General features: G+C 33.2%; 7 protein-coding genes across 9 annotated transcripts; 3 read left to right on the forward strand and 4 right to left on the reverse strand.

Moving 5' to 3' along the window:
• Positions 1-6,571: 6,571 nt before the first annotated feature.
• Positions 6,572-51,812, forward strand: LOC148277625 (frizzled-10-like). Its single transcript, XM_088232605.1, has 2 exons — positions 6,572-7,110; positions 50,011-51,812. The coding sequence occupies exons 1-2, from the start codon at positions 6,910-6,912 to the stop codon at positions 51,526-51,528; spliced, it is 1,719 nt and encodes a 572-aa protein (XP_088088731.1). The 5' UTR covers positions 6,572-6,909; the 3' UTR covers positions 51,529-51,812.
• Positions 51,813-57,695: 5,883 nt separating this feature from the next.
• LOC148277626 (40-kDa huntingtin-associated protein-like) lies at positions 57,696-60,520 on the forward strand. Its single transcript, XM_088232634.1, has 6 exons — positions 57,696-57,908; positions 58,001-58,244; positions 59,030-59,255; positions 59,925-60,006; positions 60,085-60,209; positions 60,291-60,520. The coding sequence occupies exons 1-6, from the start codon at positions 57,844-57,846 to the stop codon at positions 60,461-60,463; spliced, it is 915 nt and encodes a 304-aa protein (XP_088088760.1). The 5' UTR covers positions 57,696-57,843; the 3' UTR covers positions 60,464-60,520.
• A 1,074-nt stretch (positions 60,521-61,594) lies between these two features.
• LOC148277627 (klaroid protein-like) lies at positions 61,595-68,666 on the reverse strand. Of its 2 annotated transcripts, none has more exons than XM_088232631.1 (6): positions 68,543-68,666; positions 68,042-68,457; positions 66,845-67,097; positions 65,594-65,724; positions 63,214-63,381; positions 61,595-61,944 (listed from the first exon to the last, which is right to left on the reverse strand). In XM_088232631.1, exons 1-6 carry the CDS (start codon positions 68,598-68,600, stop codon positions 61,708-61,710), a joined length of 1,263 nt encoding a protein of 420 aa, XP_088088757.1. In that variant the 5' UTR covers positions 68,601-68,666; the 3' UTR covers positions 61,595-61,707. The 2 variants fall into 2 exon arrangements, with proteins under 2 accessions (XP_088088757.1, XP_088088758.1); XM_088232632.1 differs by having other exon boundaries at positions 68,342-68,457; positions 68,543-68,665.
• A 1,191-nt stretch (positions 68,667-69,857) lies between these two features.
• Positions 69,858-72,917, reverse strand: RpS26 (ribosomal protein S26). Its single transcript, XM_088232635.1, has 3 exons — positions 72,890-72,917; positions 72,429-72,603; positions 69,858-70,080 (listed from the first exon to the last, which is right to left on the reverse strand). Exons 1-3 carry the CDS (start codon positions 72,890-72,892, stop codon positions 69,911-69,913), a joined length of 348 nt encoding a protein of 115 aa, XP_088088761.1. The 5' UTR covers positions 72,893-72,917; the 3' UTR covers positions 69,858-69,910.
• An 86-nt stretch (positions 72,918-73,003) lies between these two features.
• Positions 73,004-92,170, forward strand: LOC148277629 (uncharacterized). 2 transcript variants are annotated; one of them, XM_088232627.1, is made up of 7 exons: positions 73,004-73,658; positions 73,749-73,956; positions 81,158-81,294; positions 87,185-87,286; positions 87,830-88,429; positions 88,516-88,602; positions 88,689-92,170. In XM_088232627.1, the coding sequence occupies exons 1-7, from the start codon at positions 73,478-73,480 to the stop codon at positions 90,251-90,253; spliced, it is 2,880 nt and encodes a 959-aa protein (XP_088088753.1). In that variant the 5' UTR covers positions 73,004-73,477; the 3' UTR covers positions 90,254-92,170. The 2 variants fall into 2 exon arrangements, with proteins under 2 accessions (XP_088088753.1, XP_088088754.1); XM_088232628.1 differs by having other exon boundaries at positions 73,086-73,658; positions 87,833-88,429.
• Positions 92,171-93,918: 1,748 nt separating this feature from the next.
• Positions 93,919-107,261, reverse strand: Ipk2 (Inositol phosphate kinase 2). The gene is made up of 5 exons (XM_088232629.1): positions 106,998-107,261; positions 97,249-97,442; positions 96,327-96,764; positions 96,045-96,234; positions 93,919-94,997 (listed from the first exon to the last, which is right to left on the reverse strand). The coding sequence occupies exons 2-5, from the start codon at positions 97,439-97,441 to the stop codon at positions 94,535-94,537; spliced, it is 1,284 nt and encodes a 427-aa protein (XP_088088755.1). The 5' UTR covers position 97,442; positions 106,998-107,261; the 3' UTR covers positions 93,919-94,534.
• On the reverse strand, positions 102,339-107,289 carry LOC148277631 (hydroxyacyl-coenzyme A dehydrogenase, mitochondrial-like). The gene is made up of 6 exons (XM_088232633.1): positions 107,212-107,289; positions 106,721-106,969; positions 105,312-105,587; positions 104,313-104,398; positions 103,634-103,848; positions 102,339-102,907 (listed from the first exon to the last, which is right to left on the reverse strand). Exons 2-6 carry the CDS (start codon positions 106,835-106,837, stop codon positions 102,669-102,671), a joined length of 933 nt encoding a protein of 310 aa, XP_088088759.1. The 5' UTR covers positions 106,838-106,969; positions 107,212-107,289; the 3' UTR covers positions 102,339-102,668.
• Positions 107,290-113,239: the final 5,950 nt, after the last annotated feature.

Consider the following 113,239-nt stretch of genomic DNA (forward strand, 5'->3'; position numbering starts at 1 on the left):
TGCAACATCATATTCAATACTAGTACTAGCGGCAAAAGATCTAGCTAGATCGACTCTAGCGGACGATTTTCTCATAATGTCTATGTACGCGCGATTGTTGTTTTGCACAATCTTTTACCCTGAATTTGGATGAACAATACCGTATCCGCTAAAACCGTGATTTGAGCGAGATCGGTGAATCCAGCGTTACAGGGAGAAGACAATAAGCATGTTCTGGGAATTACCAACGCATACGCAGACTTGAAACATGAAGTCAATGTCAGACTTACGACATTATTATAATATTAATAATCATAATATGGGTACAAGTTTACAAAATGTAAAAAAATGCGTTGCCAAGGTTTTTGGTCAGGAGTCAGGAGCCGCCAGTGATATGTATAAATAGTGTATTTTATTATCATATTTCCTGTTACAAAACTCAATGTTTATATTTATTTGATACTGTATTTAATATATTTGCCATTCGCATCTAAATATCAGATTTCAATCCAATCAACCATTTTTACAGCATTGTTCCACGGTATAAATTTTCCATGTATTTTTCAAGTATTAATTACACTATTAAATTCATTATTTGCACGCCCACACGCACATACGATATTATTCTTAAATAAGCGATTATTAGTATATTAATTAACCGTTCATTTAATGTTTATTTATATTTCATGTTATCTTTGGCAACGTACTATATAAGTGGGTAGTGGGTAGGTACTCGTGGCTGTCGGCGTCCCTTTGTTCTCCGCGTATATGCTGGTAACATTCCGTCATGCTTTTTGCTTGGACCGACAACACCCGGCCGCCCGCAGCCCACTATTTTCGCGAGTAAAATGAACACACAATGAAAAAGAAACAAGCATGAATGCGTTGTTCACACTCAGCATTAGATTTTTCAATGCTCTTTTAACAAAGTTGTGTAATTAGATAGCAGTTTGAGCGCGGTTAGAACGACAAGAGAATCCCGCGGCACAGTTGACTGATGGAACACTACGCCATTTTGTCTTATTTTAAATTAGATCAAAATATTGAATAATTTTTAGCTCTTTTGACTAAAACAATATTATCACCTATATGATATATTTTTAGTAGGTACTCATTGAAATTCTTAATTGGTTTAGTTACATGAAAAATCCATATTAAATGCGGTGTAATGGGGCCCCAAAAATAATTTAACAGAGCTATCTTCAATTGTTTGTAAAGTAAAGTCAATTTTTTTCAACCAAAGTGTGTATATGTGTAATGTTGTTTTAATATCTTCCTTGGTCACCTGTAATTCAAAACGTTTTGAATAAAAAATCATACAAATATACACATATTTCGTACAGTAAATTCGATTTTACTTTTTTTCCGAGTACAATGAGGAACTTCAGCCCTACGGGAAATTGGATACAAAAAATGTTTTCTTGCGCGTGGTAAAAATTAGAGCATTAAATAGTGAAGTAAAATTTCTTTAAAATGTACGAAAAAACAATACTAAATATTTGAATAAAAACGCACCACTTTGAATGACGTCACTGGTTCATATGAACAATCCAATGATATGAGAGCTTTGAAGGATATCCGGTTTGGCTACCGTAAACGAACCAATAGGAAGAACTGTCATAAAACAACCTCTGACGTCACACGCGAGTTATTTCAGAAATACAAAACTTTAAAAAATCATAGCGCTGATGATACGATATATAAAAATAAAAATAATTGGCTTAGCTTAATATTCTATTATCAAAGAAAAAAAAGTCACTGAACTTCTTCATTGAAGATAATTTTTCCCTCGTACTCGTTAGATAACTCAAAGTGAAATAAATTGAGTTTTTTTTACTACTGACCACCGATTAATGTTCAAGCGTAGGTATATTTAAAGTAAAAATTTATGTTGAATTATTACAAAATATCGCACCGTCAATGTAAAACTAAAGTAAGTGCAGATTTCTAATTTTTGAGGAACACAAAACAATTTTATTTGTCACAAGCTCGAAATGTAAAAGGGAAGGAGTTTAAATTTAAACATCAACGCATAAAAAAATTAAATATTTAAAAAAAACACAGCTTTTTAAGAAAAGTGAAATCTCAAATCATTATATCTCTAAACTACATTATCTGCACACACTACAGTTTTACACTCAGAATGCAATGTGTTAAAATACACCTCCTTTTATTAAACTTCCGAAAACAAAATCCGAATTACCTTCCTAGAAAATAAAAATTATTTCGTAAACGTAAAAAAAATATGAACAAGTAAATGAATTAGTACGGTAGAACTCCAATTATCCGAACTCCAACTATCCGAATCGCTTTCAGCAAGCAATGACTTTCAGTTACAGTACGGCACGTACATACTGTACTAATAGTAAAAAAACATTTGTAACTTCACATAATACGCGTAAAAGTGTTACCTTTTCATTTAATTGATTAATGCTCTTTTTCTTTAAAAAATACTTTTTTCGATTTGTAATCGAATAAAATATACCCTTTTTAAAAAAAAATAAAAATTTCCGAATGGGGTCCGGTTCCAATTGATTCGGATCGTAAGAGTTCTGTACTACTGTACCAAATGTATTTCACTATCTTGATGCTTTGAAGATCAAAGTAAAAAATATTGTTATTTCTATTATAAGAACTTTTTAAAATAACATTTTATTTTAAAATAATTTGTAGATACATATATCCGTTTAAATATTTTCTTCAAGATTCGTTAATTAATTTATTTAAAACTTTTTATACATATAAGGGTGGGCATATTAAATCTTACAATTTTATACAAAAATTAAAAACAAAGATTAAGAAAATAAAAACACATAAAAAATTAACACTACTATGAAGAGAGGAAAGGGGATGGAAAGGAAAGAAGAAGGATAAAGGAACAACTTAAATATTTACATAGTGACATTTCAATCTTGACTTAAATATAAATAAAGAAGGGGCATCATATTAACCTTGCTGAATAAATGTCGGATACTTAAAAAATATATTATCACATAAAAAAATAATATGCACATACATACAGATATAAAAATATAAATAAAAAACAAAAATATTAATTAAATTCTCCCTTCAATATTTTTTAAAGACAGGAATTAATTATCAATGGCGGGAGCAAATCTAAATCATATTTTTTCACTGAACTCACGGTATTGATTTAAAAGCCGCTGCATGCGGGTAACTGGTGAATTATTTATTTTACCATTCATTCATCATCCATTCGTTCCACACAACCTAAGGTCCATATGAAATAAACCTTAATGAAAATCGTTCGTTGTTTTGAGCATTTTTATGTTTTAAAATTATACTCGGGTAAGTTAATAAAATTAAATAAGATAACTTTAAAAAACGTATTTATTATTTTTATAGTATCATTCACACTTCATAAAGCATTTTAAAGTTCATGTGCATACAAACATAGACGCTCAAATATATAAGAGTAAAAACTGGTTTCAAAGTTCAACGAATAATTGCATATCGTTTCAGAGGTTTAAAAAGAGGAAAGTACCACCAAACACCATTTTATATATTATTACGGATAATTATGAATTCATGGAATTCAAAATAAAATAATACATAAAAGAAAAAAGCAATTGATAAGAACAATTTATTTATATGTTAAATGTTAAATTTGTATTAAAATTACAGATTGAAAAATAAAAACAACATTTTTCTTTTTTAATGTATTAATTTACAAATAAAAAAATAATGATGTATTAATAAATAAGCAAAAAAAATAGTATTTTTAGTCTGTAACATTTAATAAAAACATTTAGTAAAATTTTTACCTACTAACTATGTGCTTGGGGGTCAAAACCTCCAACGCTCATTATGTATAAAGGATGTAGGTGTCTTCCATGATAGTAAATTACTTTTTGACGCCCATGTTGACAGCATCATAAAAAAGTATTCGCGTGCGCTTGGCTTAGTTATGCGTAGCTCTACGTCGTTCACTATGACAAAGACATTTAAAATCCTTTACTGAACATTAGTGCGAAGCAACTAAGAATATGCATCACAAATATGGAATCCTATGTACAATGTGCAGATATCACGCATTGAAAGTATACAAAAAAAATTTGTAAAGTTTATGTGTTTCCGCTTGAAACTTGAGTTTAAATCCGATCAGTATATTCATATTTGTAAAAAACATCACCTATTGCCTCCGCAAAAACGTCGTGAAATAGCGGATATAATTTATTTACTAAAAATTGCCTCTGGTTCAATCGACTGTCCTGAACTACTATGCAAACTTTCTATCAATGTTCCTTCCAAAGTTCTAAGAAATAACCCTCTTCTTCACATACCTCTTGTTTCATCTAATTATAGGCAAAATTCATATTTATGGCGAACTTTTAATAATTTTTATGTAATAATAAATCATTTAACATAGATTTATTTGCAAATAATCTTAATGACGTACGGCGTTTGCTTTCGAAATAATTCGTAGAATTTTTTCTTTTCTTTTGAATTTACATTTAATTACTATTTTATGTTCGAGAATATTTTTTAACTTACTGTGATGCTACTTGTGAAAACCTGTAATTGGCTTATTTGTTTTGTTATATGTATAAGATAATTATAGCTGTTGGTTATCCAAATAAATAAAAAAATATATGAAATTTAAAAAATATTGTTTGAAACACGTAAAAAAAACTTATTGTAGCTATTTTTTAATAATGAATACATTACTCTACGGAGTTATAAAATTAAACCTTTGCTTCACTTATCTTTCAGATGCTCATCCCGATAGCAATTTTCATTGCTTCCTCTCTGTCACACCCGCCCATCAGCGTGTGTTAGAGCAGAGCAGCTGTATATTTCATGATTTTCTCAAAAGGAGATGGCAGAACGAATTGTGTATCTGTTCTGTAATTTGGTTTCCCGAAAACCTGTGTGTGCGATAAGGATAGGTAGGGTTCTATCTTGCGCTTACGATTTCGTGTTGGGCCAGTGAAGTAGATACAAGTGAAATTATATATTATAAATATTTTTTTCATTTAATATGTTTTAATTGAGAGATACATATTAAGGTAAAAGTACCTATGTAGGTGCATTTGATAAAAATGAAACGAAATACTATCACACCAAAAAAGAGGAAAGCTTGGGGTGGGATCATATAATATATTATAAACTAAAAGCAATTCAAATAACAAATTACACTACACATGCATAACATACCAAGGTACACCTTCATTATAGTAGTTGCACCAAAATATGAAACCAGCGTGCTGACAGGACCCATGTTATTAGAAGCCAACATCAGTAAGTAAGCCATTATAAGTAAATGTCTAGAATTCAATATTCCCTTAAAGTTTCTTCACTGTTGAGATTCGTCCATTTTATTACTATTACTACTACTGGTTTCCACTACCAAGCCATTTTACCCGTAGGAGTAGGCAGAGAGGATGGAACGTCCATACTTTTATACATTTCATTTCATTATACATCACTTGTAGTAACTGTGTCTGCTTTTGTCATATCCACCTTGAGATTTTAGTTTATGCCAAATCTTTCTTAACTGTCCCCGTCCTACCTTACCGTTCATTTTTGCAACATATATATCTTATTTATCATTCTTTCGTCATCATTAGTTTCACGTGAACAAACAATCTAAGAGACCCTTATCAAAATATAGGTACGTGTCGTAGATTTGCATTGTCGTCTGATTTCATTAATAGGATTAAGAAAGAGTCACTGATAAGTCATCTAGACCGAAAAGATGTCAAAAGAATGGTAAAACAGATATATATGGCGTAAATTAATAGTAACGTAGAACGAGGACGACCAATAAAGACGAGGTATGATCAGATAAACCAAAGTCTGATGTGTGGTCATGTCAAAAGCAGACACAACCGAAGAGCACGTATGACAAGATATATGAATGTGGAAGAAGCTTAGAATGTATGTCAGGATAGATATGTGTGACAGTTTATTCTCTCAGTCTTCCCGTACGGGGAAATGACATGATGGCAGTAGTTATTGCAGACAATGGCTGGATTCCACCCACCACCCCTAGAGAGTTATCAAGATTGACATTATACATATTTCCAGCTCGTTTACTTCACAAATGAAAAAGTGGAGAATTTCCACTTACATATTTATTGATGTTACGTAGGCAAAATAGGAACGTCACAGTGTGTACAGTGGTCACATAAACCACCCAATGACATATTATAAGCCCTGTAAATGGCTAAATTTACATATTCTATTCTAGAAAATGTTGTGATGGTAGTAATAGTAGTCTGATTTCAACATGATAACCCTTTCATACGTGTTTTTTTTTATGTGGATTTACATTTTTCTAGAATTATTTACATCGTATTGACTTAAAAACAGAGTTGTTTTTTATATACATTTACATCCTGCCACTGGTCGGTAAAGCCTTCTGCAATTTTTATCGGTCATATACTTATCTCTCTTTCCCCGCTGTACATCGTTAGGTGCCGATGACAGAGACGGGCGAATGCATTCATTTCCAATTTGGAGATCTTTCCGAGCCGGTTTTATGGTTCAGTTGTTTTGAAGATAGAAGAACTTTGAAAGCGGCGCGCACATGTTTCGTTCGGCCATACTTTATTTCGTGGTTGATTTTATTCTCGTTGCGCGCGCAAGACAGTTCGGTCGCTCGCCGCTCGCCAGCGCCAGCGTATTCTGTTTTAAAAGTTTGGTTAGCGCTTCTACAAATATTTACAAAAACAATTTTCATCCATTTTCAACGCCTATAAAAGTGTGTGAATAAAGAATTAAAGCTATATTGACTTCAGAGTAAAGGAAAAAGTGCCGATGCGTGTTATTTCTGTTACAAGTTTTTTAGTTTTGACAATTCGTGAGAGTGACAGCGGAACATTCGATGTTGGCATTGCTTTTTTACTTCGATAAATCTTTCAAATTAACATGACTTTTTAAAGATTTGGTGAGGATTGTTTAAAAATGTCTCGTACCATGATAATATTGACTGTTTTTATATTATCGGTGAGTTTATTCTGTCAAGTTGTGAGTGAAGAACCATGGGTTCCTCCGAAGAACCAATGTGAGAAAATAACTATTCCTATGTGTCAGGATTTAGGCTATAACTTGACTGTGATGCCAAATTTTATGGAAAACTCGGACCAGAAACAAGCTGAAAGAGGGGTAATTATTTTATTAAAAATACATAATAAAACAAACAAACCATTACATAGTTCTACGTAAGGGTAGGCTTAAAAGATAGAACGCTACTTAAGTCTGTCTTCGACATGTCATCTTCAAGTATTTGTTGAATTTGGTAATGCCATGTCTTTCTCAGTTTTCCTAATTTTCTGCATCCATCAACATTCGCATCATAAATATTTTTAGCCGTTGTTTCACCGTCCATTCGCTCTAAATGTTCAAATCAACGCAGAACTCCTTTCTCGATTTTGTCGATAATGCTTATCATCTCTACATGTGTACTATCGCACACAGTTTTACTACAAATTCGCCTGAGAGAACGCATTTCGACAGCTTATTGGTGAAAATCCAATATGCCTAGCTGTGTAAAAAACTAATAATATTTTCAAACTGAAGTATATATTTATTTTTTTTAATTTTATTTGGAAAACCAAGAGTTTTACATACATATTTATAGTAAACAACAGATATATTGTAGAAACTCAGAACCAATTCCTTTTGTACAAACTCAATAAGATCATCTATACTCTTTTTGTCAATACTTGCGATACTATGATGTAATATCTTCTTCTCGTTAGGGTCCTTAAAAAGAAGGATTTTTAGGAGTAATTCAACCTTTTAGGTTTCCACAAATTATAATAAGTTAGTAAAGGAAATATAATACATACCCACGTACAGTTTATACGTATAAAAATGTTTTTTTTAATTATTTTTTTTATGTGTATTTAATAATTATAATGTTTATGTTATTCAACTTCTTGACAGCTGTTTTTCAATTTCAGTAAATTTTTATTTCAAGTACTATTTTTTAACTTTTCCTTATCAAGTAAGAAATGACATGATTTTAAAACAACATTAAATTACCTACCCTTTTTTAAAAAAAGTAATTCTAAATTCGGAAATAATATCAAGAATGTTACCATAATAAAAAACAGTAATTGGTATAATAATAATTTCTAATTATTAGAAACCCAAATAATACAATAGAAAGTAATTACATTTATATATTCTTATGTACCTACTTGAATGTGGGTAATTAGAGTGCCCATTTTATGAGATTTAATGGTGTTGCTTCATAACCCTAATTATTGATTGCTTACTAATTATGTACACACATACAATACATACGTTGTACATACCATATTATTATTATTATGGCAGTCATTAATGAATGGCTAAGTATAATTATTTATCAGCCTATTCTAGAGATCGAATGGATTTATTTCTAATAAAACAAATTTATTTTGAAAAGGAATTTCTATGTCAATTCTTGACTTATTTTCTGTTTCCGTGCGGATGAAGAATACCATCTACGTGTGACATAGAACCAGAATCATAGGTAAAAATCCTTAAAAATGAAATTAAGTGCAGATAAGTCCGCCTCGTAATGTATTATTTATTTAACACTTTATATCCATGTTATTTACATATAAGGGCGGTTATATTGCCGTAAGACAATTTCTTCCTACCTACCCTAACCGTTTAGTTTAAGAAAATAAGAAGTATATGGACATATTCTAGGATCTAATAATTTTATACTATATTCTAGAATCCTTACATTTTATACGAAACTTTAAACAAAAATGAACTAAAAATCTACACTATACTATGAGGAGAGGATAGGCAGATATTTAGATAGTGCGTTTTAATCTTGATTTTAATTTAAATGAGAAAGGGGACGTCTGACATTAGTGGGTAGAATATTCCACAATCGAGCAGCTACTACCGTGAAAAAAGAGGCAAAAAAAATAAAAGCGGTGAGTGGGTTTTAAAATGGTGTTCTCGTTACTAGAACGAAGACATATTCCATGTTGTGATACAGGTTGGAAAAGCTCTCTCTACTATATTGTGAGATTCACCTGGCCGAACCATTTCACCTACTAGGCAACGCCGGAAAACAATTTTTCAATGTTTATTCTTTCTTTTATACCACGGCCCCGATTACAATGGGAATTTAACAGAGTTATCTTTGTCTGTCTATAAGGAAAAGCCGATATTTGTGTACGAAAATAAGTATATTTGCATGAACATTTAATGTATATTCATCGGTAACCTATAATTGAACACGTTTAGAAGAAAAAAATGAATGCATATCCTGCTTTTCATATAGAAAACTTAATTTTACTTTGTATATAAAATTGAAGATAAATCGGGGCCCTGTTAGTTTAATCAACAATGTTTTAAGTATATCCATATGTTTGTAGACAGGCTGAATTTTCTCCCTAGGAAGTAATTTTAATAATATACTTAAACTAGCAGACACGACAGACGTTGTCCGAACGTTGGCTTGCCTGCTATTACCTTGGAAAAAGACTTTTCATTGATAAGTAGGAACCTAGTTGTTTATGATTGAATTCCAAAATCAAAAATTATTAATTTTCAAATATTTAATTTAAGTAGGTACCTAGGTACTTGTTTATGTTTTGAATTCCAAAACATAAAATAATTCATTTTCAAACATAAAATTCTTTTTTCAATTGTCAAACTCGGCTTTTCTCACCAACAGGGGGGTGCACTTTATTCATGAATGCTATTTGAAAAAATGTATTTAATGTTAGTAATAACAAAAATCCAGTAAAAAGAAATAAATGGGAAGAAATATAAGGAATGTAAAGAAAGAATCTGATAAGGATTCGTAAAAAGCGAATGTTGTTTGTAAACATTAAAAGAAAAACTTTTTTTAAACGCCAAAAAACAAAATCCTTCCATTTCTTTTTTTGGATATGCATTCTCGTCAAATGCAACCCTGGTAGGTTGATGAAAAAAGATTTATGCTTCTAACTTTTTTTTCAGATTCGATTGAAAAAATAATGTCTACGAACACGCGCAGCGCAAAGATCTACATTCCGCATGGAAATCGGTTAAGCCGTTTAGAAAGAGTTCAGTGACATCACACGTACAGAATAATTATGTATATAAAGATAATAAAAATAACTTTTTAAAGAAAATTTCATAACTTATGGACCATCAAAATTTAGTGCACAAGTTATAAAGTTATAGATATGATAATATTAAGTATTTATTTAGATCTCAATTTGTTGCGACACAGAGGAAAAACATTTCTGAGAAGGGAATATGGAAGTCTAGGCATTTACAGGGCTTATTACCTGTCATATTCAAGAATGGAGTTTTTTTGTGATAATATTTTAAAAAGTAGACGTTTTTATATGAAAATAAAAACAGATCTTATTTAAAAATATATTTTACATGAAATGAAAAGATACTGAAAAGAATCCTGCAACCCAGTATTCCACCAATGAGGCTTTTAGTCCTCTTTTTGCTCATGAATAAAATTCATAATTTATTTGCTAATGAACCTGTCTTTGCTGTAAACCATTCATATGCATGTTTACCGAATATAGTGCTCTATCATGTCCTACTAGTATATTATGTTTTTTCTGTACTGATAAAAGAATACAATAAAATTAGAAATGGCTAATTTTACGTAATAAGCGTAGAGATAAAGGCGGTGCCAAACCACTTTTGAGTTATATATTGTGAGTTATAAACAAGAGTTTTAAAATATAAGTTTATTGTCACATTTGGATTAATCGATAAGAACCAATATCGTCATGGAAGGATTAGTTGTTCGTGTTGTGGACTCCATGCAATACAGCAACTTTCTGTGCGCGTGTGTACGTATAGGTAGGTAAATAAAAATACCTTCAATATAATGTACAACGTAGATGGAGAAAATTTTTGTTTAGTGGCTATTAAAGTTAATATTTCTACTACTATTACTACCATCACGCCATTTCCAGGCAGTAGGCAGAGAGAATGAACCGCCGCACACGTCTATCCTGTCATACATTCTTAGCTTCTTCCACATTCATACATGACCTTCAGTTCTGTCTGCTTTCGACATGACAAGACTTAAGATTTTGGTTTATCCGATCACGCCACGTCTTCCTTGGTCGTCCTCGTCTCACGTTACCGTTCATGTTCGCTATATATACTTGTTTTACCATTCTTTCGTCGTCCATTCGTTCTACATGACCAAACATTGTTTTCTCAAGTTCTCTACCTTTTCCTCGATGAGTTCTGCTGATTCGTCAGTTGACCTACCGTAAACCGGAAATCTATCACAACTCTCTTATCATTGGTTGATTCGTATTAAGTAGTTCGTTTTTATCAAAACGATTTTTTTCCTGTCTCAGATTTGCACTCTCGTCTGTTTTATTATTCGTAACCCTGCCATGCATTGATTTCCCACACATTCGTCCAAGTCTGAGATATCACATTTCGACCTTCGATCATTTCTTTGATTCTTCGACATATTTATAGTATTGTGGATATAACTTACTTTTATTATTTCATTTTTATCGTGCTATTATTTTATTCTCGTGATTAATATATGTGGCTTGGATCTATAAAGGCCAATGTCGTTAATCTTAATATTACAGGAGAGTTATTATTTAGCCATTTTGCAGCGTTATAGTACAACTGTTAGGTGCCTCTGATAACAAATATTGATTTAAAAAAAACATCACAACACATATATATATATTTTTTATTTATTTCTGTATTTGGAAAAACCACAGTTAATTTATGAACAATTCATATCATAATATAGTGAATGAGTCCAATTCAAATTTTTTACGACTGTATAATACTTTTTGTAGACATACTAATTAACATATAAAAAATAAAAATATGTACAACTATATAATAATATTTATAGAATATCATACGAGAGAGTTAAATTAAATAATGATCATTTCGTTCCCAAAGCGCTAGGAGGGATGGAAAGGATAAGAAAAGATTAGGATAAAATTGGAAAAAAGAGGGATTCTGTTGAGGAGATTACCATTAAAATGCCTTTAAAGAAAAGAGACGGGAGAATAACGTGAAATTAATACATGTTAAATTCAAGTAGTTCTAATGATAATAAAATTAAATAAGAAAGTTTTGAATCAAATATATCAAGCGAGGAATAAATTTTGTTATATTCTATGCAGCTACGGTTAATGAAGGAATTTTGAGGTTACTTATTGGATGGTACAGGAGTGTAAAAAAGTCGGACTCCTCTGGTAAATCTGGTAGGGCAATTTAGACTGATGTTTTCCAAGAGATAAGTGCTTTCAATTATATTATTCAAGACCTTAAATAAGAAGAACTTGTCAGAAACGGTTCTTCGTTTGGTGAGAGAAGTCAGATTATGGAAAGAGGAAAAGTCATCATACGAGTCGATGTTACACGTGCTTTACGGTTGAGAACTATTTATTTATTTCAATGTATATGTGTAAAAAATAGTTAAATATACAAGTTTTTTAATTGACATCGACCCTCTACAAAATGGTGGCAAGAAAAATATGAAATCTGACCTTAGCCCTTCTAGACCCGAACCAGAGTTATACCGGCTTGACATAAAACATAAAGTAAAGTCATTAGATCTGAGGAATGCCTAATATTCCAAAGCTGTGTTTCCATCTCATTCGCTCATGCTGAGTCTTTAGTAAGTTATTTCTCTCTGGATTGTCATTCATTAGTCAATATTCTCATTAGTCTCGCTCCAAACTATCCTAAATTAGTTCGAGCAGATCTATAATGTCACGTTTCAACGCAACAAACCTCGGGCCATTCAATAATCCGTCCACGGGCGGGTAGCCGCGGCCATTTCGTGAGTTGAGAGAGCTGAAAAAAATGCTTCAGACTTACTTGATGAAAATAAGAATTATATAGGGCTGCCATAAATATGTATTTCATTATGTTTCTAGGCGGATAAGACCACAATTTTGTGTGTGAAAAGGAATCAGAACACTCGACTAGTGTTTTTTTGGCTCGATGTCTACTCTCAGATAAAAATCCTGAAAAGACATCGAGTAAAGATAAGTTCGCTACGAGACCCTAGGTTCGATTCTTAGCAAAAATGTTGATTTTAAATTTGTTTGTATACTTCAATATTTCATTATACGTGTTTGTAATTTTTTTTTATTTACAAAATAGTCTTAAATTAAAGTCCTGCTATGTTGCTTACATACAACTCGTCAGCAGGTTCTTATAAATTACATCGATTATTTACAATATGAAATAAAACAAATAAAATTTACTTTATCATTGCCATACCCCGTATCTGCATCTGAAGGTGCATTGGTCACCGTAAAACAACGTTTTAAAACTAAATTTTATTTCGACTTTGCCAGGAATCGAATCCGGGACCTTAAGCATAGTAGGCAAACGCGCCCACCATCAAGACCACTGTTAGAACAAGAATTTTACATTTTATTCATTTAACTTAGCTGGCGTATTGCTTTCTGGCAATTTCTCCGTACCACTGTATAATAATATAAATAGTGTAAATAATATTTAAAAAAATTATACGTATGACTGTGAATAAACAAAATGAAGAGAATAAACCAGCGACTATATACTAGTGTTTCAAAGGAAGAAAAAAATAGGAACCGGGTTATGCTCCTGTGGCTAGTGTTGTAAACTTCGCTCTACCACAACTTGATTCCTATTTTTAATTTTGACGTATTTACAACTCTGTAAAAATAGCCCCCAAAGTTTCTATATTTGGGTAAATCATAAAATCGCAAATATTTTTTTTGTTATAAAAAACGGGAGATGAAGAGAGGAATGCTTAAGGAAGAGATAAGAAATGTTTCTGCTACTGGAAATAGAAGTTCACTGCTACTGGAAATTTGGTATAAAAATGTTTTCTTACACGCGATTAAAATTACGGCATTAAATTGTACTGCGAAGTTTCTCGAAAATGTATGAAAAAATTTATAAAAATGAACTACGTCAAAAATTCTTCCGAATCAATCAACGATAGTGTTGTGATAGATAAGCCAACTCACCAATCGGCAGAACTCTATGACGAGAACTTAAAAAAAATACAAAACTTTAAAAAATCTTATCGCTGATAATATTTGTCTACGAAAATAATAATAGTATACTGAACAGAATAGAATCATAGGTTTTTGTAAATTCTTTCCGTTTTTTAAAATTATTTTTTTATTAATCAATATATTTCACGTACATGTTTTTTTTAATCTATACAAATCTACTTTTATACATCTAGTAAATGTTATAACTGCAACTCACAAAAAAAAGAGACTAACTCTTGTGCTTACACTGTTATAGTTATTTATTTATTGGAATTTATATAATTTTGAATATACGAGTAAATGAGAAAAAAAACTTATATGATATAAAAGGAAAAACAGAAAATAATAATAAATTCATACTAATTAAAATTGAAAGCAGTTTTTACACTTGTTCAAAAAAATGAGACATAAAATCTTTTGTTTTTGATTAGTTTGATAGTCTGTTAATTTAAAAATTTAAACATGCTATTATATATATTTTATGGGAGATATTTTTTTCTATTCGAGCATGAAATTATGTCCGTCCCGCAAGCGTTGCAAATCACAACCCTACACTAAATTAAACGGAATGTTTCAAAAGTATGATTTGTACAATGTAACTTTGTGGCACGGAGATTTCTGGTATCTACCTACTCCGAATATAACTCTGGTAAACATTTCATCTTGAGCATATCACGGAATATTTCTACGTAGGTACACTCATTAGACATTAGACTGTTTACGAAGCATTTCAGACGGCTCTAGGTGGGCGACTATAACAGAACGGCTGGAAACTTGAAAACACACACTTTAATACATACTTCTAACGCGATATGTTTTCATCTACATATATGTAAGAGTTTTGATGACCTTTAACAATCCTGTCGTGTCAAGAGTCTGCACAGAAAGTGCAAGTAAAAAAAGCTTATAATTATATGCCAAGCAAGGTGTCCGCTCTGCTTTGAAAAGTGCAGTAGAATCTTAATAATAGTAACTTCTTGCAGATAGAGAACATAATAATATATATGTATGTACAATGCTATTGATAAATAAAAATATATTAAAATAGTAAAATTTTACACACCGAATTACTTCGATGAAATAAAAACGTATTTGAGTAAAAGGTGTATTCTGGAATTTTAATTTAAATGTATTTTCTGTGTAGGTCCAAATCCAAATCTTTGTTACCCAACAGGTATAAGATTTAAGTGGGCGGTCTAATTTGTTTGCTATTCTTAATAATTGGCGTACCTGCTAGAAAAGTTTCTTGGATTATTATCCGGTCCTTTGCCCTTTAGCTAAGCTCTTTATTACTCCTTTCAAATATGTATTTTATTCAACCTTTAGCAAAAACAATATTTAGAATACAGTTGACGTTACCAAGCAACATTTTTAGAATAATATTTTTGTTGGGTTTATCTACTATTATTTGGCTTCCACGTGTGTTCGTCGCGTGGGCGTCTTAAGTTTAGTGCGCGAGTCAGCTGGATCTTTGATGTCGGAAAGTTTTATGAGTTATTCTCATTTACACAAATTATCTTTTAATGCTGAGTGAGTATGAGCTGTAGAGCTTAGCATATTTTTCATTTCAGTATCTTGCGCAGAATTTATGCCACAACTTCACCAACTAATTAAAATATTTAAAAATATCCCATCGAATTAATGAAAAACACAACTTATACTAGCCAAAAATTGAATCAATTTTTAGTCTGATTTGATTATAATAACATTTGTAGTAATCGAAAATTAAGAAGAACCATTGATATATTAATACACGTAGACATGCCCCCAGTCGTTCTACGACAGCCGGGCGTGACGTTTAGAATCAAAATCAAAATGCCTGCTAGTGTCATAAAGCATGTAAAAACCTTTCGAATAAACATTGTAAAAAGGATTGCGTAACTTTTCATTAGTAAATACGGGTTTTATTAAAATATAAATATTATTTTTTGTACACGTCAAACTACGCCTAACGACGCAATTGCGAGGCTCTTCTTACTTGCAGGGATATACTGATAGGAATACGTTTTTGAAATATAAAAAATGTGAGTTAATATTATTATCGGTTAAAGGCTAAACCATCGCTTTTTCTATCTTTTCCAGATCGATTTGTGCAGTATCTGAGCGTACATATAGGCATTTTAGTAATTGCGAGGAGACATAATATGCCATTTGGCCGCAGGTTGAGGGACCACATTTCGAACGCTCATGCTTACTCTAGTTATGTACCTCAATGCTATGGGTACGCTTTCGTGCCGCTTTTAACATATTTTACTCTATAGGGCGCGTCTATGTATTAATGTCAATGTGAAGAACCATGAAGGAATATAAAATCACTTCTCAAATGTTGTTTCATTACATAAATAATATGTGTATATTTTTGGTTAAAAATACGGAATCCGATATGATACTTTCTCGAAGGCCTGTCCAGTATTTCGTTTATCTATCGTACATAGAACATTGAATCAGGGGACCAATATCGTTTTGTAATTGCCTCCGATCCCTTGTAAATTTAGTTCGTGGTATTGTTGTCCATACACCCTTTGTTGACAGGCGGTCCCTTGTTCCCTTTACAAAAGGTACCGGCATCGTACCCCCTCAATGGATCAAAGGGACCCAAATTAGTTGTTTCGCACGGGGCACGAAGCAGACATAACAAACATTACTCGTATCATGTTCCGAATTAGCGTTCCATCCCATCTCTGCCTAAATTATCGCTTAACATAAATCCGGTTTCTGTATTTTTGCCAATACATCATTCCTGCTGATTTGTACGTGTTTTTGTAGGTACTCAGTATACTACTTTTTACAATTTTATTTGTGTCATTTTAAAATCCGTCCCGCGAAGTTTCAGCTCATTACGAATTCTTGTTTCTTACAATAAAACTTGATGAGGCTATTTTCATTCTACTTTATTACTAGTGATAAGATCATTTTTTGATTATGTCTTGCCGTCTTTAGTCGACAATATAACATTTAAATGCCTAATTTGTGATAAAAATTGATCGCCCAATACTTTTCCCGTCCTAGCCTTGAAAAGCCTTTGAATTTTTTATCTAATCCATATTCTTCATCCATTTTTTTATTCATTCACTTTTTTTTATTTAATCCAAAATCCTCGAATATTTTTTTGTATTTATCAACGAAATATAATAAGTAAATCTCTTCATCCATACTAAATATTATAAATGCGAAAGTGTGTTTGTCTGTCTGTTCGTGATTCTTTCACATCGCAACGGAGCGATCGATTGACGTGATTTTAGCATAGGGATAGCCGGAGAGATGAGAAGTGAAATAGGCTACTTACTTTTCACCCCAAAATAAAAAAAAATAATGAAATATAGCAGCAATGAGCAACATTACTTGCAAATGAGCAGGCTGTAGGGTAGGATTTCAAAAAAACAGTTATAAATTAATTATTTAAATTTTAATTGACTTTCTTTATTTATGTTTTTTTTGCTTTTCGTTTTGGTTTTGTAGTAGGATTTTAGATTTGTGAACAGAATAACGATGCCACGTCGCTAAAGACTAACAGAGCGTCATATTTTTCTCATAGCGATAGTTGGGAGGTCCGGCAATCGATACAAGCTACTACTTTCTGTCCCGAAAAAATATGCCACTCCATAGATCCTATAACGTAATTAAGTAGTGTGTATGTGCAGAAGTTTAGTCTAGGTATGTTAATCATTATTATACGTATTTAGGTACCTACTAAATTGATGAAAGGTAGGCAAATGGTGGATGTCGAGCCATCTCAATGGTTGCGTGATGCGGTTAGCTGTTCCAAAAACGATCAATGGTTTCCACATCTGAGGCTTTTGTTCTCTTCTCGCAAGATATTATTCTCCGCTCGAAAAAATTGAATGCTCTTCTGAGATTCCACTCCGCCGATTCGAATCAATTCGTTCGAGCCGTTCCGAGAACCGAGCCCTACAAGAAAGGCCCCTCTCAATTTGGTTAATTTCAGACACCATGTCATATTTCTGGCCGCCTGGGGCCCATTTTACCATCGCAGTTTAGCGTTATATTCCGTTAATCATTAAAGGCCTTTAAATCTGTAAAATTACTTAATAAATAATGATCAATGAAAAGCATTTTTCAGATTTTATCGACTCCTAATGGGCACAGTAAGGCGGACACCAATTATTTACACAACGCTTATTATTTCTTCCATAACTAATTTTATGTACTTTGCTTCTTTGCTAAATAAAGCGTCCTTATTCCATTAAAATTATTATTATTTAGCGATTAAACCTCAGGTTTGATTGATAATAATAATAATGTTTGGATAATTTATATAGCGCCATTTTTGTGAAAACCACCTTAAGGGCGCTGTACAAAAAATAAATATATCCCAACACGTCTTGCCGCTACTGAGCGCATGGACGGTTGAAATTCTAGACCCCATTTACTAAATTTAGATATTTGATAGTTGATAACATTTACATAATATGATAAAAATAATATGATAGCTAACATCACATAAAAGTCTTGCAGCTTCAAAATGCATCGACAAATGGAATTTCAACAACATAAGAATGATTTTAAAAAGTTAATAATAAAAAATAATTTTAAGGAACGCAATAATAATACATTAAGCAAAGAACTAGCAAGTGTGGCAATTAAGTGAACATGTAACAGCACAAAAAGTAAAATATAAAAAACTAAACAAAGATACCATTCCTTAACTTATTATTAAGGTTAACAAGACAATAGACGATACTCAAACTCGTCCCTGTTTATACTACATGCAGAGCATTCGAATGGTTATTAAGCCTATATTAATGTGTTAGTGCCTGTCAGAGAGCCAAGTAAACACACACATTTCGTTTGTGTTTGAAAACTCACGCACATATAAACAAAGGTTTATTAAAGATCCGAATGAAGGTACTTCGTAAAATTCCACGCCTTTTCATTGCGCGTAACTGCCGTATCTTCGAATCAAACTCACAGTTTTCCGAAATCTTTGTAAAAATATTATTTATTGTTTGTTATTCTTCAATTTTAATTGAACTTCCTGCGGTTCAAAGCTCTCCCAAAACCACAGTCGAAAAGGCGTACCCCGCGGCCATCGTGGTCGGTTATGCCCCACACCTCCTCGCGTTTAATGCCCGCCTAATAACACCTTTTACCTCGGACCCGAGACCCGAGTCCCGACAGCGAGAGGCAAATTACCCGCCGCGGCCGCATTATCAGGAAAGAGAGCCGGCCATTTCTCGTAGCTCGTCGGCGGCATACACGAGCACACCACCACACCGTCGCATGACTACACACCCCCACACCACACAACACGCAACACACATCACACATCACACAACACAATACTACACAACATAATCTTCAATTGGTAAATTGGTATCTAAACATTAGGTCCAGCTAGTATCTTTTGATGTTTACGAGATCAAAGATTGAATACAATTCTCGTCATCTTTTGACATTACGTGAGAAGTGAGCCATACAAATATCGGATAATAAATGTTAATAATGTTTGGATAATTTATATAGCGCCATTTTTGTGAAAATCACCTCAAGGGCGCTGTACAATAAATAAATATCCCAGCACGTCTTGCGGATACAGAGCGCATGGACGGTTGGGATTCTAGTTCCTCGTCTCCAATTTTGATATATTACAATTATGATACATATGAGCTAGATAACAGCACGTCTTGCAGCTACGGAGCGCATGGACAATAAGAAATCTAGCCCCTATTTACATTTTTTTTTTTTTTTAATTATTTGACAATGAAGTTTTGTAAAAACGAAATAAAAAGCAAATCGATCAAGCAGTCGAAATTCTAGACCCCATTTACTAAATTTAGATATATGATAGTTGATAACATTAACATAATATGATAAAAATAATACGATAGCTAACATCACAAAAAGTCTTGCAGCTTCAAAACGCATCGACGAATGGAATTTCAACAACATAAGAATGATTTCAAAAAGTTAATAATAAAAAAAAAAACACAATAATAATAATACATTGAGCAAAGAGTAATAACTAGTAAGTATCCACATTATAAGCCAATTAATAGAAACTACCTACGATAAGATGTCTTATTTTTTTGCTAGTTAAAAGTAACGGTCTTTTTTCTCAAAAGTACGATATTTTGGCACAACTCTTTCTACCACCGAGTCAACGATTTGTTCGATCAATTCATACATAATACAATATAATGTTAGCTCTTATTGATTGAATTCTTTTCAACAATATTTCAAATAATCCTTTGCTAATGAAGAAACCAAACTACCCGTTCTCGTTCAATAAATGTAAGGACGTGAGCGATCAATTACTAATGGGCACGGCTGTAATAAATTTTACTGAACCCTAATCTCCCTCTCTTGTATATTCGTGTTCAGATCTGAAACTTTCTAGCGTCCGATAAAATTATTTATCGCCATTAGCGATTACTTTATTTTTGGTGCTGGGAGCGTGTCTAATGTTCTTTGATGATGATTTATATCGGAGAGATCTCACTGCCCGAACTCAGGACCTGGACAAACCGACTCGACGAATCGTTCGTCGGTTCGTTCAACCAGTTATTTGGATGCTTTTTATATTATTTTTTGTACTTGTCTGGTGTATCAACGAGCTCGACCATACAATACCATAGACCGTACAGATTAAAAATACTGAATTGTAGTATCTATTTTCATTTATGGATTTCGTGTTGGTGTTTAAAATAAACAAAATTTGAATGGATGATTATGGTAAAAATTCAATATTCCTGTTATTATTATTATTATGGATAACTTATAGAGCGCCGTTTTCGTAATAAAATACCTCAAGGGCGCTTTACATAGTGATTCTATTGTTAAATTAATTTAATTGAAGCTTTTAAATTTGTAATTTAATTAAAACAATTTATTTTGTTGTCACATGCTACGGATTCACTCAAATGATTTAGAGAACAAGTGGGTTTTAAGTTTTTTCCGAAACTTCACTTTACTTTCACAGCCTCGCACCTCTGCTGGGAGAGCATTCCATGCCATAGGGCCTGCGATCGCAAATGCGCGTTCACTAAATTTAGTGCGCTGTTTGCGTAGAGGTATAATAACTTTTCCTCTCCCCGTAGACGTAGCTGATCTAAGCGTGAGACGCCTGTCAGCCAGCTCATCTGGAATGCATAGTTCCCTTAGATATTCAAGAGTAGAGTTGTGCAGTGACCTATACATAAGCCAACAGAGTTTGTATTCGACCCTCTGTGGAAATCGTAGCCAGTGTAGTTCCCGAAATAGTGGAGTGATATGACTGAACTTAGATATTCCGAAAATAAGTCTCGCTGCGGCATTCAATACAGATTGTAGGCGAGTCATTTTGTTCATTGGTAGACCTGCGTAGATACCATTACAATAATCGACTCTAGACACTACAAACGCATTTATTAATTGACGGGCGGCATCAACCGGCAAATTTTTGAGTATGCATTTAATTTGTCTCAGCTGGTAGAAGCATTAACTTATCGTTCTACTAATTTGAGCGTCAAGAGATAGGTCAGAATTGAGTAAAACTCCCAGTAGTTTAACGGTGGGTAAAGCGGTACTCCCTACATTGGGTAGAGCCGTCTGTTCTGTCGTCTGGCTGAAGCCACCCACAGTTGTTCAGTTTTTAATGGGTTTAATGTTAGTCTATTTTCTATGCCCATCTCATTTTGATCATTTGTGAACGTGTATAGGTACCTATATGATCTTTATTATCATTGTATAGTAAAAATCACGTATTTAATTTAATGCACTCGTAAAGAAGACACAGTTTTCTTTTATTGCACTTCCGTGTCCGGTTTATTTCGGAAATGACGGCACAAATTGCGAATTGCGAGTTGGCCTTTCCTGTATATAATACGATTCACTCCATCGAAGTAATTGCGGTTCTACTCATACTCTTCCTAGCAACTAAACTCGTCTGTTTTCTCGCACTGCCCAACTTTCTAGTTCAATTCACCCGGTTGATGAGTTAAAATTTATTGAAGTCCATACGGTGAAGTGTGAACAATAATATAATATAAACCCATGTTTCTCGCATGGAAGATGGACGCGTGCTTATTGCTTATTGCTTATTACACTTCGCTGATTTTTAGAAAGGAGATTTTTTTCGCTTCAACTCCATTTAAACTTTACACCGTGGAGAAATTTCACTATCTTTTATAATATGTTTTCTTGCTGCCGATTGTAATATTTTTTTACTAAACTCTTAACATCACGCGCTGTTTAACTAATGGTGAAATTATTAACATATTTCCATGTTCCACTACTGAATACAGTTTCTATTTAACTGTTCACGATGTAAATAATGATTCGTGCATTTCTAATTGTTAATTCAATTAAGGTTGGAAGAAATTGCCTTAAGGCAATATGCCCGCCCTTATATGTGTAAAAGGGTTAAATAAATAAACAAATTCACCAAGTTAATGTTCTCGATAATTAGTACCTACATATTTCTGATTTATTTCAAAATCAATCCATACGCATCCCAAATTTCTCTCTATGAAAATGGAAGTTACCTATTAAATTTATTTAAATCTTGTAAGTACCTAATGTTTATGTATCCGTACTGGTAAAGATAACGATTTTATTTCCGCTGATCATTTTCAAATGAGTTGCAATACGCAATACCAATTTCACATATTAAATTTATAGATAGTTTGCATCTTAGATCAGATAATTTTATCTCTTTCTCTCACAAACTTCCAAACCTCGAGTACATAGATGAAGGCCAACATTTCTACTCTGAGCTCTGAATACAATCCGGGTCCAGCGCCTCCGGGGAGGCATTATTTTCAGCTGGGAACAAAAAAACTCCACACAATACACAATGGGACCGGACCGTAATGCACTCTTCGAATATCACGAGAACACGCTCTGATGATAAAATAGAACCTTCTTTAAAAGCAACATCAAATCAAAAAGGCTATGCATGCTTTTCATCAAACTAGTTTTACATTTCTACTCGGATGCAGGCGGCATTTGAAGATAGTGATGAAATGGTTTATCTTCAAATGTCAAGTTATTGGGATAGTATAAATAATTCTTTTGACTGTTTCTATGAACACTATAAAATGTCTGTTTCATAAAATGGGTTTGTATTTATATTTACCTCTTATTCCTTTTTCTTTTTTAAAAATATTTTTTTTATCATAAAGGAAAACTTTTCTTCTTTAATTACCTACAACTCGTGTCGGTTTCTTCTATACTAATGTAATATGATGTATAATTATACAATCACACTCGCTTGCTATACCGTGTCTAGTATATAGTCGGTTCAAGGCAATTTACGCAGTTTTTAGTGTATGAAGATTTCCATCCTACAAACCTGAAAAGGTGGATGCGCTTTATTATGCTGATGAAGCCAACATACATTGTAAGCCATACGCACGTATCACATGTGCAATGAGACCGTGAATGGTTCAAGTTCTTTATGAAAGCAGCCGGAACGGATTCATTACCATATAAAAGACGCGGGGCTTCAACTGTAAACTGTATTCACACAGTAGCCCGTGCAGCAAAGCGGAAGTTCGTTCCTTATCCTCACGCAGGCAAATTAGCTTCCTCGGAGAAACGGCTTAAATTTCACACCCGATCAGATGTTGAGTCGTTCCTCGATATAATAAATCAAGCCGTCCACCTTTTGGCCCACGAAACGAGGAACAGGTATAACGCGGCCGACAGACAACACCCCCCGTGGCCCTGACACATGTAAAGACCTCCATATCGGGAGACTCAAGCTGCGCCATACTCCCGCCATACATCCATTACCGTCCTAATGGCGCATTCACCATCCTCTCCAGCCATTTATCGGTGCTAACTAAAACATCTCTTCGTGCATGAGCTATAAGCACCCTATTTGAACTCGTCGAAATTTGTTCAAACGTCTTTATTACTTTTACAGCTGTTTTATTGCACGTCATCGTCATAGCGCGGTCTACTATTCTGGCATATAATTTTACTTGCATTTTTGATGGTCGGAATCTCCAACGAGCGTTGAGTGACTCGTTCTACACTCAAAGGAGAAGTTAACTTACAAACATTTTTAGGATTTCACAATAATCATTAGATAATTATTCATTTATAGATAATGTGTGCACGTGACAACAAAATAAATTATTTTAATTAAATTACAAATTTAAAAGCTTCAATTAAATTAACTTAACAATAGAATCACCATGTAAAGCGCCCTTGAGGTATTTTATTACGAAAATGGCGCTATATAAGTTATCCATAATTAATTAATTAATGTCATTTCTTTTCAAATTTCAATTATACATTCAGGGAAACCGGATTTCTTCATTGTAATTACTAATATTATTTATCAAAAAGTATTTTACATGTTCAAAATTGATAATAACAAAAAAATACATAAAGTATACGTACAGCACCTACTATACATACGTGACTATAGCTTACTTTAAAACCTGGCAAAGCGATCATCGTGGCATTTAATTTTGGTCTGATAAATTGACATAGTTTTTAAACGAATCGTGATAGGTTTCCTCTGGTCGTATTGCACCAACATTGCGCCTCTACTCTCTACCAGTCGTATATTAATTTAATGTCCGCGTTTCACATTATTCTCAAGATGTCCGAAGCCGCGATTGCCCGCCGAGGTATGAATGGGCCCAATCAATTTTTTTCTTTGGCTTTATCTGTTTTTATGGCGTCGTTTTTTGTTCTGATTCCGCATCGATATTTTATATTTACTACAATAGTTTCTAGGTATGTTGTAAAGATATTGATATTGCTTGTTTGACTCGACTGGAGAAGGTGGTATAGTATAATATAGATAAATGGGATTTTTGTTAGGTACGTGTTTCCTAACTAATTCCCTTTCCAAGTTTTTTGGATGTTCTAGGTACTGCAAATTTTTCTTCTAGTTTAAAACAAAATATCGATATTCTGTATGTGTGTCCATTTAAGTAGTGTTCATAGAAGCCAACTTTTACTTCTTGTTCCATATTAAGTTATATATGCGCGGTGATTTCCATCTACTAATTAATCGCTTATTGCAAAAACCCATGTACCGTGTAAAACTTCGTGCTTTGTTGCTCAAAATCCCCTGACTCTGTCAAATTAAATCATCCAAAAGGTTCGAGAGTTTCAATTAGGTACCTGGGAGTATATGTTACAGAAAATGGCAGCTTTAGGAGTAGTAGCAGGCGCCACATTCAACAATATAAAGGCTACCTGGAGATCGGATATTCACTCAGTAAAAACCAAATGCCGTCTATGTAACGCCTACATAACACCTTTTCTTCTCTACCGATGTGAATCGTGGCACCTCATTAGGGCCAAAATACTCAGCAAAATACTAAGTTTTTAGTATATGTGTCTCAGAAGAATCTTGGGTGTGCGGAGGTTAGATTTTGTGAGGAATGAAGTAATTATAGAACGGACGCAGCAAACTCCAGTGACAACTGTCATCAAGCGGAGGCGATGCTGTTGGCTGGGCCATAACTGCGGATGCCTCCTAAGAGGCTTAACCACGCTTGCCTACTTTAAAAGGCATCAGGTTCTCAACGTCCTGGACGTCCACTGCTGACTGTTCGTCAGCAGTTTATGTCAGAACTAAGGGACCCGAACTTGTCTTCGGAGGTCGCAAAGGAGCTGGCAGCCGATATAAATGCATGGAGGCTCTTAGTGGACACCATATGCTCCAACTAGGGAGCGGACATAGAATGACGATGATTCATTGCTCTGTAGTTTATTTTAACTATATTTGTCCGTATCCGAACCGTACAGTTTTTAGTACATCGAGGACCAAAGTAACATTTTCGACATATGTATTTATTGTGCCAAATCTACTGACTACATACTAAAACTTGTTGATCAGTCAGAAACTGTGCATATTATCTATCACTTAATATTTTCAGTTGTTGCCTGCTCATGGTAATTTGGAAACTATTGAGGATTTTCCGAGACCCCACTATCGGGGTTTCAAGTAACGTGACGAGTATTAATCGAATAAAAATAAATAAAGACGGTGTTTATCACAAATTTAATTCTCTTAAATGACAAACAATTTGAAATATTTAAAAATATACATATTAAATCAAGTTCACAATTGTGACATAGGTACATAGTTTGCCCCCGCCATGGTGCATTCTTCGTAAGATCAACTTTTGCGATAAATATATTGTACGCACTCTTCTCCGGAACGACCAGCTGATAACGTTTCCATACCTATCAAGCAAAAGCACTCTTTTTTTTCGAAAGAATCCTCCACGACATTGTTTTTGTCATATTTCTTGGAGTTACTAATTTCGTTACTTCGGACCCCAACACGTTTTCAAAGTTTTGTATCAATTTAAAAAAAAAAAACATAAAGAATACCGTAAATCCATTAACTGACATTGAAAATTAAGTAATTTAAGTAAGACACATATTCAAAATTTAACTGTTTACATTTACTACAACATTATCTAAAAAATAAGAAAAAAATAATTACTTTCATAAAGCGTTGAATTGTGGATATTGCTTAGTATTAGACATGCGCTTCGCGATTTAGTAAACCACTAAATTGATGCGAGGCGTAGTGCTGGATCACAGTGTTCAAACTGCGGATTCAGTTTCTCGCTATTATTTACAGGAGAACAGGATGGGGCGTTGTTTCTTTGGACCCGTGTTACTTTAGACCCCGCTCCCCCCTGTTCATGCAATGAGGAACTTCAGCCCTACAGGAAATTAGATACAAAACATGTTTTCTTACGCGGGGTAAAAATTAGAGCATTCAATTGTACAGCGAAGTTTCTTGAAAATGTACAGAAAAAATAATAAAAAATATTTTGATAAAAACGCACTACTTTGAATGACGTCACTGGTTCATGTGAATCAACCTATGATCTGAGAGCTATGGAAGATTTCCGGTCTGCTTGTCGCTTCTGGACCAATGGGAAGAACTGAATGAGAATAAGCGGAAATGAACCTCTGACGTTATTTCAGAAATACAAAACTTTAAAAATCGTAGCGCTGATAATACGATATATGATTTTTTTAAATTTTTAAATTGACTTAGTTTAACAGTCTATTAACAAATATATATTTTTATTTTTTTAAATTTAAATCTTAAAGTAGGGCACACATATCATACATATTGTTATGTGTGTTCTAATAATAACATTGCAAATATATTTCATTTATAAATTGTTTATCACATATGTCTTGACCATTATTTTAAATTTTAAACCACTGAACTTCCTCATTATGCCGAATAGTACAGACTTAAGCTAGGGTTTCCTAGGACAGCGGTGCCCGTATTTTAACGGCCGTAGTGAACGGTGATGCAGCGGACAGCCGTCGTAAAGGTGATTAGAAAGTGGTTTTCTAGGAAAACGGTGTTAAATGGTGTTGATAACACCGTTTTCCTAGAAAACCACACTCTAGTCACCTTTACGACGGCTGTCCACTGCATCACCGTTCACTACGGCCGTTAAAATACGGGCACCGCTGTCCTAGGAAACCCTAGCTTTAAGCATTTATTTTTATTATTACGTTACTTCTGCCAGAAATTTCATTTCGAGATGCGTGTTGTTCATTTATTCATAAAACTCCAACTAATAATCTGGTTTAAGTCCGTAAAACAATATAATAACTGCCTTGACAGAAACAATAAAATGTTGCCGCAACTAAGCACAGTTCCGAAACGTGAAGTGTCGAGACAATAATTGAAGTTTACTAGCTATTCTTCTCCCTACCATATAAAATAATCGTCCATCAAAGGAGCCGTCTGCGCGTCGTCGTCGGCGTCGCCGCGCCGCGCCGCGCCGTCCCGATTAGCATTAGCAGTACCCAGTACCTAGCCTATTGGCAATAAAATGGAAGTTGTAAATTTACCGCCTGCCATCGGCGGGTTATCAGCGCGATTAAGTCCCTTATCTGTGTTCAAACAGGCGGCACGACTACAAAGGGGCCGATTTGTTACCGAGTCTGCTCGTCGCGGGATCGTCATACTCCGTATTCCGTGTCGAGAGTCTTCAGTCACTGAACTGTCAGAGTCAGCCCAGCGTCATCATGCAGGGCTGTGTCCGTGTGTCGGTGTCGCGGTCACCAGTCAGCGGTAATACTCAATATGTGGTGTCGCGTGTCACCAACATTACCCGCAACGGCCAAAACCATTATTTAAAATGCAACATTGTATGGATCTTTTAGCACCTAGAGTAGTATTTTAGGCAGTAAGTTACATATTATTGGTAAGGTATTCAAAATAAAATAATATTACTAAATTCAACTTTTTTTTTTATATATACAAGAGTGTACAATGTGACGCGTTTCGTTTTGTTAGGACATTATCAAACTATTTACGAAGTCTCCTTACTTACTAAGAATAATAGCTGTTTAATGATGTAAGTGCATAAAGGCGCTCTTTTATTGTGCGTTTTTTAATATAAATAATATAGGTAAACATAAATGAAATATAAACATAAATGCGCAGTGTATAAAACTGTCTGAACATTTTGTTAATTATCTCCGTCTTCTTTGTATATTCTCACATGTAAAAATATGTTTTTTATAAAGTGTATTGTTAAGTGTCCTCGGCACGGTAACTCCAGTGAGGTCACATTATTTTTATTATTAATCTTTGTTTATTATGTGGAAAAAAAATAATAAAAAAATAATATGAAAAAATAAACAGTTTAGCAAGTATTGAGGATTTTTTTAAAACCAACGTAATTAAAGTAATTTAAAATCCATTAGAGTATACAGAGTACATTTTTATTAGTACATTATGGGTATATTGGGAAAGCCTTACATTATTTAAAAATATTTTTTTTAGGGGTACAGCTTTAAAATGAAATAATAATTAGATTTAAATTTATTTCAACAGAGAGGGAAAAAGTTTTCGAGAAGAAATTTGGAAGTCTAGGCATTTACAGGGCTTATGACCTGCCATTGGCTGGTTTAAGTGGCCACTTTACACACTGTGTAACATTCACCATTCTGCCCATGTTTGAACATCCACATTTCCTCAACTCTTCCATCTGTTGACTTTTGTGAAGTGAAAGAGCTGAAACCTTTATCACGTGGGTGAGATTCATCCGGCTGAACCAAAATTAAATATGAACAACTCCCTAGGGAGGAAATCCAGCCAGTCTGCAAGCATTTGGACATAATCAAACATTGTTTAATAATTAGATGTTTATTTATTTATTAATTTACACGCCCTACGGGCTTTTATATATATTAGAAATTACATTCAAGTGCAGCAGTGAAACATAAGTATGTAAATTTAGTTCAAATTAAAGATAACATAAGAAAAGCTAAATACAATAATAAGTAAAAATCAGGAAAATTCATATTGATTTCGATGAAACGCGTCACATTACATATATATTTTTTAAATTGAAGAAGAATTTAATCCAATAATATTATTTTATTTTGGATACCTTACCAATAAACAATTAACCGCAATCACAATAAATAAGTTAAGTTATCGACAGTCCAACAATTCATTATTTTTTTATAAAGTGCGTCAACTTTGCAGCCGTTTACATTTGAACCTGAACTGAAGTAATAACATACAACTAATAATTTCATATAATTACCCGTATCTCTCTGCCGGTAATTATTTTAAGCTGACCATTACGAAGATTCATCAGATAGCTTCCACCTGACTCCATCTACATTGGTACGCTGCGCTGTATTCCGCGATCGTAACTTCCTGTATACCTACATACACTAATTTCTTACGTCGGCGTCGTTCACCTGAGAAACAAACAAAACGAACATTTTACGTGTTTATCTATATTCCGCGACCCTATCATTTTCCAAATATGTATTATATTAATATGCCGTTCGTATAAGATGGCAATCTTAGCGAATCGATAGCGGTTGAATAGTTTTGTTTGGCACTTCAGCCAACGTATCTTTTCACTTACGGGTACATTTAGATATTCTTTGATATTTATCGATAATCAATAATAAATGTCAAGCGATTAATATAATATTATTGATAAGCGGTGTATTGCGTTTTTTCGTCATTATGAAATGTAGGACGAATGATCATTTGTTTATTTTTGTACGAAACTAAATACTAGAAGTACTGGACGGCCGTTAATTTTGAGCACTTTAGATGCAAGCTTTCAAAAGTTTAGATTTTTTCGTAATACAATACTAATATGTATATTTTTTTTACTTCATTTTAATTTCAGGGTGCAGAGCCAATTCTAATTTATAACTTAAAAACATGCGACCATGTATTGTTCTCTCGCTATCTATTTTTTTTTCCTGTTTACTACCTACCTTTTCATGTTTTACCTGCAGCTTAATTTCAGCTAATTTTTCACCTTTTAACTTCGCTTTCTGGTCATTTTTTCTTTTACAAAGGATCCCTTTTATTTTTAAAGGCATCACAAATATTTATTATTGTGCAAGCTTATTATATTTCTAAACCCAGATAATTTCCATGGCAATTAGACCATTTGCCGAATAGGTTCGTCTCCCTCTTTCACGTGCCCATGTGACTGTTGCATCTTTCTCTGTCGCATGGCGGTGTCTATTTATACATAATATAACACCATACCTATCTCGGATGGGTTTATTATTTACGATTCCTGTTTTGTCGGCAAAACTTCTAAGTACCTACACTACTCTATTGACGGTATACAGATACAGTTATATTGCGGACTCGAGTTTTCACTTTGTATTTGTACCCATAGATAATAATAGTTGATCATAAACTAGGTTATTAGTTAGCTTTATAGCTATATTATGTTTTCATCATCATCATTCTCATTCCGCACTTCATTGTGCATAAGACACTGCATCAGTGCACCTGGGCAAGTTCATGCTTCTACCAGCTGAGACAAATTGAATGCATACGAAAAAAATTGCCGGTTGGTGTCGCCCGTCAATTAATAAATGCGTTTGTAGCTCAGAGTAATAATTCTCTAGAGAAGCCCTTAAGCTATATTGCACACAGTCTTTTATGTACAGTCTGTTTTTATTGCCGCAGCGAGATTTATTTTTGGAATCTCTAAGTTAGTCATATAACTCCACTACTTAATATATTATTTTAATAATAAATAATAAAATAATAAATAAAAATGGGAATAGGAATACAAACTCTGTTGGCTTAAGTATACGTCACTGCACAACTCTGCTCCAGAATATCTTAGGGAACTTTGCATTCAAGATGAACTATCTTTTACGCTACATTTACGGCGTGAGGTAAAGTTATTATACCTCTACGCAACCAGCGCACTAAATTCATACATTTGCGGTTGCAGGCCCTATTATTATTATTATTATTATTTTAATGGATAACTTATATAGCGCTGTAATGTAATACCTCAAGGTCGCATTACAAAGTGATTATATAAATAAATAAATTTAATTTTAACTTCTTGAATTGATAATAAAAGTCATTTAAGTAAAACAATTTACTTTGCTATCACATGCTAAGTTAATTGATTTATTTGTATAATCAATTTGTAAAGCGCCCTTGAGGTATTGTATTACGAAAATGGCGCTGTATAAGTTATTTATTGAAATAATAATAATAACATCAACCGCAGCGTATTTTAATCATTTTTGTTACATGAAGGTAAGATGATCAGCCTTATGCTCCAGGTGCCAGTCCAGTGACTATAAAATATTCTAGTGTTAAAAGACCGTTTTAAATAAATGTTTAAATCGAACCATTAGATCCGTATGTAAATGTAATCAACTCAATCAATGCTATTAATTTATTTTCGCACGTTTATGAATTTCCTATAAAGGAGTTCCACAGGGAAGAGATTTAATTCTGTCACTATTCCTTCTATTTTGTTTTTATTGTTGTCGTCACATAAACCTCAAGCATATAATATAATATGCTAATAAATCTTCTGAAGGTATGCTAATATTATTTGCATACCTTGAGAAAGTTTACGTTGGAAAATTCTAGTACCTAGCTTACATAAAAAATGATTCAATTTAGATCCTCATATCTAAATTACGGGCTGTATGCTATTGTGTGTATGTATGTATGTGTTACAGAGATATCTAATATCTACACAATCAGATTAATGCGATAATAGTTCATTGGTTTAGCGGCTTCGGATAAGCAGAAAGTGTACGAACACCTGTGCATGTGTGCATGTCAATAGGTACCAGGTATATAGGTAATTTACCTACAACCGACACTTGTTTATGGACTGCGGCGACCAAGAAACGTCTTTTATCTCTCGATAACAGTTTTGTATTCCCGTTTCATTATCTCTTCCATGACGTGACCAACAAACCAATCTCCAGAAATAACGCGCTAATTCGAGGTTATGCATTTATTTAATTCAAAAGCTATTAAACGTTACACCACAAATTCGTTATCTTTAATCTATCTGTGAATACCTTTTAGCTTTATCTGGGAGTATTTTTTAGTGGTTGTAAAGAATTTATCATTCAATCACTTATCAAACGGATATATTTTTAGTAATCAACTGTCGGCGTTATCAAATGAAGACAGATGCGTAGGTATGTTTAGTATTTATTTGTACCCAAGTACAACCAATTTATTTTAGCTCGGATATTTGAAGAAAAATACTACGAGAAGGTGATAGTTAGTAGTTAATTAGTAGTTACATTATTCACAAACAGGAAAAGACAACAATTATGATGAGGAGGTTTTCATGCAATGGTATTGTAATAATATCTTAATCGAGTGTAGAATCAAAGTAGGAAGGGACCCGCTTAAGACCATCCCCGGAAGACGTCATAGATGGATTGGACTATTGTGCGTTGCGAGGGTCTCCTACATGGGGCAAGAGACGGTGCTTGGGGAATCTCTGGATCTGAGGATATGAGCTGAAGGTTACACGAAGGCTGCGCAAGACATGCCGCAGGGGCAAAGGAGATGCAGAGCTTTACTGCAAACCAATCCATCTTAGGTGATTGAAACCAGAGAGAGAATGTCTGTATCCGGACGGATGATGCATCCAGTTTTAAGTGTGAAATTGAACCAGGACCCTGGTCGAGTATTTATAACTCGCTGCGTACTTTCAGGATTCAGGTAAAATTACTGAAAAGGGAAATCTAGTGGAGATAAGCCCTCCTTATAGTGTATCGGTTGGCGTCTTCACCTACCATGCTTTAGGTCCTGGGTTCGATTCCTGGCAGGGTGGACGTATAAAATATTGGCTTTAAAGGTGTTTCATTCACTAAAATATTTAATTGTTCCTAAATTGATCTGAAGCGTAAAACTAATTATTCCTTACCTTCCATGTATTTTTTAAAAATCAAAATACGCTGCGATTGTAGCTCCAATGCAGTGCCCTATGCACCACTAGGTGGGGATAGACAAATCATAATGATGATAATGAAACGTAATAGGGAAATATAACTTTTTTACAATCTTTAATTAATGAAATACGTCTATGAAATGCTGAGTAAAATACTAATAATTTGTAATACTTATTTGTAGCATAAATAATATTTTTAAATGTGTAATTTTGAATCCCCACGAAAACGGTCCATTGCATTAGTCACGTCCCTAATACGTCACGATTCGTATAAATTTTGAACTCTGACCGTTACATTAAATTTAAATAGAAAATCCTAACGAATCTTGACTTCACAATTATCAAGGCCCAACATGTCGCATTTTTGTAGGGCCATTTTGTAGGACATTCAAGAATTTTTTTATAACTGATTTTTTAAGGTTATGTATGAAAACATTTCTCCACGATATCCGTACTAATTTTGGAAATACAATTAATTTTTCTAAATCCATTTCGTATATTTTTATCGGTATTCGTAGTATGTGATATTTCCCTATTTATATCGTTCAGTTAAATACGCAGTTCGTATCATAATCAAGACACCTACATTAAAAGTAAAGACAAGCACAAATTTATGGAGATAATACATTCATTATGCGAAATTGCGATTCCTTAAATTTAGTATATGATCAAAAATGCTGCGGTGATATAAAAAATAATTGTGTACTATGTTTGCAATGAATATCAAATTGAATTGAATATAACATTTGTATGTAAGGTTTTGAATGGTAATATATGGATGTGTGTTTTACATAAATATACACTGCATAGTTGTTATACAGTCATGTGTTAGGCCTCTCTCTGCGCCTTCATCGTCTTTGACATTGCATACATGGTTTATCTCGAAAGAAACATCGTTCAGGCAACAGTAGGTATATTGTAGGATAATTTAGTACTATTTAGATGTAAGGATTTCAATTCCTTTGCAATGTCGTGTCATCCATTGCCCATTCCTCCCAAGGAATAGTAATAAATTTATTTATAATTTAGTCGCTCTAATCACGTCGAATGCGCGAATCTGACCTGGTTCAAGTTTCGTGCTGTTCACCAGTGCCTCGATTATGAACACTATCTTCATCTGTATATATCGAGACGGTATACTTAACTTCTGTACTATCTGTATCTTACCTCGGTATGTTTTACCTACTTGTCATATCGACATCATATGATCGAAACAAGCAAATGGAATGACCGCAAATAATTAGTCCGCGTTCCTTATGTCATTAACATTTAACATAGTTCCTATTTATATTTTAAATAGGCTTCTGCAATAAAAAGTGCTCACTTCAATGCGATTATAAACTCCAATAAATCCCAATTCAAGCAAAAAATGCTCGCTTGAACATGAATTTTGCATGACTTTTGAAAATCGCCTAGACGGTACGCTTTGCGATCGTCTGTATGTATCTACCGATCGACTACAAAGCCGGCTCCTGTAACGTCTCGATACATACACTCGGAAAGATAGTAAAACAGATGGAAAAAATATAATAACTGAATGATTTTTTTAGAGTGGTAACTTTCTGACGCATATAATCTGTGTCTGATGCCTAGATACTCTTATTTGTTAATAGGAGAGAACCTAGCGACATTACTTTCACATCTAGGCGTTTGTTTTATTAAAGTGACAGTTATGCGGGGATTTAATTCGACTTCAAAACTTACTTATTTCTCTCTCATATTTTTAATAGACTTTTAAGCAAAAAGTGCCAACCTCGGTGGAACAAAATTAAATTAAGTAGATAAACGTATCGAGGGGTCCTAGACTCCTCGGTATAAAATGATGTACTTACATCAAAACTTGATGTACCTTTGTAGTCGGTCGGGAGACTTTTCAACTATGACGTCATACTGAAGCTGTCATTTTAGAGTGTAAATATGTGTACCGTGACGTACGCTTCCCCTTGATTCATATCGATGTACCTACCCAAAATTTGAAGGTGGGGGGTCGGTACGTCGGTAGTATATCTATTTATAATCATTCGAGAAAATTTATCATCAACTATACCGTCAAGGTGAAGGTATGACGTCTTTATCTTCCCATCATATTCGAGGCCCGCTATCTGCAACTGCGACCAGCGAGTACATGTGAGCTTTCAATGACAAAACTCGCATTTTCTAACCCGTAATTGAAAATATTAAAACGACTACATAATTACTACTATATAATGATTATACTAGTTAATGCAGGCCCTGCCGTTCTCTACCATAAGTAAGTCGTATTCAAACGATTCATTCTTCGTATGATTTCTTCCAGCTTTAGCTTTCGTTAAATTTGCTAAAGCCGCGACTTATGACTTCTTCCGGAATGAGGAACTTCAGCCCTACGGGAAATCGGATTCAAAAAATGTTTTCTTGTGCGCGGTAAAAATTAGAGCGTTAAATTGTACGACAAAGTTTCTTGAAAAATGAAAAATAAATAAAATTAATTGAATAATTAACTATTTTGAACGACGTCACTGGTTCATATGAACCATATGAGAGCTGTGAAAGATATCCGGTTAGCTTACCGTAAACGGACCAATCGGAAGAACTGACAGAAAAGAACCTCTGACGTCACACGCGGAGTTACTCGTATTTCAGAAACACAAAACTTAAAAAAAATCATAGCGCTGATAATACCTTATTTGAAGCCGGTGAGAACAAGAGTAGGAATAAAACTAAAACTACAAATTTGGAAAGTTTGGATGTTGTAAAGGTCTTCTATCGAGATATGTTGACCTTTTTTACTAATAAGTCATTTTATTATAATATTTCATGTACCTGCCTATCAGGCGAGTGTTCGGTGTCTATGATTAGACTTATTATTTCTTGCGAGCGGCGCGGCTCTGCACCTTTATAGCGCCATATACTACCATAAAGGTATACAAGATGATTATACTAATATTAATAACATTAATATTAATAAAAGGATAACATCCTTCTTATTAGAGAAGTTATTCCTTCAGTATATATGAAGGCATACCCCGTGGTACTTGAGATCCACAAAACGCCAGCTAAGGCAGATAACAAATGACCATCCAACTCAATCATGAAATTTTGCAATATTAAATGTCCTGTTTATATAATATATTCTGCATATTATTGGTTTCGTCTCTTCGAATGTGCGATAGCGTAAATGGATCTAGAAGTTTACATTTTATGCAAATTTTCTGATCGCAGCAGTAGCTATATTACCAATAATTAACCGCCATTTTTATTATTTCTAAAAGCTCATGGCTATAAACTGAATTTGGGTGGTTCGCTGAAATGGCGACTTTTGAATGCGAGATAAGCGTAAAGAACCACTTATTAAAAATAGCCGTAATTTTTGTTTAATCATAAAATTATTAATCGTTTTGAGGTTGTTTTTTTTTCTCTAAGTGTGTTCTTATATTACACGCAAAGGAAAACATTTCAAATGTCAGCTCAAATATGTGACTCGCAAATACTAATTATCCAAGAATTCTTCTTTCAACAAGTATACAGTTCTAATGAGCAACTAATAATATTATTAATTCATAATTTTATTAACACGCAACAACATCCACAAAACACAACATTAATTTTCTCAGCCTCGCATAAAAATGTCTGCCAAGTTGCATTCCTTGGCGAATCGAAAAGTCAATAGCGGAAATAAAACTTCACAATCGCACGGCTGCGCTGTTAAATTTTATTTGTTTATTACTAACAATGTGTAGAAGAAATCCTACAACGTGGATCGATGTGTTAGAAACGAAAGGTGTCTCTCTGAAGGTCTGAAGAAGTGCTGAAGATAGAAGCGAAAGGAGGCGGATCCTAACGATGCGTTTCTCCGCCATTTCCATGGCTTCTCTGCCAAAAGCAATCAACGTTTTTTCTTGTAAATAGACTATCAAACTAAGCCAATTAAAAATCATCGGTGAGTTGTCCTGACATTCAAAAGTAAACCCCCGTAGCTGTCAAAATATACTATACGTAAAAAAATTGCTTCCCGGAAACCGGAAATCTGTCACAATATACAAGACAAGAACTTGTGACGTTGTTCAAAGTAGATCATTTTTATTAAAAAAAATTTTTTACTTTTTAATGCATTTTCGAGAAACTTTGCCGTAAATTTAAATGCTATTTACCGTGTGTGATAAAACATTTTTCATATCCAATTTCCCGTAGGACTGATTTTCCTTATTAATAATGTAAGTCCCATAAACAAAATAATGCATTAAAGTAAGTACAAATCTAAGTGCGACTATTATCAATCAATTGACTGATTAAATATTCTTGCGAATAAACCAGCATTTAAGTTGCGGTCCATGTATTTAAAATGATCGCTTACTCTCTCTATGATTTTAATCCTCTGGGGTTGTATTCTAAATCTTCTCTACCCCCTAGAGAGTGGTTACTTTGGGGATTTTTATTGTTTTGATGCGACGATAGTTTGCTTCATATAATGGCCACACTAATGATTAAACGTCAAATGATGTATAAAACTGTTCAAAAAAATTTAAAAAACGAACGCGGTTTGATCAATTCAACCTAATTAAGTGTTTTGGGTAATACTTTATGGTTGCAATAATATTTTTAATAAAAAACATCATGTTTGATTTCACGTGTTCATACTTATTTGACGTTTAATCATCAGTATGGCCAGATATGAAGCAAAGTGTAAACGCATGCAAAAAAATGCCCAAATTAATCACTCTCTAGGGGGTTATAAAAGATTCAGAAATGCACCAAAAATCATAGTGCTGATCACTGAATAGATAATACACTGATAATGTAATACATATTTATTTTTAATTAGTTTGGTTTGATGGTCTATTAAGATTATTTTATTAAAAAAACCACTGAACTTCCGCATTATTAGCGTATCGGGGCATTTTAAGAAAATTTTATCATTGAGTTATTGGGAGGAAAACTTTTTATTTTTCTCATGAACAATTAAAATGTTCAAGTATCTGAAAACCATAAATTTGATAAAGAGGACGTACAATGTTCTAGTTAATAAACGTGGCAGGAGCCGTAGGTGCGTAGGTGGTAATCAGTAATCAAGAAAATAACAAAATTTTATAGAACGCAATAAAATGTTTGAAAGAGCGGACGCTGACATTATCACAAAAATGCAATCTCCGTACATAAAACGGGTCAAATATCTTTGTTTTCGTAATGGTAATTTACTCGCGGTTTTATTTCCTTTTAAAATGCAGTAAAATCAGAATGGCCTTCTTATGGCCATAATCGAGCCGAGAAAAAAACTTGATCGATCAAACTGCGCTATCGCTGCCACCAATCCTCGTCCAGCCGTCGATAAAATTAGTAATTAAGCACCGATCCGGTTATCCGAGCTAAACCCACCTTTAGTCTCCTAATTACAATTTATACGTGGGCACGGTGGCTATATGATCAAAGAACTGCCGGGCAACCAAGTAAAAGGGTAAATTTCGTGACTCCCACATTTAAGGTCAGGGTTTCTCAATTGAGTGGATTCTTCCCGGTGGCTTTCTTTTACTAGTTTACGGAACAGTCCAAGAGTATGGAGAGTTTTATCTTCCTGTGCCGGCATCCATTTTCAAAGGAATTCTGTTCTTCAGTATCTCGTGTCCTAATGTAGTCGAGTTGAGTCCGATTTGCGTAAATGGGTGAACACATCCAATAGCCTTCCCATTCTCGTAACCGGTTATAGTTTAATCCTTCTTACGACCGACCCGTTGGATTTCTGGTATTCAGATAGCCATTGTGTGGGTTGTTTCATGTGGTCATTTTCTTTTGTGTTTGGTATCTTGCTCACGATCGATCGTTTTGCAAATTGCTTAATACGATCATAATCTCATAAAATGTTACCCAAATATCTTGTGGGTATTATTCGGGAATCACAGTCGAGGTACGTAACAACGTTTATCTGCAAGTATAAATAGTAAGTACCAAACTTAGTATTTCTAATATCAATATAGAATAACACAATTTTCATATATTTCATCTTGGCTACACGATATCACGGTAAATAAAATATTCGTTTTGTTTAGCAAGCTATTTTTTTTTTTTACATAATTCATAGTACCTATTTCCACATACGGACCGGACTCGGAGGAAACAATTCTTCGCATCGACGCATTATGCATCTTGTCTGTTCTTTTAATTGGTATGATGGGTAAACAAATGGCAGACATCAACGATTTTCAGCAACCGCGTCAGCAACACTTAAGTTATCATATTATACTCCTAACTAATATGTTTTCTTTACATTAGGGAACTTCATTATTTTTGTTGGATCATTAACACGATCCTAAAATAGGATTATAGTGTATCTTATTTATAAAATGAAGGGGAATGCTGTCTCCCTGTTACACTTCACGTCACACCTACACGATCTTTGTTATCTTACTCGAAAACAAAGATATATGTTTATCCTAATCTGAGAGAAAACATAAAACTTTCGATATTTACACAGTTTAATGTTCAGTCATAAAACTGGACACGGGGTCATAACTGATTCATGACACGGTACACATTGGAACATGCAAGCTGAAATTACAAGCTTGCATACAGAACTTTTGGTACTTCGTTTATCCGGATGAGAGATAATCCGTAATGTATGCACACAGTCATACGAGAATCCTGTTTAATCTTCCCACAGGCCTTTGATCAAAAAAGTTTCACCGCTCCGTATGGTTCCATTCGCATTTTTTTATTACTGCTCGTAATTATGCACTTTAGCGGACCGTAAACAAATAGGCACTTTAAATCAAACGACATCGGCTCGAGGCTGAGTGTTTGTTTAATCATGTTTGCTTCAAAAAGAAGAAACTAGTTTACTAACATCGCTCTTCTGTTAATTAATGAATCAATCTGCAATCGCTCTTTAAACGAGTCGGGTGTTAGTAGCTTAATCCTCGTGCACATCTGTCACTTTTTTTCGACAGATAAATTAACTTCACGAGAATATTGATTGCATTATTTTCCACGGTAAACACCACAGGTAGACTTAATTCCATAGATAATGAACTAAATACAAATCTACTCATTAGCTTTACCAGTTGATTTTATTTTTACATCTCTGAGACGTTATTACATATATGTACAGAAACCTGATTTTATTTTTAATATTATTGTTTTAAAACCATATTTTTTTTACTGAAAATTCTTATTGGAAGTTCATTGTAATTTAGTATAGAAATAAAAGACAGTGCTCGTGAATCCACAAATTATTAAATAAGTGTTATGGAAATTTGATTTTTTATCCTTAAGAACTGATTTTGTATAAATAATAGGTTTATTTTTGTAGTTAATATTTTAAAGTTTTTTACTATAAAATAATCTTAAAGTTGCCGCGAAAGCGTAAAAATTGGTCACCGGTTATTTCTAATTTGTGAATTTAAGTATCATTTATCTTTGATTTCTCTAATATAATATTGTTTTGTTTATGAAATGCATAAATTATAACATTGGTTGATAAAAATAAATATCTTGTATTGCATATCACTTTTATTCTAATAGGTTTTTGACATCTCAAAGATAAGATGCAAATTAATAAAAAATAGATGATTTAATTATCATACGGCGGCATTTGATTTTTGTGGAGTAAATTTCATCTGGCAGATTGCATTTTTATTTATTAATTAATATGCAAAGTGTTTTATTTTGTATGCAGCCCGATTAAACACTTAATTTATTATCAAATTAATGTAATAAAGTGATATTGAATTAAAAGTTTATAGAGATAAATTATAATAAAAAGAAACTGAATAACATTTTCTAGAATTTAATTTTGTGTTTCGTAATATAGAGAAAATATAAACATTATTCATTGTACCTATGTACAATGATTATTATGATGGATAACTTATATAGCGCTATTTTCGGAAGATAATATCTCAAGGGCGCTTTAAAAAGTGATTATATAAATAAATAAATAATAAAATAACTTTTTAAATTTATTATTTAAGTAGAGCAATTAACTTTGTTGTCACGTGTTACGGATTTATTCAAATGATTTAGAGAACAAGTTGATTTTTAGTTTTTTCCGGAGCGTCACTTCACTCTCGCAGTTTCGGACTTCTGCTGGGAGAGCATTAAATGCCATTGGGCCTGCGACCGCGCATGCACGTTCAACGAATTTCGTGCGCCGGTTTCGTAGAGGTATAACAACTTTTCCTCTCGCCGTAGATGTAGCCGATCTAAGCGTAAGACGTCTGTCAGCTAGTTCATCCTGAATGCATAGTTCCCTTAGATATTCCGGAGCAGAGTTGCGCAGTGACTTATACACATTGATTTATTATTAATACTTATACATAAGCCAACAGAGGTTGTATTCCACCCTCTGTGAAAAACGTAGCCAGTGTAATTCTCGAAGTAGTGGAGTTATTTTATATTATCATACAATTAAATGTAGTTATACAGAGAGCAGCCAGCCATAAAAAAGTGAAACTGAGATAATAGCACCTTTGTGAAAAGAGTGAATGATCAAATCTACACAACAGTTGGAATGTTTTTGACTTTAACAAATGATAAACAATGAATACATTAGTTTTTTATACATTACAAACAATAATCTAGTTATTTATTTGACTAGGTTTAGTGATTTTTAAAGAAAATTAAGATTTTTCTATCGCTGTGAGTGTTTTCTGCAAATTGAGAAATACCGTTTTTGTGACCGACACCATTTTCAGAAGGTGATTAATACAGGTGTTTTTATGAAAACGGTCTGGTTGTTTTTAGCAGAACATAGAATCGACCTTACTTCACCCGATAACATTAATATCTCATTTTTTCAAAATTGTGGACTGGCTGCCTTCTGCATAAATACGTTCAATTATTTCTCAGAAGTTAGTTATTTATTTGTTAGGTATTTTTTCAAATACTTTTTTTCATCGTAAAATGAAAGAAATAAAAAAGCAAAATTGTAACAATTTGAAATATAACTACAACGGGGATACGGTAAAACGTACAGAAAAACTACAGTTTGATAGGGAAGAAATAGCTGTCACCGTTTCAATAATAAATTATGATGCTAAATTGCTAACACACCTAACTGTGCTCTCTAAAACAGGGCACAAATGAATATTTATTGAAATTTTTCATAAGGGAATTCGCAATTTTATACTTTTTTTTATTGTAGTTAGACAATTTACCACTTCAAAGGTGCGTCACAATTCCACATTTTGTGATTTTTATTGATTTTGAAGCTTCAAGTTCTTAAATCAATATGTAAAGAGTTAGATTTTAAAATGTTTTCAATGTAGCGCCTTACTTGGGAAAATATTCAATACAAACATCGGCCCCCTTCTATCGTAAACTGTACCGTACCTACACATGTATAAATATATTATATATGTATTGTATACAACCATGTAGGTATATTTTACTTGTACACACAGAGTACCTACCTACAGTCGCTGGTAATATTTACGATACACTTTTTTTCTGCAGTTTTTGACTTCACAGACACCGCTGCTTGATGTCCCACTACTGGCCACCTTCATGACATTAAGGTGGATCGTTGAAATATATTTTATTTTTTTAACTTGACGACAAAATTAAGAAAGTGTCGCTGCGTTGGTTTAGAGATGAAGAGCGGATGGACAGCGAAATAACGACTGAAAAGATTTAAGTGCAGAAAACGAAGAAGACCGAGAAAGATATGGCATGACCAAATCCAACGGATACTTTAAGATGGACATGTCAAAAGTCAGAATGATGGCGGGCGTGTATGAAAAGATTCATAAATGTAGATGTTAAGAAAACGAATGGTGTAGCGTTCTATCCTCTCTGCCTCCGTTTACGGAGAAACAGTGTGATAGTTTGTCGTTACTTTACCTAAATCCGGGCTGTGGCCTTGTGGAAGCGTTGTCTTTTTGAATCAAAGGAGGAACTTCACCCATACGGGAAATTGGATACAAAAAATGTTTTCTTGCGCGCGGTAAAAATTAGAGCATTAAATTGTACGGCAAAATTTTAAAAAAATAACGCACTATTTTGAACGACGTCACTGGTTCATATGAACCAACCAATGATATGAGAGCTGTAAAGGATACTCGGTTTGCTTACCGTAAGCGAACCAATCGGAAGAAATGATAGAGAAGAACCTATTATACTAAAATATTTCGGTGTTAAGAGGAAACGCGGTCTTATTTTTCTTCATACAAACGTAGTCTCATATTTTCTCCCTTGATTATTGCACTAGGGCAATGATTTTTTTACACACTATATATATTTACTATTGGCGTGTCTCTACCATTTTGCTTTTTTAATTAATTGTTTCTTATGGGAACTAGGACCATCCGAAAATCCAAAAAAAAACGCCGAGTTTTTTCTGCCGTACTCGGACGTACGGTGTACAAATATGATAAATATTTTTGCCCCTTTTTTGATATTGTGATTGTGCTATTACATCTAAGCTACAGTAAAAAATTAAAACCCACCATGAATCTCAGAGGAATAACGCGCTACCGCTATAGAGCCGCCCATACGGACATAAATCATTCTAGGATTATCAATCACGAAGTTGGCTTTATTTTACAGCAAAACAGTGGGCACAGTACTGAGGTCGAGAATCGCAAGCGTAAAGACGAAACCGTCCGTTACGCGTCTGTTGTTAAATCAAAAACCAAACCAGTTAATTTGCAGCGTTTTTGTTTTATGCAATAGAGCGAAATGTCGTATTTACATCCGTAGCGCATTACTTCGTATGAAATAAAGCTTTTTTAATTACAAATATAAAAAGTAGTTTTGTTAGCTTTCTCCTTCGCAAACTACGTGTTATTTTATTGGTAACTTTGGACGTTGGACAAGGAATGCAACCCACAATATTAGTCATTTTACTATCAGGGTTTCCTTTGTTGTCCATTTTATAAAATAAAAAATATTGTCTACATGCCCTACAACAATATATACAGGAGCTAAGACCAGATTAAGGTAGGTTTTGATTAATCTGATCATGCCAATATTTCCCTATTAATAAAGAAATACTTGATATTATCAGATACGTTTATTAATTTCGTCCACTTTCTATTTTAAATTGTTTATCAGTGACCGGGTTTCTTTGTGATAGGATAGTCTGACGATTTAAGCTGAGAAACTCCATATATAAAAAGTCTTTCTTGATTTTTTCCTACTCCATATTTCTTTGTTTTACTCATCTTCCATTATCCATACGTGACAATGACCAAATAATCTTAGCGACTCTTCCTCAATATTTTTAATTTCACTTGTTGCTGATTTGCATTGTCTTCGAATTTCATCAACAGGATTGCATCATACCCAGCCATATAATATATTGATTTCCTTCTTATTCGTCTAATTACCATTCACTAAATTTTTTAACTCTGGGCCATCCACCCTAGTGTCGCGAGTGTGCCAGTACAGTAGGTACTGGGTACCAGTATAGTACAGTAGAAGTAGGTACTTTGTACGTAGTACGCATTTACGTATTTAGTCCCCACTGCCCCCAGTATGCTTTCAGTCAAATAAACAAACACTCGAAACTTCGAGGGATATTTTACCGCCTGAAGTGCGTCTCGGTACAACTGACAAAATCGATTTTATTATTTATTTACCCAACTCGATGACTCGATAAATTATCGCCAAGCTCATATAAATTTACTGTTTGGATCAAATTTTTCGTCATTACTTATTCCACTCAAATATTGTCAACAACAATCGGGGTACGTAGAAACATTTGCAACAAACTAATTAATGGGAAGTAGATTGTAGGTATTTTTTATTCTTCATTTATGTTTTGAATCACATAAGTCTACATAAAATTCAAAACTTGATACATTTATTTTATTTTTAAATAATGAATTCATATTTAGCCTTAAATATATTATTACTAGCTTTTACCCGCGGCGTCGCACACGTGGTATTAAGGAGAAATTATTTGTGTAATCAATTATTTGTGTTGTTTATCACCGAGAGTTTTAGTTTGTCAATAAGAATTTTCCCAATGGAATTATATATTTTATCGGGATTGAAAGTAGCTTGGTCTTCCAACTATCGCTAAGAAAGAAATACGACGATCCTTTAGTCTATGGCGACGTGGCATCGCTATTCTGTTCACTAATCCAAAATTAACTACAAAACCAAAACGAAAAGCAAAACCAAACTAACCATAGAAAAAGCATAAAAATTATAGAAATTCGAATTAAATTGATTATTTTTGACATCCCACGTTACCGCCAATTTTCAAAAAATGTGTAACAATTTACTATGTTTCATTATTTTTTTAGTGCACTTTTTTTAATTTTCGGTATGAAAAGTAAATAAGCCTATTTTACTATCTTCTTTCCGGCTGTACCTGTACAAAAAATCAAGTCGATCGGTCGCTTTGTCGAGGCGTGAAGTACACTTTCGCATTTATAATATTAGTATAGATATAGGGACAAGATATACCTAACTGAGTGCTTCTTTAAAAGCTTACTTCGGATAAAACTTGTTGGAATATAACTCTTAAACATTGTGGTTATTTTTAGCGTTATGCTTGGAAAATCTAAAAAAATCCTCAACAAATTTGACTGTATAAGCATAAGAAAAACATACATATATACTTCTTACTTTGCAGTGTGTTCTTTCTACCATCATTATTAAAAATATGAGTAAAGCGTTTCGCGAGTAATTTCCGAACTTCAAAGAATCTTTCGCTAGATTTGATTCAGCGGTTTGTTTGAAGTGTTTTTTTATGAAATGTACTCCTTTTGATGTTCATTTTCGTCTATTTTCGTGTAACTTACCATCTGGCAACCATTCAGGCGATGTTACCCAAATATACACATGAGCTAACACTGCGGTTTTATCCCTTTTGTGTTCTTGGACTGTTTCTTAGTATAACTGTTTTATTGGGAAGATAAAAGATTTGCCCATAATACCCGCTACCCGCTGCGAGTGCATTGGTTTATCTGTCCAGGGCCTCGATTATGATGGGAAGTTAAAATTTATCTTCAATTTTATCTACAAAGTAAAATTAAGTTTTCTGTATAAAAAATGGAATATGTTTACAATTTTTTTTCTAAACATGTTTAATTACCGGTTACAGACGAAGGTACTTTGAATTTTCATACAAATATACACACTTTCGTACATAAATACCGATATTAGTTTATACAGTCTCAGTATATATCGATGAATATAGCCGTTCATCATCGCGGCCCAGGAAGGCAAGAGCCGGCAATAAAATTAGTACAATGCATGATCATACTTGTCCTATCATCTTATTCACCGTTCTATGTCTCAATTATTTCCTTAAAATACGTCCAGAAAAACACCTTCAAATACTTTTACAAAATACTTTAATTTCACAGCCTGTAAATTCTCACAGTTTGCCTATAATTCGAGTAATTATTTTTAATTGTCTGTACTTATGTAGTACTTACGTCAGTTTTATGACACGACGTCTTTTTCGTCACTACCAATGGAAACCTGTCTTTTTAACCCAACGCGTTTATAGAAGTAATTATCAGAATTGACACAATTATCTTACTTCTTGCATTGATTTTTCGTTGTATAAAATGTCTGATGTTTGCCCTCAAAATAAATTGAACAGACAATCAAAGCATAGGTACCTATAGATTCAAATCATTTCGACCAAATATTTTTTTTTACGATAATTTTATTTATTTAATTCACATAAAACTTTATCTTTGTTATTTTCTGTGTTAACACCTCACGTTAAAACTAGTTATAGCATTAAAAAAAATTCAAGATGTCATGCATACTTTATTTGGTTTATTTTTTTTATTTCACGTGTGGTAAAAAAAATTATTTAATGTAAATGGTTAGAGAAAAGTCAAACAGCTTAGGAAAATATTTATTATTAAGATTTTGAATATCTCACGAAAATATTTTCTTGGAACAGAAAAACAATTCCACTTGCGGTTCGTATTCCTACGCCGCGTCGGTTTGTCCTGCCAATAATTATGATTTGCTCGACCGCAAGAGTCGGCGAATGCGAGAAATATCCTCACCAGTCATTATGGCTTTTCTTGTTCCCTTCATAATTATACGGACGGGTCGTTTAAAGATGTCCTCTAAGGTTACTCACGTCCCCCGCCCCCTCCCACCTCCGGCATCCAGAGGTTTCGGGCCGAGAACCAACCGCTAAATTCGAAATTAGGCTCGGCAAAAAATTACCAGTTCCTCCCGACTGCTTTTTACTGGTCTGTCGAGAATTTAGTCTGGCACTGTGATTCCTTCCATACCATTCCTGAAAAACTCCTTAGCTATTTATTAAATGGGACGTGATAGTTCTACCAATAATTTAACATCCTTTATTAGTACAATTTCATTGTTTGAAAGTAGACAAAATTAGTTTTAATTTTAATGGACCAGTGAAGTTTTCACATTGTATAACATGCTAAGATAATCAATTAACTATTTTTAATATTTCAAGTACAATAATAATATACGGGAAAAAAAGAAAACTGAAAGTAGTTTAAAGATTCAATTAAAAGTAAAACGGTATATAATACATGATAAAGTTTACAAACAATCATAAGTAGCAGTTATGCACCTTCTATACAAAGATTAAAAAGTAAAGTTAGTAAAAACACGTTTAGAAAGGTACAATAGAAGTAATTCAAAAGTACGCAATTTAGTTGTTCTTCTTCTTCTTCAGCCTTATTCTCTCCACTGCTGGATAAAGACCTCTTCCAAACGTCTCCATTCCTTCCTCCCGCTTTTATCATCCATGTTTTACCGGCAATAGAGGCGATGTCACCGACGCATCTTTTCTGTGGCCTTCCAACACTTATTTTGTTTGCCCATGGTCTCCACTTTATTATTCTGGGTGTCCACCTGCCATCATTTTGGCTCGCCGAGTGTCCTGCACACTGCCATTTCAATTTCGCTGCACGATCCATGATATCCACGATTCCGATTCGGCGCCTTATTTCTTCATTTCTCACTCCGTCTCTTAGACATACACCGAGCATCTATCTTTCCATGGATCGTTGCGTGCATTTTAATGTCTGGCTATTTTTTTGTGATACAGACATGATTTCTAGTCCGTATTTTGTCACCGGCAATATGCACGATTCATATACTTGTCTTTTTAAGCATATAGGGACTTCTTTATTTTCAAAAATATATTTTAGTTTGCCGAAAGCAGCCCAACTTAGCCCTATTCTTCTTGGTAACTCCGCTGTCTGGTTATCTTTACCAAGTTTGACTTTGTGTCCTAGATATATGTATTTATCAACCACTTCGATTTTATTATTGTTAATGAAAATATCTCCCTGTCGGACTCATAATCTTTGTTTTATGAATATTCATTTCCAAACCTGTTACGATGCGTAAATTAATAACTGAATGAACAATACCGAAATAAAAAACACACACACCTATTATAGAAGGATATTGATTGTTTATTCTATTATAAAAAGCAGAAATAATAAGGCATTGTTATTTATTAGTTACAGCACCATGGAACGCAAACTGCATCGCTTGTTATGCTGAGCTGAGGTTTTGCTCCGTGTGCAATGTGCAGTAGGTAGATACGCACCGCAGGTTTTCTCATAAATAAACACACTCGTCTGAAAACAAAAGAACCCGCGAGATTCATCCGTTTTTATTTCTCCTCGAATGTCCTTCGTCCGAGTTCTCAACGGGCTGACGGGCTGACGGGCATCCGTCCGAGTCGCGGAGTCGCGGCTGTCACAGGACAAAAGCAACAAAAAAACTGCTTCGAGACGTCTGTTGTTTCCCCTCGAATACGTTAGGTTCGCATTTTGGACTTTATATTTACAGTACCTATGTCAACGTTTTATCGAGTCTTGAATTCACTTGTTATCAGTCTGCAAAATTATATTTAATATTTATCGAAATATTTCTCATATGCATACTTTTTGGGATTAGTTTCGAAGTGAGCTTCTTGCCGGTAATCATTTCCTTCACAATATCTATCGATTGATGCCCGGATGTGCCTAGTCAGCCAAATAAACGAATTGTATCATCGAGTAGAAAATGAAGATATTTCCACTTTCCATAAGCTGGAAAGTATACAGACTATGTTTACAAGATTGTTGCTTTGAAATGATCAATGTATCCGCTTTTCTGCCTAGGCATCGCTTGATATCAAATGGTAAAATACCTGAAAATGGGGACTAAAAAACATCAAAGGAATCTTATTTTTGTATACCACACTCATCGGTATATTTTTAGTTTATTTTTTACATATAGCCTTACTTTTTTAATCAAAGTGCTCTCCGATAAAGTTGACAAAATTTATTACACGGCATACTAAAAGGGCCGATTCCCGGCTTTAATTAAAGCCATTGGACATTAAGGAGCAATTATTGTATACCTATCAGAGAAAATGTGACGCGACCGCCGAGACCCTCCTCTTATCATACCTTACTCCCTGACAACACTTAAATGATGTTTAAAATTCCCAAAACTGGTTTTCGACATTTGATGGAAAGGTAGCTAGCGCTTCTTATGAAACCTTTTGTTTCACCGCGGAATCCTTAAACAAAAAGGAATGCTGGCAAAATTGCATTTATGTATTGTACCTATGCTTTCATATTTTTTGAAAGATTAGTTTTATTTCATTAGAGATAAATCGTAGGGTAGATGTAACCTAATATCATAATAGTAAACCTTTACTCTCAATAAATACAACCTTCCAAAACGAGAAAAGGACAATCGAGACTAATAAACCATGGACTGAAATTATACAATTAACTACCAGACAAAACTAAACAAAAGACTCAGACAACCTTTACAAAAGATGTTAAAAATATTATTATCATCAGTAGAATATGAATTCCAAAAGTAAAAAAATATTTTTTTTAAATGTAACCCGTAAGGGTTTATCAATGAAAAATTTAAATAAAAAAATCGAATACAATTATTAATTTATTTGTGTATTGTTTCAGCTCCAGATGTATCTACCCCTGGTGCAGGCACGATGTTCAGCACACCTCCGGTTCTTCCTGTGCTCCGTGTTCGCCCCCCTCTGCTCCGAGCACGTGAGCGGAGCCATTGCGTGCTGCCGATCCCTCTGCGAGCAAGTTCGCTCCGACTGTCTGCCAGTCATGCACTCCCTCAACATCGATTGGCCGCATCTCTTCAACTGCTCCCGCTTCCCCGATTCTGAGAAAAATGAGTTGTGTATGCAGATCCCTAATAACACCGAAACGCACCACAAACACGTCGAGGAAGAAGAAAACTGGACCTCTGGAAACACCAAAAAGTGGTTCGAGAGTTTTTCTAAGTTCAACCTACGGAATTCCGCCGATAAACTAGCCGCTTTTAACACCCAGTGTCCCCCCAATTTCGCCAGATCCAGAGATTCCCTTTCCTTCACGTGTGCTCCGAAATGTGGGAAAGATGCATACTACAGAATGGAGGACAAGAATTTTGCGGAAGCTTGGTTTACAGGCTGGGCTTGGCTTTGTTTTTTGTCAACTTTATTCACGTTGCTAACCTTCTGCGTAGACTCTACTCGATTCCGGTATCCGGAAAGACCGATAATATTTTTGGCGATGTGCAATAATTTAATCGCCATAGCGTACATCGTGAGAGGATCTTTTGGATCTAAAAGATTAAGCTGCACCGATCTCACGGATGACCGAGATAGTTATGTTGCCATAGATGGCCTGGAGAGTGCTCCGTGTACTTTTCTATTCCTAACATTGTACTACTTCAATATGTCATCTAGTGTCTGGTTCCTTAATTTGGCACTATCTTGGTATCTGAGTGCGGCAAAAAAGTGGTCAACGGAGGCTCTGGAAAATATTTCATCCTATTTTCATGTTGCGGCTTGGACTTTGCCCGCTGTTTTTGCCGTGGCGGCTTTAGTACTCCGCAAAGTAACCGCCGACGAGTTGACGGGGCTCTGCTATGTAGCTGACTCGGCCACAGTTCCATTTCTTGTGATTCCGCACACGAGTTTGCTGTTTGCCGCTAGCTTAGTCGCCTGCCTGGGCGGTGCCGCTCTTATTGAAGTGAGGAAAGCTGTAAAGATGGTCGGAAGATCCACTTCAAAGCTCGAGCGGCTCATGTCAAGATTGATAGTCTTCGGATTATTGTACTTGGTTCCAGCTCTAGGTAGCTTGGCTTGCAACTTATACGAGTCATTCAACAAGCCAAAATGGCATTCCATTTCTTTGCTGGCTGCGTTAGAATGTCAGTTCCAGTCGGGGTGTCCGCAGATGCCCTCGACAGGCTCAGGGGTGGAAATAACTCTACTGAGGCTGTTTCTGTCTCTGGCGGGAGGAGTAACAACTGGCATGTGGGTTTGGTCAGGGAAAACCTGTCGGATTTGGGGATCGTTATTTACAAAAGCTCCGAAAAAGCCACTAGCCGGATATAGAGCCGAAGTCGTTCCAGTTATTCTGACAATGCCCAAACGAACATTTAACGGTAGACCTATGCACATGTCACGAGTTTAAAGTGTTCCGACAGAGATTGAAATGACATCTACATCTTGTAACATGGACAATATATTTTGTATAGTGTAAATATTGTTATTTTCTTGTATGTATTTATTGTATGTGATTGAACTTATGGAATTCTTATGTTTTTCGTAGGTCTGGCTTTGATTTAGTGCCTTAAGATTACCTATGTATTTCAAATACTCCAGTTTACAACGTAAACTGTCACTTGCGTCTTCTGTGAAGACATGATATTTTTATGTAAAATAAAATACCTAAAATAAAACAAGTTTTATACAAAATCTATTTTTTTAATTTTATTTATTATTTATTTATTTAAGGTGTAATATAAAATGTCTGCCTAAAATACTCGAACGGACATGGGTTCGGTTCCCGACTGAGTTTAAATAAAAAATCTTTTTACACTTGTTTCCTGGACCGCTGTCCTGGAATGGTACACGAAAGTCTTATCATCAAGATTTTACTAACTCACACTAACGTGCACTGATTATGTATATATTTTTTTAATGTGTGGTCTTTCGGAAGCAATAGTGGAAAAAAGGGAGGGTAGGAAGGGAGGAGTATGAATTTACTGGGTAAGGGTGGCCATTTTTTTAAGCCAATAAACAGGCTTACGAAAGCTCTGATATATTGACATTCATTGTATTAACAATAAATTAACTTTACCTAAACAATCTTAGAATCTATTTGAATGTAAAGTAGGTGAAGTCATGGCATAATTTAGGCATACATGGCAAGTGTGTCATCTCAAGTCAGGAGTGATAACACCGCTCGCTTCTTGAATGCTCGCCTTTGCTGTAGGAACACATCGACAGTACTGTTAAGTGAGATTTTGTTAACTATTCTGAGGATCCTTGACAGAGCAAGATAAGGCAAGTTCCGCGGGGTACAAAGGTTAATCTGAGCAATGGAACATCGTATAAAAAGCTATGTTGAAAAGTTATTTGATTATTGATTTAAAGAGACATAAAAAAAACGGTAGAAGCTTGTTGAGACCAAATTGAAATCAACTAAAAAATCATTTTATTTGTGTACAAAAAACACTGCCTTGCCAAGCAAGAAAGCGGTAACAAACATTTTAAAAGTTTTGAAGAAATTGAGGTTTTAAGTATTTGGTTGGTATTTTTTTACTGTATTTATCAAAACAGTTTTTTTTTCATTTAATTTTTGTTTAGAAAGAATAAAATTATTTATCAGATGGAATGCCATTTTTAATGAAAAAAACACATTTTTGCTAGATACTGCCTTTTAACTTAGCAGGTCAGAGTACATCGTGTATGGTAAACTCTGTCACATACAAAACCACGATAATCTGAATCAGCATGAAGGCGTATTGGCATATTTAAAAAAATAATTTAGAATCGTTAAAGAACTAAAAAAATTTTTTTTTTTTAATTAATGGTTTCCTACTTCTGCAGGGGAGAAAACAGAAGTGCGGAGGGTGTAGCTAAATCTGCGCTACGCAGAAGTAAGCAACCATTTGGTTTATTATTCAATAATGAAACGTTCCTTAATTAATAATAATACAATAATAATAGTAATCTTTATTCATTTTTTTTATTTTTTTTTTTATTTCTTAAGTTAGCTTTTATTAAAACTAATATAAACTATTATGTACATTTACATCATCTATATATATTTACATTTCCTTACAGTAACTTATACATTTATTTTTAAATTCTTTCAGACACTTTTCATTCTTCATACATTCAGGCATCTCATCATACATTTTTAAACCCTTATACATCAAACAATTTTGCGACTCAGCTCTTTTCAATAATGCTAGTCTTATTTTATCCTTTTGTCTAGTAGCATATTCATGACAATTTTTGTTAGGCATTTTAAGAAAAAAAATTAATCTTCATGGCAAAAATAATATTGATGTAATGTGTACATTAAAGAAATATATATACAGGGTGTTCTTTAAACCCTGTCACATCCGAAACCACGATGATCAGTATAAGCAAGAAGACAAATGGGCACATTAACATAATTTTTTAGAACGAATAAAATTTACAAAAATAAAAATATTTAAAAAACAAATGGTTGCTTACTTCTGCAGGGAAGAAGGGAGGAGGGGGAGGGGGGAGTCTGATATATCATCAACCGCGCGGCGGCGCCCCCCTCGCTTCTCCCCTGCCGAAATACGCAACCATTTGTTTTTTTTTTAATACTTTCTTTTTTTTTAAATGTTCGTTCTAAATATTTTGTTAATATACTAATACACCGCAAGACAAATAAATTTACGAGTTCTCAAAAAAAACTAAAATTGACATATAATGAATTATTCTTGATATTTAATTAGTTTTTTTTATATTGTTTGACATATGTGATGACTACTCGTTATTTCAAGGTTAAAATAAAATATCTTACTCATGAATTGTACTTAGAAATTGCCATTATATATCAGGTATCAGATTACCCGAACCTTAGAGACCCATAACGGTTCATTTATGGTCGAGTGTTTGTGATGGAATAATAAAAGACATGTTATTTTTTAATTCATATTTAAGAAGTAGGTTCTTATCGCTTTATTTTAAATTAAAGTATTTTACATTTAAACATATTTATAACATTTAAAAATATTTAGTACTTAGTGAATTCACCTTTATTTTTTATAACATGTAAAATTCTATTATTTAGAGAAGCGTAAAGCGAATCTAAAATTTCTGATGTTATTTCTTCTTCCCAAACTTGAATTAAGTTTTTTTTTAATTCCTCAATGTTTTTTGATTTTTTTTTCCCGACTTTTTTTTTCATAATCGCCCATAAATTTTCTATCGGGTTCAAATCAGGGCTATTCCCGGGCCACGTCAACGATTTTAAGCCAATTTTCTCCTTGAATTCATTGATCTATAAAAAAACAATAAATTATTTATCATGTGGTCACAAAATGCATTTAAAAATATATATATTTGTACTCACAGTGCGGGCTCTATGGCACGGCGCAGAATCGTCCTGAAAAATTGGGTCCGCGGTATACTGCGTAATGTCCTCGATTGTTGGAATAATATGTTTTTTTAACACTTTTTTGTACTGAATGGCATTCATCGTACCCTGTACAAAATTTAGAGGTCCTAAACCGTATGCTGTCATGCACCCCCAAATCATCACGTAGGGTGAATGTTTAACGGTTCGAGTGACGCACGACGGATGATATCTTTCCCCACGTTTTCGTCGAACTATCTTTCTGCCGTCTGAACCAAAAAGGTTGAATTTTGATTCATCAGAGAAAACAACATTTTGCCAATCCTCCAAGGTCCAATTCTGGTGCTCTTTCGCCCAATCCAGTCTAGCCTTCTTCATTTTGTCCGTGAGTAATGGTTTCTTTGCGGGACTCCGTGCTTGGAAACCATGCTCCAACAGCCGCCTGGACACTGTTTTTACTGAAAATGTTGATGTGCTGGTAGACTGCACCTCTGCGTGTATTTCAGGTGCCGTTAAAAATCGATCGCGCATAACAATTTTTTTTATTAAGCGATCATCTCGGGCAGATGTCACGCGCCCCCGTCCGCTTCCTTTTTTCCGTTCTATGGATCCAGTTTCTTGGTTTTTTTTTAATAAAAACCTCACTGCACCTTCTGAATACCCAACTCGATGAGATATTTCACAATTAGATATGTTTTTTTGCGACAATGTGATTATTTTGGATTTTATCGCAATCGACATTTGCTTTGCACTTTCCATGATTGTTGTGTTATGTTCACTCAAACGCGGGTAAAACAAGACTGTTGAGACATTTTAAAATGTAAATATTGTAGAAAGGTGACACATAGTGTCCTTAATTTATTAAACAAAAGAAAGAGGTATCGATAAAGGATTTCTTAGAAAAAGGGTTCAGTAAAGTCAAGGGGCGCGGTAGCAGGTAAACTCGTAATTTTTTTTGTCTTGCGGTGTATGTCTTCTTGTCCATACTGATCATCGTGGTTTCGGATGTGACAGGGTTTAAAGGACACCTGAATATATCTAATCCCTAATAGTAGAGTAAAATGTTATATGTGTATTTCCCAATATTACTGTAATTATTTTTTCAATACGCCATTATGCCATCTTGCTCATACCAATCATCGTGGTTTCGGATGCGACAGAGTTTATCATACACGCTGTAGAACTCCTTTAATTTATTTTTTGGTAAACAAACATACAAAATAATTAGCTTAATCAAAACATGCAAAACTCAGATCCGATTTTTCTTATTTTAATTTGTGACCAATTTACTAGGCATGTAATCTAAAAAAGAAGAGTCAAGGTAATCAAATAAAAATCACAGTTATAAATTGCGTAATTTGATTATGTTACTGCTAAAAATATGTTTTATTATTACTATAGGGCACTACATGGGAACACTAAATGTGACTTATCTTGATCATCTGTTACATAAAGATAAGGTGATCAGTCTTTCGCTTCCGGTGCCTACACATTGAAAAAAAAAAAAATTGACTGCCAGGAATCAAATCTGGGTCCTCAAGCATGGTAGGCTAAAGCTTCTAACACTACGCTACGAAGCGGACTTATCTCCACTCGATTTCCCTTTTCGGGGTTTTTACTTGAGAGTAGCCATCGAGCCTAAAACACTCGTCTAGGGTTCTGGTTCTATTTCACACAGTCTTGTATTCTTCATTCCTCCGAACATAGGTGAAAAAATGGGTAATAAATTCTTGTATGTATTTTTTTAATTATAAAATAAACGCTGCTCTGCAGCACTGAAACTGAAATACCGACGTAACTTGATTATTGGATAAATGGTTTTTTATACGGACTATTTTTTATTTATGAAACGTCAAAAATTAATTTATAGATGAAATTGTATTTTTAGTGAAGGCAAGATTATTTTTCAAAATAATTCAAATACGTACCTATTAGAAGTGCTATAAAATCTAAAGACCAACTCTAAAAACAATATAAATTATTTACAAATTACAAGAAAGACAGAGAATATTTTAGATAAGGAAATATGGAAATTTAGGCTCTTAAGCCGTGATTGGCTGCTTTAAGTGGCTGCTTTAGACACTGTAACATTCACCATTTTTCCTATGTTTGAACTTTGTATTTTGTTTACAAACATTTGGACAAAATCAAAGTACTGAGATTTTAAATTACAATTGTTATAAATAAATACTAATGTGAATATTAAGTATTGGAAATCTGAAATCATGATTATGAGACTTAAGTATATATTAGGTATTTAATCATAAATATACAGTACATACGTATATTTAGTTTCAAAATGCTTAGTATTAAAGAACTTTTAAAACTCGGGCATTTGGATTAAGGTACATTTTAAAATAAAATAATTTTGGATTTTAAATTCAATTTAAATACAATTTGAAAATCAATAAATTTTCAATCATAGCAATGATCTTTTATTTTCTTATTTTTATACTGGCGTTATTATGCGTGGAAACTAAAGCTAGGGTTTCCAAGGACAGCGGTGCCCGTATTTTAACGGCCGTAGTGAACGGTGATGCGGTAGGCAGCCGTCGTAAAGATGACTAGAGTGTGGTTTCCTTGGAAAACGGTGTTATCAACACCATTTAACACCGTTTCCCTAGGAAACCACTCTCTAGACGACGTTACGACGGCTTCCCACCGCATCACCGTTCACTACGACCGTTAAGATACGGGCACCGCTGTCCTAGGAAACCCTAGCTTAAGTATGGAATTGGAATAACAGTGACAAAAGTAAGCTGAATAAACCAATGTATGATTGGTGCACAAATGTCAAAATCCGTGCATTATGTAAGGCTGAGACTAGCATTATCGAAAAAACTAAGAAAGGGGTGTTGCGTTGGTTTGAATATGTAGAACAAATAGACAGCGAAATAATAGCTAAAATGATCCAAGATGTAAATGTTGGTGGATGCGGAAAACAAGAAAGACTGAGAAGGACATGGCATGACCAAATCTAACAAATATTTTCAGATAAACATTGTCAAGAGCGGGAATAATCGGCGTGCGTGCATGCGAAGATGTATGAATGTAGAGAATGCTAGGTCTGTGTGCAAAGACAGTGATGAAAGAGTGATGAGGCATTCTATCCTCTCCGCCTACTCCTACGAGGAAACGGCGTGATGATTTGTTTGTTATCACCTCAGCATCAACAAAAAAGCAATAAAATGTAGAAAGAAAAATGGTGGTAGGTACCTTTTCAGTTAGTTAGCACCAAACAAAATTCCTTTGAAATGCAGCTGGCAACATTGAAAATCTATGCTTTTCTTTTTGACTTTGACAGACAGAAATTTTGACGTTTTCTCTCAAAGGTTTACTTTTTATAAACCATTTTTACTCTGTGTTGTAAATATAAAATAATAAATGTCTACTGACTTAGGACCAGAATTTATAGAAAAATATAATGCAATAGAAAATAATCTGAAAAAGTACGTATTAAAATGATTTTTTTAAACCTATCGAAGTGCATTTATGTATGTGTCTAAATCTAACATAATATGTTTATCTAAATATTTTTCAGACGATTTATGAGAAAACCAAACGTATCTGAAGCTACAGAGGAATTCAGTAATTTGGCTTTGCAATGTGAGCTAGCGGAACAGCCACAATTTGCTGGAATTTGTTATTTAGAAGCTGCCAAATGTGAGCGGGAAAATTCAGCTGGTTCAGCAGAGCACCTCTTAATGTCTGCGAGGCAATTTATGAGAGCGGAACTTAAATTGAGCTCATTGAAATGCATAAGTCCAGGAAGGGAAAATTTGGAGGTAAATAATGTACCTGGTACACTCTAGGCTTGGACAACATCTTACATTGTGTTTTCAAATGTTAAAAATTCTGTGTTAAAAATCGATAACTGAATCCGCATATATCTTTTGGACCATGGATGCTATTAAAAGCTTAATGTAGACAGGTTGGATAAAACCAGATTCAACCTAAACCCATGGAAGCATTTCTTGGGTCCCAATTACAATGGGAAATTAACAGAGTTATCTTCAACCGCCCATTAAGTAAAATCGAAATATCTGTACGAAAATGTGTATATTTGTATGATTTAAAAAACAGGTTACTGGCCTCGATACTTTTTTCCTACAAATATACCTACACATCTTCATACAAAAGTTTTATTCTACTTTAAATTATAGACAAATTAAGATAACTCTGTTAACTTCCCATTGTAATCGAGGCTCTAAGCAATATGGTGATAGTTGGAATAAGCTACCACAAGAGCTGGTCTCAATAACTACAAAAATGGTCTAGATTTGTTTTTAAGCTGCTCGCTTTTAACTAAATAATAATAATATTGCTTTTGTCTAAGTTAACAGCATTTTACCGTATTTCTACCAAATGTGGTACATTATTGTAATTTTTCCAGAAAATCGTTTGTTCGAAGCTAGGTGCTTTTTATGTCTTAATCTGCCATTGTAATAGATATTTATTAATTGTAATAGATATTGCCAATGTAATAGATGTTAATTTTTAAAGAACCCACACTGTTCCCTAAGATGTCAGTATTTTGATTTTATAATGCTGACATTATTTTATATTCTAGGCAGCTATCAGTTCCTTTCTACACGCTCACCTCAAGTATCCTGAGAAATCCCCCAAGCGAATGTCAGTCATTATAGAGCTTGCAGAAGCATTAGAAAAGCTCGGTCACTACAGTGAGGCCGTTCAATATTATAAGTATTGCCTCAAAGGCTTCAATTCGGCTTCCATCGCAACTGGCCCTGAATTAAATATTCTATCGAAAATTGCAACCATATACCTCAGAAAAGGTAATTAAAATACTAAGTGTTAAAATTTTCTATGTTCTGTTGTACTAATTTTATTTAATTTTGCTTAAAATAAATGTTACATAATTATTATACAAAATACACTATCACACAAACCAAAAAATCTCACAAGTGCATGACCTGTGTGCGGATATACAATTATAAAAAAATAAATAATATAAGGCCTCTGGCTTACGATTTGCTAATCGTGGGAAAATATTAGTTTTAAAGTTACCTCGTTAAAAAATAGCAGGGGACTAAAATGAATAATACGTTTAAATGCATGTAATAAGCTAATCAGTTCCTCAACACCATCATCCCTAAATGTGCACCGGGCACTGCATTGATATACCAACCGCAGCGTATCTTGATCATTTTTGATACGGGAAGATAAGATGATCAGCCTTAGGCTTCAGGTGTCAGTCCAGGGGCTAGAAAATAATATAGTGTGAAAACACTAATTAAATCAATATTTCATGTCAACCATAACAGGAATTAAACCTGAGACCTGGTAGGCAAACGTGCTAAACATTAGACCACGAGGCAGTTTTTAGCGAAGTAAATAAAAAGAAAGAGTTTACAAGGTTTGCATTTAACATCCTGGTTCTTACTTCTCACCTCAAATAAAATGCTAATAAACATTATAATTACATTTTATCATAAAATTTTTAGAAAACTATGCAGAGGCTTTAAAAACATTCAAAATAATGGACACAGCTGCCAAACTTCTAGATTACAAATCCTTTATCCAGAGGTATATTTACATTGTCAAATATATGGACATATTTTCAAGTTAACATCAATATAATATGATATTTTCTTATGGTTCTAGATGCGAGGTAAACATTCTGCTACTGTATCTTATTGTTCAGCCGACTCCTGATAATGTTACAGTTGAAGCTAATCTCATTAAGAAGTACACTTTATGCGCCGATACTGAATCACATGACGATGAAGGTTTGTTAAACATTATTTTATAGTATTATACTTAATATTTTTCTCATTTCTGGAAAAATAATTATGAATAAATTCTTACAGAATGTTCCATCCATCCAGAGCTGTTTCTTCACTTGCAATCAGTTTTATTTGCCTGTAAAACGAATGATATCAAAACACTTATCAATTTGAATACAGAGATGAAGAACTACCTGACAATTGAACAAATTGACCTAATGCAAACGTTAATATCAATCTATAAATCTATGATGTAATATAGTGTTCAAGCAAAAAGTACTATTGAAAAATATGAATAATGTATGCAACTGGCACTGGAATGTTTTGACTAGCTCCCCAAAAAAAAAACATGGAAATCAGATGTTTTAAAAAGTTTATTTTGTATCAAATAATTAATTACCACTCACCTCAGTTTGATTGAATTTAATATTTTATTTTGTTAATACATCTGCGTATTTTGACTAATTTAAAAATTAAGTAATTTACTTGCTAGGGTTAATTAAGTTGAGTGGGATAGTGGCAGTGTTAGTCAGCCACATTCCAACCCTCGTCATCAGAGGACATGCATGCGTTCCATGGATGGGTATTAATACCCCCTTATGACACTAAGATCAAAAATACTCTTACTCAATTTATGACATGTCAACAAAATCGTTGAACTTTTTTCCATTCTCTTAAGTTTGGACATGTGCAATGGAATCTCGCAACCATCTTAGATTTCTTACACAGTAAAATCATTGCTTCGGTTTAAAAATGTAAGACAATGTTTGCATCAGCTATGAACATTGAGATTCCACATCTCAAAATATAATTTAACTTCTTCGGGACAAGCTATTATTAAAACATAGAGGATGTTGTGGAGGATTTTTTTTTTTAAAAAACCACAGTTTATCACAGAAAACATTTTTTTAAATCACATTTCTGCCACACCGCAAGTTACATATTTGAATAAAAATAAAAATCAACCAAATAAAACATGTAAAAACAAACAGAAACCTAAATACCCCCTTTCGTCTTTCACTCGGTATATGGACCTCACGGTCAATCAAAAATATAATTAATGGCTGATGTCAATAAAAAACAAACAAAATATCACACATATACAACTATATTATTTTATTATTAACTTTTAACAATTATGACAGTTAAAATTATAGAATATATTTATGCAATATAACATCATTAAAGATCTAAGAATATTAAATTACGTATAATGATTTTGACATAAATATCAGTAAAATTCCTCGGTTAAGTTTTATTTGTTTTATTTGACCAAAAAGCACTTTCACCTGAATAAGCATCTTCAGGACTAGTAACATTTCAGGATCATTTAAAACATTTTTAACTCATTATTTTTTTTTTATGGGTTTTTGGGAGATGAGAGAATAGTATAAGTGTTAGTCCTGAAAATGCCTACTTAGGTGAAAACGCTTGTTGTCCAAATAAAACAAAATAATGAAACTTAATTATTAATAATCGATATTTATATTAAAAGCAGTAATTATGGAGTTTTATCATAACTGCTTAACTTTGATTCCTTTAGTCTTCCATGAACACGCAATCTATAGATGCAGGTGTAGTCAGGATTCCCCCAGTTGGAGTGAATTTTTAGCTGGACAATATTAAAGAGTTCATTGGAATTATATTGAAGATCAAAGTACTGAACTGGTGATCCATCTTTATCATATACAAATTCACCAAAAAAGTATGAATCGTAGTCCACAGTATTTTCAATGCCCTGCAATCAAAAGATTTTTATGTATTATCTCTAGATATTATGTTCATTTTACCCATCCTAAAATAAACACGCATTTTGAATACAATATATAATATGTGTATTCATATTTTTGGAGGTTATGTAGAGCTTTTACATTTGAAGCACTAAGTTTGTGGTTGATTTATTTGAAATGAAACACTTTGTAATTTTTACCACATAAGAGTTTTATATTTTATAACACAACTAGTTTCAGGTATTCTGAATTACCCATCATCAGGTGTAAATATAAACTAAACTAAAATATATACACAGATTACTACATAGGTACTGATAGGGTCGGGTGAAAGGGACGAGGTAATGTGTGGTGGAGGGGGTGGGGTTTTCCCAATTATGGGGAATATTGATAGCATGGGTGAAGAATTTTGGAATATAATATTATTCGTGAAAGTTTTCTCTGATTTTTTTATTCATTATAATACCTTTATTTGTGACAGAATGTAAAAGTTAAATTTTATGGGAATGAAAAGAATGGTTTATATCCATAATATTTTTTTTTTATTTAAATTATTTATTATAATAATAAAAATACTTTATAGTTTTATTTCACTGTTACTTATAATTATTTTATAAATTTTTTACCAGTGACCGGGTTTCGTCGTGACCGACATCGTCAGACTGGTCGTCAGACGTCAACAGTCTGACGATGTCGGTCACGACGAAACCCGGTCACTGGTAAAAAATTTATAAAATAATTATAAATAAAAGTGGAATAAAACTATAAAGTATTTTTATTATTATAATTAAAATGCAGTTCCACCAAAAAATGTCAGTAGAAAAACTCAATATATTAAATTATTTATTGTCAATTCTTGATGGGATTCCATTGTAATAACCTATATTTACAAATAAGTTATTAATTAAAAAATACTTGGTACACTTCCACTTATTTGTTTGACCAATTAGCGCTTTCACCCTCCAATGGGCATCTTCAGACTGGTGAATATTATACAATGTAAGGAAAATTGATTTAAAACTAAATATTATCTTAAGTGTAGGTACATTTAAAAAATAAGTTGAAAGAGATACGCAATATTTCAATGAAACAGAGTGGGACAAATTATTGAAACATGTGTACAGTACAACGCCAACACATGTTTCAACACTTTCTTGTTCAATTATCTTGGAAAGTAGAGCCTTTATGTAAAATTTTACTAAACAGAAATTTAAATCATGTGAACTGCCGTCATATATAAAATAAATAAATTTTCTAAAATAAAACTTATAAAATACCCAAAAGCTGAAAGTCTTGGGAGCAGATGATATTTCTCCGGTGGGAGAGATGCTGGCGGGAATGTGCTCCAGAGTAAGGCCAGTGATGTAAATATTGGCTAGCAGCTCTACAATCACACTTCCGCTGACCCCTTCAAATGCCCAACATTGCCCAGGGTTCACTGAAGGCTACAAATTAATATGAGTTTTATACATATTTTTTTTAATGTACAAAAATAAATCAAATTGAAAAAAAATAACAGCAAACATAATTGTTACAGGTTCCTTCTTATTCAAGTTTTTTGCAATATTAATTTTATTCTAGAAAGCACAATGGATTAGGTGCCTTTATTTTCTTTCCCTGTTCCATACAAAATAAAAGCTCATAAGTAATAATAATAACAGTGAGGTCAGTAATTAATCCAAATAACAATTCATATTATATTATAACTTAATATTTATTATAACATTATATTATTATATACATAAAATTATACATTTATACAATGTTGCTTTGACTATCTAACTAGGGTTATTTACCGCGTTCTAAGCCAGTCAAAAAAAAAAAATAAAAACAGTATTATATTATATTATCAATACATAGAAAAAATAAAAATAAAGGCAGTAGATATAAATCGACAGACGTATCGAAAGCCTTAGGTAAGTCCAAAAATATTGCCAAGCAATTTTTACCACCAACGAGATGTTTAGTAATTTCTTGGGTTATTGTGTTTTCCGTACCCACGCCTATTCTGAAACCATGCAAAAAGTAAGCCACTTCCATTTGAAAATAAATAAAAAATGTCTCTAAACTTGCTAAATGAATTATTTGTGTAAAAAATATTTATGAATAGCCTTTTTTAAATAGTGTCACGTGAAAAATCTAAAAATTATCTGTATGTGAAATAGAGCCAGATTCCTAGACGAGTGCTTTCGACTTGATAGCCACTCAGGTATATATCCTGAATAAGGAAATCTAACGGAGATAAGTCCACCTTGTAGTGTAGTGGTTGGCGCTTTCGTTCGCCTACCATGCTTGAGGCCAACATGAACTATTAATTAGAAACACTGCAACATTTCATGTTCCTAGACTGACACCCGAAGCGCAAGGCTGATTACCATCGTGTAACAAATTATAGATATATGCTGCATTTAGTGTACCAATGCAATGCCCTATGTAGGGCAGTTTTAGGCCTTGCAGGGGCCCTTTTTGTAGTTTCGAGGGCCCTGGGCTCGTACCCTTATGGAAAATATGGTCCTGGCCCTATGCACCATAATGTATGGCCAGTGTGATTATGAATATTTGAATGTAGATTTCTTGCTATATGCTGATGATTTGTAGCTATTTAGAGAAATAAATTGCTCAAAATGACAAACTTTACCCTCAAGGGAATATCGATATACTTCTTAAGTGGTGCGAATCCAACCATTTGTTTTTAAATGTAAACAAATGTTTTCACACGTCTTTTTGTCGTTCACGAAACCTCATTCCATCATCATACTCTATTAACGACCCTAATAACTACAGTACCACAAATCAGAGATCTCAGGGTAACTTTTGATGAAAAGCAAACCTTAACGCAGCATAGAATGACAATTGCTAATAAGGCTATGCAGATGCTGGGCTTCATTATCCGGAATACAACTAATTTTAGTAACATTTTTTTTAATGAAATCTCTGTATTGTGTTCTTGGTCTGATTACAACTGGAATATGCATCGTCAGTCTGGACCCCTTTGTACAACTGCAACTCTTTTAACTTAGAAAGGTTCAGCGGAAGTTTTTACGCTACATACAGTTCAAAAAAGGTAAAGCTGTAGATGAAATTTGCTACCAAACTTTGATGTCTGAGTTGAGATTACCATTGCTCTCCACCAGAAGGACAATTGCTGACCTCACTCTAATGCACAAAGTGATATGTACTCTAAAAGATTGCCCAAAATTACTGTCCCTGATAAACTTTCTTGTACCTTCAAAGACCACCAGACTCCAACACATGTTCCAATGTGAGTACAATAGAGCAAACTTCACCCACCATTCTCCCCTGGCACGCATCCACAGAACTGCAAATAATTATGCTGAGGTGTTGGACTTGCTCCACACCACTCCTGCTGAAATGAAATCAGCTATCCCATTCATTGAATGACCGTCCTCTCTCCTCAATTCTCATCTTTTTAATGTATTTTTCATTTCTATCCATCTTTACTTTATTTCCATTTTCTTTTTTTATAATTACATATTAACATATTTAGTGTAATAATGATTCTATTTTATGTCATTTGTTATAATACTTTATGGAATTTTTAACTACATATATATTGTAAGAGCCCTCTGGGAGTTTATAAAATAAATGAAATAGTGTGTATAAGTCTAGGCACTTACTAGGTTTATAACCTATTACCTGAAGGATTGGCCTGGCAGATTCATTGGGATTGCACATCAATCTCATTAAAAAGTTCCACCCCCTTGAGATTATAGATCCAGTCTCTATGATATAAGGCTTGCTGGATAGAATACTTAGTATTTTCCCCCCTGAAATATAAAAAAAGGTAGCATGAAACTAATGAGATGGAAAAGATTCAGAAATCATAAAATTTGTTTAAAAAATGTTGAGATAAATGAAGAAATATTGTATTTTGTGGATTTTTGACATTGTGGTAGAATATTTTATTTCTCTCCGTCATAGTTGGTCCTTGTGGCTTAACAAAAAATTGTGGTAAATAAATCAATTATTTGAGAGTGAATAAATTACATAGTTAAATAATAATGAGGATCCAGCAGAAATAATGAAAAGATTCACAACAGCCAATAAAACATACTTCTCTTTGCTGCCAGTGTTCAAATTATGTAACTTCCCCAGAAAAACCAAAATCACCATATACAAAACAATTATATGAACTGCATGGGTTTGAGGCGTTAACACTGACAGAGAAGATGGCTGAGACGCAGGACACTTTAGAAAGAAAAATACTGCAAAGAATCTGCAGACCTGGGAGAGAAGATAATTAGATAACCAGGCCCTAAGCACCTCGACACATAAGAAGTTATATAGATTAAGATGTCCAAACATGTACAGCGAATGCCTGACTCACGCATCCCAAAAGACTAATGAGCGGACACCCAGGTGAAAGGAAATTATATGGAAGACCCAAGCTGAGATGGGAGGATTAAGTTAGAAAAGATGCAGATCAGCTTCTTCAAGTTACAAATTCTAAGATGGCGGCTGAAGACAGACGGAGTTGGAGGCGAATGTTGCAGGTGGCCAAAGTAGGATATGGGCTGTAGCACCATTGGAGAGAGAAATAAACCGTTTAGAAGAACGTGATTTAACACATTAATTTAAGTCAGTTATTAAATACCCTGAAAATGGGTCTGGGGTATACCCCATAATAACTACTTTTTGGAGGTTTCATTGACCTAGCTGAATAATTGGCAGCACGACAGAAGGATGTCTTTCAAAATTATGTTAATATGCTTCAGTTTTTTTCAGCATTGGAACCGATGATTGTTGCATCTCTTAAATTGTGCATGTTTTAGTATTTACCTTATGAAGAGATGGACTACATCTTGAAATGTTCAACCATAAACTTAATGCTTTAAATACAAACAATATAAAATATTATTGTAATTTTTTAGTTATATTTTATGTTACCCGCCGATTCTAATGCGTAGTCACTCCTTGAAGTTTTATCTGCATCATATTCGTGGATTTCTCTCTTCACAACGTCTTTAATATTCTCAGCAGAATTTAGCATTTGAATCAAATTTAAGTTCTCCTGTTCCATCGAACTCCTTTGTTCTGCCGATTGATTTGTGAGTAATGTCAGCTTCGATACGATCATCATAATATCGTGTATTTGGTGGTCCGACTTTTTCTGCTCTTCATTTGCATTTCTCAAACTTCTCTAAGAAGCAATACAAAATTTTAATTTAATTTAATTTACCCTTTCAAAAATTAAATTAGATTTACATTGAAATTGTCCAAAATAAATTTAAACAAATTAAAATCGACAGCAGTAAAGTACACGTCCACTGCTGACAGGTCATCGACGACTCAAAAAAGTTGACTGCCGGCCGAAAAGTCGGGAAGGAATTTGCGGAGACCGTATGCTCCATTTAAGGAATGGACATGGTTCCATTTCCGAGGTTCCCACCTCATTCTCTCACTACTTGTTTCCCATTTTCTAACACAGTTATTTTACAATGAAATCACCCCAAAATTTAAATGTTGGTGTACTTTACAAGAGCGCAAGTAAATTAAATTACTAATCATGGAATTTGTTTAATTTAAGAAATGGATCATTTTATAATTCAGTAACATGCATATTCTCACTTTTCATAATATTTATTTATTCATATATACATTTCATATGTAACAAAATGGCACAAAAAACACTCTGACAATTTTTTCCTATACTGGGAGTAGGCTCAGTATATGAAGGGTCGACAAGCCAGAAATATAAGTATGCCTAATGTTGCAATCGGTTCCTATATGGGCAAATGCCTGTTCTAAGAAACCGATTTGCTGCGGCAAATATGGTTATCGAATATGTTTCCCATAAATAAAAATAATTTTGAAGAAATAGAAAAACAATTATAGCCCAAAAGAGAAAAAAAATCATTACGTTTTACATTAATATAAAAATAAAATATATTTATAAAGGTAAGTAAAAAAACAATAGATTTTAAAATGATTCAATGGAATTGCATAATATGTTTGTATGTATTTAGTAAAAACGCATTGTTTATAAAAACAATTATTAAAATGTCATTGCTTTCCGTGCCAAAATGATGATCCAAGCTTTTTATTGAATATTCTAATTAATATAAATTATTACAATCAACTTACAGCAAATATTTCCAAATCCATTTTGATTTCATGTAAATTAATTGAAAGTACATCTAACGACTTTGCCATATTGTTGTACTGAGTGAAAATACTAGAAACTCCATATCCACATAGCATTACCAAAGTCACTTGAAATATAGGTTTAATTAAGGCCACCCACCAAGGATATGGATATTGATAACAATACCAACATAAATCATTACGTCTGCGAGATGCCATATCATTTAAATGGGATGTTATCAAATCATCACTGTCAGTATTGTCTACATTAAAATGATCAGAATCATGTAAATCATCCACCTTTTGAACCTGTGATGCATTTCTACTAAGTATTCCCTCTGTTAATTCAATGTGTAAGTAATCTTCATTTGTGACATTTGCTGTTCTTTGATATATACTATTATTTGTAGTGTTCCCTGTAATATTTCCTATATTATAAGCTAACTAAAATACATTTTATGTTCATAACTAATTTAAATATACTAAAAAATTAAATTAAACCTGATAGTCGTATTTGTGGATTTGGCCTTTTTGTTAACTTAAAACCACAAGCTCTCATTATCTTACAAAATCAAAACACAGCCATTGAAATAATTTCTTTTTTTTGAAAATGGGCAAAAAACCAAACATTTTAAGTATTGCCAGTACTTAAACATTAAAAAAAACAAAGTACTTGCAAGTATTTTTCTTTAAAAACATAACTTTACTAATTTCCTTTCATTCAGAAAACATTTTCTTAATATCATTGTGTTTCTAGTACAAGTTGTCTACAAATTTTCAAAAAAGAAATCGGTTGATGAAAGAAACTGACATCAAATAATCTAAAAATGTCATATTTTATAAATACAAAAAATAATGTTTTATATTCTGCTTGCGGTTTTATTTAAATTGTTGATTTGGGGTGAGCTGTGTTAACGTGCAATATGCGTGTGAAAGTGCAATATGTCACAATTCGTAAAATGTTAGTTACCAACTCGAAACATGACGATATGACCGTAATGTTTAAAAGTTCATAACTCGGATCACACATTTTTATTATGAATAATTTAGTATAGCACCATTTTTGTTAAATAGGGATGTTTTTCAATGTTTGCAATGATCTACACTACTTGTTTTTTCTGATGAGGACTACTTGTACAATATCAGTTGGAATAAATTATAAAAAACTTGGGATAAATTAAAAAAATTATTGTTAACCCTACATCCAAAATAGTCGCAACTCAAAAAAAAAAAAGTTCTTTTAGTCAAGTATGCAAAATAAATTGTTTAAAAATATCTCATATACTAAAAAAATTATATTTACACCTTTACGGTTTACCCGAATTTGATAAAAAAAAAATGTGTGCTATTTAAAAAAAAGTATAATACGTAATTTTGCTATTGTTCAATTTCGAAACGGCCACCTGTAAAAAGGGTTAAACATCATACAAATAATATGTTACACGCGTATAGCAAATAAGCTTCCTTTCTACTAAATTAACAAGTATTCCATACACAAAATTACTTTGCTACAAGGCGTCTAATTACAAAGACAATTACACAGCTCTTCCTTTACAAATAAACACTAAGGGATTATTATTATTATATGTAGCTCTATTTTCGTAATATATTTTTTTTAGTGTAGATTTATATTTTCGTAAGTAGATACATAATAATATTAAAGTCATATCAGCATTTTATCACCATTCACCACAATTTTTTTCTAGCCTTCTTAATTTTTTCAGTAGTGAATCAATCGTGTTTAAACAATTGGATCTCTTCATAAAGTTACAGGTTGAATAAGTACAAGCCAAACATAAAGAATAAAACACAAAAATGGTTGGTTACATTATTTTATTAAAGAGTAATGCAAGCGAAATATAAAGTTGTTCACTTCCTGGGTCTATTCTGATTGTTACGGTTATCCCTGGGGAAGGAACGCTGAGGGGGAGTTCTGATGCGACGATCCTTCTTGGACCTGTTCCTCACCACCTTACTGTGGATAGCGCAAGACACGCAGTAGTGGAGCTTTGCATATAACTTCGGGAGCTGGTAGTTACCTAAAGGAAAACATCAATTCATTTATAAATATACTCATTCATAGAAAATCCTTTAGTTTGGGAGATTTTCAGAGAAAAGGGTAGAAAATAAATCTGTTTATAAAGGTTTGTAATTTGATAAACAAAGGATAGCTAATAAAAACATTAATTTATCGGTAAGGTCAAAAATTCACAATTTTTTTAAAGTCAAAACCTTAGAAACTGAAGTGCCCCATCCCGTGATACAAAAGAACTATTAAATTTTCGGCTATTTATTGATTATTTACAATAAAAGAAGGGCATTTATTTACATGTTTACAGTTGTTTTGATATTTGAATTTGATTATGAATGGATGATTTTACTAGCTATTCTGAGACAAATGAATATAAAAAATGTAATATTCTTATCATTTTGTTTTTTTTATTTTTAAGGAAAAAGAGAAATACTTGAGTTCTTATTATTTACTCAAATATTTAAATTTTCAGACAATTTCCCAAAAGCCGTAAATAGCTTGTGGTGGAAAAATGGAAATCAAGTTGTGGTAAAGTATCTTTATTAATATTTATTATCTCCATACAAATTGCTGTTATTAGCATGTATTTGAGACAATGTATAGACTATTATAACTATGTATCAAATGATTTTAACATCAGAAATTCACTTATGATTGTAATTTCTTATTTAAGGGCATGGCACTGACGCTGACATTTAGAAATTTCACTGCCCTTGCGACAAAATCGACAACGCCCGTGCTTCAAACCAAAAATAAAAATTACACATTTAGTTTGATGTGTTTGCACAGATGTCACTTTTATTTTTAATAAGAATTCAAAAGAGTCTATTTTAGTTGTTGCATGTCCAATGATAAATGTCAAACATAACTAAGGTAACAACTGCATACAAAAAAACTGGATAAATATTTTTCCAAGGCACCGATAAATTCGTTTCTTTTTTACACCAACATTGAACATTGCATTCCCACAATATTGTTTAGTGTATTCATAGTTTATTTATTTTATTTATCGGGGATATCAACAGTAATACATGTAAAAAAAAATATAACAAATAAAATATACAGAGAATAAAACTAATGACAGATATCCACAGAAATACTCGTACAATACATGGTAGCGTGTTTGTGTGAGTGTAAGTGTGTGTTATTGCACTATTATTGCACAAGTGTCAAAAATATATAAAATATTAAGAATTAGAGATAAAATAAGATTTTATTATAGAAACTAAGTATAAGATAAAAAGTGTGTTTTAAAATGCGCATTTTAAATGTTAATTTGTTAAAATCAAACGGATCGATAAGGGGAAAGTTCAAATTATATTCACGAGCTAAACATATAAGTGGAGAGTTCTGGGCATAGCAAGTTTATCATTTGTTAAAGTCAAAAACATTCCAACTGTTGCGTAGATTCAATCATTCACTCTTTTCACAAAAGTGCTATTATCTCAGTTTCACTTTTCTATGGCTGGCTGCTTTCTGCATAACTACGTTCAGTTTTCTTTGGTGAATTTTGTAACATAAATAATATATACATAATATTAATATCTATAGTAAAAAGTAATATATCGTCTATGCAAGTTCAATATTACGGATGAACCATTTGTCAAAATGTTCCAAGGACAAAAAACCTTGCAATTTCGAAGAAAAAAGATAAAAAATAAATTTAAATGCAGTTTTGTGTGGCTGATTTATATTAGAAAATCTATTTTTACTATCGTATGCGTCTATATGAAGTTAACTGTGGCCGTTACGTATGGCGTATCTGCTGACTTTCTTCCACGCTAATCGAGTACATCTCATTAGGCGTATTGGATTTAGTGTCTTCTTTAGTAGGGAAAATTCCTTTGCAGAACTGACTTTGATCGAAATCAAGCAGTCTATTGGTCAGTTCCGAAATTCAAATATACCAATCGATGAGGCTTGAAAACGCCAGAAAGCGCTATTTTGATTTTGTTTGTCTAATACGCGGTATTGAACTTACATAGACGGTAGTCATCACCACATTAATTATGGATGTATGAAACAAGCGTATTTAATTATTCTATTTGAAAGCCAACAGACAATTATTATTAAGTCAATGAGATACATAAAAAGGGCCTTTATGCCACTTAAAAATTACGTTTTGAAATATAACACTTTGGATACTTTTTAACGGGCATTACTTGTCCCAATATCTTTCGCTAAATAAATCGATGAAACCCCTTAAATGTAATAACAATACATATTAAAATAACAATGTTAAGCCACAGAACGTTACTCGAAAGAAGAAATTCACTTTTTTAACTTGCAATAAAATATTCAAGCCGGTATATTAAAGACTAGTAAATGGACTGGTTTTGGAATTTGAGAACTTACTATCGATGGAAGCCTCCATGATATCCCTGACGGCGGCAGCTTCTACGATGTTCCTGATGACAAACTTCTTGATGGCTTTGTCTTTAGGCACGCACCGGGCGCAGTTTGTGCACCGGACGGGTTCGACATGACCACGACCGTTCTTGGATCGTCCAGCGTTTCGTCGCTTGCAAGTCTAAAAATGAACGAGAAAATCATTTTAAATGTGAAGCTGGGCTAAGAGAGAAAAAATCTTTATTCTCTTCTCAAAATTGAATCGAAGATATAGGTTTTGGGGTTATAGCCACATGGCAGCTTTGACAGCATCTTTGGGTGCGCATTTATTATTATTTGCACCGTCAAAATCACAAGAATCAATTAGGGTAGTAATAAATTATGACTTTCGATTTTTAATATAACACTAAATACACTATTAACTTCATAAAACATATTTAAAATACAGTAACAAGAAAAATACACACCATTTTGCGTGACCAAAAATTCTAGAGAACGGAAATAGACTTGTCAAGTTTTGTAGTTAAAATTTGTTCACTAGGCGGCGCCAGATGTTTTCCGCCGAATAATTTGTCTATGGTACGTCACGCACACGTAAGATAAAACAGTTCTCTGTACTCAATTAATAAATTTGGTTCCACACATTATGGTGCATCTCTTTCTAATATTTGTGATAACAGCCATTTGACAAGGACGGCAATATTCCGTGTGATGTTTGGTTGCATATGCAAAATCAAGATTTATATATGGGTTCCCCAGTCTATTTGAAATTGTCTTCCAGATTCCAGTAAATATAATTATTTTTATTGAAAGATGTTTTCGTGTTCTTCGTTCCTTTATCAGTGCTTAAAATCTCAGTAAACTTCCGCGCATTTGTCAGTTTTTCGCCGTAAATCTGTTTTCGAAACATCCCCAAATCGCCTAGTGTAGTTAACAAATTATATTTTCAAGTGATCTATACCCACCCATATTGCGATGGCATCAATTTGTGCGAATAAATGTTCGTAGTGCGCATTTACAAGTGATGATATCAGTTTCTCGGTAAATAAAGTGAAATGTCACAACATGGCTACCCGGAAAGATTGTCTGGCAGGTCCAAAGCACTGCAAGAGGATGGTTTATGTCAGCCAACAATCGAGGTGCTGGTGGAATCCCTCACGGGATCGGCATTCCAAATGACAGTTTCACCTCATGACACTATCTACGTCATCAAAACCAAGATCTTCAGAGTAGAAGGTATGATGTAATAACATGACTGTTAAGGGGAATGGAATTCGGTTTGTTTTGCACTACTTTGTTGATGGTGACATTACATGGTCTTTTTAGGGATACCGATGTCGCAGCAGCATTTATTGTACAATTTCAAAGAATTGGAAGATTCCGCTAGTTTGAGTGATTACTCCATCAAGGACGGGTGCACTCTGAAGCTGGTTCTGTCAATAAGAGGCGGGCCCATCTCTACTAGAAGACTTCCATTACCCTCTGTAGATGATATTCAGTGGAGGGACATTCGAGACTTTGTGGAGAATAATAGGTTTGCTCTAAATTTTACACAGACTCGTTGCATCGAGGTATGATTGCCTATTATTTACTTTTTAATATATTCCGCGACATTCCATTCTACTTACGATTTCCTACTTATGTTAATAAGAAATCACTGGTAGTTGCTAAATGTCAACCATGTGAATTGATAATCTTGTGCTTTTTACATCCCAACCTACATCGGATGCAATATAATTACATTATTAAATTGTTATGAAAATAAAACTTTGTTATCAGTGTTACACAATTTTATTATTTCACAAGAACACTACTACAGTTTCGGGAGAGCGCTTCTCCCATCGACGGGTGATATAAAACTAATAGTACATACAGAATATTGTTCACGGCTTCATTATCGAATCTATACAAAAACAAACAAATTAATCAGTGATGGAACCTGAAGTAGGGTGGTTATTCCACTTATCTAAGGTGTTAGCATATATCAGTGGCGAACTATGATTTTATTTACCGGTAAGCTATAAAAAAAAAAAGATTTATTTGTACCTTTATAGTAGGTACATAATATGATGTAAGTTATATGTTAACTATAAATCACTATTTTTTCTGTGGTTCTGTGTGATAAAACAACGCCCATCTATGAAATCAACCCAAACGACGTAACTTCGTGATATATTAAATTGTGTAAGTAGCTATATTATCCATTAATTTAACACATAACTTGTATAAAAGTTTGTAAAAAATAGCACAATGAATTCAGTCAGTATAAGGTAATCTCATAACGATTGAAATGTCAACATTGTCAACTGACCCATTTATTATTATTATTTATTTATTTAATATAATCATACAATGCATATACATTATACTCCCAGGAGTTATTAGAACTCATTCCGGGACTGAGGAAAATATAACAATTTTATAAAGTACATGATATAAAGAGTTACAAGAGACATCGCATTTCTGGCTAATCTTAAACCAGTTCATACAAATAGAAATTTGAAGATCAACCAGATCAGATTAATTTCAATAGAGATATGCCAGTTTAAAGTGTAACAATTATACAATTAAAAATATACATCCTAACTACAAACAAACATCTTACCTTAAAAGAAAAATCTAACAATTATAAAAAAAGTACATCATTTAAAGATCAACCAGAAATGGACCAGTTTAATGTATAACAATTATAACAAAATACATAATATGATAGACTAATAAATTTATACTACAATATACAATATACATCCTAACCAAAAAGTACATAGTATGAAGAACAAACAAGAAAAATACTATTTTATCCTACAAATATGCAATTATAAAATAAAAAAAACATACATCCTAGCTAAAAAGCATTAAACATCAGATATAGAGAAACCTTAAATAAAACAAACCATTAAAAAGCAAGCAATCAAAAAGAAGGAAAACAAACACAATTTCTTATAAATAGAAACAGTAAAACATCAAATTAATATCCAGTCAAAAATAACCTTTATATTTGTTTTCTATAAAAAGGTTTAGGAAGAAATTCTTAAGGGCCACGCTTTGCACTTTACGAATTTTGTTTTCTTTAATTTTACTTGGTAGCTTGTTATAGAGAGTTCGAGAGATATTCTCCAAAGACTTTTTTCCAAACTTCGTTGAATTAAATTTCGGTATATGTAGATTTCTTGAGCTACGCGTATTGTGGCTATGTATCTCGTTATTAAGGGGGTGTTTTAAATTTGTAAGAGCTGAGAAATTTAAAATGTTTAGTATGGTGCTGGTGATATCATGCATAGGTATGACTTTAAAGGGAAGTATTTTGGTTTGCCTGTATATCTCTTTTACATGTGTATCCCAAGGCAGACCGAAAATACTCCTCAAAGCTCTGTTTTGGAGAACCTGGATCTCTGAGATCAGTTTTTGTGTTGCAAAACCCCAAATACATGATAGATAAATCAAGTGTGAGTGAATCAAGGCATAATAAATTGAAAGTAGAATAGGTTTAGGAAGTAAACCCCTAAGTCTATACAGAACTCCAGTTACAGGTACAATCTTGGATTTTACGTGGTCAAATTGATGGTTCCATGAAAGTTGGGAGTCTATCAATAACCCTAAATATTTAGTGACATGTACTCTTTCAATTTGATTCGTTCCGAGTAAAATGCTGAGATGGATATTTTTTTTATTTCCAAATAGAATATACGAAGTTTTTTTAACATTTAAGCTCAATTTATTAATTCTCAACCAATTCGCAAGGTGAGCGAGATCTCTTTGCATTGCATTCTCCAGTTCCTCAATCGTAGGGCAGTTATAGAAGATGATAGTGTCATCAGCATATAATTGAAGCGTACCTTTTATGCCCCAAGTAGTGACATCGTTAATGTAGATTAAGAATAATAGTGGACCAAGAATGGATCCCTGAGGCACACCACATGTTATCATTCCAAATTCACTTGAACACTCTCCAATTTGAACCGAACAGTACCTGTTGGTGAGGTAGCTACGAATTAGTTCAAGAGGAGTACCTACCACTCCCAGGTGTTCAAGTTTATTTAGTAAAATTTCGTGGTCAACAGTGTCGAAAGCTTTTTTTAAATCTATAAAGATACCAGCTGCGAAATTGCCCCTGTCTAGGTTTTTTTGTAAGTTGGAAATAAAATCAATTTAAAAATAAATTTGTTCTAGAAATTAATAATGCCAAAAACGGCCGCGTCAAGCACCGCATGTGTTGAGAGTCATATGTCAAAAGTATCATTTCAAAGAAAAATAGTCCTTAATAAATAATGTTTTAAATACTATTTTCCAAATTGAGAATCTTAAAATAATTTGTGTAATCTGAATGTTTACTCTAGGAGAAAAATCTCACCACTGGGTTTAAGATGTTCAAAATATAGTACACTTATTTGTATGAAGTAATAAGCTAGAGTAATCGGCTAGTTCCTTGGCTCATTGCTGGCGCTGGGCGCACTTTATTAATATTTTTATTTACATTTGGAGAAAAATACAAACGGTGGCAACGATTTATAAGAAATAATTCTACTATATTCGCCCCTGGCATATATATGAATAGTTGTCTAAAGTACGGATATGGAAACATGATCACTGAGGAAAATAATGTTTAATGGAATTAAGTCATTAAAATCAAGAACGCAAGTAGATGTTACAATAATTAAACTAAGATTTGGTATGTGGGAAGACATCCACTAGACTAAGAGGGTGTTAATAGATGCGGGTCCATGTCTACCATAACCACCCTACTTCAGGTTACATTGCTGATCAATTTTTACGTTTTCGTATAGATTCGGTAATGAAACTGTGAAAAATATAATGTATGTACTATTAGTTTTATATCACCCGTCGGTGGGAGGAGTGCTCTCCAGAAACTAGTAACGTCTTGTAAAATAATAAAATTGTGTAACACTGATAACAATGTTTTATTTTCATAATAATATATAACGAAATGTTATGAAGTGAATGCCAATTCAATTAATAATGACATATTCATTTCATTTAACCATCTAAGTTCCTCTATTTGTTATAATAATTTATAAATACATGTTCGCATTAATTATTATCAAAACATCTCAAATTCTTTCAAAAATGTTTTTCAAGGTTATTAAAGTACTATAGACATAGTATCGTGGTTCTATGTATATAATATGCATAAGCAGGGACTTTGTAATGCTATTGTTGGAATTGTTTGTGATTGAGAATAATTAATACATTCACTCTATTCCCAGGCACAGTACTGTTCTAAAACAAAAATAGAACATAAAATACACATGAATTGTTTTTAAATTGTGGGTGTTAGGCTACACCAAACGTGCAATATATAAGTATGCTAGTTACAAAAAGTTCCTGGCTGATTTTAAATCAACAAATTGGAATATTTTGTTATTGTTTTTTTTTTGTATTCATTATATCGATAGAATTTCATAATAAAAACAACTTATCTCTTGTGCAAGGATAATTTTAATATCTTCAATTTTTCATCCTGTAAAATAAAAATCCCCATTCCACTTTATTACTGTATCAATGTCTTTGTATTTTTTTTTAAAAATGTGTTCTATAATTCCACTTGTCCGCGCGTTATGTAGCTGCGAGACTTTTAGTGATATCAACTTGCCTACATTTTATCTAAATTAAATTAACTTAAAATTATTTCTAACTGAAGTTTCAACTGTAAACAGGGTCTAGATTTTCAACCGCCAATGCGCTCTGTAGCTGCAGGACATGTAATCTAGATTCTATGCGTAAACAATTACTTATTAATTAAAAACTCTTCTTATCATTTTTTGTTTGTACAGTGTAAATGGAGGCTAGATTTCTAAATATCCATGCGCTCTGTAGCTGCTAGACATGTTGTAATCTAGCTCCTATAAAATTATTCAAAATGAATGAACTAGGATCCCAACCACCTGTGCACTCTGCAGCAGCAATACGTGTTGGGATGTTTATTGTACAGCACCCTTGGGTAAATTTTAACAAAAATTGCGCTTTGTGAAAACAAAGTTTATTCCAGAGAGGATAGAACGCCATATCACTCTGTCTTTGCATACAGACCTTGCTTCCTCTTCATTCATACATCTTCTCTTGCATGCTCGCCGATAATTCCGACATTCGACATGTTTATCTTTAAGTATTGGTTGGATTTGCTCGTGCCAGGTCTTTCTCTATCTTCCTCGTTTTCTGCATCCATCAACATTCGCATTGTAAATCCTTTTAGACATTCTTTCACTGTCCATTCGCTCTACATGTTCAAAGTAACGCAGCACTCCGATTTTGTCGATAATGCTGGTCTCAGCCTTACATAATGCACAGATCTCGACATCTGTGCCATTTTACCACACATTCGCCTGAGAGATCGCATTTTGACAGAATTCAGCCTACTTTCATCATTGTTTTTACAAATACATACTTCGCTCCCATATATAAGGGTCAGCACCAGAACTCCACTGAACTGCTGGTTTTGCCTCCTGCGACAAAAACACTTGTTTCCCAAGGTAGATTTAAGTGCACAACTCACACAAATTCTTCTACCTGATTCAGATTGTTATCTCCATTCACACTGATCTTACATTTAGTTTTACTTTCATCAGACAGGCGCCGTGGTGCAGTTGGTTAGACGGCCAACTGTAAAATTGGCCTCGCGGGTTCGATTCCCTCCAGTATCTCTCAACTGATCTGGATGTTGTGGTGTATTTTCATAACCTCCTTCCATATCCCCTTCTTTCCACCTGCTGACAAGCCTCTAAAATAGAGGCTCAGCGGGTTATTTATTTTAAAATAAAATAATAATAATCCCTTTTATAAACCATTACTTTCAATGACATATTAATACATGAACATGCCCTATAAAGTAAAATATTTCAAAAGTGACATGAAAACGTATCCATAGTTACTATGTTTTTTTGTTTATACCGGGGATGCATTGAACGATCATGCATATGGTACCATAAATTGGAGGATACTCATTTTTGGTAAATAAAAAAGTATGTATTTCAACGTTAACAATCAACATTTGTTTTTGTTGGATCCCAATCAGATTCTTTCCTTAAATTCCTTATAATTTCTTTTCACTAAATTTCAAGGAATACAAAAATAATATTGAGTCACGTTTATTATATTTTAAAAACGTATTCCTATCAGTGCACCCCTCTAACTGAGAAGAGCTTCGCAATTGCGCCGCTAGGCGAAGTTTGACGTTTTCAAAAAATAATATTTTAATTTGAATGTTATTTGTTTTAAACTTTGATAATCACAATCACAATATATTTTACAATGTTTATCCGAAACATGGCACAAGCAGGCATTTTGGTTTCGATTCTAAACGTCTTGCCCGGCTAGCGGTCGAAGAACGACTAAAAACGCATTGGGCATGACTGAGCATTAGGGCCTAAGTTAAGTGTCATAATAATCATTTTGAGAGCTTGGGGCATGTCTATATGTATTAATATGCCAATGATTACTTTAAATTTATCAACATTCATTACAAAATCGCTTTTCTAGCATGAGATTAATCTGAATTATTTTTATCTACTACCTGAAAATATTTTTTTTAATTTATCCAATTAGTTTAATCAACGATATTTTGAGTTTATCCATGTTTTTAGACAAACTGGATTTTAACCCCTAGGAAGTAAAAAATTATAGTTCTCTGTGTGAAATAGAACCAAAACTCTGAATGCAAATTTTTAACTCGTGCTGAAATCCTGAAGAAGGATACCGTGTGGAGATATGTCCGCCTTGTATCGTAGTGGTCGGCGCATTTGCTTACCATGCTTGAGATCCCGACTCGACTCACAGGGTCGATGTAAAATATTTGTTTCAAGGGTGGTTCTACACTGCAATATCTCACTGTCCCTGGGCTGGAGCTATACACGTAAGACTGATCACCTCGCCTTCCATGTAACAAAAGTGATCCAAATACCTTGCCGTTGAAGTGCCAATGCAGTGCCCTACGGTGGAGTGAAATGAGGGAGTGCTTACTCAAACCACCCAGTGGCAGGTCATAAGCCCTGTAAATGATTACACTTTCTCATATTCTAGTACTTGTCTATAAACATTTGCACTTGGTATATTTATAAATATAACTATTTTTCAAAATATTTCATTATTGTTTCTTCCATTTCCAACTGCATAGCAACAGTAATTTTATTCCAATTAAAATTATTAAATTACTTGACTAATTCTGATAATATTTTGTCAGATAACTACAGGAAGCCACGCTGATTGCTTAAACTTTGTTCATATTTAATTTTGTTGATTTAACATCCCTATACTTGCATTATTTCAACTATTTATCATCATCATTCTCTTGTATGCACCTAATGGTGCATAGGGCACTGCATCAGTACACTAATTTCAGCGTTTTTTTGTTGCATGAAGACAAGATGATCTTGCAAATCCAACCTGAAACCAAAAGGTGGAATATATATTAAAACCTGATTTAAATCTGGAAGTTGTAAAAAATATATATTACTGATATTTCACGTTGATCCTCTCAGGAATCGTACCTAGGACCTCAAGCGCGGTTAGGGAACGCGCAAACCAATACACAACGAGGCAGACTTATCTCCGCTCGATTTACTTTTTACCCGATAGTAATCATCGAATCAAATTAGTTATTTTTGGGTTACGGTCCGGTCCTATTTCACACACAGAACTGAAATCTTCATTGAAAACGGAAATAGTTAGTACACAAATTAAACATAATGTCCGCATTTAATTTAACTTATTTGGATCTACAGGGATGAAGCTTTGGAGTGGCTGCCCCCAGGGTGTAAGGTGCTGGTCTTCAGGGACGGAGACAACGTGAACCTGGTCAAGGTCATTGAGGACGATGATGATGACCATTACTCCACCCTCAGCGACTACACTTTCTCTGGTTAGTATTTTTATTTACGTCTGTTTTTTTTTTTACCCTTTATATATGACAGTAGTAAATATTTATGACACATTTTATAAAGGCCGTTTTCTTTGTTAATATTTGTCTAAAATGAATTTTATGTACGCATTAAAATATCTATGTAGGCTAACTTTTTGTGTGGCCATTTGCGTGTATGACTTTGCTGTGTTTTGACTTGTTTGAACTGACCTCTTGGATATTTATTGTTGTTAATAGATTACTAATAAATAACAAAAACATTTTATTTATACACAATCGAACTTGATTATTACGAGGAAGATGGGATCGACTGAATTAGCTTTTTATAAGCATTACTCGTTATACTAGAGAAAGGTATTTTTTTTTAATACAATCGCTATTGCATATTGTCACTAAGTAAACAAATAAATATACATATAATTCATACTGATTATTAAACAAAAAAACTGTTAAGAAAAATTATAATGAATGCTTACAATTACAAACATACTAGTTTATACATTTTAGTCTTGTTAGTAGACATGTTTATAATTCAGGGGTTAGTTTTTCACTGATCAGACATCACTCACTTGTAATGTTTATCATGCATTTATGCAACATTGAAAAAATTGAAACAACATTGTAAAAAAACCCTGAAACAAGGGTAACATTCATAAACAGCAACTGAAGTTGTAAATTATTGTAATGTGTTGCCGAGCCGGTACTTACTGAATTTACAAAGCTTGGATTTTTTACACGCAATTTCAACCATATGTTTGATACTTTTTTAATGTTGTCGGTGTAAACACCAATTAGGTACTTATACACTTCTATAGTGTCATAAATGTAATCCCAGTAGCATTGGTCCTAAGTTAGCTGACACCGAAGGGAAGTTTGGATTTTATTACTTAGGTTCTTATTTCAAAAATTATATTTTGAAACCATTTAAGAGTTTTTGCTTGATTGTTGACAATATTTTTGTTCGGTATGTCCGAGAAGTAGCTTGTGATAATAGTGAATAAATGTATGGAGAAAGCCGTGAACTAAAATGTCAACTAATGTTTCCTCATTACATCCGAGATCTCGCTATTTCTGTGATCGTTCTAACCAAGTTTGACTGTAGTTTTAAATATAAAGTTTATTTTAGATGAATCTTAACCAAGAAAAGGACCTTTATATGAAGTGGCATAAATATTTCCCAAAGAGTTTAAATTATTATTCTTGACTAACAATATTTTGAGTCCTAAAAGGATTTCATCAAGGTTGATAAAAAATAAATATAGATATAGGATTTTGTTGGTTGTTAAAGCTCCTACCCCAGTTAATAGTTGGAGGTGACAATACACAAAGTTGATGTTCTATGCGTATTTATTACATGTTGTATAAGATACAGAACTTGGTTATGAAGCGCAAGATTAACGGAAGCTGTGAAGCCGTTCTTTGTATTCACATTATTGAGATTCCTTTTGATTTCCACTTTGGATTTATTATCATTATTTATTATATGTAGAACTGTATACAAAACTTAATTGATTAAGGCCCGGTTGTTTGATCATTAGTAGTACCTAATAGTTAAAAATCTAAAGTAATTGTTACAATTTTAAATATGGAATATTTTTGGATGAAAAAAAATAAAATAAATCTAAATTTTAACTATTACTTTTAATATTCAACTATTACTAATGATCAAACAACCTGCACTTTAACCCATTGAGAGAGAATAACCTGTCTGACTGGTAGTGTGTAACCCAATCCAAATGCATAAACTACGAGTCACACTCTTTTAGCAACTTTATTCATTTGTGATAATAAAATTGAAAACACATTTATCCCAAGTATTGGTTTCATCATAAAGTTTGTTATTTAAAATTAATAAAAATAAAAAGTTTGTTTTATAATTTTTTTATTTTTTTTCGTTTCTTTTATTTTTATTGTTCTATACTTCGAAAATAGTAATAAAAAAGTTTTTTGTGTCTTTCTCTTATAAATACTAAAATATTTCATGTAGACATTTGTTTTTTAGTACTATCTTAATGGGTTAAGAGTTCTCCATACTAGGATAACCTGTTCTAAGAAGAACTGAACAGTGCTCTTTTTTTTTTTGTTCAAATGTTTTTTTTCTTCTATGCTAATTTGCTTCAGCCAGATTTTGACTATGTACTTTGATAGATTACAATAATTATTAAACATAGTGTACTTAAATTCTATTCAGATTAGCTGGTATGCATTTGTGTATTTTGTCTGTTTAACATACGACTACCTATGCTGTAGATTCACCAACTGATAATAGTAAATACATTCTCAAATAAAATTAGCTTAAATCAGACTACCTCATTTTATAATAATTAATAACAAGCAGGCAACAGTCGGCTATCGCTGACTATTTTATGCTAGGAAATTCGGCCTCGATTTATCGGCCCTGCAGGCCTCAGATGATCGGCTCTTCGGGCCTCATTTGAATTATTAGAATCTTGGACAGTGAAATTTCACCCTTTTGAGCCTCACAAAGTATTTTTTGATCGCGCATCGCACCACTCTCTACCACAACTTTGTTCTCATTTTCTAATGAATAAGTAAAGTCTGTGTTTTTTAACGTGAGCTCCCATGTGTTTAGACAAAATGACCGAAATTCACGTGATCGAATAGGGTCCAGTTTTTCAATCGAAACTATTAATATCTCTCGCGCTCCTTTTTAAAAAACTTTAATATTGAACATTTTCTAATAAATAATATGTAAAAGAAAAAATACAATGCGTAATTTATAGACAATTTAATATACCAGACCAAAACAGAGATTTGATAAATCCTTATGGGTGAGTCAATAATGAAGGGATATTATTGTGACGTCAGCTTCGTGGTGTAGTGGTCAGCGTGCTTGTCTACCGTGCATGAGGTCTCGGTTTCGATTTCCGACATAGTTGAAATGTAACATTTATTTAAAATATGTTTTTACACTAGAATATTTCAAAGTCTCTGGACTGACACATGAAGCGTAAGACTGACCATCTTACCTTCATGCAATAAAATTGATCGAGATGCGCTCCGATTGGTGTACCAATGCAGTGCCCTATACACTATTAGTTGCAGAAATGAAATCATTATGATGGTTATTGTGATTAGTCAGTGTCCGGGCGAATTTAATCAGATTTTTCATAAAGAAGCTACATTTAGCGAACTGTTTGTTAATTTGTCCGTACATAAGCAACATAAAATAACAAGTCTAATACAACATCATCACTCTGCTTCTGCTGAGGACAAAATACTTATTTTTAATGAAAACCTTTACCGATAAAACCTATCAGTATATATTCATCACTCTTTTTGACACGACTTTGTCTTGTTAGATGACTGCATGCTCGACTGTCATTAAAAACAGTAATTAGCATAAAATGCAAAAGTATAGTAAGTACTTTAAGCTTCATAAAAATATTTTTATTTCCCTTTCTGCTTAGTTATCAAAATATAAAAATAATATGAAAATATTCAATAATTTTAAATGCCGGTATATTTTTTCTTGATATGTCAAAGATGCTGCGTTCTACATTAAATTTAGGGTAATAAAATAACTGGTGGTTAACCATATTCTGTAAAGGGAAAATAGTATTCTTTTCAAAAAGAAAGTCTCTAAATAATATTTAAATGTTCAAGATATAAAATAAAATGATTTTTTTATATGGAGAAATTAAAGTTGCTGTAAACGGCTAGTTCCTTATTTTACTAGGAATGAGCTAGACACGCTTAATCAATACTTGTATTTATTTTTCGAGTGAAATACAATCGCTAGCGATGATGTTTTTTGTTTTTCCATAAATACTGTAATATTTTATCATTATTAAACTAGCACCTAAAGCGTAAGACCGATCGCCTTACTTTATAGTAAATAGTTGCGATTAGCTGCATTTATTTTATCTTACAGCGCCTTATGTTCCATCAGGTGCGGATAAGGCTTTGAAGATGTTTTTTTTTAAATACGTTCAAAATCAAGAGTTGGTCACTGATTTTTAATTTTAAATGTATATGTAGAAAAGATGCATGAATACACAAAAAAAAATAACTAAGCGGTATAGCGTTCTATCCTCCCTGCCTACTCTTTTGTAGAAACATTATGATGACAATATCCTTAATTAGTTGTCTGAGCCTTATTTTGTAATTGTAGGTATTAAACTAAATATTGATATTTTTTTCATAAACAAAAATGTCGGTATGCGGTATTACACAACAATAGGAAAAAATAATGTTCATGAATTATTTGCAAATTTCAGTTTTTATAATTTAATTTATTTCCAGTCATTCGAATAATTTTTATTTCAATATTACGCACTTAGCTAAAACTATAAAACTGAAACATCAGTTACAGGTATTCATTTTACAGAGTGTCTTGACCAATATGGCCGACATCTAGCATCCACTGAGCTCGTGATGTGCACGTGGGCGGAGGCGGGGGCCCAGTCTCGTTGAACAGATAGTAGTTTGGGTTAAAAACACAAATATTTATTCAAAAAAATAAATGAAAAAAGAATAATCTGTCACTCAAAATAACGGCTCAAAAACCACATTAAATATCCCGGCAGCCTCCGTGGTGAAGTGGTTAAGACGCTTGACTATTGCATGGAAGGTTCCGGGTTCGATTCCTGGTGAGAACACAAAAATTAATTGTGATTAAAACTACATATTCTGCCTGTCTGTTGTTATTTTTTTAATTTACCACAAACCAAATACTCACGTGGTGAATTGTAGGCCATCTAGCGGCCGATCTGTGAAATGTTAAAATATATAAGCTAAGATTTTTGTTATTATTTTTTTTTTTATTAATTGAAAAAAAAACTGTTTTACAAAGATTTATATAAATATTTTATCAGCCATTTGAAACATGTATATTTTTTTTAAATTACACTTATTTGGATCCGATCGGGCGTCTAGGCGTCTCATAAATACAATATTTTTGTCGTCCTCGTTGACTGGAACACTGAACTCGGTGGTGGGGTGAGGTCTGGGGTCGGGGGTCTGCGGCTGAGTTTGCCCACGTAGACCGGACGTCCAGCGGGCTAAATGGGCCCATACAGAGAGGACAGTCGCAATCAATGTTTGAGATTGGCAATTAGCAAAAATTGACAAATCTGCTTTCCTTCCATACTTTTACTCTTATTTGCTTTTTATATATCTTGATATTTTTTTCATTATGTATTTTTTGTATTATTTAATTTAGTACTCAATCTTATTTGGCATATTATTTATTACTCCTATTTCTTACTACAGTGTAGCGTGAGTTTCTAGAAAACATATCTCAATTATCATTTCAATTATGTTTTTATATTTATATTATTTTTCTATCGATTTCAATGATACTATTTTACTTTTTTTTCTGGATTGTTATTATATTGCATCACATGTCATTATATTTGAATCTGATAAATTTTACTATGTATTTTGTATTGTTATTTATTATGGCTTGACACGGACACAGCCTAAAAAGCCTTAATAAGTTCACTTATATTTTAAAGAGTGTAATTTTTAATGAATAAATAAAAATAAAGTTTATATTTGAAGCACTAACTTTGTGGTTATTCATTATAATAAAATAAATAAAACAACTTTGTTTTTAACCACTAATTTTTATTTTTCACTGACCGGTTTCAAAGCAAACAAGCTTCTTCGTCAAGGTTTACGTAACTAAAAGTAAACCTTGACAAAGAAGCTTGTTTGCTTTGAAACCGGTCGGTGAAAAATAAAAATTAGTGGTTAAATTATTTATTTTATTATAATAAATAAATCAATCATTTCTAGAGTAATAAAATATAGATACCTTGTGACTCAATTTTTTTAAATGTAAGTTTAGTAATGCCAATAACAAACGTAAAATAGATAGCTTTGCTTTTGGTAATACAAATATTTTTTGTGATTTTGATTACAGACGAAACAGCTGTCACTATGTGCAAGATGATTGATCTCCGATGTAAAATGGAGAAACTTTCCATGAAGCGTAACAAGAAAAAGCAAAGTCCAAAGGGCAAAGGTATTTTAAAATCATCTAACTGATTATTGTTTAAGAGAGAGGTAATTATTCTTATGCTGATATAGAGTCAATGTTAAATATTTCTAGTCTACAAAAACGTAGAACTAATATTGACTCCATATATATGTTCCGCACACTAAATAGTATAATGGATGTTCCATCATTACTGGGACAAGTAAAATTCAATATTCCGACTCGTAGGTTGAGAAACAATGAAGTACTGTTCATCGATCAGCATAGAACAAACTATGGCCTTAATTCTCCAATGACCCGTCTTTGTCGTATTGTTAACTCAAGACAAGATCTGGACTTTTTTTGTTTAAGTTTTCAACAATTTAAACGAGCACTAAATAAATAGTCCAGATCTTGTCTCGATGTCCCTTATGTTTGTCAATGCTTATTTTCTTTTTTTTTTAAATGTTTTAAAATATTATTTTATTGTAATATTTAAACCCTATAAATTGTATATATGGACAATATCCGTTAATAAATAAATATTGATGTTTCCTCGTCTAATTTCATGTTGTGTATTTCTCGTTCCAGCAGATCGTAAGGACGCTCCAGCCTCATTGAAAAAAACTTCAAGCGAGGAAAATCTATCGAGAACTATCAATGGCTTGTTCGACGAGACTCCAAACTTCACTAAATACAGATACAATAAACTTTTCTCCCAGCGCTCCAGCGATGACAACCTCTCTTGTTACGGTTCCATATTCAATGTCGATGGAAACTGCAGTAGATTAAATGGTAAAAATTTGTTCAATGACAAATTTGGATTGTGGCCGCCTATCGGAAGCTTTTCGGAAATAGCCAATAATGAAAGTTGTTCCGGAAGAACATGGAGAACGTCCAATACTAACTGCTTCGGGAGAGAATCATCCGGTTCTTTCTTAACCAAAGGCAAAAGTGACGGGTCCTCGGAGAGTTTTAAAGACTCCATTTTGGCCGGGACAATCAATAGTGTCTCCTCATACAGTAGCAGTAGTAGCAAGAGGGAGGATCTAGATCCTTTTTGCGAACCGAGCACTAGTAAAAAATGCTTCCTAGGAGAATGTGACAGCAGTGTAGATCTTCTTGATTCCGAAGTGATGAAAAGAACTAACTCGTCAAAACACAACCCTAAAGTTGTCAGCTCCAATATTGGTAAGCTTTAAATTCCTCAAATTAATATAGTAGTATAATACCTATATAGACTTAAGTTTGGAGTTAAATTTTGTAATGGTTTCTAGGATCCTCTGGTCCCGGTGGAGTGGTACTCGAGACAACTCCGGCCCCCGCCCTTCCACTGCCCCTCCTGTCGCACTCTCCCAATGCAGGTAAATATATATCTACTCTTGATTCCTTAATTCCGTGAATTTCAACTCTTCCTCTGGGTGTCATTGTTTTATCTTATGTCTCGTAGGTGGAAATTACCATGGGGATTACAGAATGAGTAGCGGAGGATCCGACCAGTACTACTACCAGGCGGGACCATCCACGCACCTCAAGAGAGTGGTCAGGAAGGTAGTGTTCGGTTCGAACTCTCACCTGAACAATGCACCCGAGGTGCGCAGCCGCAGGGAAGTCCCGGCCGGACCTTCCTCGTCCCTGGGAAGTGAGCCACTACTAAATAATCTAGTTGATGTCAAAGAAGAAAGGACACCTAAAAAGAACACAACCCTTAGTCACTCCATTTCGAATCTTTTCTTTAATACGCAAAGTTATTCGAAAGTAAATATCCCTCAAGTAGAAGGAACCTGGAGCGCGGAGTTGGACAAAGCTGAGAGCACTAAATACAAAAGGCCCACCGTGAAACCTGGCAATATGGTCTTCTCCAGCAGCACATCCGACTTATTAGGCCTGAAAAGGAATAAAATATTACCTTCGCTCAGTCGGCATCGCAACTGCGAACGCTTAGATGTTAGCGACGAATGTTTAGATAAAATTGATATATTAAAGCATGAAAATTTACACTTTCAACCGGGCGATGACACCAGTTTGGAAGATGTCTCTTACGGAATAAATAGTGGAAAATTAACAAATTTAGATGGGCCAAGCTCATCTTCCATCGGCTGGACTGATGCTGGGTTTGCTGAAAAAGTGTTTGGGACGGAAAACAGCGCTAACTCGGAAAATCTCTTGCGAGCATCCGGAGAAATTGGACACTTTGGTTTAGATAAATTGAACAAAAGTCATTCGATTCATAATATTCGATTGATGCAGAATGAAGATGTTTCGGAAGAATATAATAACCCGGGCCCTTCCTCCGCCTTTCATTTTGGTTCGTCATCTAGCTCATCACGACGTAACCTTGAAGTTGGAAGCGAGCGTCGCTGTAGGAGAGTTAAGAAAATTCCCAAACTAGATCACAATAACTTGCAAGAACACAAGAATCGTTTGGACGGTGTTTCCCGAAGGCACTTTCTGCTAGGATATGGTAACCAAGGATACGAAGCGGCCATTCAAAAGATGCCTAACAACTGTTGCTTGCGACTAGGTGACAAATCGGACGGTTACTCTGCCGAAGAGAAGTTTACACCCCTTTACGAGCGATGCGACAGAAGACTTCAGGACATCAATCAACTTTCTAAATCTAAATATAACAGTTATGTCTCCAATTTTAAAGAAGACCGTGTAAAGCAAGCAACTAGTGTTAAAGTGATCAATTCCCCTATCGATGTAATCGGTGATATTTCTCAGTTTTGCGATAGTAAGGAGTCGGACACTATCGCCCTTCCCCCCATTCCACAGGGTGAGGGGGACGGGAAAAATGTAGAACCAAAAAAACCCAAGCGTATGCGATGTGCTTTCTGTAAGAAGCGATTGTCAATAGCTTCCATTCACACGTGCCGCTGTGGAGTCATATTCTGCGCTCCTCACCGCTACGCCGAGGTCCACGGCTGTCGGTACGACTACAAAGCCGAGGGTCAGGAGTATCTCCGTAGAGCCAATCCGCTAGTCAGCGCCCCCAAACTTCCTAAAATATAAACTCCGCTTTTAACCTGCCTAATTGGGCCCCAGTAAATACCGAGCTGGTTTATCTGTATATACGATGAAATATATAAGTGTTTACGTGACTTCCTCGCATACGCGGGGGCTCTTAGTCGGGTATCCTGACTTTACTACATTTTGTATAAATCTTTCAGCTTGTATTTGAATTCAGCCTGTTAAATCTAAATTCACTTTGTAAAGTGCCTCAAGCGCTGCCCCCAGTTAGAGGTGGGCAGGCTATGTAAACCCGCAGTAGTCGACGCTTCTCTAGTTTGGGTGAACTGTAAATATAATGGACAAAACTATTCCATTTAGGGGAATAATAATTACGAAAAATGTAAAGCAAATTGTAATAGTGTTTTGGTTTGGTTTTATGTCAATTTATTACTTGTGTTTTAGGTAAAATTACTGTATATTTATGTTTGATGCTGTCATCTATCGAGTTTGTTTCTTATCGAGCGCGAGTTGAAATTATACTCTGCTCGATAAATTTGAGTAATGCGCTACTTGGCGTTGGATCTAGATCCTAGAGGCATGTACGAGTTATATTATTTACTCTAATTTTGTTGCTATGTAAATGTTTAGAACTTACGCTAAATAGTGGTTTGGTGAAATTTAATTCATAATCGAGGGAACTCTATATTAAGTGAATTTATTTCAACTTAATCTCTGCTTTTATCCGCTTTTGGATAGACATTCTTTTTAGAAGCATTTTAAAATTTGCCATCTCCACAAAACAAAGTAAAAGAGTTTTACCAGTTTGTGGATAATTAAAATTACAATTTACCTCCTCTTCTAGAATTAACTTTTATATAATGAAATTAAATACGCAGCATTCTAAATTATCATCTATAACCAATTGGAATCATCACCCGTATTAACATATAGGTGGGAATAACAATTGAAGACTACGTACATATATACAAAAGCTTGCATTATGAATATGATCACATATTCATTGCAATCTCTCACACACCTTAATAAAATGAATACCAACTATGGAACTATAATAATTGCACATCTCATATTCAAATTTTATGGAGGTTTAAATTATACAAGTAAAAAAATATTCCTAACATATAATTTTTCATATGAATTTTATCCCGCAAGTCACTTTATTGCTGCATATTTTGTGATCCAAAATTGGAATAAATGCATCGTTAGATTAATGTCAATATAATGTGGCACACGCACCTTCTTTATTCGGAGTACCGATGCCGTAATGCTTTGTTTCATATTTAAATGTATATCTTTTTGGATTAAGCTACACATTAAATAACTCTTAACACATATTACATTGGTTATTACTCGTGTTGGCACTAATCAGCGTAGTGATAGATCGCCCGAGAGTTACTAATATTGAGAAGTATAAACTTAGGCAAATGGTTTGATTTAATTATATTACTTAGTTATTTGTTTTACTGCATGTAGTGTTTTAAAATACCTATTATATCCAATTGAAACAAAGCCTCCTTATGTCGACTGGCTTATTAAATAATAATATTATACATAGTCACCATTATGTTCTTATAAGTTAAGCAATGTACGTGTGATATTTTTAGTGGTGTAAATTCTGTATTGTTGTCTTGGCCGCTTTACTCGTCTGTCACTAATGTAACATTGAACATGTGTAAAAGATATCAAGAAAAAAATGCAACCTTTTGTTTTAAATAAGCTACTGATTTATGAAATTAACTATACTTCTTGACATCAGATAACCGCAGCTAAGTTGCAATGTTTTAGCTAAATAAAATTTTCAAATCGATATTTAACAGATTAACTAAAAAAAAAACAATTTTTGACAAAATGGAACATAATTTTTTTATTAATTTTAGAAACAAAATATTCTGCCTGGAGTAATCCCACGATTCTGTTACTCGTTCTGTTGTCAATAAAGTTTTGAAACTTTCAAAATAAGAGAGTGATAAATGGAAATATGTACATTTTCATCAAACCTCAAAAAATGCCTAAGCTCGTGTTGATTTTAACCAATCTGAATGCAAGTGATAAAGTGTTTTTTTTCTTTTAGTAGACAATTTGCTGGCAAAACAAGTTCTAGAATATGTGATCCTATATTGTAATCTTGAATATTGCAAAAGGAAACCTTTATTAACTAATATTAACATATTTATTTGTGAGATAGATTATTCAAACATTATATTGTAACCAGCTAAAATTATCAATCGAGATATTCGCCTTACCATTTTGTGTACAAGCACATTACATTTCTAAAAAAAATGCAGTAAAATATTTTCTTGGTAATATAACTTTTACTCGCTTTTGAAAATTACAATGATTTTATTTCTCTTTAAAAATGCAATTGTGTGTCAAATTTATGCCAAGTTCACTAACTGTCCAAGTTTTATTCTTTAAAAAAAGGTAATCAGAAGTGAAAAATTTGCCTTATAAGGACATACTGGAGAATTAACTAAAAAACAATGTCGTTTTTCTAATTCGGTTTTGTCATCCTCTATAACATAAACAAAATTATGTCAATAAGTGTTATGATTATAATTTTCATCCATATAAGATATTAGAGAAAATAAATTAAATCAATAAATTAAAGACGTGAGTGGATAAAAGTGTTATGTGACGAAAACAAAAAGCAGAGATTTCTTTGCCCGTATTCTACTGGGAAGTTAAAATTTATCTTAAATTTTATCTACACAGTAAAATTAAGTTTTCTGTATGACAATTAAAATATGTTTACATTTTTTTTCTAAAATGTTCAATTACAGGTTACCGCCGAAGATACTTTGAATTTTCATACACATTTTCATGCATAAATATCTATATGACAATATGTACAGATGAAGATAGCATTTATAATCGCAGCCCTGGGATTTAAGTGTTTAATGCCAATACAAAGGGGAAATATCAAGTTTTTTTTTTATAATTTTAAATTAATAAGGGTCTTTGACTGTTGAGTAAAAAAAAATAATTCTGTACTTGAAACTGTTAAACTTTGTTCTTGACTGTTTGAATTTAAATAGAACATAGTCAGGAATCTTGATGTCACAATTTTCAAGGCCAAACATGTCGCATTTTTTTGGAGACATATTTTGTAGAACAAGTTTATTTTAAAAGTTATGTATGAAAACATTTTTCCACATTGATGTATTTACATATATTGATTTTGAAAATACAATTAATTTTTCTAAATTTATTTCACATATTTTTATCGGTATTCCGTAGTATGTGATATTTCCCCATTGATAAAATAACACTTTCATTAGTACTCAAAATTGGTTTTCTGCTACTTTTTTTTTTGTGTATGTAGTTAGCTTTATGTGAAAGGGCTGTACATAAAAAATCTTCATTCATGTAAATAAGTACATTTTTAAAGAATTGCGACATAACGCCATCATCCACTCATGTCTTCATTATGTTTTTAACTAAATATGAAATAAAATAACCGAAATTGGTGAAGAGTATAATATAATTTGATTTATTATTCTATCAAATATTGTATTTGTTTTAATAATTAAAATTTATGTTTATATTGAGCATTATTATAGTTTCAACTTTATAGTTAAAAATAATTAAAAAAATATATCTTTCTTCTAACAATCAGTGACTTTTTTACTTCAACCAATTGATTTTTATATTTATGGAAAAAAAATGGGTGAAATAACATTATGACCATGTAAATGAAAAGCCAATTGAAAAATAAATATTTTTTGTAGCGTCGAAACAGTTAATAAAATATTATACTGTTAATTACAACATAAAATACGAAGATACATAATATGTACACCATATAACAGATAAATAGGCCCTTATGAATATCTGTATATTTTTTAAACCCGAGTAACAGGAAATAGCTGCAGAGAGAGCGAGAAAATTATCCGTTACTTCTGCATATATCATGATCATAGAATGACTTAGATTAAAAATATTATGGCTTTTGACTTCAAATATAAATTATTGAAGCAATTGTCTATGAATATTCCATTTTTCCCATTTAAATTTTTTTTTTTTTTGGCATGTTCGTTACATTACGACTAGAGGCTAAGCAACATTCAACCATTTCGTTAAACGTTGCATTCAACATTTTGTCTGAGCGTCTGTTAGCTATTCGATGGAATGCCGGCAGTTTATAAACCACGTAGCCATTTAATTGATTGGCCGATTTTACTATTTGGCTTTATATTTTTTTTTTTCAAACCTAGAGTATCAAGTTTTTATAAAACCTTTTTAAGATCAAATACATAAAAAAGTCAAAGCCACATTTTTCACACATCCATCGTTATTCTATAATCATGACTGTAAAATGTGTTAACTCAGCGCATGGAGGAAATTTTCAAATATGTTAACAATATTATCGATTCCTTCAATGTAGTTAGTATCTGGAGTCTGATCAACAGATGAATACGCATGAGCAAAGTCGATAATCTTCACATTACACCACGGCTTGACCTTTTTATCCCCCGTTAACTCTTCCAAAGTAGAGACATAGTCCTTTTTAATTTTCGATAAGTAATCTCCGTAGTTGGTGTGGAAGGAGTGGCTTCTGCGCATTTGGTTAAAAGCCCTGTGCCATGCAGACTGCGTATTATGCGGGATAACATTCCTCGGACTTTCGTAAGTTGGAAGAGGCTTTGAAAAAGTGGGATGAGTATTAAATATTGGCCCCGATGGAGAAATTTGCCCACTGAAGCTGCACATTCCATCTTCTGAATAACTTCCCGGGGAACTGAAGGATAGTTTTTTTACCGGGACTGGCTTGAGTGGAGTTGAGCTAAAAAAAAATTAGTCTAATAGAAGTGCTAAAAATTTTCACAAAGATTGCAGTAGTGTCATTTTTATTAATAAAGGTTTGTATTTGTGTATCTTTACATTATTCAATAATTCGAAGGAACTGCATAAATAATAGTTGGCTGGATGGAAAACTATTTTAACTGCATTTTACTCAAATTCTCAGATGAATTTAAAATTGGATACATTTTTCACTCTTCTGCTCAGTGTAAATAGTACATAAATACATCAAAAAACAGTTTTTTATTAAAAATGCGGCTTGTAATTCTGCATCCAGCCAATGTAATATTATCAACGTTAAACATAAACAGCCATGTGAAATTTATCCAATGGCTTTTAAGATTTACATTTCTATTCAAAAATTGAATTTTATCATATTTTTTTCAACAGAGATGAAGTTGCTAAGAATATGGAAATCTAGGCATTTACAGAGCTTATGATCTATTAACTAATACTAATAGGCAGAATGGTGTGTAAGTCACTTAACCCAGTCGATGTCAGATCATAAGCTCTGTAAATTATCTCAACAAATTCATCCCTGTTGAAAAAAATAATATTGATATCTATTAAAATCCAGGGAAAATTTATAATTTGTCTACAAAGATTTTGATATACCCAAAATATTGTTAGTTGGATTTTGAGCTAACTTTCGTTGTGTTGAAATAACGAAATATGCCAGACTGCGAAACTTCAGAGGAACATTCCTCATGGTGAACTTTTTTTAAATCCTAATTTTTTTTTCAAAACTTTTTTTTTCAATATAAAATATTTTTATTATAATCCCAAAATGGAGTAACTCCTTAATTCTCGGTCTAGTATTCCTTTTACAAACCCCTACCCGCTTCTCTTGTCCCCGTCTGGTGCGTATCGCTGTGCTGGTCAAATGCATTTTTTATTGAAAAAAATTTTGTAGGAGGGGGAATCCGAGAGATTTTTTAAATAATTTTATTAGGATTTTTTTAATGTTCTCCATGAGAAATGTTCTTCTGAAATTTTACAGCCTGGCCCTGGAACCCGCGTATATACTAACCTTGTGTCGAGGTTCAGGAGTTTTTTGAGTACCCTAAAATCATATATGATGAGCAATGAAGTTGAATATAATTTTACAACCCTTTGATTCTTCGCCCATTTTTGTATTTTCCAGAGAATAGTCAATAGTTCCATCAGTAATTCTCTATTTATGTTACCAGCAATGTCGCTGTTAAGAAATATCTTAAGAGCTGTAAAAAAAGACAATTAGATATGTTGCCTTTTCTCGCTGACCTTTGGAAAAACAAAAAAAAATCTCAAAGACGAATTACAATTCTATTACCTTCGACTGCGGTAAATCCATTTAATTTTTTTCCATATTCCGTATTGTATTTATGAAGTCTTCCCGTAGAAAGTTTTTGTACCTGAAACCCGGGTATGCAAAATCCAACATCTTTTTTGCACTGTGCATATTTGATTTTTTCTCTTTCAATTTTATCAGGTAATGCAAACGGATCCCATGTTTGTTTGCCGACTTTGATATCAATAATGCAAGGTTCTGAAATACCTTCCAGTAAATTTTCTAGCACAATAAACTCTACTTTCTTGCTATTTATTTCTATCTGTCGAGTTCCGAAGAAATTCGGAGTATATAGTTTTAATTCTTTTAGAGCAGCATCTTGGGCAAATTCTAATTTTTCATAAAATTCCACTTCTCTATGACCAATATCTGGTTTTGTAATTGGTTTCAAAATGGTTCCATTTTTACCTTTTAGCATTCCTAAAATACAATGTGTAATAATAACTAATAACATATCTGTACCTTAAAGGATAAAACAACGGGAGTCACATTGAACAAAATGTTCAGAAAATAAGATTTTGCGATTGTGCGATTTCCAAAACACTTTTGAACCAAATGAGATAAAAATTTGTATTTGTATAAAACAGCTTATGCGATAATTTCTACATTTTTAACTTCAAAACGGCAAAAAGTGGACTCCCTTGTTTTATCCTCTAAGGTACAGATAACATCTCAGATACAACATGGTTTATAAATCATGTAGATTATAAGGTCAGTGATATATGCAGATCTAAATATTCATGCTTACAAAATTCAATAAATAAATTGTGGGTGTTTTAAATTTGTTCTAACTTAATTTATTCTAGTTGACATTTTTATTCTTACATCAATTTTACAAATTCTCAATGCATAAATGTTTTATCCAATGAAGGAATTTTATTTTTACAAAGATATGTTAACAAACCTAAAGTATCTTTCCCTTTGATAAATTGATGTCCTGCGACTTGATGTTCAAGTTTTTGAAATCCCTCGGTATTAATATCATCGTTGTTGACTGATGAGATATATTCCCTAATCGTTTCATCTTCAGAATATGAAGTAAAAGGTGTATATGATATGGACCTCTGTTTCCGGAATGCACTTTTTTCATTTTTCATCCTGTGAACAAATAGAATACATATATATTTAATATCCTTACAATGCTTCCTCCATTAATATAAATTATTATAACAATAGTTTACTGAATCTGAAATTTAGAAACGCAAATAAGGCAAATCAGTGCAGATAACTCATTTAAACATTGAGCTGCCTTTTTAGCAAATGGGACATGAATAAGTTTTAGGAGTAATGATAACACCTTTTCATTTTATAATAATGTGATAAAATTAATCAGACACTGGTAGCGTATTTTTTTATACTGAGTCTTATTATCAAGTAATACGATGGTATAAATCATAATATCAATACAAAAAGTGTAGTCATTACTACACTTCAGTAACATGCATGTAACCCATTCAACCATGATGACTCCATTGCTCATTCTACTGAAAACGCTTAATATTTTACTTTAATAAGTAAGAAGGAATTATTATGAAAATAAAACTTTGTTATTAGTGTTACACAATTTTTATTATTTTACACAATTTTTATTCTTTTTATTTTAGTTTCGGGAGAGCACTCCTTTCATTGACAGGTGATATAAAACTAATGAGAATATTGTTCACAATGTCATAGAAATCAAACAAATTAATCAGTGAAACTTAGAGCTGGGGGGTTTTTCCACTTATCTAAGGTGTTAGCATATAAATGGATAGTTATCTAAAGTACAGATATGAAAACATGATCAATGAGGGAAAGGACGTTAAGTAGAAATTATTTCTTAAAATTTAGCACATAAGTGGGAGTTACAATAATTAAGTCTAAGATTTAATATGTGGGAAGACATCGCTCGGCTAAGAAAGTGTTAACAGACGCGGGTCTAAGTGGCTAAGTGGAGTGAGGAAGGTCACAAAGGGAACATAGTCAATAAAGGCGAGGGGTGGACAAATGTGTGATTATTAATTAGGTTGTTCTCAGAACTTTAAAATAATAAAAATTGTGTAACACTAATAACAAAGTTTTATTTTCATAATAATTTATAATGAAGTGTTACGAAGTGTATGCCGATTCAATTAACAATAGTAATGAGGATATTCAGTGGTTGTTTTTTTTTTTTTGTTAAGATTATTAAAGAACGCAAAAAAAAATATTTATTGAATACGAATAATCAGCACTGTGATTTTTCAAAGTTTTGAATTTCTGAAATTAATCAGCGTGTGACATCTCAAGCTCTCTTCCGCTTCTTCTAGGTTAGTTCTGCCGATTGGTCTGCTGACGGTAAGTAAACTGGAAATCTTCCACAACTCTCTTATAATATGAACTAGTTACGCCGTTCAAAGTAGTTTGTTTTTGTTTAAATATTTTTTCCTACATTTTCAAGAAAATTTGCGGCATAATTTAATGCTCTAATTTTCACCGCGTGTAAGAAAACATTTTTTGTATTCAATTTCCCGTAGGACTGAAGTTCCTATGGTTTTCGGTTTCAAAATAAGAAAATATTTACAGTTAAAAAAGAAGCATCATAACTTTGTCAATTAAACAATGGAAGTAAACAAATAATTCAAACAATAATAGTTAAGAATAATATATATACAGTATAAACTAAGTAAAATATTTCAATGACAGATGATACGTGAAAACAAAATATATATTTTACGCTTACATTGCTGCTGTGCCAAAAATTACTTTGAATTTTTTAACCGTAATGTTACGGTAAGTTCGTGTACTGAATAAATGAAATATGTAAATCTGTGGTAGCGATAATTTAAAAAATACAATATCTTAAGTAGTCCAGACTTATCCACTATCTTATTTATCTTTTGGTTTATGTGATTTGAGAATGGATAATATTTACTGATAATATTTACCCGGTCAGATTATTCAATGTTTTTAATAATAATAATGTTTGGATAATTTATATAGCGCCATTTTTGTGAAAATCGCCTCAAGGGCGCTGATTGTTTGTTTCTAATTAATTATACGGAGGTGAAACCAGGTTTTTATTTACGGGCATCTAAAAACATCTGAGATTTTATAAACTGATGATAAGTGATAGGATATTAAATTGATCAACTAAAACTCCACATAAATATATACATTATACAGAATGGCAAAGTAGGTACAGTAACATTTACTAATATTATCATTTTCCAACAGTAGAACTCCATTTATCCGAACTCCAGTCATCCGGATTGCCAAATATCCAGATCATTATAAACCATGTTTTATCTGAGATAATATCTGTTCCTTAGAGGATAAAACCCACTAAAAATGTAGAAGTTATCGCAATAACAAAGTCCACTTTCTTTGTAAAAATGCTTTTTTTAGTTGAAATGAAAATCTGTAGTCCACTTTGTTTTAGTGCAGAAAACATCAGTAGTCACAGATATGCTATTTAATTAAGTACTATTAATATGAAAAACAGTATTTTATATTGAAAATACTTTTGTTTAAAGTATGTAAAGTATGTTTGTAGACATGCTGGATTTCCTCCCTAGAGAGTTATTTAGATCTAAATTTGTTGTGACAGAAAGGGAAAACAATTTTGAGGAGGTAATATGGAAGTCTAGGCATTCACAGGGCTTATGAACTGTCATTGGCTGGTTTAAGTAGCCACTTTTCCCGCTGTGTAACACTCACCATTCTGCCTATGTTTAAACATGCAAATTTCCTCAAATTATCCAACTGGCCCTGTAAATGCCTAGATTTCCATATCCTCTTCCCAAAAATGTTTTCTCTATCTGTTTCAATAAAAAATTTAGATTTATCTTTACCAGACAACTGAGATAGGTAAGCAAAATGGCAGAAGACGACCCGGATTATTCTGACTTCTAGAGCTAGGAATCTGCCTTATAAAGGCCAAAATTAAGGGGGGATGATAAATTGAAGGGGCTCGGGGTAAGCGCGGCTGGCTGATGCATTGTTAGAGGAGTATCGCCATAGAATGCCTATCAAATCTGGAGTCCCTATTTTAAAAAATACAGAGTTGTTGGAGAAATTCCAGAGAAGGGCAACTAAAATGGTAGTTTCTCTAAGAAATAAATCATATGAGGACTGCTTAAGGGGATCTCGAGTTAAGTTCACTGGAAGAGCGGAGGCAGAGTGGTAACTTGATTGAAATATTTAAAATCTTAACTGAGCAATATAATGTACCTAAGTTGAAATCAATGTTCACTGTGAATGAAAACCGCTATCTCAGAGGTCATTCATTGAAATTAAACACTACCTCCTTCTCATCCAATCCCAGGAAGAACTTCCTGACAAGCCGAGCTGTGGAAAAATGTAATGGCCTTCCTGAGAAAGTGATTGGTGGTAGTTCAGTTCAGTTTATAAAAAAACCCCCTAGATGCACACATCTATTAATAATGTATAAAACCATGTACACTTGATAAACATGCATCAGCTTAATAGCTGCTAGTGTATTATTAATAATATGCTAATCTATTGCACATGCTAGAGGAGTAGATAATAAGTAACTATGTTGTAAGAATAGGATAGCAGTATGTGAAAAAATGTATGGCGATTAAAGCTGTTTCTATTTTTTCTATTTCTTTCTTCCTCGTCTTTGTACAATATTACTATTATTTATTTTTTTAATTATGCTTAATTTAAAAAATGTATCCAAAATGATAATCTGTTCTCAATAGGACTATACAGTGTTCATTTATTTTCATGTCACTTTTCTTATTTTTTAATGATTCAGCCAGATTTTGATTTATTTAAAAATAATAATGTGTTTGAGTCATTCCTTTTTAAAAGGATTTATTTTGAGATTACTTAAATGTAGGTACATTAAAAGTATGTGATACATGGTCAATGCATCAAAACCCGCAATAACTTGTTTTTTAAAACCATACCAGAATAAATAAAAATGTATCTATATAAAAGTAAAAAAAAAACATTTTATCAACATGATAAGAATATCAAGGTTGACATTTTGAGAACACACATCATGGAAATGAAATATTATGAAAATTACTGTCACTTATATTGATAATAAATATACTGCACATTATGTAGATTGATAAAGAGCTCAAGTGTTCAAGATCAAGATTAACAGAAGTATGAAAGATATAGAAACATTTATTTAATGAAAATATAGATATATTTGCATTCTCATGGTTTTCTAGAATATTTTGATTTTGGGGTAATTTTAACCCGTAGTTTTACATGACCACGCTTAAATCTGAGAATATCTGTTTTTTTGCGATAGTTGCTAATAATATTTTTAGTCTTTTGAAAATATTTCAAAAAGATATATTTTTTTTTTATTCTCTTAGGGGAGGTTTTACTGTATATAACTAATTTTTAAGTATTTTAAAATTTAACCTTTGCATAAAAGTTTTCAAATAACTTATGTTTTGTGCGACATTTCCTCAACTCTTCCATCTGTTGAAAAGTAAACAGATGGAAGAGTTGAGGAAATGTGGATGTTCAAACATGGGCAGAATAGTGAATGTTATACAGTGTGTAAAGTGGCCACTTCAAATCAGCCAATGACAGGTCATAAGCCCTGTAAATGCCTAGACTTCCATATTCCCTTCTCAAAAACGTTTTCTCTCTGTTGAAATAAATTTAAATATGAACAACTCCCTAGGAAGGAAATCCAGCCAGTCTGCAAGCATTTGGACATTCTCAAACATTGTAGGTATATTTTAGTTTTTTTTTAGTTTTACATCTGATTTTATATATTAAAGTTGATTTATGTTTCAAGCATTGTAATAAAAAAATAAATTAACACGCCAGATACAAATGATTTTTCGTGTGTCAATATAAATAACTACTTTGACGTTATTACAAAGTTATGTCGTCACTTTTTCTGACAACTCATTCTAATCATGTTACATTTTAAGGACTATAGGTACATATATTTTAATCATATTAATCACTAAAAGACATGAATGTATACAGCGACATCCTCCAATCAAGTATGTAGGGCAATAAAACATCTTCAAATGGGGAAAATAGGTTTATTTAAAATACTATAAAAAATATCTAAAATGTGACAGGCCTATCAGAATAGTTAAATCTAGTAAATGCTGTAAATGCAATCAATCATTTAAACTTTAAATGTATTATGTAGTACCCATATATTGTATGTAAATAAGTAAACACACATTACACATAAAGTTTCAACCAAATGTATGCTTTCTTTGATAGGTTGCAGTATTAACAAGTAATAAAATATCTGTTAAAAAAGATAAATATGATAAACTTGAACGATATAATATTTTATAAAACCCATTCTATGGATTTACATATTTGACTGTTTCCAATTGGGCATTTTTATTTCTTGTAGGTATAAAATCCTTCACCAGACTTAATGCCAAACTTTCCCTCGGATACGAGTTTGTTTAAGGATTCGATAGGTTCAAAAAGGGGATTATCCGGGAATTTCTCGTGCCAACCGTCGATTATCATCTTAGTTGTGTCCAGCCCAACATAATCTGCGAGTTCTAGGGGACCCATTGGGTAACCAGCACCTAACTTCATTGCAATATCAATGTCTCGGGCTGATGCATCACCTAGAAGATAAAAACTTTTTTAAAAAAGACTAATTTTAAAAAGTTTCAATTATGGTGGTGACTAAATAATATTTCAGTCAGTTAGACGTCGCAAGTTCTTGTCGGAGAGTTCTGCTGACATTTAAAAGTAGAGGTTTCTAGCGTAAAAATACACTAAAGGTTGAAAATAAATGGCTACCGGAAACCAGAAATCTATCACAACACATAACAATGCTGTAATTGATTGGTTGATTTTAAAGAACTTGTGACATATTTCAAAGTAGTTCATTTTTATTAAAACCACTTATATTAAAAAAAAATTAACAAACTTACTATACATGAAAAAAAACATGAAAAAGTTTGTTACAGAAGATATCAGGTTTTTCACTTAGGTCTTTTCATCACTTTTTACCTTTTCATATATAATATGGATTTAAAAAAAAAAAAATACATGTATCTAATATAAAAATAATATGCCAGTGAGCGCGAGCGTTATCTTATGGTGACACATGATTTAAGCACTTATTAACATAGTACAACAGAGATGAGAACATTTTAAAGAAGGTAATATAGAAGTCTAGACATCTACAGGGCTTATGACCTATCATTGACTGGTTTGAGTGGCCACTTTGGCTATGTCATGGACATGGGTATTGTTAAAATCATTCATCTAGGATTCTCGTTTTATTTCACACACATAACTATATTCTTCATCCGCCTGAACGGTGACAACATTATTGGCAATACCTCTCTCATATAGACGCACAGCTTCACCCATATACGGAACCAGCAGTCTGTTGACCACAAAGCCAGGAGTGTCTTTACATGTGATGCAAGTCTTCCCGACAGCCTTCCCCCATGCCATGATAGCCTGGTACACCTCTTCCGAGGTCTCGGGAGTGCGGATAACTTCCAGCAACTTCAACACCGGCACAGGATTGAAGAAGTGAAGGCCCCCAAACCTAAAATGAAACATCATTCTATCAATAATTTGCTCAAGAACTAAGTATGCCTGCTATCGCATGTCACCAAAGTTATATATAATGCGGACGTATCTTAAGCTATATATTTTAGGCGGCCATAATTTCCATAGATAAATTTGGTGATTTTGTGTAAAATAAAAAAATTACTGTACCTAAAAATTTGCTCATCACTCAGCAAAAATAGATATTTCTTTTGCTTTAAATGTACATTGTTTTTTATTGTACAGCCTGTATATTGAACTAAGTTTTAATGAATGAAAAAGAGTTTTTCATGGTTTAAATTAAATTAATGTGGAACTTGTCACATGTCTTATTTCTGCGTGTTTCTTTTATTGTTAATTTTACAGATGTCCACCACTTTGTAACATTAATTGAAACCAATAGATCTAAATTTACTAAAGGCCTCTTGAATAGTCTCAATATTTATTTAAAATATTTCAAACCTTTCCTTCCTCTTCACAACCGATGCGATTTCTCGGATACGCAAAGATGATGTATTGGATGCAAAAATTGTGTGCTCGGGGGCAATCTTAAAATAAATACAAAAAGGTTATCAGAAAATTGTTATTTGGTCTGTTGACCAAATCATTGATATAAAATATAAAAATTTGGAACGTTTCCAAAATACTACAAATTAAAGTTTATTTCTAAAGGTTAGTAAAATGTTTTTTAAACTTGGAATTTAAAGCAGCGTGTTTCATTTGGTTATCTAAATTGGATTCCTACCAATTTAATAAGAGAGAAGTTTACAAGACAAAGGTCAAATAAATTGTGTAAATAAGTCGAGCAATTCATTATATTAATTGACATGCCAACAATCTGAGAACTCATAGGTTATTATGGCTATATATATTTTTTTAAATATATTATTTCTAATATGAATATCCCATAAATCAAAAATAAATTTTAAAAATAAAATAATTTAAAAACCAATCTGCAAAAACAGCATGAAAATATGAATAAAATAAGATACTTAATACACAAATACAATGAAAAAAAACCTAATTTACCAATAGACCTAGAAAATAAGATTTAAATTTTTTAGACTATGGAACGGCACATCATAATTTTGCAGGAAGGGACATCACGATTTGAATTACTGGTGGTGTTTTAAATATATCATAGTTACTGGCGGTTTTTTTAATATATCAATTTTAACTTAAAATACTTCTTATTGTGAGTATAATTCCTCGATAGTGTGGATAAATAAATATAATAATTTGATTATATTTTTTTGTGTCCAATTAAACTCTGATAATTAGAATAATTTCGGTATGATATTATGTGAAATTTCATAAAAATGTTTTGAGTAAAACACATTTTTAAAAATTCATCATGAAACATGGCCGTATAAATATTGCTATATTAGTTAAACTTATAGTAAGCCGGGCCACGGGATTGTATGTCATGTAATTAATGTAGAAACATGAACGGGTACTTACTTTATCAATAGCTCCAAAAAGTTTATGTTTCACTTCCATGTTTTCTACAATAGCTTCCACCACCAGATCAGCTGATTTGACAGATTCGTTGACATCAGAAGAGCCTTTCAGACGAGACAAGGATTCTTTTACAAATTTATCTCCGGCTGCAGAATCATCTTTGAAAGTTTTTTTGGCGACTCGTGCAAGGTTGTTTTGAATAGAAACCTCAGCTTTTTTTAGCGCATCATTGTTGACATCCACCAATATAACATTGTTCCCTGCCTGAGCGGCAATCTGCAACACAAGTTGTTGATATAAATAATAGTATAAGTAATCTGCAACTGTTAAAAAACACTAACATGATTTTTTTTTTAATTTAGTAAAAGTGCTTGCTTACCTATGAAATTGCCGTTTTTACAAACTGGCCAATTTAAATGTGGCTAACTATTGCTGTGGTGGTATTCTGAACGCAAAAGAGCTCGTAGAAAACTGATTTTTAATGTGTATTTACGTACTAAATACACACTAACAGAGCGATCTCTTTGCACACAATTCCGTTCAGAATACCAGCCCTGGCGTAGGAATTCCATGTTAAAATATTTTTGGCTTTGAAGTGATGTTTTTTTTTTAAAAAGAAATTTCATGAATGTTATCATGGATAAGATGGAAATTTGCATTATTTTTTATACAAGTCCGACCCGGTACAAACGCGGCACAGACAGCACACAACATCGACGATATGTAAGGGCTTAACACCGAAAGAGAACGCAATGCGTGTGAAATTTACAAACTCAGCAATGAACCCCGTGGAAGACCGGAGACCAAGGTTGAAGAAGAGAAATTGAAAGCGCTATCGCTTCCACTATTGGAAGCAGTCCCATCTCAAAATACAATTGAACTAGCAGCAGCTTTCAACGCAAGTGACAAAACAATATTAAGCTATTCGAGTGAGAAAATCCACCACCACCCGCAGCTGTTATACAGTCCTGGGGGACTCTCTGTCTGCTACGCTGTTTTAACAAATTTACTTTCTGCATACATAAAAAATATATATTTGAGCCAACACAGTAACAAGGAAAATCTTAGTCCGGTCATTACTTGCAATGAGAAATGGATCTTTTACAGAAATTGTAAGTGTTCAGTGGTTAAATAGAGGCTCCAGCCAGAAAATAAGTTTAGGGTAATGGTATGGTGATCGCCTGCTTCATAAGATCTGACTCTGCTGTAACTGTGGACGATTGACAATAATTGCAGACAATGGTGGAGAAGCTCGCCAATCGCTCATGGCCACTGCTGCTTAACTAAACTACCAGTAAAATGGTAAAACTATATAAATAATATGTGACAATTATAATATTTACAAGATTTTTTTTAAAAATGGCAATTTGATAGGTAAGCACCTAATATCAAGGTTGACTACCACTTACTTGCGCGATTCCAGATCCCATCAGTCCTCCACCAATTACTGTCACATTTTTTATTGCATTTTGGATTACTCCCGACGTCGAAAATCCTCTCTTGATCAAAGCAAACGATTGCGACATGTTTAAAAAAGTCGCCGAAATCAAAATAACGACGCAGCTATATTGAAATTGTACGTATAATATTTATAATTTTATATAAATTTTGTGAAGAAAACGTACGATTAGCCCGCACGCGTGTTCGTCGCGCAAATTCTAAAAGAAAATGAGAAATATAAACAACCTGAACTTCGGACCTCGGTTTCTCGGCGTCTCCCGTGTAGTAGGCAGTTCAAAGTACAATAAAATTATAAATTCTTAAAAGTTTATTGTCTTTAAAAAGGCTTGAAACTATAATAAATTAATAATACACGAGACAGGCTTAATTCTACAAAGGAAATGTAAATGACATTTTATTTTTCATATTTCATCAAGTTACAAAAAGTCATAAATCATACCTAACCAAAAGGCAGGTGTTGTTCGTTGCTCTTTGCAGTCTTTGCGTTGCGCTCTGTGCAGGGCTGCCAGATTGGATCAAGCGAAAATAGGTAGATTCAGAAAAATAAATCGGTAGATTTCGGTAAATTCGGGGTCGAGGGGGGGAAGAGGGGGGCAAAAATAAATATGACAGTTGTTACAACCTTTCTTCTCCCGAGAGGTGTAATAAGTAATAACTAAATATAATTAAAATCTATTAGAAACTGTATTTAATTTCTGAGCAAACTTGATTTTTCAAAGTGGTAAGGTGGTAGAGAGAAGTAAAAACAGGTATACAGTTATTAATTTAAGTATATTAGTTAAAATGGTTGAAGGCATAAAACATAGCAGGTTATAAAACAAGAAACAACAAATAAAGTGTATCAAAATTAAAATAATGCTAACTTAATTTTAATTAAAACTATGACTCTACTAAAGGAAGGGAGGAAATAATTCTGTTACTTAAGTGGGTGTTATGGATGCTGATGCTGATGCGGAATATGGAGTCACTTAAACTCCCTAACTTCGACTTCCACGCTGCATCGTCTCCGCGATCGACGGTACGATCGCGTCGACCCAAATCACTCTCCTGACTGTCGACCGACTCTTGGTCGACTTTCCTTCCTGGCTACTTTCTGACTCTTTTCGTGGCTCTTTTCTGACTCTTTGGGGTGGTTTTATAACTCCCAAATTAGGAGCTCTCTCCTTCTCCCTTTCGCTTATTGCCTAAAACTCATTGTCTCTTTTCCACACTTATTCATAAACACCTCGTCATATTTAAAACTAAAATATTATGTTCTGCATATTATTTCTTATAAAACTAAATTATAATTATTTAAGATAAGAATGTATTTAAAATTAAATACGTTTAAAACTAATTAATTAAAAAATAAACATATACTAAACATAGAAAATTAAATCATCAAACTAATTTATATTTATGAAGATTAGAAAGGAATCATTAATTAAAAAATGGAAATGATTCGCCTCCTAGTGTAGTGGTTGGTGCGTTCGCCTACCATACTTGAGGTCCTAGGTTCGGTTCCTGGCAAGGTGGATGTAAAATACCTTCATACATATTATGAAATAATCGTTGATACGTTGCGATTGGCGCACTGGTGCAGTGCCTTATGTACCACGGGCGTGGATTAGAAAATGGTGGCGCAAAAGTTAATTAGAGTTTTAAGTAAATATGTAACAAGTTGGATTAATCGGCGCGCGTACAAATGAAGATGTATGAAATTTGAAGAAGAAAGGTTTGTATGTATCACAAAGGAATTAATTAAACGTTTTATTTTGTTATTTTCAAATAAGTTTTTAAAATACAAATATTATTTTAATGACCATCGGTTTGCGAATTATTATTAAAAAGGTTATGTTTTTCCCTAGCGGAAAACATGGGTCAATATTTATTGTTAAAGTTATTATTTTCAATAGAAAGGGTTTTGGAATTCCGGGTAATTCACCGCTCGGTCATTTGAATTTAACCCGAGGTCGTAATTGAAATTAACAATGGACAAAATATTTGTAAATACCTAGTAACGGCTCGGGTAAATGGGGATTTATTTTAATGTATTTATTTGTAAAGGCGGTAATTAAAATGGGGTTCTTTTAAGAATTGGCTGGCATGAACTAAAAGATTATATTTAAATGCATTATTGCTGAGAAACCCCAGATTAGAGAAAACAATAAAATTGGAAAATGAAATGAAAATTGTATTGGAAAGTTATATTTAAATTCGTATTGAAATATTTAGAAACATCGCTGCGTTTATTCCCAATACAAACAAATGTTAATTTATAATCTAAAACGAAAATACCTGCTTATTTTTACGGGGACAAAAGATTTTAATTCTTGAATATTTTAAACAGGTATGTTTAGCTCGTATCAAAATCCCCACATAATACCAAACCCCACAAAATCCCCAATCGAGTTAAGATTCCCCGCAGTTTGGGGAATTCCCCACAAATTGGCAACCCTGATTGCCAACTTCCATCAAGTTAAAATCGGTAGATTCAGAAAAATAAATCAGTAGATTTCGGTAGATTCGTTATTAGTAGGGGAGACCGGGGACAGTTGAAACAATTCGACTTTAACTGCATGTAGCGGATTATCTTCGGCCTCCGTGGTGTAGTGGTCAAGACGCTTGACTCACGCTCGGAAGGTTCTGGGTTCGATTCCCGATGAGAACTTAAAAAATTCAAATGTGATTTTTCTCAAGCCTGGGTGCTCTGTGATGTAATTCACCACTGTAATTAGGCCTCCTGGCCTGTTGTGGTGCAAAAAAAAAAGGTAAAAAAAAATATGTAAATCTTCAGTTTTTAAAGCTTTAAGCTACAGTAACCACATTAAGAAGATGGAAAAATTCGTTTCAATTGACTCCATACTGGGATCAATTGAAACAGTAGGGTGGATTGACTGAAACACTCAATTATTTAATGGAACATTTATAGTTATTTATTCAGCCTTAATAATTTTCGTTTGATATTACAGAGTGTAACGAGATCGCGTGAAATCCGCACTCGTAACATAAAATAATCCATATTTATAAGCTTAAATATCTTTGAACTAAAGAACTTACAATATTTTTTTAACTACCTATATGAGTTTCAGCCTTCTAACTTATACCAATCATTAACACATGATAAAATCTACACAGTCCAAATGTGATACTAACTAGGGGTGGTATTCTGAACCGCTCTCGTGGGCCTCTCTACCACGTTAAAATCATTTTGGTATCCTGAACGAATCTCGTAATAGGTATCGTTAAAAACACGCATGCGCATAGCATACGAATAAACTAACGAAGTATTAAGTCTCATACAAAAGTGCTTGTTTCAATCATAACAATGTTTCAACCATCACAATGTCTTATTGAATATATACACATATAAAAAAAAGCATTTTCAACAAAAACATTATTTTTAAAATTGTAAGTCCCCAAATGTTGCAACCATTTTTTTAATGCAATTTTCCAAGTCATAAAAGACAATAAATATGTCAAATTAAAAACTAGTACATCCTTAAAATACCATTTATGATTTCATAATTTCTTATGGCACTTTTAATGCCGGGTTCTTTGATCATCATTAGTAATTGTTAAAAATCAATAGTAATAGAAGTTTTGAAAAATTATCCCCGTTTTAATAGAAAAAAGATTCTGCTTTCAAAATTCTTACTATTATTTTCGGTTTTTAAATATTTCTAATAATCAACTTTTTTTTAATGGTAAAGAGTTCTTATTTTTTACTCAAATATTTCAATTTTTCAGACCATTTCCCAAAAGTCTTAGATAACTGGAGTGCAGGAAAAATGGAAATCGAGTTGTGGTAGAGTGGGATTTGAACTTCGGACCTTTGGCCCGTGAGTCCATAATACTACCACAGGACCACAACCCAATCTCAACATTCAAGCATTAATTTGATTAATAAAATTGGTATGTTAATAAAGATTCATTAATGCCCTTTATTCCGATTCATAGTTATGACAAACATATTTCAAACTCTTGTTTAGTGCACTTTTAATGAGCCCAAAATCCACATATTATATAAAATAGTGTATACACCGGACTCATGTTTCACTCGACTTACTAGAATTATATTCTTCGCAACAAACTGCTAGTGTTTTCATCTGAACTTGATGAACTCCTTCGAGATCTTTTAGGTGTTTTGGCCTTTTGTTAAGTCTTTTTATCAGTTTTTGATTTCTTCTTCTTTGTATTTATGTTCATTTTTATCATACTATAAAATATTTTTCTTTCGAAAGAGAAAGAAAGCTTCAGTTTCTCTACATATGTTTTCTTTTTCCGGAGTATCTACCTACATATATAAATGGTTAATTTCCTTTTTTTAGTACTTCTTGCATTCATTTTCCTAGGTGGGGTTTTGGAGAATGGTCTTATGCATTCAGGCAAGAATTTTATGTTGTGATCATTAGTCTCAGAAATCTCGGGTGGATCAAAATCTGTAGGCAAAAAAGTCCATTTTTCAATGACGAAGATTTGAGAGAAAATACTATAGGTTCTGCAATAGAAACGGCCTGTGCAGATTCTGAACTTCTTTGAGTACGAGGCGTTACTGTTGGCAGCACAATAACGGATTTTGCCAAAGTAGACCCAGCTGCTAGAGCCATAGAACTTGGCTGTAAAGTCTCTGAATCTTGAGCCTTTGTTTCACCGTCACCGCTTCAAAAAGCATTTGGATTTGGTCTGTCCGTGACATACAAAGGTGTAAAATCCGAATCATTCAATATATTTATATGAAATGGATATATTCCCGAGCATCTGAACCTAGCTTTTCTCTATTATTTCTTATTTACTCTGTTTTATTTAAATTGCTCTCTCAAATTGCACTATTAGAAATAGTAGGAGACGTTTGAAACGTTACGACCGTCCCCAGGCAAATTGTTTCAAACGTACCAATGCGACGTTATCTACTTTAAGGTCAAAAATATGTGTTTTAAATCAGAAATTACGTGATTTAAGTGTATTAGAAATACTGTTTAAATAACTGAATTAAGCAATGTGATTTTTTTTATCAAAACACACAACAGACAATGTTAATTTGGAAAATTAGAAGCTTATAAATACTCACTTTTAGGTGAAAATTTCCATTAATCCTCCTAGACACGACTATATTGATTGCTTGTACAAGCGCGCCTGGTGATAAATTAGAACACTCGGGGTGGCTAGAGCCACATCACACGCTTAGGACCCTTGTTTTTTTTTAATATTTTAGATGTTTCAACCATGACGTGTTTCAATCGTATCCAGTCTACCCTACATAAGTAGCTGATATCGCGTATTACAAACAGTTTGAAAACCCATGGAAAATGGCGGGGGGGAAGTTATGGTTTTTATTTGGTTCGGTTGAGTTATGTCAAAAATTACCTAAGGTCAGGAGGAGTAATAATGAGACGAAATTTACATCTTTTATATTTTCTCACTAAAAAATCTAGTATAATGTATAGATATTTAGACAAAAATATATATGTTAGCATAGTCTTTTATTATATTAGACATTTTCTTTGACAACTATAACTATTTAAAGAGGAAAAAATAAAAATTCTGTTTTATTCTACCCTCAAGATGGGGCGAAAAAAAGACGATGGAGTGCAAAAACAGGACAACTGTGGCAGCAGTGCTATGCTATACTGACGAGAAAAATGATGATAAAGTTTCAATATGAGAGAGTTTGGTTGAATTTGCAATTAGGTTTAATAGTACTTCTACGACTACGAGGGTTTGAACAATTTTTGAGCAAATATATTAACTAATCTGTCTCATTTTTAACCTTTTTAAATGTGAAGATGAGAAAAAACCTAATAGTTTTTATTAAAATTAAATATTTTATTTATTTTTAAAATGCAAAACACAAATAAAAATTACAAAACTAACGTTAAATCACCGTACCAACTTATTGGTTATTTTAAATACTCATGTATCAGCATAAAGTATCACAGGGAACACGCGAGTAACAAAACATCGAAAAGTGTAATTATTTTCTTGTATATGTGTTTGGACGGTACATTTTATTTCTTCTGCTGTCAATGCAAATTCCCATTTGGCCATAATCTTATTTTTTTATGAAATGTCTGCTTCTTGTTCTCCGTTCAATGTAGTTTTTTTTTCTTGTTTAGACAGAGGTTTACTAGAAAATCGCCTACTTAAGAGTGGTTTATCAATTTTAAATCATTCAGCTGCTTGACGAAGTGATATTTGAGCAGCTGCTTGACAAAGGCTGTGCAAAGGTCATTTTCAGAAAATTGTTTAAGTTTTTTCAAGTACTTTTGTGGCATTTAGGAGTTAAGATTTGTCCTGGTAGTCTCGTTTTTACCCGCGCACTGTCTTATAATTACCCCGTACGGCGTCTGATTTTGCCTCACACAAAAAAACACGCTCTTTGAAGTCAAAGCTTCAAGCAACACTGATTTGTGTGGGTAGACAGAAAGTCTGCTAGCTTTGATCGACACTGCAAGCAGCGACATGCGGCAATAGGCGTTCGCAGTATA

This window comes from Micrasema longulum, unplaced genomic scaffold (assembly GCF_059751315.1).
Source record: "Micrasema longulum isolate JH-2025_06_02 unplaced genomic scaffold, ASM5975131v1 h1tg001000l, whole genome shotgun sequence".
In the NCBI taxonomy this organism is placed as follows: domain Eukaryota; kingdom Metazoa; phylum Arthropoda; class Insecta; order Trichoptera; family Brachycentridae; genus Micrasema; species Micrasema longulum.

Coding starts and splice junctions, on each gene's coding strand:
- LOC148277625 (XM_088232605.1), top strand. CDS start 6,910: ATGTCTCGTACCATGATAATATTGACTGTTTTTATATTATCGGTGAGT. Junction 7,111..50,010: donor AGAAACAAGCTGAAAGAGGG/GTAATTATTTTA, acceptor GTATTGTTTCAG/CTCCAGATGTATCTACCCCT.
- LOC148277626 (XM_088232634.1), top strand. CDS start 57,844: ATGTCTACTGACTTAGGACCAGAATTTATAGAAAAATATAATGCAATA. Junction 57,909..58,000: donor ATAGAAAATAATCTGAAAAA/GTACGTATTAAA, acceptor AATATTTTTCAG/ACGATTTATGAGAAAACCAA. Junction 59,256..59,924: donor AACCATATACCTCAGAAAAG/GTAATTAAAATA, acceptor TAAAATTTTTAG/AAAACTATGCAGAGGCTTTA.
- LOC148277627 (XM_088232631.1), bottom strand. CDS start 68,600: ATGAGAGCTTGTGGTTTTAAGTTAACAAAAAGGCCAAATCCACAAATA. Junction 65,725..66,844: donor CTACGCATTAGAATCGGCGG/GTAACATAAAAT, acceptor TTTATATTTCAG/GGGGGAAAATACTAAGTATT. Junction 63,382..65,593: donor CTGCCAGGCCAATCCTTCAG/GTAATAGGTTAT, acceptor ATTAATTTGTAG/CCTTCAGTGAACCCTGGGCA.
- RpS26 (XM_088232635.1), bottom strand. Junction 70,081..72,428: donor CATGGAGGCTTCCATCGATA/GTAAGTTCTCAA, acceptor GTTTTCCTTTAG/GTAACTACCAGCTCCCGAAG.
- LOC148277629 (XM_088232627.1), top strand. CDS start 73,478: ATGTCACAACATGGCTACCCGGAAAGATTGTCTGGCAGGTCCAAAGCA. Junction 73,957..81,157: donor GACTTTGTGGAGAATAATAG/GTTTGCTCTAAA, acceptor TTGGATCTACAG/GGATGAAGCTTTGGAGTGGC. Junction 88,603..88,688: donor GTCGCACTCTCCCAATGCAG/GTAAATATATAT, acceptor TATGTCTCGTAG/GTGGAAATTACCATGGGGAT.
- Ipk2 (XM_088232629.1), bottom strand. CDS start 97,441: ATGAAAAATGAAAAAAGTGCATTCCGGAAACAGAGGTCCATATCATAT. Junction 96,235..96,326: donor TGGATTTACCGCAGTCGAAG/GTAATAGAATTG, acceptor CTTTTTTTACAG/CTCTTAAGATATTTCTTAAC. Junction 94,998..96,044: donor CTCCTGAACCTCGACACAAG/GTTAGTATATAC, acceptor ATTTTTTTTTAG/CTCAACTCCACTCAAGCCAG.
- LOC148277631 (XM_088232633.1), bottom strand. CDS start 106,837: ATGTCGCAATCGTTTGCTTTGATCAAGAGAGGATTTTCGACGTCGGGA. Junction 104,399..105,311: donor TTTTTGGAGCTATTGATAAA/GTAAGTACCCGT, acceptor ATTTATTTTAAG/ATTGCCCCCGAGCACACAAT. Junction 102,908..103,633: donor TGTGCGTCTATATGAGAGAG/GTATTGCCAATA, acceptor TTTATCTTCTAG/GTGATGCATCAGCCCGAGAC.